This window comes from Natator depressus, chromosome 10 (genome assembly GCF_965152275.1).
Source record: "Natator depressus isolate rNatDep1 chromosome 10, rNatDep2.hap1, whole genome shotgun sequence".
Taxonomy (NCBI): domain Eukaryota; kingdom Metazoa; phylum Chordata; order Testudines; family Cheloniidae; genus Natator; species Natator depressus.
Window position 1 is genome coordinate 49,456,600 of NC_134243.1, and position 144,179 is coordinate 49,600,778.

The window sequence follows — 144,179 nt, forward strand, 5'->3', positions numbered from 1 at the left end:
GATCCAGCTTGCCCTGTTGCATAGAGGGCACACCTCTGAGCAGCCAGTTGGGGAGTATATTTCCAAACTGGACAGCCAGAAGTGAGGGCTGTTCAAAGCTGATCTGATGTGTACCTAAACAGCATCATTTATCAAATGCAGACTAGGTCTGACAGTTGTGCTCAGGGGACAGTAACATACCACATGACCTAGGTCCAAACAAAACAGCTCAAATTTCATAGCTCCAGTGTGTGCAATTGCTACTTGTATTTGTGAGCCACCCACTGGCTGAACCACATTCTTGTAACACATTCAGTGAATAATTTCAAACAAAGAATAGATTCATGGAAATCACGATCTAGGGTTTACCTGGTCCTGCTAACACTTGCAAAAAGTACACCTGCCTTGTCCACACTAGGAACATTAAGAAAGCAAAATCTGCCACCTTTTTTCCGAGTATAGATGCACTGTCAATGTGCCAGCCAAAGTTTTCTTCCCTAGAAACACTCATGAAAAAAATATCAGCTGACCGGGACATTGATTACATTTATTTAGCTTGTAAAGCACTTGGAGACTCTCTGATAGATGGTGCTACTGCAGCAAAGAAGTTTTACATAAAGCATGTACCTACACACATTCACTACCTTGCGGCTATTCAGATTGGGCCAGGTGCTGGGCAAACTTCTGCACATGTGTAAACGTACTCATCTGAGTAGTCCTATTGACTTAAATGGGATGACAAATATTTTATTTTGGAAACAAATTTTTTTTTCAAAGCTCTCTGACTTGGCCATTAATGCTTCATATTTGGAGGAGTTTGGAGATGTGTCAGAAATAGCCCTTCTTAGGCTTAAATGAAGACTAAAAAAATCAATTTATTGACTTATGGTAGAAATAGAAAACTTCTGTCTCTTCCAAAAGTGGAGGTAAAATATGATGAAAAAATGAAACAGTACACGAACAGAGTATTACCCTTTTTTTCTTGGCAGGACGTCAGTGAATTCCAAGATCCCATTTGATATACAGCAGAGCTTCATTTTTACCTGAAAAGTAAATGAGAAAATGAACGTTTTTAATCACCTGATTTTCCAAAATTCGTAGTTGAGGTTCAGTCTCACCAGGCACCTTTGCTGTACCTGAAAGTCAGACTGTGGTTTAATCATTTACAGGATCCTAGTATATTGCTCTCCGCTCCCCAAAGAGGGCATGACTCACCAGACCCAGAGTCTTCATCTGTTAAAATAAAGCTTATTTCAATATTAACCTGGAGCAAAAGGAATCTGCCGGCACAGAAAATGACAAAAAAGCAGATTTACTGTTCCTACAGGTTTTAATTGAAATGCCTTTTAGATGATGCAATTGTGAAGATTTAGTATCATATGATTTGTGGTCTCTTTATCTTCATCAGGTTATTCTTGCTTTCTTCCAAAGGTCCACTATAAGAAGACACAAGGGATAATGAGAGGATTCCTTATTCCCCAATTAAGCCTTATGCCAGCTGGGCTTTTTGAGGGAAAACTAACATAACATGAATACTCCATGCACTATACCTACATATAACACCCAACACTATTTAAAAAAAATGTTTCAAATATATTGTAAAAACAAGCAAGAGTTGCCATTGCACTTGGAAGGGCAGGAATATGCATCTTAATATTTGAGTCCCTGATTCTGGAAAACATTCCTATTCAGGACAACACTTAAGCAAGTGCTGAAGACCAACTAAAATCAATAGAATTTAAGCCAGGCTTAAGAACTGTCCTGAACAGGCATGGACTTTCCTTAAGTACTTTCTTTGAATGGGGGGTTGAATGCCCAAGGGAAAACTTCAAAGTATTTTTTGTAACAAATAATAGAATGCATTTTGCAATAACTTTAAAAGTTTCGTACTTTTCCCATGCATCTTAAATTCTGGAGCCACATTTCCTCTGCTGAAGTGCATTATGTCAAACTAGAAAGTGTCAAATGGAAGCTTCACAGAGGGAACACCAGAGCCAATCAGTTATGAAAGTATGAAAATATGGGCCATTAGCTCTAAAAACAGGATAACTGTCATTTCAATGCTTTTTCCTGTGTGATTTTATATATATAACATTTATTTGGCTATGCATCATAATCACTTCATTTTTCCATTACCTTTTACGGTTTTATGCAATCCAATGGTATTCTCATCTGGAAGACGTAGGCTATTCATTTTACAGTAGTGTAAAACAAACATTTAAGAACGTTCTGATCATATTCAACGTGTGTAGAAGCAGGATCATATTTGCTTCCTATAAACCAGAAGTCATAAACACCACTTTTGGCCTGCAGGCCTTGTGCCTTTGAAGTGTTCACTTCTTTCCTTTTTTCACCAAACTGATCTCCATTCTGCTGTGTGTCAAGGACGAGATGACGTCTGCAAGAGATGCATTGCAGTCAGCCCTGAACTCAGCAATTCTGAGTATAAATGTTTCTCAGGGAAGTCTCTGAAAAGCCTGAAGGTTGCCAAGGAAGCCTTTTAAGTTCTTGCTCATTTCACTCTTTAAAATGATTATTGTCCAACCTTAAACCTTCTGGTTTATTTTGTTTAGTGGCACATGTACAATTAATTAATTTACACAAAATTCCAAATTAATAACTGGGGAAGAGCACAGTAACGCCTTTTGGTACATTCCATACTAAGTTTACACAAAACTCAAACACTGACATTTATTATGTTTTGAACAGATTTTTTTTTTGCTTCACTCAGAGAGTCCTGGCTGTTTTGGGAAAACTGCATTATAAAATGAATGAAACATTTTCCTTATCTAAATTTTCACGAAGTTAAATCATGGCACCAAGTAGCCAGAAATGACTGAATGTAACAAAAAGAGGAAGGCACCCAACTCCCCCTGAAAGGCCTCTTAACATCACATCCTAAAAGGGAAGAACAAACTGAATACCACAATTAACAGCTTTAACATCCAATAGGATAATTAAAGAGACCCATACTTGCTAATCTCCTGCTTTAAAAAGCCAACAGTGCAGAGTACAACTTGGTATGTGTGACATTATTGACATGAACTGTGACCGTATAGATCATTGTTGCAACCAAGGTCCTATAGTTGCACCAAATCTTGCACAAAGGAGGTCAAGAAAGGTGTCTATAGAAACGTTGTAATTTGCTGGGTATGATTATGCAGTCTCTGTGTATTTATCATTTTTGTATTTGAAGTTATGAATATTGGTTAGGTACTTGTTATCTCAATGTGTTTGATTCTAAGTAGCCTCAGTGAAGCATTTGGTCAGCTCTTGAGAAAGGACCCAACTAAAACCTCTCCAGCACATCATTAGGGATCTACAACCTATCCTGAAGGACAATCTCTCACTCTCACAAACCTTGGGAGACAGGCCAGTCCTCGCTTACAGACAGCCCCCCAACCTGAAGCAAATACTCACCAGCAACCACACACCAGAAACACTAACCCAGGAGCCTATCCCTGCAACAAACCCCGTTGCCAACTATGTCCGCATATCTATTCAAGGGATACCATCATAGGATCTAACCACATCAGCCACGCCATCGGGCTCATTCACCTGTACATCTACCAATGTGATATATGCCATCATGTGCCAGCAATGACCCTCTGCCATGTACATCAGCCGAACTGGACAGTCTCTATGCACAAGAATAAATGGACACAAATCAGACATCAAGAAGTGTAACATTCAAAAACCAGCAGGAGAGCACTTCAATCTCCCTGGACACTCAATAACAGACTTAAAAGTGGCAATTCTTCAACAAAAAACCTTCAAAAACAGACTTCAACTGTAAATTGCGGAATTGGAATTAATTTGCAAATTGGACACCATCAAATTAGGCCTGAATAAAGACTGGGAGTGGATGGGTCACTACAAAAAGTAATTTTCCCTCTCTTGATATTCACCCCTTCTGGTCAACGGTTGAGAATAGGCCACTTCCACCTTAATTGAATTGGCCTCGTTAGTACTAACCCCCTCACTTCGTAAGGCAACTCCCACCTTTTCATGTGCTGCAATATATATACTGCTTACTGTATTTTTCACCCCATGCATCTGCTGAAGTGGGTTTTAGCCCACGAAAGCTTATGCCCAAATAAATTTATTGGTCTCTAAGGTGCCACAAGGATTCCTTGTTTTTATTCTCACTAAGTGCCCAATCAAGAAACACTTAACTGACAATGGATTTTGGGAGATGCTAGACCACACCTGAGCTTTCCTGGGAACATTCAAACTAACATATAAACAATGGCGTTGGCCTGCAAAAAGCTGAATCATTCATGGACATGTGACTTGCCCAGGTGGCTACAAAATCCATCTTCTTGCTGTGATTTTGTACAGAAGAACAAAGGGGTTTCCGCCCACAAGAGAGAATATAAAAGGCCCTGGAAGCCCCTCCATTTTGTCTTCAGCTCTCTTAAGAGATGGCCTCTCCACCCCAAAGAGATACCTGAAAGAAACTGGAACAAAGGACAGTAACTACAGGGGTGTGAGTGATTGCTGGACCCAGACTAGGAAGGAGTCCAGTCTGTGAAAGCAGCTTATTGGAACATCTCTGGAGGTGAGATTTAATCTATATCAGTTTCTTAATGTATTCGGCTTAGACTTGCGTGTTTTGTTTTATTTTGCTTGGTAACTTACTTTGTTCTGTTCTCCAGCCACCACACTCAAAACTCACTTAAAATCACTACCAGTGTCTCAGAGCAATCAGCTGTGCACAGATCCTGTTCAACTATGCCACTGTGATGGGTTCGATCATAGAAACACCCTTGGGACTGATGTACTGAGACTACCTCTGAGCCTGTTTTCTCTGGCGGTTTGGGCCTTCAGAACCCTGCCTTGTTGAGCCAGATACACTAATCTGCTGCAACAGAGACCCAGGGTCTGAACCACGCTCCCCAAAGCTTCAGACTTAACTGAAAACGGCTTAGCAAGTGCTCCTGTCTCTAGCACCCAGACACCTAGTGGGATCCAAACCCCAAATGAATCTGTTTTACTATGTATAAAGCTTATACAGGGTAAACTCATAAATAGAGGGCAGACAATAACATGGATAGAGAGGTATGCACAGCTGTTTGCTCCCCCAGGTATTAATTACTTACTCTGGGTTAATTAATAAGCAAGTTATTTTATTAAATATAAAAAGCAGGATTTAAGTAGTTCCAAGTAATAACAGACAGAACAAAGTTACCAACCAAGCAAAATAAAACAAAAAACGCAAGTCTAAGCCTAATACATTAAGAAACGGATATAGATTAAATCTCACCCCCAGAGATGTTCCAATAAGCTGCTTTCACAGACTGGACTCCTTCCTAGTCTGGGTCCAGCAATCACTCACACCCCCGTAGTTACTGTCCTTTGTTCCAGTTTCTTTCAGGCATCTCTTTGGGGTGGAGAGGCTCTCTTAAGAGAGCTGAAGACAAAAATGGAGGAGGGCTTCCAGGGCCATTTATATTCTCTCTCTTGTGGGCGGAAACCCCTTTGTTCTTCTGTGCAAAATCACAGCAAGAAGATGGATTTTGTAGCCACCTGGGCAAGTCACATGTCCATGAATGATTCAGCTTTTTGCAGGCCAACGCCATCATTTATATGTTAGTTTGAATGTTCCCAGGAATGCTCAGATGTGGATTGGCGTCTCCCAAAGTCTATTGTCAGTTAAGTGTTTCTTGACAGGACTATTCTCAGTAAGTGCCCATTCTCAAGAAGCTGACCAAATGCTTCACTGAGGCTACTTAGAATCAAACACATTGAGATACAAGTACATACCCAATATTCATAACTTCAAATACAAGATCACACATACAGAGAGCAAAATCATAACCAGCAAATTACAACCTTTCTATAGACACCTTTCTTGACCTCTTTTGTACAAGATTTGATGCAATTATAGGACGGTGGTTGTAACAATGATCTATATGGTCACAGTTCATGTCAATAATGTCACAGTATGAATTCTTCTAGTTTTAAAAAACCCAAAGAAACAGCCAATACAAGAGTTCTGCCTAAAGCCCACTGATGTCAACGGAAAAACTCCCATTGAATCTACTGAATTTGAATCATGGCCACACACTATAAACTCCTCTATAATAATTTCAATCATAGAGCAAATGATTACCAAATGTCTGCACTGAAACTCCAGATATTCTCTTCAGGAAAAAAAAATCCAATCTGCTGCATTAAGTGTCTGATTAATGAAGAGAACAAAAGCTGCAAGGGCTCAGCAGCTCTTGTGATGAGGCTACATATCTGAAATATGTGCCCTTTAAAAAGTTCTTATATAAGCTTTCCTTCAGCTGCTGCTGAATTATACTGCTGCTGATTCAGCAAGAATTTCAGCATCATTGACTAGGGAGAGGTATATAATTTTATACCGTAAAGTTTTTGAAGAAACCTGTGACAAATGTCTGTGGGAGCACAAAGGAGAAAAAAAAAAGGTATAAATAACTGAGGATGAAGAAATACAATATATACATCCAAAGTTAAGTGTGGTCACATCAAAGCAGTACAGTGTTGAGGCTTTACCAAACACAGGATGGAAGAAATGCAGAAAGCTGATGTTTTCTAAATGCCAAAGTAACATGGTAGAGAATTAAATGACCCACTGACTTCTCCCTCAGGAAGAAACAAGCTAGTCCCGATATAACTATGAGCATAAAATTCCCTTGACATGTGATATTGCCAAAAATTTTCAAGGTGTGTACTATTGATAGTTACTTTCAACCATTTCCAGAAACGTAAGCAGTATGTCCTAGAACAAAAAAAAGAATCCCTTTCCTACGGAAGATCAAATAAATATAATGGATCAGAATTTTCCTCCCATTTTAGAGCTTTCTCTGAGAATTCCCAATCTGCCCTGATGCCAACATACAACATAAAGGATAGGATAAGTTGCCTGATTTGGTATTAGAGACAGCATGAAATATCTGAGTTATAATAAAGCTACACTGTGTTTTGTATAAAATTCTGAATTTACTCATTCTGACTTTATAAATTCAGTATCTAGTAAAGTTAATATTTTATCAGTCCAGCTGTATTGCTCCGAGTGAGTAATAAGAGAAAAACTGCATTAAAAAACTTAAGCCCAAAGCAGCCTGGGAAAAATTCTCTGTTCATTATAGTAAAAGTGAGAAATATACAACAAGCAACAACAAAGACCTTTTTGCAAAAACTAATTTATAAGAAACATGGCTTGGTCTAGGCTTGGCCCACATTTTAGGGTCAGTAAAAATGTCCAAAACTTTTAAGGAACTTGAGGCCAATGGAAACGTTTCCATTTTTATTTTTAAGCTTCTACAGGACATTTTAAAACTCTTTGCAGCATCTGCAACCTCCACAATGCATCACTGTGCTTGTACCGGAGAATCCCAAGAGAAAGTGATGGTCCATTTTCATTGTCGAAGCTGAGAAATGCAAAATTAAACAGCAGACACAGTAAAGAGTATGTCAGATACTTAAAATTGTTTTAATCCAAGGTGTTCTTGAAGTGAGTCAGTTTGTAACCTGAGTGTCCCTTTAAATTGTCTTTTTTCCTCTAAATACAGAAGACACTGTATCTTTTACATATATTTTGTATATTATTTAATGAACACTTCATGATTATTGCCCAGATATTCTCACTCATTCGATCTAATAAAGAGGTATTATTGCTTGTAGGTAGGGCTCAGTTCTGAATCTGGATGGAATGTACGTATCTCTGTTGAGAGAAGACTCAGGTAAAGGTGGAACCAGACACATACACATCAGTAGCTTTTTAAGACTTCTTTATGTATAAGAGATCACATCAAAATACGGATGGTTCATTTCTCTATACAGTTGAGTGTTGATGCTGGACTACACTGCCATTTGTGCACTCTCTTCTAGCCTTAGGAGAAAGAAGCTTCCTTCTATTGTAAAATCTGAACACATGTACATTTACCTGCAATTCTGACTTTTGCACAGTATTACACAAAATGCAAAGCTTCCCCATACCTGCTACTGCATTAAATGCTATCCTGACTACATGATTTATAACATTACAAAAATGATTACTTTAGATTTTGGAAGGTGCTTTTATAGTATTTTTCAGTTTTCTGCTCTGGAACCAAACAAGTAGCTTAGCTGGTGTATTTAAAAAACATGTTTAAACTTGGTTTGCTTTAGTTGAACCAAGATGAATAAGAGTCATAACTGTAGTATAACCGTGGAGCAGATCATCCTTTATGTCATTGCATTCTCTCAGTATGAAATTCCCAGTGACTATTCGATCACATCCTATTTCTCCATGTCCAAAAAAGCCAAATAGGGGAACATTAGGGAAAAACTTCCTAAATGCATCTGCTTCAAGATTCCTTTTGGTTTTATAATACTGGTATCCCCTGCCAACACATGCAAACATGAACCCAATGGTATTGTGCTCAGGAATGTTTGCTGCTTTGAGACGCTGCATTGCTGCTTCTACAGTCCGTTCATCAATTACATCCTGGTCTAACAAAACTGTAGCACTCTGTAGCTGGGGTCCACTGAAAGCCAATCCAACCACACCACAGGAATCGCCAGCCTCAGTGTTACTGAAAGACAACATACACCAAATTAGAAAAGATGCCAAAGAAACTGCTCTAGATTTAAATACAGAGGCTGCACGAGAAAATTATACAAACTGAACACCCAATATAGACAACAATATTCTAAAGAGACAGTCACCCACAAAAGCAACAAAGATGCTCCAATAAGTCAAGTCAAAGGCAGACACCCCCTATTCACAAGCCAATGGCAAACCTTTCCTATGCCTCAGCAATGGAAAGATGTCCTTCTTGGACATTTGGCACAAACCCACCTTTGAGCGCCGATAGTGATTTGATCTGTGGGATCACCTAACTAGGTGCCAGGTTCAGTACTTTGCAGGGATTGTGTATCTATTTAGTCCTTGAAATTATATAGGTCTAATACGCTCTGGACTAATTATTACGCCTCTACCCTGATATAACACGGTCCTCAGGAGACACAAAATCTCACCGCGTTATAGGTGGACCACGTTATATTGAACTTGCTTTGACCCTCCCTGTTCCTTGTTCCCTGACCGCCCCCTCCAGAGACCCCCGTCCCTAATCACCCCCAGGACCCCACCCAACCCCCCTGCTCCCTGTCCCCTGACTGCTCTGACCCCAATCCACACCCCCTGACAGGCACTCACTGACAGTTGCGGGAAGCAGAGCAACGCGGCACCAGCCCATTCCACTTCGCCACCTCCCAGCCGCGGCGCTCTGCTTCCCGCCGCTGGTGAGTGCGGGGAGGTTGGTGGGAAGCGGAGTGATGCGGCCACAGTCCGCTCCACTTTCCTTGCCCCGGCCCCAGCCATGTGGCTGAAGGGGGGGTTGGGAAAGGTCCCGCGTTCACCTGCGGCAGGAAGTGGAGCGCTGCGGCTGGGAGCTGGCAGAATGGAGCGGACTAGGGCTGGGCTGCTCCGCTTCTGTTGGTGAGTGCGGGGGGGGGGGGGGTGTGTGTCTCTCTTCCCCCAAGCCCCCTCCCCCGAGCGACACGGCTGGGGCCAGGGCTAGTGAAGCGGAGCGGGCGGCTCCAGGCCCCCCGCTAATCCCCCCGGGCCACTCTGGGACTGCGAGGCCCCCCAAAGTGCCCCCCAACAGCTCCTGCCTCCCAGACCCGGGGCGGGGCGGGGAGGGGAAGGAGAGCCCCTGACCACCCCCGAGACCCTCTGCCCCTTATCCAACCCCTCAGCCCCGGCCCAGCACCCTTAACATGCTGCTCAGAGCGGCGTGTCGGAGCTTTACCGCATTGTATGCGAACCTGTGTTACATCAGGTCGCATTATCTCAGGGTAGTGGTGTACTCAGAATTCAAGTAACAAAACTGGGCAGCAGGAGGAAGGAGATAGACAGTAAAAGCTTGTGATTGCTGTTGCTTCTCCCCTTTTCTTAGTTACCAGGAAATGCTGGCTTTAGGAGTTATCTTAAGTTGTTATCTCTTAGGCATAATGGACATATACTGAGGTCTTCCCTCGTTGGACCCTTCCCTTGGCAAACATACTGTATCACAGCATTCTCCAACTTGCAATACCTGCGCACAATGGGGTTTAAAGAGTAATTCAATCATAACATTGTCTGAGCATCCATTACTATAGCTGCTAGGGCTGTCAATCACAGTTAATGCCTGCGATTAATTGAAAGTAAAATTAACATATTAATCACATACCTGTGGGTGGGGCGGGAGGCATCAGTGGCAGGGGGGCTGGAGCAGCCCTAGCCCACAGCTCCCTGGACAGCGGGGATGGGGCTGGAGCCCAGCACCCCAAACCTAGAGAGCGACTGAAGCCCCATACCCTCAGCTCTGACCCTATATTTGAAAATACAGAAAACCCTCAAAATATTTAAATGGTATTCTAATAATGTTTAACAGTGCGATTAAAATTGTGATTAATTATGATTAATTTTTTTAATCGCTTGACAGCCCTAGTAGCTACATATTGAAGCATCTTATTGCTAGCCTCAGTCTCTACAATTTTTCAAAAGTTAGGAATCTCAGGCCACAGAATTTTCAGAAACCCAGGGGATTATCACTGACATCTCAATGCCTAACAAGAAGAGATTAAGTAGTTGTTTCACATTACAATGGACAAAAATGGAAGTACTACACTTAAGGAATAATTTAACACACAAATTGGAAGACATGATAGTAGCCAGCTACACACACATCAATGATGAAATCGGAAATGTAAAGCTTTTATAAACTGGTTGGCAAGACTGGCCACCCTAAAAATGAGCAAGCAATTACAGCGTTACTATCTAATGCATAATGAGAAAGAAAAGAGCACAAATGCGGAAGAGTAAAGCATTCAAAAGGCAGAATCGATTTCAAGCAAAGAACTGCCAAACTGGAATAAACTCACACCATTAGAGAATCTTCAAAGTAGGAAATGTCCTCTATAATTCACCTGAAAGTTGCTCTCTAGAATCCAAGATTTAAAACTACTTTTTGTAACAGGCCACAAAGTAAAGCCATATGACAAAGTCTGCAGCTTTTCCTACTGGAGTACAGCAGCAGCAGCCCTGTATCATCTTTCCCATTACATATTTCACTGTGATTTCAAGACTTTCCTTAATACTTCATTACTACTATGAAAAATAACACTGGCTAGAAAAAGGAAGTCCTTGGATATTTCCTCTCCTCCATAAAAATGACATCACTGTGCTTGGATGGTGCCTTTCACAGATGTCTGACTCGGCCCTATTCACAGAGGTTTCATGTCCAGTGCTGTACCCTTCTACAATTCCACAGTGTTTCATCACAAATTAACTCGAAAGAGATACCTACTTCTCAGAGCTCAGTGATGTCAAGCTCTCCACATGCCCCCCAGCCAAGATGATACTTTTTTCATTTAAAGGATTGATTATCTGATGAAGAAACCGATTAGCTCCTGGCTTCCAGGAATTGTAGACAAATAGAAGAACCACACGAAGCTCTGGATTATTTTTAAGACCTGGGAATATAAAAAAAATAAAATAAACATTTTTATCTTTAAGGCAGGGTCTCAGTCTCCATTTGAATTATTCTCATTATATTTATTTTACACCTACCCACAAACACGTTCAGTAATCCTGCCTAGCTCACTGCTGTTGCAGCAATGGGGAGAAGCAAGTCATCCTGTGCCCTCAAGTGGTGGGCTACATGATTTGCATTTTCGAAGATATATATTTATTGATATATACATACACACACACACACACACACACGCGCGCGCGCGCGCGCCCACCCATTAATGAATGCTGAGATTCTCCTCTATAGTGCTCAAAGGCTAGCTCTGTTAGCAGGACTGTACAGAACCCCTCTGGTTCTCATTGACTCCCTCAATATTTAGTGTTTTGGGTTTTTCCAGTCACAGATGAGGTACCTGTCAATTTGCAGAAGTGAGCAAGCTCATAAACACAAACTGGCCAATTTACTCTTCACAAGCAAGACATTTTGCTGAGTACATAGTGTGTTGACTGTATATTACTTTATATTTACCAGGGGATTCTTGCTCTCTTCCCCACACCGCTGCTCCTCACCATGTCATACAATTTGGGGACTACGGATGTTGAAGTATGAAACAAAAAATACCCCCAAGCCCCAGTTTAAAAAAAACCCAAACAATCTGAAACATTTCCAGTTGCACAGCCCTGATTAGCGTGCGATGACTTTTAAATAATGCAGGAAGCTACCAAAAGAGACTGACTGTACCGAGGATTGCAACATCCCCACTCATGTACTGAGCTGGAACAGGAGGATTGCTCAAATTTAACTGAAGAGATCCAAGATCACCTCTCAAGATTACACTTTGTACTTTAGTACCCTGCTGTGGGGGACAAAGTTATCAATCACTGGCAGCCTTGCATTTTTGCATTTATATGGTGGTCCATGCTTCCAGGGAACCTGTGGCCACCCACCCGCCAGGAGGCAACTTGAGTTTTGCAGTCACAAATACAACAACTCACTTCACACAGAGCCCCTACAAAACTGAGGCTACAGCACAAAAAGTATTTGATATAAAATTAAATGACTTGCCTGCTTCAGTGAATTTGCTTTCATCAAAAACTCTATTCTTCAAGTCTTTAAAAAAGTGGAAGGTATGGATTTTCACACCATCAATTTTAGGGAACAATAAAACAAAGCCAGCTTCACCATCTTCGATTTCTTGAGGTCGATTGCTGCTTGAGCCCATTGGAGTAACTGATAAAGAATATTTTATTTTGATTAAAATACTTTTGCCTACGTAATGACATACAAAGGGAAACTGGGTAAAAAAAAAAAATAAGGGATGCAAGTGCTTTTGAAAATATTACCTACGATCCAGATGAAAGCGAGTCAATTTAAAAACAAAGTCTCATTTGATACAGCTGACCCCTCCCAATTTCTGTGGGTTTACAACCATGTGTTCATACTCTTAAAATGTGATGACTCACTCAAACTGGGGAAAGTATATACAAAGAGTCAAATGCACAAGTAAACTGAAAATAAAGGAAAATTCCCTCTAAATTCTTTCAGCGATAGCCGTTGCATGTTCCTTGTAACACAGAAGGGGTGTGTGTGTGTGTGTGTGTTATTTTAAAATTCAAATGTGTTTCTTTAAATTTTGAACAAACAGATCCAGGGAAGTTTGGCCAAGTAATCTGGATCGATGAGTTTAGCGATATCTCCCATATTTGAGGAGTCTTTTCTTAACATATAACTAGGGGACTGGTCAGAAATATGACCCCAACCAAAAAATGTAACGTGTGCTTCATGCTATCCTCTGCCTAGGAGATACAGATAGTTCAGCCTATGATCTCTCTACATAGTTACCTCTTATTTTATAGCTGCACTCATAGCAAAGATTAAGAAATGTGAATACTGTATAACTCGCTTCGACACAAAGGGTCTTAAAATAATAAAAACACCATAATAATTGGGTGTGAAGTGAATATGATCACAACTGGGATAGAGATTACAGTGCTTTCCGAAGTTTGTGTCTGAAAACCTAGAAATCATGTCTGAGTTGGTCAAGTCTGCTAGACCACTGACCTTTATATTTGACTACTGAGTAGGTTTCTCGAGAAGAAATTCCATACCAGCCATCAGCTGATACTGAGGCCTTTGATCCTAGTTCAAATATCTAGAACATCCAATTTTTTACAAAGTCAATCTTTTCTATGCAGATTGAAAAATGTGAGTTAAGAATTTTCAAGTCATACCATGTAACTTAGCAGCAGTATCATGAATTCTTTAAACTGTGGTAGACATTGAGCAATTTGGAATTAGTAGACAGTGAGATACTAGTATGTTCTACATACAAATCTGTAGGACTGTGCCTCAACTTGAAAGCACTTGGGAGTCTAATAAATAGCAGTCTGAAAAAGTTAGCCATCTAGTATGTATCTTGAAATCAGGCTGTTATATTGCTTCCTCTTACCTACAATTCCAGGAGTGACCAGTCCCAGAACTTGGCACCGTTTTGGCAACAGCTTTTCTAGTGCAATTGCTGTTTCTTTACTATTTCTTTTCCTTGCTGTAACAGAAGAGGGGAAAAACTAAGACACAGAAAGGTTAAAGTGATTGGCCACAGGTTACACAGAGCCTCTGTCTGTACTCAAAGACCTCTACCCTACGCAGCAATAGAATTGACTTTGCATATGGATTAAAACACTGCCTTACCATCAAACCCATGTTATCAAACAATGCAGCTCATTGGCCACCTCATTCAGCCCATGACAAATCCTATACAGCTAATGTACATTACAGAACTATAGTACACAGAATAGGAAGAACTAAATATCCTGATTAGGATGAGGTAAAAATGAGTTCTAGTACACCATGAGGTACAGGTTTAGAGTAGCAGCCGTGTTAGTCAGTATTCGCAAAAAGAAAAGGAGTACTTGTGGCACCTTAGAGACTAACAAATTTATTAGAGCATAAGCTTTCGTGAGCTACAGCTCACTTCATCGGATGCATTCAGTGGAAAATTTGGTATAATGAGGTATAATGGTATGAGGTATAATTATTGTTAGGGCTGTCAAGCGATTAATCACGCTGTTAAACTATAACAGAATACCATTTATTTAAATATTTTTGGGTGTTTTCTACATTTTCAAATACAGTAACTCCTCACTTAACATGGTCCCAGTTAACGTTGTTACGTTGCTGATCAATTAGAGAACATGCTTGTTTAAAGTTGTGCAATGCTCCCTTATAATGTTGTTTGGCAGCCGCCTGCTTTGTCCACTGCTTGCAGGAAGAGCAGCCCGTTGGAGCTAGCTGGTGGGGGCTCAGAACCAGGGTGGACTGGCAGCCCCCATCAGTTCCCCTAAGTTCCCTGTGCAGCAGCCACCCAGCAGGTTATCAGTTGCTGGGCAGTTCAGCTGTCCCTCCCACCACCGCCCTGTGCTGCTCCTGCCCTCTGCCTTGGAGCTGCTCCCGGGAGCCTCCTGCTTGCTGTGTGGGGGGAGAGAGAAAAAGGGGTGCTAATGTCAGGATGACCCCTCCCGCTTTACCCCATCTCCACAGAGCAGTGGGAGGGACACAACAGGGTTCAGGATGGAGGGAGCTTGCTGGCAGCAGCTGCTGTCTCAACTTGCTGATCAACTTAAAAAGGCAGTGTACTTAGAGTGGTGTCAGTGTACTTAAGGGGCAATGCGCGTCTCTCTCTCTCACACACTCTTGGTGTATGTTTCTGTCTCTCTCTGCCATGCTGTCTCCCCTCCCTCCATTTGTGCTGCCTTGTAGAGTGCGAGGCTACATTAACAACATGTAAACCCTTGAGTGCTCGGCCGAGTGCTAGTTCATCAGTTAGCAGTAAGGCATTCCCTGGGAAATATCCCACCCTCTGACTCCACCACCTCAACCAAGCTTCACAATCATCATTGCTGTGAACAGTATTAACTTGTTTGTTTAAAACTTACACACACACACACACATAGTATTGACTGGCAAAAAAAATTTCCCTAGAACCTAACCCCACCCCCCCCAATTTACATTAATTCTTATGGGGAAATTGGATTCGCTTAACATCGTTTCGCTTAAAGTAGCATTTTTCAGGAACATAACTACAATGTTAAGCAAGGAATTACTTTACATTGATTTCAATTACAACAGAATACAAAGTATACAGTGCTCACTTTATATTTTTTTTTATTACAAATATTTGCACTGTAAAAAAACAAAAGAAATAGTTTTTTTCAATTCACCTAATACAAGTACGGTAGTGGAATCTCTTTATCATGAAAGTTGAACTTACAAATGTAGAATTATGTGCAAAAAACCCTCTACATTCAAAAACAAAACAATGTAAAACTTCAGAGCCTACAAGTCCACTCAGTCCTACTTCTTGTTCAGCCAATCACTCAGACAAATAAGTTTGTTTACTTTTGCGGAAGATAATGCTGCCTTCTTCTTGTTTACAATGTCACCTGAAAGTGAGAACAGGCACTGGCACTGTTGTAGCTAGCATCGCAAGATATTTACATGCCAGATGCGCTAAAGATTCATATGTCCCTTGATGCTTCAACCACCATTCCAGAGGACATGCATCCATGCTGATGACGAGTTCTGCTCTATAACTATCCAAAGCAGTGCGGACCAACGCCTGTTCATTTTTATCATCTGAGTCAGATGCCACTACCAGAAGGTTGATTTTCTTTTTTGGTGGTTTGGGTTCTGTAGTTTCCACATCAGAGTGTTGCTCTGTTGAGACTTCTGAAAGCATGCCTCACACCTCATCCCTCTCAGATTTTGGAAGCCACTTCAGATTCTTAAATCTTGGGTCGAGTACTGTAGCTACCTTTAGAAATTTCACATTGGTATCTTTGCATTTTGCCAAAATTTACAGTGAAAGTGTTCTTAAAACGAACAACATGTGCTGGGTCACCATCAGAGACTGCTATAACATGAAATATATGGCAGAATGTGGGTAAAACAGAGCAGGAGACAAACAATTCTCCCCCAAGTAGTTCAGTCACAAATTTAATTAACGTATTATTTTTTTAAATGAGTGTCATCAGCATGAAAGCATGTCCTCTGGAACAATGGCCAAAGCATGAAGAGGCATATGAATCTTTAGCACATCTGGCATGTAAATATCTTGCGATGCCAGCTACAACAGTGCCATGTGAACACCTGTTCTCACTTTCAGGTGACATTGTAATTAAGAAGTGGGCAGCATTATACAAACTTGTTTCTCTTCGCAATTGGCTGAACAAGAAGTAAGACTGAGTGGATTTGTAGACTCTAAAGTTTTACATTGTTTTGTTTTTGAGTGCAGTTATGTAACAAACAAAAAATTCTACAGTTGTAAGTTGCACTTTCATGACAAAGAGATTGTACTACAGTACTTGTATGAGGTGAATTGAAAAATACTATTTCTTTCATCATTTTACAGTGCAAATATTTGTAATCAAAAATAATACACAGTGAGCACTGTATACTTCGTATTCTGTGTTATAATTGAAATCAATATATTTGAAAATGTAGAAAAGCATCCAAAAATATTTAATAAATTTAGGTATTCTACTGTTTAACAGTGCGATTAATCGCGATTAGCTTTTTTGAATTAATCGCGTGAGTTAACTGCGATTAATCAACAGCCCTAATTATCATATGAACCGATATAGATAGGGCCCTACCGAATTTAAGGTCCATTTTGGTAAATGTCATGATCATAGGATTTAAAAAATCTGAAATTTCACCATTTCAGATATTTAAATCTGAAATTTCATGGTGTTATAGCCATGGTGGTCCCAACCCAAAAGGGGATTGAGGGGGGAAGTTGCAAGACTACTGCAGTAGGGATGTAATATTGACACCCTTGCTTCTGCACTGCTTCTGGCGGCGGGTCTGCCTTTAGAACTGGGCTCCCAGTCAGCAGCCTCAGAGCTTCCTGCAGCCTTGGGAGGTTCCCAGAAGTGGCTCTGACCCAGCTCTGGGAGCAGCCTGACCCCCTGCAAAAAGTGACAAACCCCCACTATACCATGCTGTCCTCACTTCTGTGCTGCTGATGCTGGTGGCACTGCCTTCAGAGCTGGGCACCGGGCCAACAGCTGTTGTTCTCCACTCTCCAGCCGCCCAGCTCTGAAGGCAGCACAGAAGTAAGGGTGGTAATCCTGCAACCCTCCTAGAATACCATATTTCACGATCCATGACATGTTTTTTCATGGCTGTGAATCTGATAGGGCCCTATATATAGACTATCCTATGTTTACATGGATCACATCTCTTGATGAAAACCCAAGGTGACAATGCCCTCTTGACAATATCACATTACCTGATTGTTTTCCTTTAAGCATCCTACTCCATTATAATTGTACATGACAAGGTTCTCTTAAAGAAGTACAGATAGGATTTATACATACCTCTCTTTTGTCCGTGACACTCTTCATATCCACTGAAAGTCTCTGCATCTGCTATGTAGAGCACTGTTTGTGGCAGCACATGCACATTCTGTAAAGTACAAAAAGATAAATGAAAACACAGTATAAGAAAAGCAGACCCGGCTACCTAACTGCTGGCTGCCACACCTTTGTCCCACAAAGAAAACCAGAATGAACTAGAGGCAAGAAAGGGATATTCCTGAAAGTCAGTGATAGGAAAGATCTGGCTATGACAACCATGAGTACATCTCTAGTGCCTTTTATCAAAGGACCTCAGTGCACTTTACTGACATTAATTCTCATAACTGGCCAAACAGCTGTCAGATGGTAACTGCTTTGTCACTACTGATATAGCCCACATTTGTGGCCCTAAAGGCAGAGCACTCCACATCCAGTTGTAAATCTCTAGAGCCACCCAGTTACCACTTCAAGAGCTGATTTTTATATTTATATATATATAAACAATAAATCTGTCCCAACTGTAGTGATTTGTACACCTGTGTTTCCAGAGAAATATTCTATTTAAATATTCATTGTTGTTTGGAACTAGAAATACTTTCCTCTTTTGATATTCGGAGGTCCAAGTTCTCTAAAGTTTGTATCAGTAGCAGTGAACATCACCTGCTTCAGCTTCGCTCATTTTAAAGTGCTGTAAACCATGCATTGATCATTCTCCAGTGTATATTTAAGTAAGGGGCTAGAACTTTTAAAAATTTTAGATGAAAAATGAGGGCTTATATTCTTCAGAATGCTGAAAAAATGGGACCCCAGATTTGTCACAGATAACTTACTACCTGCCACTGCCAAGTATGTTTCCAAGTCTGTACTGCTGTCTGCCTGATTAGACATAGTTGCTTAAAATTCTCTCAAATTAAGGATCAGTGTCAACATAAAAATATATTTTAAAATAAACTTTTCTTACCATGTTATCACCATTACCTTAAATTACTAAAAGGTCAAATGAAAATTTACAATCCAGTTTAAAAACAGAAATCCTGCCTATTACAGCCTGGCCCAGTCCCACTCTCTGAACAGACACCAGTCTGGAGTGAGTGGACCTAACCCACTGGATCCAATGTGCTTCTAACCCCCTTGGGTCTCAGCAGTGACCCGTCAGTGTTCAAAGCTGTGCGTCTCTCAGGCACACTCCCAAGAACAGACCCCATGTCTGACACTCTTCTTGGGTAGTGGGGCCCTGCATTCCAGCTGCCTGGACTTGTGAATCAGTGCCACAGCCTTCCTGAACTCCCAGTTGCTTAGACATGTTACCCCCTGAGCCCACCTGGCTTGGGAACTCTGGCTGCTAGTTAAACTTTTCTGGGACAATGTGGCAGAGAAGCAAAGAACACAGGCTTAGCAAAAGAACTTCTTAACTGTAGAATTTTCTCTTAAAAAGCATTAGCGAGTTAAAGAGAACACAAAAACGAACAAAATCCCGACCACAGCCCCTCCTGCTCCAAGTCTGATCTCTCCCCTTCTGAGTGTCTTGGCTTTGGACAGTATCCTTAGGCTTGGCAGCCCTTCCTGCCTTCTTTAGCTTGGTCTTTTTACCTGTGCCAGTGGACTGGCCCCCTTGCTTAGAGAAGCACCCCTCTTTTAAAACAGTCTCTGCCTCCTTTGGTCCACGTGCTTTAGCTGGTGCAGTCCTTCCTTCCCCCAAATTCAAAGTCAATGATCCTACCAATTGAACCCTGCCATTGTTCCAGTAGGGAAGAGTAATTCAATGTCGATGGCCCTTGATTGCTCTGTCACAGCTTCCCCCACCTGCCCGCCAATGGATGCTCTAATCCACACAAGAACTTGCAAGAGGACATTAAGGTCACACTTCAAAACGAAGGTTACAGTACAAAGCAGAGCTCCTAAAACACAATGGTGATCACAAAACAAAATGGGGTTCTCTGACTTCAATGGGTAAAGGGGTCAAGAACAGAAAAAATAAACTGAAATATGCCTGACTTGTATGACCAACCCAAGCTTTACAATGTCTTTTTAGTGAAAGAATCAGACAAATCATGAAACTCCATAATGTAATGCTTAAGGCCAAATGGCCGAACATTCCCTAACCATAAAACAGCTGTATAAGGACATAAGAACATGAGAGCGGTCATACTGGGTCAAACCAAAGGTCCATCTAGCCCAGTATCCTGTCTTCCGATAGCGGCCAATGCCAAGTGCCCCAAAGGGAATTAACAGAATAGGTAATCAAGTGAGTGACAGGGGATGGATCACTTGATGATTACCTGTTCTGTTCATTCCCTCTGGGGCACTTGGCATTGGCAACTGTTGGAAGACAGGATACTGGGCTAGATGGACCTTTGGTCTGACGCAGTGTGCCCACTCATGTCCTTCTACAGCTGTGTATAAATATGAATCGAAACTTAAAAGGTGCACAACAACAACAGTATGGAAGAACTGATTTTAGAAAAATGTATCACCACAGACTCACAAGTGTGCATGTGGATTATATCACAGTAGTTAGAAATTCACATTGGCCATTCCAATGTACGCAGTTAACAGTGGTATTTTACCTACCTCAAGTTCTTCAGCTAATGCATGGACCAGTGAATGACTATCAGATGGACCAGGCTCAAGTGCAGAGACCCATGCTATGCTCTGTTGTGTTCTCAGTAATCTACGGGCACATTCTCTCCATAACCGGCAAACGCTAAAATACAAAAATTTACTACAATATACAAAAAGGAATCTTAGCAGCTGTCACACAACCATTTTTTTTTTTAATTTTTGACTTGGAAGTATCTATCCCACATTGTTATGAGAAACTCTTGCACTTAAAAAAAAATAAAGATCAAGTTTAAATCACAAAGTGTAAATTGTTGATTGGTTTTCTACTAACATCTATTAAAGAACAAACTGAATGCCTTATTTGTACGGGTATTGTTTTAAGATTGGTTTCTGAATTTCAAAAAATGCCAGCAATTTTGACAATTGCCTCGCTTAGTACCAGTCACAATAAATTAAGCAAACAACATGTCAGGGGTAGTTGGTCAAGAGAGCATATTGAACAATTCATTCCCAGCTCCTCTCTGCAGCACAAATATGTAAACCAGCAAAACAAAATTCTGTTAAAAGTACAGAGAAGGTAACCTTGTTTTATGCTGAAAGTGTCTAGGGACAACATACTCCTTGTACACATGAAAAAAAGTATTTTTTTTCTTGTGTTATCGGGTTTGGTCACTAAGTCTATTCACTGAACTCTATGTATGTAAAGAACACAGTGATGTGCCATTTTACGTTTCCCTCCAAAAATAAAAAATGTTAATTTGAAACATTCAAAACAAAACGAGGCCTCACAATTCACTTAACATAAACAGTTGGTTTTAAAAACAAACTTGTCAACCAATCACAAAACTCCTCCTTTCAGAGTGTGTGTGTGTGAGACAGTTACAGCTCTGCTAACCATAACACAGCGCTGCTAGGGCTCCTTTGATCTGAGGAGCTCAAAATACTTGGTCAATATTTACAAACGTGACAGACACTATCACGAGCTTCTCCCAAAGCTGGGCGGCCGCGTGGGACAGCAACAGAGAGCTAAATAAGCAACAACCCTAGTGTTGCACCCCGCGGACTCCTTCGCAACTTGGCTGAAGTAAAGAACGTGGGTTTGAGGGCTGGGCTGACTTCAGAGAGGCTTGGAAGCGCGGGCTGTTCCCTCAACGTATCCCCTGCCCACCTCCCTGCAGCAGCAGCGAGGCCTGGTCAGCGGAGCAGGGCCGAGTCCAGCCCTTGCTTCCTCTTACACATTGTTCATGGGTCTTGGAGCCTGGGCGCTGGCTTGACGTCACCCAGGCCACGGGCCCAGCCATTCCCCCGCCGGCACGGGGAGTGACTCGGTCGCGTCACAGGCCCGGGCACGCGCTCCTCGGAGCGGAGCATGCTCTCGGATCCCAAACTGTCCCTGGGCTCCGCCCCGCGCACGAGGCGGGGAACAAGCGGGGACCGGTTCCGGGGGAGAGCGACGGCCCAAGCAGAAGAACGGGGCCCTGCCAGCTCCAAGGGCGACACCGGGGCTGTCTGAGGGAAGGAGCTGGGCCGCGAGGGTTCAGCCCCCGGAGGCAGACCCCCACCCCTCGACCCGACCCCGAGGGAAGCCCCAGGCCGGTCCTCACCAGGCTGCTCGCAGTAATGCCTTGGTGGGCAAGAAGCTAAGGATCCGCTCCACCACCTCAGCCAGGTTACTCAGCACGTACGCCCCTTTGCCGTCCGACTCCATGGCAACCGCCACCCACGCATCTGCCTCCCGCACTAAGCAGCAGGCGGGGAGCCGAAAGCCCCTAGCCGCGACGCACTCCGAGTACGTCATCCGCACGGCGCCCACTTCCGGTCTCCGCCTCTAGAGCACATGACCAACCACACAGCCCTTCCCTGTCGTGGGGATGGTGCACGTGACGACCGGGCGACTAGCGTCAGCGAACTGAGCACGTGACATTACGACAGACGCTGGAGCCGTGATTTCCGGTTCTTGGCGATGGGGGCTGGGGCGTGTGTGAGTGGTCCGGGCCGTGGAGCCAGGGTTTGGTTCCCCGCTCAGCTTTGGCCTTCATGTCTGACCTTGGGCAAGTCTCTTAGCCTGCCCCTGATCTTGCCCAGTTGTACTCTAGGGACAGCAGCGAGGCCCAACCCCACAGGGGGTGAGGACAAATAACAATAAAGCACATCACACCATTTAAGGTAACAGAAAAGGAGTACTAGTGGCACCTTAGAAACTCACAAATTTATTTGAGCAAAAGCTTTCGTGAGCTACAGCTCACTTCATCGGATGCATTCAGCCACTGTAGCTCGCGAAAGCTCATGCTCAAATAAATGTGAGTCTCTTAAGGTGGCACCAGTACTCCTTTTCTTTTTGCGAATACAGACTAACACGGCTACTACTCTGAAACCTGTTTATTGTTAACATTGCCGGGGGTGGGGTAGGGAGAGACAGCTATGCCTCTGCCTGGGGAGTGGGTATGCGGCAGCAGCCTAATCTCCAGCCCACAAGAGGCAAACAGGCTCAGGAGCCTGCAGCAGTCATGCCTGGATGCCCCCCTTTACATCCTGCCCAAGCACTATATTGCTGGTGAAGAACACACTGCACTAGGACAGGGGATCAGCTATGGGTCCGACCACTGGCATAACAAGAGTCCAGGCTAAAAGCTGTGTTAACTGGGCCTGGAACAAGTGGATTGATGTGAGAAAGTAAAGCTACACATTCTCCTCTGCTCCTAAAAAAAATCCCAACCCCTTCCTGCCTCAACTTGTTTGGTCCAGGCTCAGTTACATATAAAGTGAGGGATTTTAAAGGCACAGGCTGTAGGTGGATTAGAGTTGATCAACAGCCCTTCTCAACCTAAGTGAGTAAGAAAAAAAGAGACAAACCTCCAGCAGCACATCTTAAGGTAAAATTCTCCCCACCCCTCACAACAATATTTTACTTTATAGAGGAGTAACGATTAAGCCAACTGCACAGTTCCCTGGTAGGATGGGGGGTGGGTGGAGGGGGGCCTAAATTTTAAAACCACATACAAAAAAAAAAAAGCAGGTAAGGGAGATTTGGGCAGCTGTAGTACCAAAGGCTGCTTTTTAAATGTCCTTTTAGAAACCTGAAGAAGCTCTGTTTAGCTCAAAAGCTTGTCTGTCTCTTCTACCAACAAAAGATGTTCCAAGATCTTACCCATCTTTTCTCTCTCTCATATCCTGGGACTCACAACTACAACACTGCACACAACTTTCAGAAATGGTCAGCAGTTTCTATGTTAATGTCCCTTTAATGGAGATTTCTATGTGGAGTTACTTTAGTGTCACCTTCAATATAGGTGACATTTCCTCTACCCACTGCCCATGCAGCTCAAACTGCTGAAGATAGAACCATTTTTGTCCTAGACTCCCATACAACATTAACTTACAGTGGCAGAGTTGAGGCGCACTCTAATGCATTTTAAATTCTTTAGGTTTAGGAAGATTTTCCATTTTTGCAAGGTAAATGTGGGATCAAACTCTCATATGCTCTTACTGCAAAAGAATTATTTTGTTTCCGATTTAGATTGTGAACTCAAGGCAGGGATTGTGTTAGTTGTTTGACAAAGGGCAACTGTGAGATAGCCCAGCATTCAGTGCTGTCTGCTTCCATTTACCAAATGAGGCAGGTTTGGCTACATGGCTAATGATTTTCAACTCCGATTGTGTAGTCTTTTGGCTTTCCTAGAATCCACTCAAGATTAGAGGAGGGCTGCTATGGGAGGCTTGATTCCAAGAAAGTTAAGGTGTTTGGATGAGGAGGAAGATATTCAGAGAAGTGGAAGATTGAGTGATTGCTTTCCTCCCATTTTCTCACGTGTTGGTTAACAAGACATGCAGTTTGAAGGTCCCATTGACCTTAGAGGATAAAGTAGCAGCAATGAACGAGTACTTCTCATCTGTGGCTGTGCAAGTCTATTTCCACACCCCCCCCCCCCACCCATGGGCCTTACTACCAGTGATCCATGTGATTTTTATACCTTAGATTACAGTGCACTTTATGGGGCCATACCTGAAGACAACTTAGGAACTTCCATCAAGTGCAGAATGCATTGGTCTACATACTTAGTGGTACTTTTCACAGGAGCATTTTACACCTGTACTCATGAGCCTGAAATTCAAAGAAGTTATGACGTGTTGACCAGTTTTTCCTTTTGTACGTAGCATTGGTTGGGACCCCACACACACACACGCACACAAACGAACAGAAAGCTCTCTTATATTCAAAGACTAACCACAAACAGAATAATTCTTAAAATGGTTCTTTATTCATAAACTTGATGCAAGTTTATAAATTACTGTACATTGCCAAATAATTCTGCAATGAAAAATGAAATCCAAAACAAAGCATGCCAAATGTGCATCTGTCAACCTGCTAGCCCATTAGAATATTAAAGAATTCAATAATGTATTCAAAGATTTTAGCCTCAGGTTTTAAGGAACTTTAATGCTTAAAGAGTTCTGCCTTTCACTTAAGGTTGCTATCTGAGTAATTGGATACCAGGATTGTATACGAATATATGTACAACCAAGTAAGCAGAAAGGCTGGCAAGTCATCCATTATACTCCCTAGAAGACTATTTGAAACAAAACAGTACGTTATCAGGAGTAGTGCCAAATTCCTTCAATCTGTTCTTTCAAGCTAAAAACTGGATCTAGAAGCAAATGCACAAGGGCCAATGGGTGCCTGATAGAGAAAAGAAGAGCACAAAGTTGATAGCTGTAACTAAAAAAAACCACATGCTTCTGGGCTAAAAAAGTGCTTAATCCATGGTACACACCCTTATATCAATCCCTGGCAGTACAAAGGTCTAATCACTAATACTACAACCAAAATAGAATTGATTTAGGTAAGGCAATGAAATATAGTAATTACACAGACCCAGATTCATTTCCTAATAATGAAAGAATAGTTCCTGTTAGTCTTTCAATAACAAAAAGCACTGTCATGACTATGGCAACATTATTTTTACAACTCTGAATCAGGTGATGTCTTTTTTGTATTTTATTGTAGCTTTTATATAAAAATTTTTGTTCAAGGATTTTCATTTTGATTTGTGCCAATCACTTTATAAGTTCATTAGTTTACAAATGATTGCAACAACCCGTTAATAAAATGGAACACCTAAAAAGATTTTTAGTATCTTAAATAACTTCAAGCTTCATACTGTGGCTCCTTTTGTTAAGTAGCTTGAGCCAACAAGTAGCAGGAACAGCCCAGCAAGATTCTGATGCCCCAGTGGAAGTGACTAGTTACAAGGTTTTATTGGCACAGCCTTGCTCTGCTTAAAAATACAACAATCTAATAAAGAGTATCTCTTCCAAGAAACAGTTCATATCCTCACACAGCCATGAAAAAGTTTAATGACTTAACATACATGTTGTTTTCCTATATCTTTAATTTGGCAATACTACAAATGTTTTCATTTTAGACCAGAAAAACTACTGTGATTTACAAGACCTGAAATTTCCTAAAACAGTATTAAACAATGTATTAAACTTTGTTGGCTTTAAATGAAACATTACAATGCAAGTCTCTGCAGTCCACATTCTGCAAAAGGTAAGAAGTAGTGAGTGACTCCTATTGAATAATCTTCTAGTAACTCAATAGCCAGCTTTAAAAAGTTTGCACTTTTAAATAAAAATTAAGATAGGGAGTGGCCCAAATATGCTTAATCCATAGGGACAAATACAGTAAAGGCCAAAACTGCTCAGTCCAAGATACCTAATAAGAGCAAAATGGTAAGGCTGTAAATTATACTGGATGTGTCAGTTGACAGATTATCCACTAACTTATCTAATAGCTAAAGTCTTCAGTACGGCTGTTATAGGGGCATTCGTAGCTTGAGTCTGTGTGTGTGTTGGAAAGAAATAAAAAAGAGCTGTTTGACATTGGTCCAGGTGTACAACAGTCCACAATATTAACCATCTTCTTTTGGAGGAGTGTACCAGCCTATAGAAGAACAAACAAACGTATTAGGCACTCTTAACTTTAGTGCAAGACAGCTTTAGGGTCTATTTTGATGTGTAATTGAAATTGTGTTTGAAAACTAGAACAATCCACCACAGGCCCTAAACTCCTATTGATTTCAATAGGAGTTAAAGCACTCATCACCTTGCAAGATCAGACCCAGTATTTACATTTGAAAATAAAGCATTAACATTGAGCTCCTGTTGGCAGCAGCCATCCTGCTAAATTAGACAAATCTTAAGATACCAATATAGAAAGCAAAGAGTAATGTGATCTATTTTGCATCTGCTTTAGTTAAGAAAAAGGTCCAGATTCTGGGATGTATTAGCAGGAATGTTATAAGCAAGACACAAAAAGTAATTCTTCCACTCTACTCAGCACTTACAAGGCCTCAAAACTGGAGTATTGTGACCAGTTCTGGGCATCACACTTCAGGAAAGATGGACAAATTAGAGAAAGTCCAAAGAAGAGCAACAAAAATGATTAAAGGACTATCAGGAAAGATTGAAAAACTGGGTTTTGGTCTCAAAAAGAGAACATGGTAACAGTCTGCAAATATGTAAAAGGTTGTTTTAAAGAGGAGGGTAATAAATAGTTCTCTTTAACCACTGGAGACAGGACAAGAAGTAATGGGCTTAAAATTGCAGCAAGGGAAATTTAGGTTAGACATTAGGAAAAAAACTTCCAATTGTAAGGGTAGTTAAACACAGGAATAAGTTACCTAGGGAAGTTGTGGAATCTCTGTCATTGGAGGTTTTTAAGAGCAGATTTAGAAAAAACAGCTGTCAGGGATGGTCTAGATAATACTTAGTCCTGCCTCAGTGCAGGGGACTGGACTAGATGACCTATCGAGGTCCCTTCCTGTCTTACATTTCTATGATTTTCAATCCTGCAAGCTTTGCAGTCATTTGTTTGATTATATTGGTATATGCATATGAATATCCCATTTTGCATGTGCATGCTCAACTTTTGCACAAGTGTTTGAAAATATAGACCAAGATGTTCCTGGTGTTACAAGTCTGTTTCATCCCACTGAGGACGGAATGGGAATGATGAACTATAACGGCAAGTTCAGAAATGCCAATTAAGCAATTTACCTTTCAATATATATTTCAGTTGCTACATACCCAGAATAACTTCTGAGCCTGTAAAGGTTCAGTCTGTGAAACCAAAGTGTGCACAGGTTTTTTTTGTTTTTTGTTTTAAATGGACACTGCCAAAAATCAAAATATCTATTTAATTCTACCCACCACACTAGCAAAAGTCTTAAGAGATCTGCCTCAAATTTTGTACGATTAGTATAGTGCCTACTTGAGCTGTTCCTGAGGATCTATAGTAGCCATAAGTTAACAAAAAAGCCTTTAAACATCTTTAATACTGTGGATGCTTTGTGTATTGGTAATCAGTGTAGTGTATAGGTAGAACTAAAACAGAGAGCCATATTGACTTTTTTAGAATCGTAACTCCTCACTTAACATTGTAGTTATGTTCCTGACAAATGCAACTTTAAGTGAAACGATGTTAAATGAATCCAATTTTCCCATAAGATTTAAGGGGAATGCGGGGGGGTTAGGTTCCAAGGAAATGGGGGGGGGGGCAGACAAAAGGCATTATATACTGTACAGCACTGTACTGTGGTTGGGAAGTGCCCCTGGCTTACCCCACACAGGCACAGCCCACTGCAGGCAAGGATGCTAGAAAGCACCTTCGCAGCAGCAGTGGCAGTTTACCCGGAGAAGAACAGGCACCGACTTTGCCGGGGGATGCTCCAGGCCCTCCTCTTCCCATCCCTGCTCCACTCCAGGCCCACCTTTTCCCACCCCCACTCCATCTCCTCTCCGGAGCACGCTGCATCCCCGCTCCTTCCCCACCCCCAGAAAGTCCTAAGCGCCGCCAAACAGCTGTTTGGCGGCACTTAGGACTTTCTGGGAGGGAGGGGAAGAGTTTCTGGAGACGTGGTGCTTCCCTGCTCCTCCCCCTCTCTCCCAGCGCTTCGTGCTTAGGACTTTCTGGGAGGGAGGGGGAGGAGTGGAGACGCAGTGCTTCCCCACTCCTTCCCCTCCCTCCCGGAAAGTCTTAAGTGCTGCCAAACAGCTGTTTGGCAGTGGGGAAGCGCTTGGAGGGAGGGGAAGGGGTCGGAGAAGAGGAACTTGTGCAATGCTCCTTTCTAAAGTTGCTGCTCTTCCACAAAATCTTACATGCAGTGGACAGAGCAGGCAGCCAAATGACGTTATAAGGGAGCACTGCACAACTTTAAACAAGCATGTTTCCTAATTGAGTAGTGACGTAACTTTGAAACAACGTTAAGCGGGAGGATGTTAAGTGAGGAGTTACTGTAATAAAAACCAAAAAGTTCAAGTAATAGCAGCTAATCATAACATTTCAAAGTTCTTTAGAATCAACTATTTCCAATACACTCCTTTTCCACTGGTATAGAAGACATGCTCATTGTACAGATGTGTGCCTTGCTTTCCCTGAAAAACATATCCAAGGTCCAACCGAGACAGAGCTCTCCTGGCTCCCAGTACCAGGTTTTAACCAGTGGATCACACCCTGTCCCTAGATGAAGATTCTCTGATAAGTAAGTCAGCAAGGCAAGAAAGTATAAAGTGTACTTCTTTTTGTAAGTATCTAGTAAACAGTGAAGAATTGCTCTAAAAGTAGTTGACAAGGCTAGGTGAATTGTCTAGTTGCAAAACAATGCCAAATCATGATGTGGGACGTTAGATCAGTTATCTGCTCCCAGGTAGCTCGCTCAAGCTGGAAAGTAGGCATACTAATTTCTAGAGGGAGCTATGTCCACCTTACCACACAACAGGTGAACAGCAGCACAAGCTGGTGGCTACTGGCTTTGTATGGGGGAAAGTATCCCTCCCCGCCTCCAGAGCTAGACTGAACCGTTTTCAGGCTACACGTTTTAATTTGTACTTTCCATGTATTTTCAATCTTTGATCCTCCCTTCTACTTCATTCTCTCATTGATTATTGCTTTCACTTGTCTTGCGCTATATTTAGATAAGCTCTTTGGAGAAGGGAAGAGATGTCTTATTTGCTAGAGAAGCATCTAAATCAGGGGTGGGCAAACTTTTTGGCCTGAGGGCCGCATCGGGTTTCTGAAATTGTACGGAGGGCTGGTTAGGGGAGGCTGTGCCTCCCCAAACACCACCCCCTATCCGACCCCCCCTGCTTCTCACCCTCTGACACCCCCCCCCCAGGACTCCTGCCCCATGCAACCCCACTGTTGCCTGATGGCCCCTCGGGGGCCCCTGCCCCATCCACCCCGACTCTCTGTCCCCTGACCGCCCCTGGACCCCCCGCCCCTAAGTGTCCCCTGCTGTCCTGTCCAACCCCCTCTCTCCTTCCTGACTACCCCCCCCCCCGGGACCCCTGCTCCATCCAACCACCTCTTCTAATGGACCACCCTCGGACCCCCCCCTGCCCCTAACTGTCCCCCACCCCAACTGCCTCCCCCTCCTTCTTGACTGCCCCCCCAGGACCCCTGCCCCCATTCAATCCCCCTGTTCCCCACCCTCTGACCGCTCCAATCCCTATCCACACCCCCGGCCCCTGACCACCCACCCTAAACTCCCCTGCATTCGATCCAAACCTCCCCCCCCTCCCCCAGCTCCCTTACCACGCTGCCTGGAGCACCGGTGGCTGGGGGTGCGGCTGCACCAGGACAGACAGCCATGCTGCGCAGCACAGAGCACCGGGTCAGGCCAGGCTCTGCAGCCACGCTGCCCAGAGCGTTGTGCCGGCAGCACAGTGAGGTAAGGCTCCGGGGGAGAGGGAACAGCAGGGGAGGGGCCGGGGGCATAACAAAAAATTCTGGATAATGAGGGTGGAAACAAAATGCAAAATAGACCCTTCAATGCATGGGAAGGGACATAGGCCGTTCTTGCTTTATCCCAAATAAACAAGGTAAAAGTTTGTATTGTATGGCAATTATATTAGTTTCAAGCATTACTATCTTTCCCATGCCACTGTACAATCTGTGCAGACAAGAACATATAAAATTGCAAAATGTAAATATTTACATACCATTTTTCTCATGTATTTGTACTAGTGACTTATAGGACTGCTGTGCTCTTGCTAGATTATATTGGTTCTGAAAAAAAAAAAAAAGTCATTTAATACTACATCAGGTAGTGACATCATGTCATGCAGGACCAAAAAAATATGGACAGATACTTAAGCAAAATACCATAAAGTAACTGTTTGAAAAGTTAGACAGTACTGTAAGTAGAACAAAAAATGTCTATTAAGAGATGCCATGCAAGAAAACCAACTGCAGTTTTAACCTGCAAAATCCATGGCCTCGGGGACTGAAGAGTTGGCTCTCGTCATACTAAAAAGCCATGTACAGTGGCTGTGTGATGGGGCTTGCTAACTGATAAAATACAGGGCTTCAGGTTTCAAAGAGCATGGTATTAAAGTGCTGTTCTTGCACCTAGTATATTTCACATCCCACTTAAAAAAAAAGGTTGTCTTAAGACATTGTATTCTGAATCATGTACAAGTTAAAAAATATTTTTCCATAGTGCTAATACAGGCAAATATTAGGACAGTAATGGTATGGCTACACTACAATAAAAACACCTCCAGCTGGCCTGTGTCAGCTGACTTGCACTTGAGGGGCTAAGGCTGCAGGGCTATAAAACTGCAGTGTAGACCTTTGGGCTCAGGCTGGAGCCTGGACTCTGGGACCCTGAAAGAAGGAAGGACCCCAGAGCCTGGGTTCCAGCCTGAGCCTAGACATCTACTCTGCAATTTTAAAGTCCCACAGCTGGAGTCCCAAACAGCTGACAAAGGCCAGCCACAGGTGTTTTATTGCAGCGTAGACATAATGTTTCATAGATGAATGACTTTTAGGGTAAGGGACATTCCAGGTGGATAGACTTCAAAAGTCAACCTACCTAACATGTTTTAAAAGATTCTTACTGTCAAACTAATTAGCCATCTTCCACACAAGGCTTGTAATATTAAATACCTGCTCTCAGGGTGAGAAATTCTTTTTAAAAAAGTGAAGCAGACAGAAGTGGAAATGGCACAGTTTGCATGCACTCAATATCAAAAATGCCTCTAACATCAGCAGGCTCAAAATTTGAGATGGTTCACAAATTTGTGCTACAGTTTGTAGCTGTGAGGCCTAAGTAGCCTGCAGACCCTAGAACTCCATTTGACCATAGGAATGCACATCTGATCAGTGTTAAATTAAAACACAATTAAGACATGATGGAAATTAAATTTAGGTTGATAAGAATAGCAAAACTGCTTAACTTTTAACAGTCAATGTACTGGATCAACAGGGCAATGGTCTCCTGCCACAGGGTAAGTACAAGCAATGGGTAAAATGCATTTTAAGGGTGCTTAAGTGATCTAATCTCCTAATTCACTCATAACTTAAGCCCTTACGAAAGGTCCATGGGACTCAGAATTAAGTGCCTAAGCCACTTAGAAAGTGGGACCTGGGTAAACATTTTTAAGAGTACCTAACAAGATGTCTGTTTTGTTTTATGGTGAATTACTAGTCTGTTTTTATGCAAACATTATTAAAGCACAGAACAGGTGTCCCCTTAATAGTGGTAAGATCAGACAACTTTTAGAGTCACACACAAAGATCTATTATCGTTATTTCATTAATTTTTCATACTTTATTAAAATACTATTTTGTGTTTACCAAAAAGCTTTCTTCAGATACTTTTTCTCAACTACCAAGAGGAGGCAAAAAGTTGTTTAAAGTTAGTTTGGATACAACAACCTCCCTGTACCAGAGTGACATGCTCCAGAATCCTGCATAGGGATGCAGGGCTCCTCACTCATTCTGGCATGAAAATACAGCATGTATTCAGTTAGCACCAATCAGAATTTAAGAAGGGGAGGAGCCTGTCCTCAGGGGCGCAGAGAACTAGGGATAGAGAGACAGAATACTGGCAGGGAAAGCCTTAAGAAGAGTCAATCTTGGGAGAAAGTTCAGGCTGAAGTTTATGTTGCATTAAGTTACCAACAGAAGCCAGAAGCAGGACAGTAGGAGCTTCACCTGCTTATGGCCCCTTCCATGTCAAAAAATATTTGTCCTCCGGCCCCCACACACATTGTTTCCTAACAAACCCATATTGTTCATTTCCAGCAAACTAGCCACAAATACACCAATATGTTTCAGCACACAAAAGAGAATCAAAAGTTTATATGGACATTAATTTAATCTTTAAACCAACAGTTGTTTTATATTTGAGCTTTCTATAAAGAGTCAACATAAAATGGAAAATAAAACCAGTATCTACCCACAACACAAAAGTCATTTCAATAATTATACATAATATATTTACCTTATTGGCTCCAAACTGTACTCTGGCTTTTCCTTTGACTAAAGTGGCATTGATCTGCATGATGACCGATTCTATTGAATAGGCACTACTCCAGCCCTAAAGGAAGAAGGAAATACTTCTACAGAATATGTGCTTGTATTCTTACGCTCACCTTGCAAATCCACTCTGGAAAGTATGTTTCTTTTTACTAAACTCTAGCAAACCATGGTATTTTTGGTTAATAGCTTTTAAAACTATAAATCAATTAGTTATTCCCAAGAGAAACACAAGAAACTAAAGTAAACTATGTTAGCATAAAGAGCTTGTAGAAAAAAGGAAAAAGCCAAGTTGCACACATTTCCAGAATCTGGTAAGACAAAAAACAAAGAAAAATACAACTACATTATAGAATTCTACTCATTTTCAGCTAGCTTTACAATAGCAATTACAGCTTTAAGAGACTGCTTTTAATGACTCAATTAAGCAATTAAGTGAGCAAAAAGATCCTGTTTCCACAAAGCTGGGCAGCCGCTCTGGCACGGTTTTACCTTTCCAGGGTTCACACAAAAGTCTCTATTAGACTTTTACAGGAGCTATTTTTGTAGGGGAGATGCTGTCCACTGCAATCTTCTTTCCATAGGCAGTAGATATCTACTCCTAGATTAAAGCGGCTTCAAGCAGCATTCACCAAAGCTCAGCACCTGCACTCCCATATCAGATTTTGTGGGACAGCTGCTAGGGTAGGAGGTGGGCGAAAGGTTCAAAGGAGCAGGACAAAGTGATCTCCCCTTTTATTGGACCTGGGGTTCCCCCTCTCACAGACTCTAGGAATCCACCAAGTTTGGGGTTGGGAGAAAGAACAGCACTTCCTGTTTCCTCTCCCTCCCCAGTCCCTCCAGGGTGAAGAGGAAGATCTGATGCAAGTTCAGTAAGGTGACCGTTACAGAGCTCAAGCTTCCTGGACCTTGTTCCCCGACAGCAGGCATTTCCACAGGGGTGTATGATTTAGCTCTTTGTTCCTAATAGGCGGTGGTGCTTAAGCTCACATACAAAAAACACCCGCTTATTACTATTCTTAAAAAGTATGCTTTGTTTTAGTCAGGATGCTAACTGCTATTACAATCACTTTTTTTTTTTTTAAACACTAAGCATTGCATCCCTTCCACCAAAACTCTTGACAATTAAAAACAAAACAAAACAAAAAACACACACACAAAAAATACAAGAGATTTTGATTTTATATTCACCTGTTTAGTAAGAAGTTCCATGCATAGTGCACCCCCACCCAGGACATACCTAAAAATAAATGTTAGATTAGAACTTTTGAATTCAACATGTCTTTTATTTGGCATCTTTCAAGACCAATTAGTAAAGAGATTACTATGCAGTCATACCCTCAGGCTGTTATGGGTTAGTCTGTCACACAGTTTGCTCAGCTATAAATAAAAATTAGAGAGCACTTTCAAGGGCAATATATTGCTATTTGTTAGCCATATACATTTATTTATATAGAGCAGAATGATGTCTAGAGACAAGAGAAACTAATTTGCTTTGTCTAACCACAAGGGAAGTCTTAGTGAGAATCAGCGACTCAGCTAGTCTGCACAGTTTACACAGTCAGAACTGAAAAATGTGGCGGAGGGATGCTATTTTTGATGGCTCTACTGTGGACATAGTACAAATGGATAGTTTATAAAGTTACTTCCAAAAAGGAATTTAACACTATTCCAGCAACTTTACAGTATGTGCAATGGCCTCCTCTTCACAGAAGAAACAGACTAGAGGGACATTCATTACTTAATATCTTAAAACTCACCTTCTCAAGCATTTTGCCACTTCTAAACCAAGTAACGTCCCAGCATGCACTATACATACTGGGAAGTCACTCTGAATGAACATCAGCAATTCACAACATGCCAAGGCAACAAAGGGAATGGGATGGAGTTGTAAACCCACAAAGTGCAGAATGTCCTCCTTCATCTGGACTATCAGGGGCATGCTGGACACATTTCTGAAGCTGGAATTGTGTTACATTCCTCTGCAGAGAATCATTAAAAATCTAGACTTTCAGAGGTATTAACCTTTTCTTTTCCAGCAGTTTTGCATCAGGAAGAAGCAGTTTAAGGACGAGTGCACTTCCAAATGGGTAATGAATGTGCACCGTTTTCATACTACTTTTCATATATTTGTGACAGCAGTAGCCACGTCTACCATTCAAAATTACTATTTTTTGAATTAAGCTCGACAAGAGCTTACAGCAGAGTCAGAATCAGTACCAGCTTCCACTAAATTCATGAAAAAAAAAAATTAATAAGAACTTACTGTCACTTACCTTCCTTCAACACTGATGCTGTATTCCATCCCCTCCCAATAAATATCTATATGCTTCCCCAACACAGCCCAGCCAATGTATTTCGGTAATACTCTAAAGGAATCATCCTTAGGAGTAAGAAGGTCATCATGTTTGCACTAACCTTTCCCCTAAAACTCCTCACTGTTACTGGAGATGCAGCTCCACCAGTGTGAAAGCCAGTATAGACTGGCCAGCAGCATTAAAACCACCACATCATCTGCTCTGAGCAGAGCAGGATTAAATCACATGGAGGTAACACTGGCAGTTATCCTTACTGTTACACCTATCATTGCTACTGCCAACGTCAATAGCAGGAAGTTCTAGGGACAACAATTAGTGTACACACACTTTGCAAGGTCACAATGGACTAAAACAACACATTTCATATAGGCAGCCGGGGAAGCTACTTTAGCTCACTGGTTTGAATTAGCAGTGATTGAGAAGCAAGTGTATGTGTATGTGTCATTTCCTGAGCACTGTCAGTCTCCTGTCCTACATCAGTTCACCAATATACATGATGGGGTCTTGCCTTAAAATCCAGCTGTAGTTCCCAGAAATCAAGGGTATCTTCAGCATAGTTTCTACTACAAAACCTTTTCATACAAGTCAGAGTTAAAAAACTTACCCTCCAGTGAGCACAGGAGATACCACTCGCACAAAGGGTGGATCAAAAGGAAAATTATCCTGAAAAGCACAACAAAGTATAGAGTTAAAAGCTATGCTGCAACATTGATTTCTAGTAAGAAAAGGATACTTCAATTTATTCTTTGGGAAATGCACAGTATATAGAGATTGAAAAGTTAAATCTTCATCTTGTATTCATGAAGAAGTTTACATTACTTCTAGCAGATCAGCAGCCTTGGAATGTGATAGTAATATACTAAAAATCATATCTGTTTTTGAAAGCTATACCATCATCCTTCAAACAGAGCAGCGGTTCTCAAACTGTGTGTCACGACCCCCTTTGAATAGGGTCACCAGAGCTGGCTTAGACTTGCTGGGGCCCGGGGCTGAAGCCTGAGCCCAAGGGCTTCAGTCCTGGGTGGCAGGGCTCAGGCCGCAGGCCCCCGGCCTAGGGCTGAAGCCCTTGAGCTTCAGCTTTGGCCCCCCTGCCCAGAGCAGCGGGCTCAGGCTATGGCCCCCCCACCCGGGGCAGTGGGGCTTGGGTGGGCTCAGACTTCAGTCCCCACTCCTGAGGTCGTGAAGTAATTTTTGTTGTCAGGAGGGGGTCGCGGTGCAATGAAGTTTGAGAACCCCTGAAACAGAGCACATGGCTTACTACCATTTTAAATGGTTTCTACATCCAGACAGTAAAAATTTCCTCTCAGTACTCGGATACCCATTTACCTTAAATGAGAAGTTGAGCAAAATGTATTCTACACCTTCTTTTTCTTTTAAGACCTGAAGATCACTATGTAATGGGCTGTCGGGATCAACTCTAGGAATTAAACAGGTGGGAAAAGCATACAGAATGAAATGAATCATTTGGCTTTCTACAGAAAAGAAATTACCCTTTAAAAGGTCCTTTATCTCATTTAATGTTCTTGCAGTTTCAATTAACTTTTACAATTCTTAATCAAAGCACAAATGCCAGGTAAACACACTGCAGTTGAAAGTAGCAGCAAGAAGATTCACTGCAATGTATCATATTCTTACCATACTTATGCTCCAATATGTCTGTTAGTCTATAAGGTGCCACAGGACTCTTTGCCGCTTTTACAGATCCAGACTAACACCGCTACCCCTCTGATACTTGTTACCATACTGAAGTTATTCAAGGAATTTAAATGCAGACATTCAAAATAAAAAAACCCTTTTGTTTGAAAATAGTAATTCAATTTCTCTTCACTGAAATTTGGTATCCTTCTGAAAGGTAAATGCTTTTAAATGAAGAGATTTTTACACTCATACTCTAACCTTCAATGTTTACTAACTGAACTAGTTACATTTGATGTATAGTGCAGAGTTCTAGATTACCACAGAATCAGAAATTCTGCATCTGTGGCATTAGTAAAGCCAACAGTTTTTGATATCAGCGCAATTTCAACAACCCTGTTTGTAGGCAGATACTGATGGCAGGATTACAAATAGCTAGCAGCCTGGTTATCAATTCTTGCAGTGTTAGGTTAATCCTACCTCAAGAACTGGTACCCCAATAAACTTTTTAGTAAGAACACAGACATAGTCCCTTGTAAGTTTGGTTACATATGTGCTGGATGCATCATGAGCCTGCTGAAGACTGTAGATATTCCACTGGAAGCCAGCAGTATGCTTCTCTGAATGCCTACAACCACACTAAGGGTATGTCTACACTGGTAACTGAACAACACAACTTTTGTCTTTCAGAGGTGTTAAATCCCACCCTGAAAGACAAAAATTTTGCTGCGACAAGTGCCAGTGTGAACAGTGCCTTGTCGGCAGGAGCACTCTCCTGCGGACAAGGCAAACACCGCTCGTTGGGGGTTGAAGTTTGACGGCAGGAGAGCCAACAAACAGCAGCTATACTGCCCGACTTTTAATGGCATGGCTATAGCGACACAGCTGTGCCACTAAAAGCCGTGTATGTAGACAAGCCCTTAGAGAGGGAAACAAGGCTTGTGCTCATGACAGCTGGGGGTGGGTCAGTGATCCATCCAGAGAGGGTGTTCCCTCACAGCAGTAGTCCTGTGTGTCCATGAAGTTCTGGGAGACCCTCATAGCAGTCGGATGGGATCCACTCCACCACTTCTAAGGGACAGATGTAACTAGCTTGGTTTGGGGTATGTTCTTCCTTCTTAGAGGTTAACCTGTAGGTTAGCATGTTACCCTATCACCAGGGATGATTTCGAGGGAACTGCTCTGGGAATATTTTTTAAGGTAAAAGATGTATACACATTAAAAATATAGATGCTGGCCAGTACTACTGACACATGTGTAGTAAAAAGCCTAAGATTTTAAATCTTGTTAACATTTCATACTTCACACACAGTGATTAAGACTATATCCTGGAATTGTATTTTTTTCATTTCAGGTATATGTCATTGTTGAGCCATAAAAATAAAAGCTGCTAAAGCCAGTAAAACTGTTCTGTTCTTTTGTATAACTCGAAAAGGATCAAAATCTATTTATTCTTCAAGTTAAAAAATTATTCAGCACGACAGGTTCACCATTTTGTAAGGGTTTGGGGAGAGAATTTTGGTGGTCAAAAATTATGCTAAAAGCACTGGTTTGACAGTGTAAATTCAGGTATATTCTGTGCCAGCTCTACCAATTCAGTTCCAGTCTGCACTGAATTCAAAAGACCGCTATCCATGAAGCCTTCATAGTACATTCTAGCTAGACAGTATAAATTCCATATTGTAATCTGTGCGGCAAAATTAACATGGGTTCTTTAGGAGAGAGTTTTTAAAAAAATGTAAACTTACTTTAGAAGTTTAACGTGCCACTCATACAGGCTGTCATTTACAAGTTCCACTGAATAAATCCCTGTGAAAGTATTAGACAAGTTATTTAGGAATCAGAATGTACTGTTCTGAATTAACCGTGTAACAACATCCCAAACAGATTATGTTTTACCATTTTTAATAAGCAAAAGCATATAAAATCTGTTATATCCTTTTAAGTGCCTGACCAGGCCAGTCTGTGCCTATAAGCAAAGATTAATCTATCAGATACATCAAGGAATAAGAGCCTCAATTCAAGATGTGCTTTCCCTTAGATAACCATAAGTATTTTCAGAATAAGTTTACAAAAACATCAATGTGTGTGTCTCCTAATAGCTTCAAATGCTATAGCACACAAATCATGGGTGTCCTATAGACCTTGGCCATTCTAGAATTTCTCCACTTCTGTTCTCTTCATATTTCCTAACATCTATAGCCACACCTCATTCAATGCAGAACAGGCTTCATCTCCTGTATGTATGCACATAGATTAGTATTTTGCACGTTAATTCAAACAAACAACTTCCTAATTTGCAGGTGAAGGCTGATTCAATCAATGCTGCCAGAAAAGTAACAACTGAACAGAAAATAAAAAAAGGGGGTTGCTATCACAGTGGGTAGTGACAGACACTCCAACAGCAGACCAAAAGGATATCAGTCTCTGGCAGCCTGTAAACAGCATGATTTGGGACTCTGAATTGTGTATGTTTAAATTGCTTATTCTACAAGTTAGAGAGTTACAGATTATACTGAAAATGTGCCTGTTGCCTTACATAACTAAACTTCACCATAGCATTTAAAGGAGTTAGTATATTAAGTACAGGGAATACATAAACAGTCAAGTAAACCTTTCACCGTATAAGGCAAGACTGGTATGTTTTTAAAGATGTAATTTTTACATGGGTAAAAAAAATCACATCATCACACAGGCAGGAATATTCTGAAGGTTATAATTCCCACAGGAGAGCCTGGTAACTATGCAATCTGTAGAAATCTCATTCCTTTCTGAAGAAATATACAACTCCAGTAATCACTTCCACCAGCTGAATCTTTGATACCCAAGGTTGTGATTTTATCACTGGTAATCAGTTAGGAGTTGTTATTCTAGGATCTTTGCATTTGGAATGGTTCGTGGTGGTGCAAATCTGTGAGCTATGGATGACCAAGCCACTCAGAAATCAAGAGAGTGTTTTTTGACAGGATTTCTTATAAAACTGTGTTCAAACCAGATATGTGGCATCACAGCAAAGACACAGACAAGTGCATAGAGAACTTTCAAAGACCACAATTGTACATTCTCAGCCCTCTAACACCAAGACAATCAGCAGGGAGAAAAAAGTTAATCTATAGGGCTCTCAGGCTACAGCATTCAACAGTCACATAGTTTCAATACTTTCACTCCACACAGCAGCCTAATCTTAGCAAATTGGCCCATTATGGCAGTCTACAGGTGGACAATCTGTTAAGCACTTCACAGAGGCATTGAAATAAGGCACCTGGGGTCAGTAGTCACATCTAAAATGACTCAATACCATTAAATCCACCTGAGACAGTGCACATGCATATTTAATGAAGACTTTAGCAATCAGGCTTACTGCCTTTCAAAAGGATACTGCTCTTGATGGAAGTGGTTTTCCTAAAATGAACCTAAAATCCCCACACAGACAGGAAAGCACACTCCATGACTTAATGCAGATAAGAGCAAATGGCCTAACTGTAGATTCTTCTCAGCCCCACTGACTAGTCTCTACTGGCCTGAGGGGATAATCTGAACAAAAAGACATAGTGGTGGATAGTGTCACAAAATGAACACTCAACAGCGACAGGCAGCATTAGATTAGCACTATTCTGTATGATCAGATCTGGAAATATAGGAAATCCACAATAATGTTTAAGTAAATATTCTGAAATGGAACTGAGACAGTCTCAGACTGGTGGTCTTACTTCTTCAGTTTTGTCCTTTCTTAAATTAAAATACCAAAGCCACTGAATGAAGGTCAGGCACATTAGAATGAGAAAATTGGCACAGTAACTCAAAATAGGACAGGTAAAATGCAGAGAAGGCCTTTAGACAAATCAGAGCAGCAATCATTCTTTTTAATTTACTTGAGAACAAGGCCTCCTATCCTGACAGCTAGGATAGGCATTTTCCTGTCAGACAAACAAATCTGAAGACTTTTGATCAGGAATTCCCCCTATTCCCACCCTGATCTGTACCTGTATTCTTGTCCCTTGTGTGAACAAGGGATAAGACATTAGGCTGAGCCAGTACGGCTATGTTCTGCTCACGAAGTTGCAGCAGATGAATCTACTATAACAACTATATTACAAAACTTCTACTCACTACAGAAAGCGACCGAACAACACAATCCACTCACCCCACTGCTCTGCTATTTCAGGCAATTTCTATATACGGCGCAAAGAGGATAGTCAGCCTTTATCTGACTAAGCTAATCTATTAGGGAAAACGAACACTTGTTTACAAAATAAACATACAACCATGGTTTTTCAATAGTTTCGGTAGTTGAAAGGGCAGGGCATTTATGTGCAACACTGTATGCATACAGAGTCTGAGTATCGGTGTGTGTTAAAGGAGAACGGATAGATAAAAATATGGCTTAGACTAAATCTCACTTATTGCATTCAATAGCAAAGGGCTGTTGAATCAAGTGCAATCCCTTGTGGCAGGAATACTTAAATTGCTTCAAATGTAACATGCAATACCACATGACCAGGACAGGACTGCAAGATTTTTGCCCTATGTACCTGGCATGGGAGGACTAGATCCCAAGAAATGCTGAAAAACACCCCACAATTCCCACTAAAGTCAATGTGATCTGTGGTGTTCAGCATCACCTCTAGACAGCACTCACACAGTTATATTAATTCTACTACTGTTAACGTGACATTTTATGTAGTAAAGAAGCCAGGTCAGAAAAATATGAAAGCCAGAAAAAAGAAATTTTACAGGTGGAATGCTTAAAGAAAATTCAAGCAATTCAACTTCAAAATCTGAAGCTAAGATTTTTTTTAAAAAAAGGCACATAATGAAATAAAGTACAAAACAAACAGCTATTAGCAGAAGATATTTACCAAGAAATAAAAAGCTTCTGCATTGTATTTCTAAAGAGAGAAATGTAGAGCACCTTACCTGTTTTATAACTCTGTGATCTGTATATATCCCTGAGCTCTTTCATAAGTCGATCTGAAGCCTGGACTGACCCAGACACTGCACCCTAAAATTAAAAAAAACAGGCAACAGTTAACAGCTTCATTTGTATTATTGATGCTTAAAAAAAAAAAAGTCTGTGTACTCGTAAAGTCTATGCAACTCTATTAAGGTACCACAAAATGGTAGAGTATATTAATTTCACAGACCTAGCATTCAAGCAAGTTGAGAAGACAAGTACCTATGTAGTCAGAATCCCCAAGTCAGTCCCACAATCCCAGTTTAGCAACATTTCACATACTGAATAGTATGATACATTGTATTTACATTTAACAAAGAAAACAGCAATTCAAAGAATATATACACGTGACAATGCTTTAGGTAAGTGCAAAAGATTGCTACAATAAATTTAAGGAAAAAGCCCAAGTTCCTTTAATGTAATGCAGGTAGAGTGGCTGCAATCCAGTGGTGCTTAGGAACTGCGCAGCCACAGCATCTTCAAAATGCGTACTAGCTTTAAAGGGCAAACAAAAATACTAATGCTTCTACACAAAGTTGCTGGCTTTAAACGTCTCTCTTTTTGTACACGTAGCTTGTTTTCAAATCTTATAGAAAAACTAGCCACATGTCTAAATACCCCTGGACCTCTGAGAGTACGAGTTCTGATCATGACGTGCAGGAAATTATCTTTCCCCTTTTTCCCACTGACAAGTTCTTATAACTCAAGTGAACTGATTTTGCTCAGAGTTCTAAAAGGAATTAATCTTTGATTCAAGATCAAGCACTGAAAATTTCTGCACAAAAGGAATTCTGACGTTTATGAACAACTAAGAGAAGAGGCCACCCCACCAAAAGTTGTCTGTTATAGTGAGGCAATGTAGTAGAAGCTGTATACGCACACACATGTGCACGCTGTGCTGAAGTGCAGTTCATAAAATAAAGTAAAAGCAGTTTTCTGTGGTTTAAGTACTCTTCCTTTTCTCAATTAGTTGTTTTTCTGTCCTCCTTCCGCCAATGTTTACCCAGAAAACTGTGAAGTTGGTTTTTTGCACCCAATTTTCACCCATTTTTAAAAAATTTGTAACAAACACCAATCAATTCCAAGGAAATCATAAAGACCAAAAACGAAGGGCTTTGGCCTATACATAGGCTTGGCAGAATACAATTTTTATTTTATAATTTCAGTGGATATCAATATTTATTTTTAAGCACTTTTTTCTATTTTTATCTATTTAAAATGTTCACAGTTGTGGGAAATTATGGGGGGGGAGGGAATAACTGTCAGCCCCCATTGTTTTGTGATAGTAGATGTTGAAATTAAAAAAGTTAAAGCTTTATCATTGTTAAAAACACACAATCTGTCAACATCACATGCCAATATATACAAACTATATTATATCCTTAAATCAATCAATAAGTTCTTAAGCAATTTTTTTTAAACACTCTGCCTATCTGTAAATTTCTTTTATTAATGGGAATATATTTTGTGGGGTTGTGTGTACAGTGAAATATACTGATAATCTAATCCTTCTAAGCCTACCTATACAGTATATCAGTAAAGCACTCCTAGTGTAGACAGGGCTCTTGTCTTTCAACCCAATCTATATTATTGTACCAGTGAACACATCAGATGAAGAAAATGCAGGGGCTCTGTAAAATTTTCCATAAAATTTAACTGTTATTAATTCCTCTTTTCTGAAGTAATCAGCTCCACAGAAAAGGGCTGCTAAAATTATGCAAAAAGTGTATCATATTATTGCTCACTTCAGACACACAGGAATGACATTTCAGATTCTTGCCTATATTTATGAACCTGATACCTCATTCAAACTCCTCAAACTTAAAAACATTCAATTCTTGTTTCCCACTGAATCCACATTATCATTTGTCCTGTACAGAAAGCGCTTATTTTTTGGATGTTTACAGGGAACCAGGGCCGGATTAGCTTTTTGTGGGCCCCGTGCCAACCATATTTGTGGGCCCCCTTGGGGAAGGAATGGGCCAGGGGCAAGAGCACAACGGGCACGGTGGATTTGATTTAAATCAATTTAAATCACTATTCAGGAAGACTATATAATCATGGTTTTCTACATAAAAATGCATTCTTATTGGTTGTTATAACCTTAATACATATTCTTCACAACTCTCAGATAGATGTAGGTTTCATTTTTAGAAGGTACACACTATATATTTTTAAACAGTGATTTATTTTGAAAAAACTTTTCAGATGAGTTTTATAGCTATATCAGAAAATGAATGATTGTTTGGTTATTTCATTTACCAAAGATAATTGAAACAGATATTTATGAAGTCATTGGGAGGTGAACTATCTCCAATTCAACAGGTTAATCATTAATATTTGGAGGATTTACTTGCCAGGCTGTATTAGGAGGAGAACATCATCAAACAGACATTTAAATTGTTTTATTTAACTAAAACAACAACGTTAAGTATTCTGGATTTTTTTTTCTTCAACAGCAAACATAATATTTTAACAAAAAAGCATATGTTCCTCCCTTCTCACATTTATCTCCAGACTTCTTCTCCTTGTCCAGATCTATTTCGTCCCCAACAATCTTCTATTCATTGAACTTTTTGAAACTTTTCACTTTTAAAGAGAGAGGTAACGGATTGACCGTGTACACAAATTTGCAGAGGGACAATAGAGTTGAGGTCTGTTGTTTCTTACCTCTATATTAATTAAATTAATTTATTTTAAAACATTTTCCTGTTAACAAGCATGTTACCTCTGGAGACAAATTGACAGTTTGAGAACTGCAAAACTAAGCATCTCTGATGGTATCTTCTAGACTGAGCACTGAGTCCCACTGGGTAGATAGAAAGATTAACCTAAATAATCTATGCAGAAGCCTGTGGAACCCCATAAGATTGGGTCCCTAATCCATGAACTATAAGAACTCATTTACAAAACTTTTCTTAAACATTACATAAATATATTGTTTCATACAATAGAATTAGAATTTATAATCCCTATTCCATGATGAGATATAATGCATCTTAATTAAAACTATCTTCAGATAGGTTTTTGAGGGAAAAACCGATTTAAATAAAAAAAAATAGATTAAAAAAATTTTTTTTTAAAGAAGTCATTGATTTTTATCTACCCTGACAGCAGGGCATGGTGTGGGGGAAGGATTGGTCCCCAGCTGGAGCGAGGCAGGGACTAGGGGCAAGATGAGCCCAGTGGGGCATGGGGGGCGGGGAGGATTAGTCCCTGCTGACTCGAGCAAGGCAGGGGCCGGGGGCAAAAAGCACAGCGGGGCAGGACCTAGGGTTGGTCCCTGGAGCAAGGGAGGGGCAAGCACAGCAGGACTGGGGAGGAGGTAAACAGGATCCCCCCTGTCCCTGCCCACATAGAGTAGGTATTGACCTTCTCCCTGGTTCTAGCCCATTCTCTTTGTCTCTCTCTGCACTAAACTTAGGGTGGGGGGTGCACTGAGCACAGGGCTGGGGTGTAGAGTCTGGAAGGGAGTTAGGGTGCAGAAGCAGTCTGGGGGTTGGGGTGCAGGGTCTGGCCAGGAGCTAGGGTGAGGGAGGGGGCTCAGGGTTGAGGCAGGAGTTGGGGTGTGGAGTGCTTACCTGAGGCAGCTCCCATTTGGTGCGAGGGGTGAAGGTTGGAATGTGGGGTGGGGGGGTGCAGGAGCTCCTGTTTGGTGCGCAGGGTAGGGATGCAGGAGTCAGGATAGGGGGGGCTGGAGGGCACGGGCAGTGTGAGGGGGTGCAGGAGTCAGGGCTGGGAGGTGTCGGGAGGTGCTCCCAGCCCCCTGCCTTGAGCGGCTCACAGCAGGGGGCTGGAGGGGGTATGCCCTGATTCCACCCCCTTCCAAGGCCCCAGTCCCCGCTTCTTTTCCGCCTCCTTCCCCAAGCAGCGAGCACGCAGCCGCTCAGCTCCACTCCTCCCCCTCCCTCGCAAGAGTGATTAGCTGTTCAGCAGCAGGGAGAGGGAGGGAGGCAGGCAGGAACACAGCATGCTGGGGAAAGAGGCAGGGAAGGGGGAGCTTGGCTGCCGGCGGAGCCTACCCTGCAGCAGGTGCCGGCAAGACCAAGCTTCTGCCCCCTGCCCGCGTAGGAGAGAGCAGGGGGCGGAGAAGAGCAGGCCGGGCCGGGCCCCCTTGCACCTTGGGCCCAGTGCCATGGTAAATCTGGTACTGCAGGGAACCCAGGAAATTGGAGAGAACCCCTTACATTAAATGTTAGATGAGTCTGGATATATAAATCTCTAATGATGAGAAAAGTATGTACCTCTTTATGCAGCTAAGATAAACTCAACTGTGTACTTCAGAGGGATTTTTCACCACTATTTAGTGAATTAAAAAAAAAGATTGGGACTTATTTAGATGCCTCTTCCTGAAACTGAACATAAAAGTGGGGGGGACAGGAAATAAAATGTTGTTTCAGTCAATTTATATTTCCATTAATGAGAGCCAAGCATACAGGCACACCTTTCAGTTTATCAGCAGCTGAACTCAGACCAGCAGAAGTCTGAAGGAGTCTGATGGGATATATTTCCTCTAGGAAACTGGCTGCTACCTAAAACTGAGAGAAATTAACGATGTCTGAAGATCCAGAGGATGTGGGGGAAAGGAATAATGGTTGTGATGTTTCACTCCATATTCTTTATGAAAATATTATGATATGAATATGACATAACATATACTTTATGCAATAGGGGTCTTGTAAGGTATCACTGGAAAGGTTATGATTTACTGAATGCGATTATCCAATTTGTATGCATGTATCATTTCTGTATCTAAAATTAGAAATATGGACTATTTCAACTGGGTGTGTATTGGGAAGACACCCACCAGATGACAGGCCATCAAATTTGATGAGCCATCAGGCAGGAACAACAAAACCATGAAGATACTAATCTCTCCCCATCCTGGGAGGCATCAGAGGACAACTGTGACACTACAAGGCCAGGTGGTCTTGTCACCTGATATTAAAACATTAGCTGGGACTTTTTGTAACTTTCCACTGGAAGGGAAGGGTGGAGGGAGAGGGTCAAGTTTGGGAAACAAAGGATTCCCACCTTACGTAAATCCTATTTAAGGGTGGGGAGAAAGGCAAACGGGACTTCTCCTCTCCATGGCCTGTCTGCCCAAGAAGAGAGACTGCTAAAACTACCTGCAGGGAAGGCAGGGGGGAGGCCAGACTGAGACAGGACCAGTCTGAAAAGAAATATAACTGGAACTCTGAACCACAGAAACTTTGCAAGCTGCCTAAAATAATATTTAGGGTAAGAAATTACATTTTGTAACCTGTTTCTTAAGTATATTGAGCTTATCTTGCGTACTTTGTTTTATTTGTTCAGTAATCTGCTTTGTTCTGTCTATTCTCTTATATTCATTGTTTGTAATTAATAAATGTGTTTTGTTTATTATTTAACCCAGTTTCTGTAATTTCTAACTGGGGAGCAAGAAGTCGTGCACATCTCTCTTCACACTGGGGAAGAGGGCAAATTTTATGAGCTTGCGCTGTACAAATATTTCTATACGGTGCAAGACAGTAGTATTTTGGGTTTGTCTCCCAAAAGGGGTGGACACATGCATGCAGGGGGAAACATTTCACACAGAGCTGACTTCAGTCTGTGTCTGCAGCGGGGTGTGGCCCTACCAGATCTGCCCTGCAGGCTGTAGTTTGCCCTCCCCTGGTGTCGAGGCTAGAATTCATGCAAACGTAGTCAGGATAAATATGTAAAAATCAAACTTTAATGTCTTTAAACTTTTAAAGATAACCTAGAAAAGGAGGAACTTCATGTTTACCTAGCACTCCACTTAAGACTAATTTATTATCAGCATAAAACACATCCACGTACTGGAAAGTTATGGATTTTAACATATTCAGTATTTTCCTGTATTTGAGTGGTCCAAAATGCTGGTGAAAAATCAGGATAAACCAAACAGCTTTGTAAAATCCAGTTTTTCCAGTAATAAGAAAGGTAAAAATCAAACCCAAAGGGCTTATGGATGGCAAAGCATTCCTACCATAAATGCAGAGAGCTAGTAACCCTCCTGTGCGTGGAACAAGCTACACTACCAAAAGTACTGGGAGCTCTTGCTGGCACTGCTATGTCAGTCAGGGATCACAGCTCTTCCCAGCCCTGAAAGACACAGCTATGCCAACAGAAGTCCAAAGTGTAGACCTGCCAAAAGGATATTACTCTTGGACCATCCATCTTAGTATTCCATTGGATCTGAATACACAAATTGAAATTCCACTTGTTTTTCTTAATACATAGGACTTGTGAAATATGGTCTGCAATCAGGCATGTAGACAGATGCTCCTTTGAAGCTCTGTCTCCTTTCATTTGGTATGCAAAGGTACACAAATAAGGAGGCAATACTACAAAGGAACCATGGTTCACTGTCCAGTTAAAAAGGGTCTTTTCCAACTCCTCCTTCCCCCTTACAAATACCCTCCTCTTCTGGTCACCCACAGGGGAAGGGCGCAAATCCCTCTGCTGACCTGGTCAGACCCTCCCTGTTTCCTAGGTGGACCAGGTAAACCTTGTGTGTGCGTGGTGGAGGGGGGAGAGGGAAGGGAAGCCTTTACCCTAGCAACTGACTACTTGTTTCCATTAAGCCAGACAAAGAGCCCACCTCTTAATATGCAATGGGGGCATTCTGCAGTAGCCTTTGCCTCACTAGTTGACGTAACTGGGCAGAGAAGAGTTTTATTGCTGTCTAGCAGTTGCACATGGATGGAATTTTAAAGATACTCACTAGAGATTCCATATAAAAGCTGTATTAGATGAAAGTTCAGACTGCAAAATGAAGCACTGAAGTCTGTAAATGCAAAGTTAAGGTAGTCCGTGCAACCTGAACTTACAAGGGGACAGAGTTATGATACAGGATTGTGTGGTTTAACAGGTGTGGATTCAGAGGAGCACAACCTCACGTGCTGCAGAATAGGAATAATATATAGTGAATGAGAGGGATCATCAGGATCCTTGCCTCATGAAGTGCAGCATCCATATAGGCCACACACTGAATGAGACAGCTTTTTCACATTTATCCTTTATCTTCCAGGAGTACAATCTAACTATAATCTTTAAGGTGATTTTTCTTTAGAGCATCTCAGTTCTGTAATGTTCCTTTTTAAGATGTGTGCAGGGACATGAACAGGAAGAGGAGGAACAAAAAACACCCAGCCATTTAATATTTAAGTGACAGTTGTTGAAGTTTGGGTGTCTTGAAGTTTACACAGGCAAGGTAAGCTAAGCCCTGGTCTACACTAGGACTTTAGGTTGAATTTAGCAGTGTTAAATCGATGTAAACCTGCACCTGTCCACACGATGAAGCCCTTTATTTTGACTTAAAGGGCTCTTAAAATTGATTTCCTTACTCCACCCCTGACAAGTGGATTAGCGCTTAAATCCGCCTTGCCGGGTCGAATTTGGGGTAGTGTGGACACAATTCGACGGTATTGGCCTCTGGGAGCTATCCCAGAGTGCTCCATTGTGACCGCTCTGGACAGCGCTCTCAACTCAGATGCACTGGCCAGGTAGACAGGAAAAGAACTGCAAACTTTTGAATCTCATTTCCTGTTTGGCCAGCGTGGCAAGCTGCAGGTGACCATGCAGAGCTCATCAGCAGAGGTGACCATGATGGAGTCCCAGAATCGCAAAAGAGCTCCAGCATGGACCGAACAGGAGGTACAGGATCTGATCACTGTATGGGGAGAGGAATCCGTGCTATCAGAACTCCATTCCAGTTTTCGAAATGCCAAAACCTTTGTCAAAATCTCCCAGGGCATGAAGGACAGAGGCCATAACAGGGACCCGAAGCAGTGCCGCGTGAAACTTAAGGAGCTGAGGCAAGCCTACCAGAAAACCAGAGAGGCGAACGGCCGCTCCGGGCCAGAGCCCCAAACATGTCGCTTCTATGATGAGCTGCATGCCATTTTAGGGGGTTCAGCCACCACTACTCCAGCCGTGTTGTTTGACTCCTTCAATGGAGATGGAGGCAACACGGAAGCAGGTTTTGGGGACGAAGAAGAAGAAGAAGAAGATGATGAGGTTGTAGATAGCTCACAGCAAGCAAGCGGAGAAACCACTTTTCCCGACAGCCAGGAACTGTTTCTCACCCTGGACCTAGAGCCAGTACCCCCGAACCCACCCAAGGCTGCCTCCTGGACCCGGCAGGCAGAGAAGGGACCTCCGGTGAGTGTACCATTTAAAACACTATACACGGTTTAAAAGCAAGCATGTGAAAGGATTACTTTACCCTGGCATTCGTGGCTGTCCTGGATGTACTCCCAAAGCCTTTGCAAAAGGTTTCTGGGGAGGGCAGCCTTATTGCATCCTCCATGGTAGGACACTTTACCACTCCAGGCCAGTAACACGTACTCGGGAATCACTGTACAACAAAGCATTGCAGTGTATGTTTGCTGACGTTCAAACAACATCATCTGTTCTTTCTCTCTCTGTGTTATCCTCAGGAGAGTGAGATATCATTCATGGTCAACTGGTTGAAATAGGGTGCTTTTCTTCAGGGGGCACTCAGAGGAGCCCGTTCCTGCTGGGCTGTTTGCCTGTGGCTGAACAGAAATGTTCCCCGCTGTTAGCCACGGGGAGGGGGGAGGATTGAGGGGGTAGCCACGCGGTGGGGGGAGGCAAAATGCGACCTTGTAACAAAAGCACATGTGTTATGTATGTAATGTTAACAGCAAGGTTTACCCTGAAAAAGAGTGTAGCCACTGTTTTATAAAATGTGTCTTTTTAAATACCGCTGTCCCTTTTTTTCCTCCACCAGCTGCATGTGTTTCAATGATCACAGGATCTTCTCCTTCCCAGAGGCTAGTGAAGATTAGAAAGAAAAAAAACGCACTCGTGATGAAATGTTCTCTGAGCTCATGCTGTCCTCCCACACTGACAGAGCACAGATGAATACGTGGAGGCAAATAATGTCAGAGTGCAGGAAAGCACAAAATGACCGGGAGGAGAGGTGCCGGGCTGAAGAGAGTAAGTGGCGGGCTGAAGAGAGGGCTGAAGCTCAAATGTGGCGGCAGCGTGATGAGAGGAGGCAGGATTCAATGCTGAGGCTGCTGGAGGATCAAACCAGTATGCTCCAGTGTATGGTTGAGCCGCAGCACAGGCAGCTGGAGCACAGACTGCCACTACAGCCCCTGTGTAACCAACCGCCCTCCTCCCCAAGTTCCATAGCCTCCACACCCAGACGCCCAAGAACGCGGTGGAAGGGCCACCGGCAAACCAGCCACTCTGCCACAGAGGATTGCCAAAAAAAAGAAGGCTGGCATTCAATAAATTTTAAAGTTGTAAACTTTTAAAGTGCTGTGTGGCATTTTCCTTCCCTCCTCCACCACCCCTCCTGGGCTACCTTGGTAGTCATCCCCCTATTTGTGTGATGAATGAATAAAGAATGCATGAATGTGAAGCAACAATGACTTTATTGCCTCTGCAAGCAATGATCGAAGGGAGGAGGGGAGGGTGGTTAGCTTACAGGGAAGTAGAGTGAACCAAGGGGTGGGGGGTTTCATCAAGGAGGAACGAACAGAACTTTCACACCGTAGCCTGGCCAGTCATGAAACTGGTTTTCAAAGCTTCTCTGATGCGTACCGCGCCCTCCTGTGCTCTTCTAACCGCCCTGGTGTCTGGCTGCGCGTAACCAGCAGCCAGGCGATTTGCCTCAACCTCCCACCCCACCATAAACGTCTCCCCCTTACTCTCACAGATATCGTGGAGCACACAGCAAGCAGTAATAACAGTGGGAATATTGGTTTCGCTGAGGTCTAAGCGAGTCAGTAAACTGCGCCAGCGCGCCTTTAAACGTCCAAATGCACATTCTACCACCATTCTGCACTTGCTCAGCCTGTAGTTGAACAGCTCCTGACTACTGTCCAGGCTGCCTGTGTACGGCTTCATGAGCCATGGCATTAAGGGGTAGGCTGGGTCCCCAAAGGATACATATAGGCATTTCAACATCACCAACAGTTATTTTCTGGTCTGAGAATAAAGTCCCTTCCTGCAGCTTTTGAAACAGACCAGAGTTCCTGACGATGCGAGCGTCATGTACCTTTCCCGGCCATCCCACGTTGATGTTGGTGAAACGTCCCTTGTGATCCACCAGAGCTTGCAGCACTATTGAAAAGTACCCCTTGCGGTTTATGTACTCGCCGGCTTGGTGCTCCGGTGCCAAGATAGGGATATGGGTTCCGTCTATGGCCCCACCACAGTTAGGGAATCCCATTGCAGCAAAGCCATCCACTATGACCTGCACATTTCCCAGGGTCACTACCCTTGATATCAGCAGATCTTTGATTGCGTGGGCTACTTGCATCACAGCAGCCCTAACAGTAGATTTGCCCACTCCAAATTGATTCCCAACTGACCGGTAGCTGTCTGGCATTGCAAGCTTCCACAGGGCTATTGCCACTCGCTTCTCAACTGTGAGGGCTGCTCTCATCTTGGTATTCTTGTGCTTCAGGGCAGGGGAAAGCAAGTCACAAAGTTCCATGAAAGTGCCCTTACGCATGCGAAAGTTTCGCAGCCACTGGGAATCGTCCCAGACCTGCAACACTATGCGGTCCCACCAGTCTGTGCTTGTTTCCCGAGCCCAGAATCGGCGTTCCACAGCATGAACCTGCCCCATATTACCACCATGATGCATGCATTGGCAGGGCCCATGCTTTCAGAGAAATCTGTGTCCATGTCCTGATCACTCATGTGACCGCGCTGACGTTGCCTCCTCGCCTGGCATCGCTCTGCCAGGTTCTGGTGTTGCATATACTGCTGGATAATGCGTGTGGTGTTTAATGTGCTCCTAATTGCCAAAGTGAGCTGAGCGGCCTCCATGCTTGCTTTGGTATGGCGTCCGCACAGAAAAAAGGCGCGATTGTCTGCCATTGCTCTGACGGAGGGAGGGGCGACTGACGACACGTCTTACATGATTGGCTTCAGGGAGCTAAAATCAACAAAGGGGTGGCTTTACATCAAGGAGTATTTCAGGCAGAACTTCATGGAAGGTTCCAACAAGAAATGGTGCACCTAAGTTATTGTTCTTATTAGAACAAGGAGGTTAGTCTGGCCTCTGATTGATACATGGCTAGATTTACCTTGCTGCACCTTCTCTGTGAGTGACTGCAGTGTGACCTAGAGGAATGAATCCCCTAGATGGGGGGGATGGGGGGAAGCAAATGAGTACAAAACAAATCTGGTCTATTTCTTGTTTTGATCCACTCCATCTATCTTTTACATCTTTGGCTGGCAGCAGACGGTGCAGAAGGACTGCATGCCATCCACATCTCATGGCTGCTCGGCAGAAGATGCAATAGGACTGCTAGCAATCCGTATCGCCTGCCTGCTCACCGTAAGACGGTTCAATAGGACTGACTGCAGGACTAAAGAGAATGACCTGGTCAAGTCACTCCAAATTTAGTCCCTGCGCCCATGTCTGCCCAGGCGCTCCTGGCCGATGTGGCCAGGAGCACCTCGGACATGACGATGACGGCTACCAGTCGTACTGTACTGTCTGCTGCCACAAGGCAAGGGGTTGATGCTGCTGTGTAGCAATGCAGTACCACGTCTGCCAGCACCCAAGAGACATAGGGTGACTGTTACCTGAGCGGGCTCCATGCTTGCCGTATGGCGTCTGCACAGGTAACTCAGGAAAAAAGGCGCGAAACGATTGTCTGCCCTTGCTTTCACGGAGGGAAGGAGGGAACGGGGGCCTGATGACATGTACCCAGAACCACCTGCGACAATGTTTCAGCCCCGTCAGGTGTTGGGATCTCAACCCAGAATTCCAATGGGCAGCGGAGACTGCGGGAACTGTGGGATAGCCACCCACAGTGCAACGCTCCGGAAGTCGACTCTAGCCTCAGTACTGTGGAAGCACTTCGCCAAGTTAATGCCCTTAATGCACTTAGAGCATTTTCTGTGGGGACACACACACTCGAATATATAAAACCGATTTCTAAAAAACAGACTTCTATAAATTCGACCTATTCCGTAGTGTAGACATACCCCAAGAGCATGATCTTTTAAAGAGTTGCTTAATTACACTTTGCTTGTTCAGAAATCAGAAGACGTTAGGTCAGGTGGACATGGTACAAAGCAAGAGTGTTGTAGCATGTGGCACTGCCGTTGCTCTTTGCAAATGAGATACTGTTGCAACAAGAGGAACTGGAATTGGTCACTTATGAGCACATTTGATATAGTTGGTATAACGGAAACCGGGGGGGGGGGGGGGATGATTCCCATGATTGAAATGTTAATAATCAATGGTTATAACCTATTTAGGAAGGATCGAGTGGGCAAAAGAGGAAGGGAGTGGCCTTCTATGTCAAAAATGGCAATACCTGTTTCCAAGTGAGTCACTGATCACTTGGAATAAAGTGATCTTGAACGCTTATATATCAATGTCCTAACAGATAAAATACAAGATGGGGTATTAGCTGGTGTCTGCCTCAGACCTCAAATCACACCAGAGAACAGGAATACCAACACTAGTGTATCTAGAATATCTGGGAAAGAAAGATGCATGATCATGGGGGACCTCAATTTGAGTTACACATGCTGGAAGTCTCATGTTGGCAGTACTCAAACATCCTTGGAATTTCTAAATACTATATGACAATTTCCTAACTCAAGAAGTGTTGCATCCAGCACAATGGAATTCTATATTAGATCTCATCTAGACAGATAAAAAGGAACTGATCACAGAACTAAAAATTAATGGTAGCTTAGGTACAAGTGATCATTACTTGATTACATTTATCATGTGCAAAGATGATAAAGTCCAGAACAGTGATATATAGATAGTTGGTATTCTAAAAGGGCCAATTTCACAAAGCTGAAAACAAAGGGACGGAGAATGTAATCAGAAAAATGTGAACGATCATTGGAAATTGTTTAAGAGTACTTCACTAGATGCCAAAAAAGCCACAATCCCAAAATCAAGAAAGGAGGTCATACTGGTTTAAAACCAATCTGGTTGGGGGGGAAGCGAAGGTAGCTATATAAAATAATATATCAAAACAAGAAGAAGAAAATGGAAGTTGATAGTAATAAATATAAATCGGAAGCTAGGAATTGTAGAACAATTGATAAGGGCAGCAAAGGGACAAGGAGAAATCTATGGTCAGAAGAGTTAAGGACAATAAAGATTTTTTTTTTTAAGTATACACAGGAACAAAAAAAAATAAAAATCATAAGAATGATATTCGTCCACTACTAGTGGATTAGGGTACAATTACAAATAAGTGCAGAAAAGGGAGACGTTCAATAAATATGTCCACTATATGTAAATGATGGTTTCTCTGTAACTTGAGGTCTTTAAATCATGATTTGAGGACTTCAGTAACTCAGAGGTTAGGGATCTATTACAGGAGTGGGTCGGTGAGGAGGTCAGACTAGATGATCTGATCTTAAAGTTATGAGTCTGTGTAGTGATATAAAGTGATGACACTTTCCATTCCACTAGTATCTCAGGAAGTTGTTAAACAGTAGCTACTAAAGTTAGACAGTTTAAAAATCAGCAGATCCAGATCGCCAGCTTTTTCAATACTCTTGCATGCAAGTTGAGGAGCTTGCTTGGACCATTAATGCCGATTTTCAATAAGTTCCAGAAGACTTGAAGAAATCTAATGTTGGGGAAACCGGATGACCCAAGTAATTATAGGCATGTCAACCTGACATCAATGCTGGGCAAGATAAAGGAGTGGCTGATACAGGACTTTATTAATACAGAATTAAAGGAAGGTGATATAATTAATGCCCATCAACGTGGGTTTATGGAAACTAGATCTGGTCAAACTCGCTTGTTATCTTTTTTAGAATATTACACATTTGGGTGATAAAAGCAATAGTATTAATGGAACCTACTTAGATTTGTGTAAGGCATTGACTTGGTACCACGACATTTGATTAAAAGACTATAACTATATAAAATTAACATGGCACATATTAACTGGATTAAAAACTGGCAGCTGGTAGATTTCAAACTGTAACTGTAAACAGGGAATCATCGAACAGGTGTGTTTCTAGTGGGGTCCCACAAGGATTGGTTTTTGGACCCATAATATTTAACATTTTTATCCATTACAAAACAAAGTCACTAATAAAGTTTGCAGATTACACAAAAATTGGGGAGTAGTAAATAATTAAGAGGATAGGGCACTGATACAGAGCAATCTAGATCACTTGGTATGCTGGGCACAAAACCAATATGCATCTTAATATGGCTAAATATAAATGCATACATCTAGGAACAAAGAATGTAGGACATATTTACACAATGGGGGACTATCCTGGAAAGCAGCGACTCTGAAAAAGATTGAGGTCATGGTGAACAAACAACTGAACACAAGCTCCCAGCAGGACACTGACCAAAAAGAACTAATGCAATCCTTGAATGCATGAACAGGGGAAACTCTAGCAGGAGTAGAGAGGTTATTTAACCTCTATATTATATTCTGTGTCCAGTTCTGGTATCCACAATTCAAGTAGTATGTTAAACAATTGGAGTGGTTTCAGAGAACAGCCATGAGAAAGATGAAAGTATTAGAAAACATGCCTTACAGCGAAAGACTCAAGGAGCTCAAACTATTTTGCTTACAGAGATGGTGAACTGCTAATAGTCTATAAGTACCTCCACAAGGAACAGATATTAAATATGCTCTCCAATCTAACAGAGAAAGGTACAACATGATCCAATGGCTGGAAGTTGAAGCAAGACAAATTCTGATGGGAAATAAGATGCATTTATATTTTTAAACAGTGAAGGTAATTAACCACTGGAACAACTTACCAAGGGTTGTTGTGGACTCTCCATCACTGACAATTTTTAAATCAAGATTGAATGTTTCTCTAAAAGATCTGCTCAGGGAATTATTTTGGGGAAGTTCTATGAACTATGTTATAGAGGAGATCAGACTAGATCATGATGGTGATCCCTTCTGGCCTTGGAATCTATTAATCTATGAAAAAGAGCACAAAGCAACCAGTGAAACTCTGGATTCCAATACCCACTAGGTGCTGGTGCTGACTGTCAGAAAGACTAAATTAAACTGCATAGAATCTTGAAGCATAACAAATATGGGTAGACGGTACATAGTTTTATTTGGGATCCCAAATAAAACTAGTTGTAGTTATCGTCCGCCTCCTCCTTGTAACATTAAATTATTTCTAATTTGAAGGTTTGATGAGTATTAAAATTTGATTCCTTTTCTAATTCTGTATGTACTTGTTTGTTCTGCAATCCTCTGAAGATAAAGTGAACAGTAATTGTGTAAAACAAGGTAGGAATTTGGGATTTGCCTTTGTGCCTCAATGCACTGGGAGAATTCTCCATCATACTGTACTTTAAGAAAAGAAAGCCTAAATGCCAAGGAGTTTAGAGTCAAAGTTCATTTTTTTCTTAGTATGTAGGGCACATTGCACACCATTTTAGAATCAACATTCTGCTATGGTTCCACCTTCTGTTGTCGAGTAGTGTGGCAGTGGACATTAATGCAAGTATGAGATAAATTAATGCAAGTTCTCTTTTGGCTCAGTGGTGGATCTGTAGCTTTCAGATCTCAACTTCGAAGGAACAAAATCCTTTAAGGCATTTAACCAGAACAGGAGCTAGTATTTCTGGTGACCCACAAAAATACTGTGGCTCCTTACAGGAGCTGAATACACCATTCTCTGGGCTCAGATGACCATGTTGATGCTTGTGCATAAACAAGAGTGTGTTGGCATAAGAAAGCTATTATGTAAGTTGAAGCTGCTGTTGTGGAAAAAAAACCCAGCAATGTTCATTTCAACTCCACAAGAGAGAAAGAGAGAAGAGGAAAGCTAACATTTGCAAAACGGAAGCACAAAATCTGTAAGGAAAGAAAATTCACAGCTTAACCATAAAGAATAAAATTAACACTACGGGGCCTATTTTCAACTCCATTTAATTTCCACAGAAAGTCAGAGTGACTGGATTGTGTCACCTCACACTGTTGTGCAAGTTTTTGTTTTTTTTAATTATGATTACTGTACCATCATCATGAGATCATGAATTTTACATATACATATTCCTTTAAGTGATGTCTATCCTGAAGCTCTAAGTGGTTGTACACATTTTTAAAAAGTTATAAAAAAAAATAATCAAGCTTTAATGGTCAAGTCCTTGGATGGCAAAAGCTGAATCCAGTTTGACTTTGCTTAATACTGCTTTTTTGCTCCTAGATACGTTTTGCTATTTTTTGCAGTGAGATAGCTGACCTATATATATTTTATAGACAGAAAGTTAGGGATAACATTCTGAACTGCATAACTTTCCTGACCCAAGAACCTGAACTCAGGGTATGGGAATATAGAAGAATCACTCAACAAAAAGCACAGTCCCCTCCATTCAGCCACCCTATTTCCTTCAATCCACCACCTCAAGAAAAGCACAACTCTCAGAATGCTCCACCAGGCTTAACAAATTCAACCAGTGTCAGACTGATGAGGGGACAGGAGCAGTTCTAGTTGAGGAACCTTCATGGTGGATACCTTGCAACTGAATCACTCCATTTTGAAAAGCAGGGTGCAGTGTCTCCACTTATTTTGAAGTGTGATGGTACTGAACAGGAAGCAGCGGTCTCAAGTAGCCAGATCCTAAACTATCTAGGGCTTTACAGGTGTCACAGCTTAACAATCGCAAGAAAAGCTTAAAATAGATCTGGATATGTCCCAGGCCCAGCTACTGTGATTGTATTATTGGCTCCAGTCATAAGCAGCACCACTTTTAGTCCAATATTTTCATTCTAGACAGATGACAGTCTCCAAATACCAATATCTACTGAAATACCAACAGCAAATCAAAGATTGCTTATGAGTGGGACTGTCATGATAAAGATTTAGGGACAACACAGCTGGAGTATGTAGAAGGTCCTCAAAAATCCCACTCAGAAAAGCGTTGAAGAAGATACTATACTGAACCAACTATATTTTGTTTTATAGTAAGCAGGTCATGGTCTCTAATTTAATTTCCATTTCTTTGGCAGGAGTCTTGGTTCCAGGAATAGAAGGTTTCAAAAGCTGTTTTATTTGAATCACCTCAGCTTAAAAATCAAGAAAAAAAATCTTGACTTAAGAGATGTTATGCTAATTTTTAGTAAGAAAAGAAACTCCCCCATAAAAAGAACTGTCTATTTCATTAACAGGTCATATAATTCCCTCCCACAACGAACCTGTGGGAGATGGAAGATCATGTAGCAAATCACACTGTCTGCCAAATTAAGTTCCCAAACCTCTGAGGAGAGGACAGATGCTACAAGGCTAAGCAGTGCTTTCACTGCTATATTTTCTGGGGTTATTTCTGCTGGCTTTCCAAAGGATGACACTGTAGATCACAACTGCTCCCAGTTCTGCCTCCTGAAAGTGATACCTACAACACTAACACCTCAACTGCAGTGAGATTTCCACCATCAGAAAGAAGGAAGGTGTTTTGCAGCCTACAGCTTGCCTTCTGTGCTTATCAAATAGATTTTGCTAGTAGTCAAGCTTCTTTGATATACTCTGTGCCAAAGTGAAGAGGGTGCTAGGACTCAACCTTTTCTTTAATTTTTAAATAAAGTACACAAATGTGTAAAAAATACTTTAGAAAGTGTAAAACTACAGTAATCTCTAATGCAATCAGTACTTGCACTTTGCCTTTTGTATCTTTAATTGTTCTTAAGAGGTATGAACAACAGCTCTCACCTCACAAGCTAGCTGCTTCCTGTTGATTCTGAAGAGAAAAACAGTCCTCTTCTCAGAGGAGGCAAGTAGGAGACAGACTAGGGAGAAGGAAAACCAGCTAGCTAGATACCTCTGGCAAGAGACCTAAGAAACGTTACAAAGTGTGAAAAATGGATTTGGTGTAAAAGTTTTCATTCTTACCAGTGTGAAAGTCGTTTTTCAGATGAAATGCCAGAAATTCTTTAATATCCCTTACAAAACAAAATGAAATTTAAATTGGCATTTTCCAGCTCAGATGAAACAGGCACGCCATGGAGCACTTTGAAGTTGTCACAGTGCCTCTTTGGGATCCAGGCTTCTAGCAAAACCCCCTCAGAGCGAAGGAATTTGAGAAGACATTAGGGTAGTGATCAGTTCACTTTGGAGTTTTAGAAGTCTTTACCAAACCAGTTTAACAGAGTTTAGCTTCTCCTCTTAAGTTTCATGGCTTGAGGCTTCTTTTCCCAACACATGGTAAAAGTCAGCTACACAGTAGCAAATTTTGCATACACAGTAGCAAATTTTATTTGCTAGATACATTGCAGCAGAACCCAGTGCTACATATAAGTGTATTAAGTCCAATACCTAAGTACACTTACATTTAGGTGGTCTTGTCTTTGATTCTTTCTGATTTTTTCTAAAATTGCAAGGTTCTCTTTTTCAATGCCTTCATCCTCAGATTTCTTTCCATCAACAGGCTCTTCCTCCTTCATGTCATAGTGATCTAGATCTTCAATGTCCTACAAAATTGAGGAAAATTCACTGAAACATATGAACTGTAAATTCCAGTTAGCACAAAAGATTGCTCTCCATGCTGGGGCTTGGGGGCATAGATGGTGTACTCTGATGAATACCAAATTAGTCATCTTTTGATGCTACTTTTATTTTGCCTAGATTTTGCTATCACCATTAACAGGACATTCTCTTGTAATTTAGGGATGCTGTGTGATTGTACACAAGGCCCAGCCTCATCTACCCTTCTGCTGGCAGAGACTCTGGTGGCAAAAAGGCAACTTTGTGGGAAGAGGAGGTTGCAGTTTACCAGTCCATTGAAATAGGTAGAAAAACAGAGGTCTAGACCACCTCTGAAGGGAGCAGAGGGAACGTGACCAGAGAAGTTGGAAATGAACCTGTCCAGAGCATCCTCGACAGAATCTTAAATGCAACTTTCCACTTCCACAGTAGAAACTCAGAAGTTGTAAAACTTTTACTAATCCACATCTGGTGTTTGCCAAACATGGAAGACAGAAAAACAAAATACATTTAGTTCACTATGTGAAGCTTTCATCTGAAAGAGGCCAGAGGGAGCATCTGCATTACATGGACATTAAAAAGGACAGAGGAGATATATGTCACGGTTGAAGACATTACACTACAACTCAGATCTGGGTTCAAATCTCAGTTCTACAGTCATTCTGACCTTGGACAAGTCATTTAACCTCTGTGCCTTTAAAAATAGTGGGGATAATACTTCCCTACCTCACAGGGTATTGTGAGGCTAATATAATTATTTGTAAGTTGTTCAAGTACTATGATTATGAGGATCATGCAAATACCTAGATAGGTAAGTTCGTAAGTTACTAAAAAGCAGGATTTGCTCTAGGGTTCTTGTCCAAGTTTTTCCCTCCTGCCACTGTTGTGCTTCATTTGTCCCCCAGATGACATCCTCCTTGCTAAAAGGAGGCTGAATTTCAGTAACACTGCAAATATACAGGATGTAACATACTTTGGAATCCTTCAACACAAAATGAAGTGTTATTTACTCAAGAGTCCAGACTGGGAGTACACACCATATGCTCGGAAATCTTGAGGTAGTAAGAGATGACCTGAAAACTAGGAAAGATTTTAGAAGTGTCTTCACTTACTTGGTGCATTTGACAGCATTTTGTATGCATTTCCCATCTGTGAGGTTCTTTCAGATGAGAGAAACATTTTTAAAAAGGACAATCATAAGCAGTGCTACTGGTATAATACCTCAAATTATATGGTTTTAAAAATTGGACTAGATTTCAAATGGATTATGTCTGACACTCATCTGTCTTCAGGGAAGCACTGCATTGCTTTTATATAGTGAAGACAACCCTTTTGCCCAATGTCAATTGTACAGGAAATAGGGGTTTGGTTGAAAGCAAGCAAGTTCTAAGACACTTCTAGAAATGCTCCAACACTAGTCAGTCTGCTTTACCTAGTAGCTGGCCACAGCAGACTCCTTTAGAGTTATTCCATTCCATGAGGTACATGTATTTAGGTTCTTTTTCAAAAAGTTGTATTAATTCTCTATTACAAAAACAGTTCCCTTGTTGTATTTAATATCCTTTTTATTTAAAATATAAATTTTAAGCCTGAGTAGTTCTTGTCTAATAAAACCTTTATATTGTTTAAACACAGACATTTGCTTCTCTTTGAGCCATTCTAGCATATTATGGAAGTAATTTGAGGTGGGAGTTGCATATATGAAGGAGCTTATTAAAATTAGCATCATGTTGCTATACAATCATATTACCCACTTAAAGTTTGGTCTCTGCTGTTTCACACTTTGCTCTACCTCTTCAATACATCTGAAGTTAAGGGTTTTGGGGTTGTTTTTTTTTTAAATTGTTCAGCTGATTTATGAGAGTTAGTGAACAAATTTGCTCCCAACATGAAGCCTCAGTTTCAACTTGGGAAACCTTTTAAAACATAAACAAAGCCAGTTCATAGACTATTTGAAATAAGGGTTTACAATGCAAACTTGCTGATATGGCACAAGCTTTTTATATACTGTTGGAACAAACAATGAACAGATGTCCATGTTTCAACATTCAAATACCTCATCCTCAGCAGAATACTTTGAGAAACTACATTTTCATGGATGAAGGGTTATCTGAGAATGTCAGGTAAAACTTCAAAGTTTTTGGTCAACGTTCATACTGCAGCACTTTTCAGAAGGCCATTTTTTGCTAGGAATATGTGCATTTTGTTTACGTTAGCAATCAAGGCGAGGAACGTGCAGCCTCTTGAACACAGACATCAGATTTACAATATAACAAATTCTCAGAAACACATACTTCACCCATATCTTCTTCCTCCTCCTCCTCTGATGTTACTTCTTCCGTTGTTCCATTCTGGAATATAAAATTAGGTTTCATAAATTGTATGGATTTTTTTTATTTATTTTTTTGCTTAGCATCACAGTAGCAGCTCTGGTATGGCAGGAAAGAAATGCAATACATATGAAAATTTACATTTACCAAGATTCACACAGGACTGCAGCTTAATCTAAAAGGATCAAACAGAAAGGTGAGGTACGCCCAGTTTTATTTACTCCCTTACCAGGAAAAGTGGTAGAGATAGATTTATGTGCAAAGTTCAAGTTAACATGCTGCCATGCCATTATTAGCATAGCTATTGTAACATTAAATCTAACAAAGTGGGAGCTTAAAAAGGATATCTATTTAAAGACAGTGGTTAACTGTGGTAAACTACTAAAATGAGATAGATAGCTTTCTGAGGTCATGACAGTCATCTCTGTTTTCAGAACATTCCAAGTCCACATGGATCCTATGATGGCCTCAATTAAGTCATGAGCTAACTAAAATCTGTTTACTTCTATAGTAAATATGAATTGTGCAACAATTATTATAAAATACTGACTATGCGGTTTAGTTCAAATTTTTAATGAATTGTCACATATTATATGGAACAGCAAGTTGAATCAATTCTTCAGTAATTTGCTGCAGATTATCTCAGGTTTGCCTCCAGTTTGCTGGTGTAACCAGAACTGTTCAGTGAAACTACTTCCTTTTATGATGATCTAGTGACTTACAAGTCCATCCCAGAGTGGAGTTTCCTTTTCCTTGTGTGTAACTGGGGAAAGACAGATATACTATACAACTATAATCTTGCTCATCTTTAGTCATATTCCAGTTTAGTCATTACTATAAGTTATGTTACCACATGACAACCATCTGCTGTTCTAGAGGAGTTTAGAAGCCATGTTGTTATCTTAATACATACAAATAAAAGGAATATTCTCAGAGCCTATTACATATACTTAGGGCTCTAACAAAATTTACAGCCATGAAAAATGCATCATGGACCATGAAATCTGGTCTTGTGTGCTTTTACCCTACACCAGTGGTTCTCCAACTTTTGTACTGGTGACCCCTTTCACATAGGAAGCCTCTGATTGCGACCCCCCCTTCTAAATTAAAAAAAACAAAACATTTTTATATATTTAACACCATTATAAATTCTGGAGGAAATGCGGGATTTGGGTTGGAGGCTGACAGCTCACGACCCCCCATGGAATAACCTAGAGACCCCCTGAGGGGTCCTGACCCCCAGTTTGAGAACCCCTGCCCTACACTATACAGATTTCACAGGGGGGAGACCAGGGTTTCTCAAATTGGGGGCCTTGACACAAAAAGGAGTTACAGGGGTGGGGTCCCAAGGTTATTTTAGAGGGGGTCGCAGTATTGCCACCCTTATTTCTGCACTGCCTTCAGAGCTGGGCAGCCAGAGAGCAGCGGCTGTTGGCTGGGTGCCCAGCTCTGAGGACAGTATCCTGCCAGCAGCAGCACAGAAGTAAGGGTGGCAATACCATACCATGCCATCCTTAATTCTACACTGCTGCTGGCAGTGGCTCTGCCTTCAGAGCTGGGCTCCTGGCCAGCAGCCACCGCTCTCCAGCTGCCCAGCTCTGAAGGCAGCGCCTCCACCAGCAGTGGTGCAGAAGTAAGGGTAGCTGTACCGCAACCCCTCCTCCCCCTCAAACTCGCAAGCCACCCCCCCAAATCCTTTTTGGGTCAGGACCCCTACAATTACAACACCATGAAATTTCATATTTAAATAGCTGAAAACACAAAAGAAGAAAGCCATGTCAGATTTAGGCAAAGGCTCTGTGAGATAGGACCAAGATGTTATCTGCAATACATGGGGAAGTGGAAAAGTGACTCAAGTTGTGGTGGGTAAATTATTTAACAAAAGATTATAATAGCTAAAGCAGGAGCGAGTTAGGCTGTCTAAGCAATTTGGCTATGGGGACCAGAAAGTGGAGTGGGTGAATTTTTGAAGCATCAGAGGAAAGAGCAACAGGATGGCACAGCATGGATGTTTATGTATTTGGGTGGAGAAGGGAGGAGTTGAAAATTCCAGGTAACAGCCGCCCATGCTGACAGGGAGAATGGTGGGGTTAATTGTAACACAGCATCTGGGAGAAAAGATACACTCAGTTGTGGCCCTGGGGAGCCTGAGATAACAAAACCATCCAGACAGACATGTCTAAGATATCTAGCTATGACATCCAAAGTGGAGAAGTACACTTGAGAGTAGACAGGCCCATGTGAGTGGAGTTTCTCAGGGTTCTATTCTTGGACCCCTCTTCCAGAGAAGGAGATGCCGCCAAAGAAACCACTGAAAAAGTGGCTGGAGAGGTAAGAGGAGAACCAGGAAAGAACAGTAATGAAAGCCAAGAAAATGCAGGTTAAGAATCAACAGTATCAGAGGCACATGAGAGATCAAAGAGGACTGAATATAGGCCCCCTATGACAGCCAGAAAGAAAATGAGAAGTGACATCAATTTCCATGAAATGGAGATAGTGAAAGGTAGATTACAGTAGATCCAGTGGTTTGAGGTGAGCAAGTTGATGCAGTGGTTGTAGGCAGACTGTTTAAGTTGAAAGATGAAGTAGAAGGGGGAGGCAATATATTAGTCAGAGTCAAAGCTTTTGTTTTTAAGATGATGTGGCTTACCAAAGCTTATTCGACCCCTTCCATTCTGTGTACAGAGGAGACTTTTATGGTTTAAGATGAAAGGCTGGCTGTCAGAGGAGTATGAGTTGGAAGAGAATAGGTGAGAGATAAAGATCAGTGACTACCACCAACAGCAGGAGAGTAGGACTAAATGAAGATAACAAAATACAACTCTCTCCTTGAAGATGAAGCAGCATGTCAGAAGAGAAGAGGGGACTGAGAAAGCAGTTGAAGATGGCAGACAGACAATGGATTCAAGGAGGAAGTAGTAGAGTCATTTAGGGGGCTAGACAGTAATGCAAAAGATAAAGGGAAAGTTTGCATGGGCAGAAGTTCTCTAGATTTTTCTCCAGAGATTTCAATGCCATGGGAGCCAATACGGGACATGGCTGGAGCTAAGTACGTTTGTGGAGAGGGGTAGCGGTGGCAGCAGTGCAGTGGGTGAAAGTCAGATTGGGAGGACAGACTAGGGATATGAAGGACAACAAGAACAGTGGAGAATTCAGAGATGTTGATAGTCTGAAAGTCACAAAAGAGAGTTGTGGGATGCTGATATATTGGCCTGAGATCAGGAATTCAGCAAGAGAGGTAATAAAGAGACCCGTGCTTAGTGAAGACTAGGTCCAAGGAATGGCTGTCTTATGTGACAGAGCTGAGTCAGGGACCGGGTTGAAGACTGAATGAGGTGGCGAGAGAGAAGGTAGAAGGCCAATAGGTCAGACGAGATAGTCAATGTAATAAAGTCACCATGGATAAGAGTAGATGACAGAAGACGACAGGGGAGCCAGGAGTTCTGAGGCAGTAGATGACAGCTGAGTGGAAGGGGAATGGTGGAGTTAATTTTGACAGAGGAGCCCAAAGGATCGCAAATAGGTAGGAGGAAGAGAAGAAAGAAAATAATAATAGAAAAGGCAATCACTGTCAACATGCCTCTTGCTAGCTGCTTCAAGCATGGGGAGATGGAGAAGGAATGCCCTTTGGTCACTAAGGATCTACTGATATATGCAGTAAAAGAATGAGTATGAAAATAGTTACTCAAAGTTGTTCCAGAAGCATGGGGGGAAAAGTCAAACAACGGATGGAAAATATTCTTTTTGGAATCCCCAAACTAAAATCTTGGGCCAAGTTCACAACTGACAGTCCAGATGTTGTACACATGAACACTTCCCCACAACCTCTCCCTCACTGGGAATTGGGATGGGGGAAAGGGGAGCTGTACATTATTCTGTCAAAGTAAATCCTACAACAAAATTAAAAAGGAAGGACAGGTGCCCTAAGTTTTGGTATAAAGCAATAGTGCTGTGTGTCCAAACACTGGCTCCTTTAAGATCATTCTTTTCCTTCTTGCTGTATACAATCTTGTTAGAATTAAAGAACAGGCTTTTAATTTCCAGTAGATGTCTAGATCTTTTGGATTTACCTGTCCTGTTGGTAATGGCTGATCTAACATCTCAACATCTGGATGTTGAGGAAGGTTGTATAATCTGCAGAGGTCACATATCAATCGCTTCAGTTGTTGAAGAAGCTATAAAAATTAAAAAGACAAGTTTTATTTTAAACACATTTCCAAGTTTCTACAGCAGAAGATACTGAACATTCAGCCTATCACTTTAACATGTACGTACAGAAATAAGTCCGCACAGTATTAAGTCCAAAGAATGGTAACATAAGTAATTAAGTTCCAGGCACTCATTTTTCTATAATGATCACACTCCTATAAATTCCTAAATCAGGAAACCACCAGCATGGCAAGTCAACAATGGAAACGGTAAAAGTTTTCTGGGTTTCACAGCTCAAGGATCAAGTTTGTGCCAGCAATGTCCATGAAGCTGCTTTACCCTAAGAGCAGTGAAATGGATTACATCTCAAGAGGCACAATCTATCTCCCAGCTTCCTGTCTTGGAGAAGTGTGTTTTTTAAATATGAACACAGCCTGGAGCCATGTGGCTGTGGCCTTACCCTTTTCCAACCCACTTTGGGCTAACACACCCCTAGAGCAGTGGGAGCTAGCAGTCCCAGTATAAGCAATGAGGCTGGCCCTTGTGCAGGGATAAGAGGAAGAGTAATCTCCTCTCCTCACACCTGTCCTCCTGTAATAGGCTCAGGCATAATTTCAGCCCAAATTACTAAAACTATTGGATTCCAGTAGTTCTTAATGTGCTATTGATTACTGTATCTTGCAATAAAGTTATAATATGTAAATGAAGTGACTTCTCATGGTCATGGTATCCACAACATAGGCTGCAGAACTGGGGAGTGGGTGGGACCACCATGATCATGGTCCAACCACCTTTTGGCTGGGCCAAACCTTAATGACAATGAGACTGGGTGGTGTGTTGCAACCAGGCACATAGATTGCCGCACCACTCAGATTTGCACTACGTCCCAACACTCATTCAAAATCACAGAGGGCAGATGTAGGTATTCATGGTTCATGTCAGGCTGCTGATGGTGGAGGAAAGGGAAGAGGAGGGTCAGGTGGGGGAGGGGGGAAAAGAGGGAGGAGACCTATGCCTTTTCCCACTTCCCTGCATAGAATAAATTTATTTCTGCAGATGAGGAATAGTGGCATTAATTTTGCCTCTTACCACTACACTTGAACTGTTTGCATGAATTCACTTCCATGATTACTAACATTCCAAACCTCTGAGCAACTCACAAACACCCACTTTAAAAAAAAAACAACAAAAAACATCTCTATCACAAAATGTTTCCTTCCTTCCTCCTTTCCAAGCCCTCAAACATGAATTAGGCAAAGAAGCAGTGATTGCAGATTATATATTTCCTCTTATGTTCCACAAGGACTATGCACTTGTCATAATAATAAAGGGAAGGGTAACCACCTTTCTGTATACAGGGCTATAAAATCCCTCCTGACCAGAGGCAAAACCCTTTCTCCTGTAAAGGGTTAAGAAGCCAAGATAACCTTGCTGGCACCTGACCAAAATGACCAATGAGGAGACAAGATACTTTCAAATCTGGAGGTGGGGGGGGGGGGGGGGAACGAAGGGTCTGTCTGTCTGTGTGATGCTTTTGCCGGGAACAGATCAGGAATGCAGTCTCAGAACTTCTGTTAGTTAGTAAGTAATCTAGCTAGAAATGCGTTAGATTTCCTTTTGTTTAATGGCTGGTAAAATAAGCTGTGCTGAATGAAATATAGATTCCTGTTTTTGTGTCTTTTTGTAACTTAAGGTTTTGCCTAGAGGGATGCTCTATGTTTTGAATCTGATTACCCTGTAAGGTATTTACCATTCTGATTTTACAGAGGTGATTCTTTTACCTTTTCTTTAATTAAAAGTCTTCTTTTAAGAACCTGATTGATTTTTCATTGTTCTTAAGACCCAAGGGTTTGGGTCTGTGTTCACCTGTACAAATTGGTGAGAATTCTTATCAAGCCTTCCCCAGGAAAGGGGATGTAGGGCTTGGGGGAAGATGTCTCCAAGTGGGCTCTTTCCCTGTTCTTTGTTTAACACGCTTGGTGGTGACAGCATATAGTTCAAGGACAAGGCAAAGTTTGTACCTTGGGGAAGTTTTTAACCTAAGCTGGTAAGAATAATCTTAGGGGGTCTTTCATGCAGGTCCCCACATCTGTACCCTAGAGTTCAGAGTGGGGAAGGAACCTTGACAGCACTATAATACAGAAGATGAAGCCTGCAGATAGAGTTCCCAACCCTCCAGGATTGTCCTGCGGCCTCCAGGAATTAAAGATTAATTTTTAATTAAAGATTATGTCATGTGACAAAACCTCCAAGTTGGCAACCCTACCTGCAGGAGCTGGACATAAGGTACTAAATTGCTGCCAGGCGTAGATCTCCCTTCTACAAGATATTAGGGAGAGAGAGTTTTCCTGCCACTTTCAGAGTGCAAAACAAGATATCTGTTTACACAGATCTTCCTGCATTAGAAGCAGCTAGTTTTAGGCTAGAAAGCCCCAATTCCCTTTAAGTATTTCCCTGTAAGGAGAATCCCTAAGGAGGCAATCTAGCTCATCAAGGCTGCAGAAGAGATCATCAGTCAGGACAATGCAGATACTTCAATTAGTTTATTTTGGTGTTTAGATGCCATGGGGATTAGTAATTATATTTCTTTACATCACTAGTCCTGGAATTGGCAACCATTTTAAAGATACAAGGCCTTGTGATTAGCTGAGCTAGATATACTTACCTTATCCCACTGGAGCTGAAAATCCAGGTTTTCCAACAGCATGAAGCACTTGTTTCTACCTCAGACTAGTAGCAAGACTGTGATTTTTAGGGACTCTTAGATGACAGAAAAGCTGCTTTCAAAAAGTTTATAAAAAATGGAAATGAGTAAGTGTTTTCCCCCTTTGTAGCCTGATTTCCCTTAAAAAGGAAGTTACTTGCAGGCACAAGGCTATGAATTACAGTACCAGTACATTAACAAAAAGCCTAAAGTAGCTCTTTTGTATCTTACTTATGCCACACTTTCTATGTCTCTGAGACATGCAGGTCATCCTGACAACTCCTCATGAATAACATGGGTTATGCCCATAAAGCCTGTGTACTACCACTATACACCTAGAGGAAAACAGTATGTGGTGGAAAGATTTTAGCAACACAGCTGGGAAGACCACACTCCTCATGAGTTGTGCTATTTTTCTGTAGCTTTCTATTTATTCTCTAAAAGCAGCTGACACTTCTATGTATTCTGAATGCTAAGAGTCCTAAGGAGATTGATTAGTGGGTGGAGTGCAGATAAGGCAGCCAAAGGCGGATGATAAATGTCACATGGATATCTCTACCACATGCGTATACAGGGCCTATCGGGGGGTGGGAGGTGTGTGTGTGTGTATGTACACCTGGGAATAGAATAATAGCACTAAAACTCAGGGATAACTGAGTCAACATTATTTAAAATTTTATTGTAAAAAGTGAATTTTATTGTAAGAGAGCACTCCCCAGTAGGAACATTTCTAAAGGCCCAGTAGCTGTAGTTAAACTTCTAAAGAATCTGGTCATTTTTCACATGACTATCTATAGCTTCTGAGCACATGGACTTTTTAAGGCAATGTCTACACTACCAAATCACATAGACTTAACTTACATCAGCATACAGCCACCGTAGTTTTAAATATCACTTGTGTATGCGCGCGTGCACTTCGCTTTGTGTTAGCGGTGCGCGTCCTCACCAGGAACGTTTGTATCGACTGTATTATCAGTGTTGGGCATTGTGGGATGAATCCTGAAAGCCAGCAACAATTGATGTAAGCAATAGTGTGTAAACTGAACAGTGTGTTGACCTAATTACATTGACTCTACGTGCTCCTCGGGGGGAAGTGGTGTTACTAAATCAGCACAGAAAAGCACTTATGTCAGCGGGAGCCAAATTTAAGTAAAGACACTCCAACAGCAAGATTGATGCAAGCCAGTTTACATTGACCTAACCCAGTAGTGTAGACTATGGACTAAGATTTGGCTCTGCTATTACTAGTGGGGGCAGAGAACAAGCCTATGAGCAGTAGCATAGGGTGGGGTGTGATTGCAGAAAGGAGGAACAAAAGTCTCATTACTTCTGTCCTTGCTTCCCCCTTTTAAAAGAGAAATAAAGGGGATTACGAGAGAATAAAAAGCCACTTTCTGCCTCTCACCCTCCCAATGAGATTCAAGGATGAGAGAAGCTCCCACAGTCAGGGGTTGGAAGGGAAAAGGTTTCCACTCTCCTGCATCCAAGAGGATGGAGAGGAGCTCCTCCTTGCTTCCAGCAATGGAAGTCGGGTGGCTTAGACCAACTTCCAAATTATTTAATCCCTACTAGATAGGTGTGATGTTGCACTCCATATGTTTATGGAAATATGCTTTGACTGTGAATATAATGTAACTGGAATATGCTTTAGGCAAAAGGTCTCTTGTAAGATATCATTACAAGACTTGTAATCTATTAAGTGCGTTCATACTATTTGTATGAATGTATCATTCTTGTATCTGAAGTGAGAAATAAGAAGTATTTCTCTGAAGTCTTATTGCAATTATACAGAGTGTGGGCCATTAATGGTGGTTTAGAATCTTGATGGCTCCCATTAACCAGGACAATTAGTTGTAAGTGGCTCTGTTTACTTGCAAGCCTTCCTGTGTTCCTGAGAGTCAGGCTGGGAAGAATGGAGGCTTGGGGTCTCACAAGACATGTGACCATGTCACCTGGTACTGGAATCCATCTTAAATCTGGTGCTTTTCCATTTAGGAGGAGGGGTGGGAACCCAGAGAGACAAAAGATTCCCGCCTTGTGCCAAAGATATAAAAGGGGGTGGAACAGAACAAAGGGGGCTGCCAGTCATAAGAAATCTCCTAGTTACCACCTGAGCTGGAACTAACAAGAACTGTACCAGGGGAAAGGATTGGGCCCAGACTAGGAAGGAGTCTAGTCTGTGAAAGAAGCTTATTGGAACACCTCTGAGGGTGAGATTTACCTGTATTCAGTTTCTTAATGTATTAGACTTAGACTTGCGTGTTTTGTTTTATTTTGCTTGGTAACTTACTTTGTTCTGTCTGTTATTATTTAAAACCACTTAAATCCTACTTCTTATACTTAATAAAATCACTCTTGTTTATTAGTAATCTCAGAGTAAGTGATTAATACCTGGGGGAGCAAACAGCTGTGCATCTCTATCAGTGTTATAGAGGGCGGACAATCGCAGCTTTTACCCTGTATAAGCTTTATATAGAGTAAAACTAACTTATTTAGGGTTTGAATCCCAGTGGGAGCTGGGTGTCTGGGTGCTGGAGATCAGTGACTTGCTGAGGAGTTTTTGGTTAAAGCCTGCAGCTTTGGCGGTGTGGATCAGACCTGGGTCTGTGTTGCAAGAGGCTAGCGTGTCTGACTCAAGGCAGAGTTCTGGAGTCCCAAGCTGACAAAGAAAACAGGCTTAGAGGTAGTTTCAGCACATCAGGTGACCGTCCCAAGGGGGTCTCTGTGACCAAATCCATCACAACAGGTATGGAAATAGTGTACAATAGGCATCTCATCACGTGCTACCCATAGACCCAGTTATCTCCTACCTTACCCCCTTCTTTCTGGATAGTACAAAATACTTAGCAATTCAAGAACACATTCCCTCTGGAGCAGCTCAAATTCTGTCTCAACTGCCCTGTGAGGTATGCAAGTAACCTCATTTACGGAAAAAGAAACAGACATCAAGTAAAACTACTTGCTTTAGGTCACGCAGAAAGGCTGCGGCAAAGCTGGGAACTGAACCCCAGTTGACGTCAACCACAAGGCCATTCTTTCCCATCCAGTCTAGCTATTTCCAGGGTTTCCCTGCACCAATCTGTCTCGGACACTAGCTCTCCATGATAAGGATCACCACCACCTTCCTTAAAAATCAGCAAGGTTAGCAAGCCACAAATTTCCCAGCAGTCAGAACAACGTATAAAGATGTGGTGATGAGTTGTGTGACTCAATTTCTCTGGCCAATTTTGTACTATGACCTGCCTGAATGCACAGTGCCAAATCAGAGGAAGCTACAGAACTCAGCAAGTGAGATAAAGCCATGGCAGAAATAAGTCAGCCTTACATACACAGCTTTAAAGGAGTTAAGGTAACGATGGTTGGGCCATCAAGTAGCAGGAGAATTTACCTTGCTGGCTCCATCCATGCTATGATGTTTTACTCTTCCCAAGGCGAAACCTGGGATCAAAGAAGATTTACAAAACCACACAGACCCTAGAAAAGGGAGGCATTATTTTTGGGTGAGCGGAAAGAGACTGGCTAGGATGTATCAGTGAAAAGACCGACAGAGACAGGGAGAAGGCTGCAAGCGTGTAGGCTGTTTCTCCCAACTCAGAGATGTAGAATAAAGACAAACCTGCCTGAGATGGGCATAGAGGTTAAGTTTAGGTAAGGTAATATACTTGTAGGTCTGTTATTTTAAAATCCACCTCTAAGTGCTGTGTACATTTTGTTGTTTGTTTTTTTAAATGCTCCCAAATTCTCAGAAAATCTGTGCTAGATCTTATAGATCCAGGCTACCCAAGAAATATTCAATCTCTAAGCCAGAACACCAGTGACTCTTGTGTATTAGATTCCTCTTCCCTGTAAGGTATCTGAGTACAGTCTAGATTTGACAAGCCAGAGAATCTTCAGGAGAGAGGTGCCATAACATGATGATTTAGAAGTTCTTGGAGGGCTATGACTGTGGCTGATGAGAGGCCTACCCACCCCAACTTCTGCACCATTTTAATGGCAAGTTTCATTGTAGGCTGACTGGGTGAGACATCTCATATCTCAATACCTGCCTGTTTAGATTTTTTTGGTAAGTTTAATATCAGGATACTTGTTCTTTTAGCAGAATCTTACATCAAAAAAGATTCTGCAGGAGGGCAGAAGGACATTTTCCTAAAAACACAAACACCACAGGAGAACTGTGAAATAGTCTTGCACACACCTGAGTTATACTGTGGTAACTGAGTGACTCCAAATAGAGCTATGAAATTATTTATACCCCTCAAGGGTTCTGAGAACTTGTTCTTGCAGTTGCTGTGATGGTGTTATAGTTCCAAGAGGTGTTTAGACATTCATTTCAATTTCCTGTATTCACGTATGATGAATATGACGAGTTTTATTTAACTCCGGCCCACACAAGAGGCCCTTTTATATGTTCTTTAGAGATTTTCCATTACAGCACAAAGGCACAAGGAATTTTAGAGATCCTTAATTGTAAAATTAATGTATTCCCTCGGTCCACTGTGAAGCATAGTACCTTTGACCACCTAGGAAAAACACACTGGATAAGAGAATATATAGCAATACAGCAATAAGTGCTAGCCTTCCACTCTAGGAAATAGCTAGAGAATATGACAGGGAGGGACAGCATGAAGGGGAAGGGGGGGAAAATAGAAAATATCTTGCTTCATATATGTCACACAATTTAGAGAAACATCAGCTATTGCTATGACTGAAATATTGTGTCCAAGCATGTTCTGTAGATGTTTGAAGTTTCAGCAGAACAAAAATGAAGCTTCCATCCTACATGATCCCTTAGCGTACATCTACATTGCAGTTAAAAACCTGCAACTAGCCCATGCCAGATGACTTGGGTTCGGGCTAAGGGGCTGTTTCACTGCAGTGTGGACATTCATGCTCTGGCTGGACTCTGGGCTCGAGAACCCTGTGAGATTGGAGGTTCCCAGAGCTCGGGCTGCATCCTGGCCCCAAAGGACTACACTGCAATGAAATAGCCCCTTAGCCTGAGCCCCCTAGTTCAAGTCAGCCGGTACAGGCCAGCTGTGTCTAATTGTAGTGTAGACATACCCTTAGTGATCCCAGCAGAAATACAGCTGCTACTGTTCGAATAATTTGCATGAGGGAGATTAATGAAATTTTCTTATTTCAGTGAAGAACATGTAAAGTATTTTAATTCATAAATCGGGAAGTTTTAATATGCTCATAGTTACATTAACTTATCCACATTACAGACATCTATAGTGTCAAAAAAATATTAAAAACACATTATCAAGGTTGCAAAGTCAAGCACTCAAAATTTCAGAAATGCCAGAAATAAAGTTGTCCATGCAACCCTAAGTCGGCTCCCTTGTGCATATGCATTATGATGGTCTTTAAATCACATAATTTTTTAAAGAAGTATAGTTGGATAAATAGTAGCTTCCCACTTTTTAAAGAAACAAATGGAAAAAAACCCAAGTGCTATCATGTGGAACCATACTGATGCCTAAATTTGGTTCATCAGCAGGGTCCAGGTCCTCAGATGCACAGCACAGATCTCTACCACTCAATTCAATGATGTAACTAGTAGCTCTAGTAGGCGGTTTTCCTCTATGTGGACAAGCCACTAGAAAGGGATGATATACTGTCAGTGGGTTTTACAGCTACGTACTGACAGAGGAAAGAAGAGACTAAGAACCTCGAACTGGACCCAGGAGCCACAGAGGAGAGTGTGTTCAGACATCCTTCTGCCCCCTGCCATATACCTCAGCTAACCCACTCACCTCACCTTCCCCTCCTCTGAATGCCTCCGCCGCCACACTCCCTGCATTTGAGACATGCGGTTTCTTCCTCCTCTCTGACTGGGCACCAGTAGCAGGTGCACTGAGAACACAGGAGCAATAGTCTCCCTGCTCTCAGTGCCTATCCCCAGATAAGTACTCTCTGGCTGCCAGGAAGAGTCCTGCTCACCCCAGGTTGGAGCATGCCTGGTGCTGAGTGAATATTTAGGGATCTAACTCTAACAAGCCTCTCCCGTGCACCTACAAACTGCAATTTTTCAGAGGCATACAACTTGACCAGATTTGGGGGAAATTTACACAGGGATAGCAGCAAAAGGCACACCTGACACTAGCGCTGCCTCCCTACTAAGTCTAGGGTCCCTGCAGATTTCCCTCAGCAAGGCTACTTTACTCTTAAGCCACTCCCAGCCTCTGGCAGCTAGCTCCTCTCTTTTGTGTGGTCCAGGCTGGTTTCCACAGAGGTTAACAGGCCCCAGTTATTTCTGGGCCTTGCTTGGAATCCATGGCTGTCTGACTAAGCCACTCACCTGCCCCTCTGAGGCCCTGGACAGGCAGTATATCCTATAAAACAATACAATGGTGAGATGAACAGGTCACTGCCAGGTGTGACTGTAACAAAATAACTAACTCTTTCCCTATGAAGGTAGCATTCCTGATGAAGTACATAACCAAAAACCTGTGTTTATTCCTCCAGCCATGACCTTTCCTTGGGCACCAACTAGTATTTGCACACACAAACAGACACTGCATATATACAATGAAATTCAGCATGACAAACCATGGACAAGTTTACTGCCTTGTCACAAGTTCTCATGTAGTTATCTAAACTAGGGCTGTCAATTAAATGCAGTCAACTTTCATGCGATTAACTCAAATTAATAGCAATTAAAAAGTTAATCGCGATTAATTGCAGTTTTAATCACATTGTTAGACAATACCAATTGAAGTTTATTAAATATTTTGGATGTTTTTCTACATTTTCAAATATATTAATTTCAATCACAACACAGAATACAAAAAAGTGTACAGTACTCACTTTATATTGTTTTTATTACAAATATATGCACTGTATTTCAATTACCTCATACAAGTACTGAAGTGCAATCTCTATCGTGAAAGCACAACTTACAAATGTAGATTTTTTTTTTGTTACATAAGTGCACTCAAAAAACAAAACAATGTAAAACTTCAGAGCCTACAAGTCCACTCAGTCCTACTTCTTGTTCAGGCAATCGCTCAAACAGGTTTGTATACATTTATGGGAGATAATGCTGCCCGCTTCTTATTTACAATGTCAACTGAAAGTGAGAACAGACATTCGCATGACACTTTTGTAGCCAGCAGTGTAAGGTATTTACATGCCAGATATGCTAAACATTCATATACCCCTTCATGCTTCGGCCACCATATCAGAAGACATGCTTCCATGCTGATGACACTCATTAAACAAATAATACATTAATTAAATTTGTGACTGAGCTTCTCGGGGGAGAACTGTAAGTCTCCTGCTCTGTGTTTTACCCGCATTCTGCCATATATTTCATGTTATAGCAGTCTTGGATGATGACCCAGCATGTTGTTCATTTTAAGAACACTTCCACTGCAGATTTGACAAAATGCAAAGAAGGTACCAATGTGAGATTTCTAAAGACAGCTACAGCACTCAACCCAAAACTTAAGAATCTGAAGTGCCTTCCAAAATCTGAGAGGGATGAGGTGTGGACCATGCTTTAAAAACTCTTAAGAGTAACACTCTGATGCAGAAACTACAGAACCCAAAACACCAAAAAAGAAAATCAACCTTCTGCTGGTGGCATCTGACTCAGATGCCGAAAATGAACATGCGCTGGTCTGCACGGCTTTGGATCATTATTGAGCAGAACCCACCATCAGCATGGACGCATGTCCTCTGGAATGGTGGTTGGAGCATGAAGGGACGTATGAATCTTTAGCACATCTGGCACATAAATATCTTGCAACACCAACTACAATAATGCCATGCATTATCTCGCGTAAATGTATACAAACTTGTTTGTCTGAGCGATTGTCTGAACAAGAAGTAGGACTGAGTGGATTTGTAGGCTCTAAATTTTTAGATAGTTTTGTTTTTGAGTGCACTTATGTAACAAAAAATAAATCTACATTTGTAAATTCAACTTCCATGATAAAGATTTTGCACTACAGTACTTGTATTACGTGAATCAAAAAATACTATTTTTTATTTTTATACAGTGCAAAAATTTATAATGAAAAATAAATATAAAGTGAGCACTGTACACTTTGTATTCTGTGCTGTAATTCAAATCAATATATTTGAAAATGTGGAAAACATCCAGACATTTATATAAATAGTATTCTATTGTTGCTTAACAGTGCGATTAATCATAATTAATTTTTTTTAATCGCTTGACAGCCCGAAGCCAAACAAAAGCAAAAGTATTCCATGCTTATTGAATAATTTGTTACCATTGAACAACGATGAATTCACAAAGAGACTAAACAACAAGCCAAGCAAGTTTTGGAAAGTTCTTCAATTGTAGCAGGTATCCCAGGACACCATTTGTTTGGCCATATGGTTTACTGATGATCACTGCCAGAACATGAACACATAACCATCATTATAACCCCTTCTGCTAAAGGTTGTATTAAAAAGCTAAATTATTAAAAACTACACCAAGAACTACAGTTAGTAGAATGTTCCACTTATACCAAAAGCAGCAAGGAAATCCACAGCTGAAGGTTGTTTACCATATTTCCTCCCATAGGAAGGTCCAACAGGGTGCATTACATCTTTAACGGGGTGCCCCTTCAGGTATGTCCACACAGCATTTTGGAGCCTGCAGGAGTGAACCTTGCAGCCTGCATCGACAGATTCTGGTTAGCGGGACTCATGCTAGCACTCTAAATACAGCCATGTAGACAGCACTTTGGGCTGGACCTTAGCCTCTGAAGCCCATCCCCCTCCTTGGGCTATTTTTAGTACTTTGGCGCAGGCTTCACTAACACAAGTCTGTCGACCTGAGCTGGAAGGCTTGTTCCTGCAGGCTCCAAAATGCCTGTGCTGACGTACCCTTTGTGTCTAATTATTGGAAGACATATGGTAAATTTCACCTTCAGTTGTTAATTTCCTTGCTATTTCTGCATGGTCTTCTAAATGTAATTTATACTGTGGATTTTTACATCCAGATAATTAAAATCCACACGTCAAGAACCAAGTCTACATGCTGAATACTTCAGGCAAATTACATGAATACTTCCCTATTTACCACCTCCCTCCCCCCAAACAAATGAACGTATAATGAATCAATATTAATCCATACGGCAACTAATATCCTGCAAAAAAAGTCGGATCAGCAGATCGAGGGACGTGATCGTTCCCCTCTATTCGACATTGGTGAGGCCTCATCTGTAGTACTGTGTCCAGTTTTGGGCCCCACACTACAAGAAGGATGTGGAAAAATTGGAAAGAGTCCAGCGGAGGACAACAAAAATGATTAGGGGACTGGAACACATGACTTCTGAGGAGAGGCTGAGGGAACTGGGATTGTTTAGTCTGCGGAAGAGAAGAAGATGGGGGGATTTGATAGCTGCTTTCAACTACCTGAAGGGGGTTCCAAAGAGGATGGAACTAGACTGTTCTCTGTGGTACCAGATGACAGAACAAGGAGTAATGGTCTCAAGTTGCAGTGGGGGAGGTTTCGGTTGGATGTTAGGAAAAACTTTTTCACTAGGAGGGTGGTGAAGCACTGGAATGGGTTACCTAGGGAAGTGGTGGAATCTCCTTCCTTAGAGGTTTTCAAGGTCAGGCTTGACAAAGCCCTGGCTGGGATGAGTTAGTTGGGGATTGGTCCTGCTTTGAGCAGGGGGTTGGACTAGATGACCTCCTCAGGTCCCTTCCAACCCTGATATTCTATGATTCCTGCTGCCCCCCCCCCTTTAAAAACAAAAAAAAACAAAAAACACTGTAGCAATCAAAAGCCACCTTGGAGATAGTCTCAGTCACCTTCCTTAAAATACAAGAAAATTTCAGTTTGTTAGGCAGTTATATTTTAGCCTGCAGGAAACTTACTAAATTCCTTGAAAAATAATGTTTTCTGATTTTTACAAGTATACTTTGATTGCATATCATCAGGTTTTTCTTCACTGTATTGTAGAGAGAGTTCACAGCATTACAAAAAACACTAAGCATGTATGTATCAAAAAATTAATAATTCTTCCAAATTATATTAAAATAAGCTATTCCTTCCTTGCACAGTATAAGAAATGTTTTGATTTGATACAATTCTAATAATTGCACCAAAGGTTCTCAAGCCAGAAATAATGCCACTAAACAGCCTTTACTGGTACAGAACTTGTACTCCAGCAGTTTTCAATTTAAACAATCTGTACATTACAGTCCTCCAAGTCCGTCATGTCAGTGCCCAGTTTCATTACCACCTCCACTGCAAAACTGTCTAGGATAAATTAGTTATCTGTTAAAATCTTTCCTACTAAAATCAAAGACTCTGAAAAATGTTCAGGTTTAAGTTTGAGAAATTTTACAGCTGCGGAAACTACAGTTCCAGCTGAATTCTGGAGCACGTTTACTCTAAAACCACACATTAAACTACCCCCAAAAGTAATGAACTAATTATAATTTCTGCATAATGGCAATACCAATGACTAATATTCAAATGCTTCCCATTAGAGATTTTAATAGGTTTTAAGTTCTTATGTACAAATCTATTTATCATTTAAATATTTTCAGAATGTATAAGTTACACCATTGACAATTTAACAAATGTTCTCTCAGACAGTTTCAAGTCATCCAAAAAACTCAAACCTTTTGGAATTACTATTCAAGTACTTTAAAAAGAGCTGCCTGCATTCTGATGTGAAAGTATATGCAAACATCCAAAAGTATTGGGGTGGGAGTGGAGCCTTGCGATGTGAAACCACTTTTTATTCAATCTGACCTGCAGTTAATGAAAAAGTAAAAAAACACTAGTTCCTCACCAGAGTATTGCTCTTCTTAATATCTTCTAATCGCTCCAACACTGAAGTCAGGTTTGGGTCATCTGATTCCACAAACCATATTGGTGATGAAGAAGGATAAGACTCCTGTAATAGAAATGACAGTTAAACATCCATACCAATAGTTAAGTAATACAATATTAGTGTCAGACTAACTTAAATTGTTAGATTATGTAGTAGCATTGATTCTTTTACCTCAGATTTACTTTAAGAAAAAATTAAGTTTTCCCCAGCCTCTCTACCTCAACTTGTTATTCAAGCTTTTTCCTGCCACTTTAAATTTTCAGCCTATTTTCCTCTCAGTCCAACAATGGACCTACATAAGATTGAGGTTTAAAAGTAATTTTCCTTCACTTCTGAAGTTTAAGTCTGAAGGGCAGTGGACACCACAGAAAGTCAATGAACCTAGTACAGTCAAAGTCCTCACATATTACAAGCTAGAGCTATATTTTGAAGGACAAGAGTCAGACATATCTACATCCCAACTTCCTGTTTGTCAACAAAGTTTTAGACTCACTCAAGTATGTGAAACAAAAACATGAAAGCATTTGGTACCTATTCACAATCCTGACAGCACCACAGAAGAGGCACCAACATTTAACCCCAGAACAAGTTTCTCCTAACTGCTTTGGCAGCGTGCTCTAGGAGTACATGAGTAAGTAATTCACGTAACATGTCCCCATTACGTCCTCCAAGACCAGGATTTTAAGAGGCACCAATTTTATCTATGCTTCTGCTACTGTGGGCTTGTGAAAGGCCCTCCAGAGTTTAAAGACTGCCTCCTGGAGAGCAGGGTCTCAAAAACTTCCTACTTCAAGGCTGCTTTCAAGGTACCACTATGACCCAAAAAGGGTTTTAAATTTGTTTTGTTTGATAGCAAAATGCCAAATATTTATAAGCTAGTTAGAATAAAAAGAATTTTGTACAATCATAAAGCAAGTCTTTTATGCTATTTAGAAGCTGCCAAAGCTAACTCAAGTAGTGTAGCAGTTTTATAAGACAAGTCTACCGCTCCATCCTCCACTTACTTAACATTCAATATTCCTACAAATTGTTTTTGCAGCTTTTTAGGTAATTCTCAGAATCTTCAGAAGAAGCCTGCTGTGAGTTGCTGAATAATCCTGGTAGTTAGGATCAAAAGGCCATCCGTCCTAGCATAGATGGGTTAGTAAGAGGACCCTCTTCAGCTTTGTGCACTCCACACAAAACAGGCACAATTAAGGTTATGTCTATTCTACACACCTTTTAGTGACACAGCTGTGCTGCTACAGCCGTGCTGCTAAAAAGCGTGCAGTGTAACTGCTGTTTGTCAGCGGGAGAGAGCTCTCCCCCCGACAAAAAACTTCCACCCCCAACGAGCGGTGGTAGCTTTGTAGACAGGAGAGCTGTCCTGCCAACAAAGTGCTGTTCACATGGGTGCTTTTTGTCAGTAAAACTTTTGTCGTCCAGGGTGGGGGGTGGGGTGTTTTTTTCCACACCCCTGAATGACAAAAGTTTTACTGACGCAAGTGCAGTGTAGACAAAGCCATAGACTGGTATTGCCAGGGTCTGCCAAGCCCAAAGCAAGACAGCATCTTACAGCAGATGTAGTGTTGGAATGAGGAGAGAAGGCAGGTGCAAGAAACTCCAAGAGGTGTATAAATGCTATACACTATACAGCACATATCACGGCATTCTACCTGCCTCTAACCCTGTGGACATATACTATGCTTAGGCAAATGCACCTTCAGTACACTTCCGTTATCTCCCACGTATTCCAGAAAAAAAAACAAGGCCACAGCTAAACCTCATAGTAAACAAATAAATCAAAGAACAAAGTATGTTTTGAGATGCTATCTTCACTTACACAACTGTAGTTTAATTTTAAATTTAGAATATTTTTGAAGTGTATTTGCATTTGTAAGAGTAATGAAATATTAAGGCCTCACTTCAATCCTCTGCCATCCTTCAGAAGTCTTTGAGATATGGGGAAATTAGTGGCTTCCCCCAGAAAGTGAGACAAATTATGCAAGTCAGTAGTAAACTTTTGCCCACCCATCCCCGTTTACTTGATCATGACCACATGGCTATGCACATCTAAAAACTAAATTGTGCCCAAGAAAATCTCCAGCCCAAGATCTCTGTTGATGGCCAAGTTCCATGTTCCACCTCCTCAGTCAGTCACTGAGCTTCACTAGTTTAGACATCCAGACATTGTCATCTGCAACCTCTCTCTGGAATAACATTTGCCATCAACACCACACTCATCTCCTCCTCTCCTCTCCCCCCCCCCCTTGCCCCGGTTTTGTACAACAAAAAATGAAGGTTTTTTTATTCACTGAAGAGCCATTGGAAACACCACAAAAATCTCTTTTCCAGGCTGTGAGTGCATTGTATCCGCACTATCACTATGCTTAAGTGAAAGTTTATTTCACAGCTTACTAACTGCAGTTAACTCCCATTGCTACTGCAAGATTACTGGCCGTTTTAGTGACTAATGAAATTAAGAGTAGTGTTCAAGTGTGCGCTATGACTATGTCCTTACACAGTTTCCTTCTTGTGATATTTATTCTTTGCTTTACAGTACCCTGTAAAAATTCCCAGCATCCTCTAAAAGACATGATTCCTGCCCCTAAAGCTTATGATCTAACGTTATCATTCAGTCATTAAAACCCCAAACAAGGTTTTGAACAAGCTTTGGAAGTGAATATAATGGATAAAAATACTTTGCTAGGTCTTCCTACTTAGGGTTAGGCATTTTGATCATTTGCAAAATCACTATGTATTTAAAACAGAAGTGCAGAGTATGTACCGCCAGACTTTGAAATGGAGAAATACAAGCATAGAAGAATTGGCTCTTAGCACTAGACTCGCTTCACAGATAACCCTTCTAATTGAAGAAAAGCTGATTTTTGCAAGAGGTCATATGGCTAGGCAAGGTGCAGCAGGTTTTGGCAATAAAGATAGTGGAGTGCAGAATGCATCCCCAACAACACACAGCAAAAAAAATTCCGACTTTAGTGTTTATAAAGGTCAGTAGATAAGACAAATTAGCAGTAACAAAATTCTACTAGAAACTGACAGGTTTTATAAAACTGAGTTTTACAAGACCCCAGAGAAGCTACTTTTCCCTAAATGTTTGAATTGCTTAAGGATATCATACAGAAAGACTGTGTGTTACATAGTGAGGAGCAGTGTTAAAAAAATCAGTCATTTTTCACTTTGTTTTCAAGCATGTTGTAAATAAAGCAGAACCCTTGAGATGTCTATCAAGTTTTAGCTCCCAGAAATAGTCAAAAGTGTTTTCCAAGATACAGAAATAATTCTCTGTCCATGGCACCCAGAGCTTGGGGTTTTTTGGGGGGAATGAGCTAAGGCGAAATCAGGCCAACAAGTCTCCAGAAGTAGACTTGTGTTTATTAAATAAGTTGTCCAAAACAGCCAGGTTTGGTTATTCACTTTCTTCCTTTTCTCAAGAGATTTATATTTAGTGATCATCTTAATTGAAGTAAACTCCATCAAGAATTTGTGGACTTACTGAACCTTCCTAGTTGTATTCTTGCCTTGGTAAAGAGAAGGAAAGATTTTAGAAACACTAAATGCTATTTGAGAGACCGGGATGATATACATGTGATTCCAGCCAGGCAAATGATCTCATGAAAAAGAGACACTGTCAACTTCCACTGAAGCTGGGCATTTGATTAAGTAATTCAATCCAAATCTTAAGTATGAATCTCCCTATTTAATTCTCTTCCATAAATAAGAGTGATTAGTTAATTGCCCAGAGTTGTGTCAACCTGCCTTTGGATGCAAAGGGGGATGGGAGGAGACAACATCTTACTCACAGACCATTCTTCCAAATTATGCATTTAGAATCCGTTGAGACAGTAGTTTTCTATTTATATCCTTTCCCTATCATTCTAAAGGCTCTTCTCTCACATCACCATGTGCCCCCAGCAGTACTAAAATATCCAGAACAGAGTTCTTCAGCTTTGTGAGCAAAATTCAGCCCAGTCTGGAGGGCCCATGTAATACTTTCTACACCATTTACAATAACCACTGTGTTGGGGAGGAGAAATGACAGCAGGGCAGCCTCCAAGGAGAACACTAGATTTGTAGATCTGGTGGTCCTAATATGTAAGTTGGGTTGAGTGGCTGATAAGATATGCAGTATCCTGCATTGGATGATTTTTTCACCTTCTCATCCTCCCTTCCCACTCCAACACTTAACTAACTGGATTTTCTGCAAGTAAAGTAAATCTCACCCTATGTTGGGAAGCATGTTAAGACACAGGCAATATCCAGACCTGTTTCTGTATGGCACGTGTCATTAGGCACTTTTATTTTCTCTTCTATATTCTCAAGCTGTATGTTACATTTTAACACAAAATGAGTAAATGTGGAAAAAGCAGATTACAGCGACCATATACTAAGCATAGTATTAATGGGAGTTGAACATGCAAAAGGAAAAGGATCTTCAAGTTCAATACCATTCCTATGCAGCCAGTGCATGAGAAAAAACTTAGTGAGTTAATGTTTCAGTTTTTAAACTAATTGTGCGTGCACACACTTACTGTATATTCCAGTTTGGCACATAATCAAGGTATTTAAAGTTGACTCTTGATGGATATATTCACAATTTTAAGTGAGTAACAGCTTTGATAAATAGCATCAAAAGATTCTATAGATGAGCAGATAACTATTCTGACACATCATTTGTGTTATACTAGAGATGAGTCACCACCCATTTTGGAATATGGAATATAAACAAGCATTTCAAACATTCAAATCTGTAAAAATAAAGAAGCTCACTTGAGATCTGTAATGAAACAAACAGCCATGGTACTTGGGATATGGCAAAAAATTCTATTGTACTTATGGCTTGGGAGGTCATCTGAACTACTCTGCAGAACCAGGGCTTGTAAAATTTACTAGATGACTAAACCTACCTACAAGCAGCTGATCTGAGAGGGTTGGTGGGGTTTTTTTTGTAAGGGGATGAGGAGTGGGGTTGGGGGTGCGAAGAGGAAGATAAGAAAGAATATCAATGCGGTATAGGGACAACAGCTTCACTTCCTGAGAGCAGGAATTTGTTACAAGTAAAGCCTGCAGGCTTAAATTTGTGTAGCCTTTTTATAAGCTAATCTGTGTACTGTAAAAATTGCTCAGTAACAAGAACACTTGACATACTGAGCAATTACATCACACCAAAAAAGTGTACTGAGGCCGGAAGACAAAGGCTCAATGTTTACAGCCAACCTAGATACAGTTACCACTCATAGTACCCTTACATTCCAGAGAGCGTTTGTACTAACAAGAGGCCAGATTGTGTTGTCAAAGACCACAAACCTTTGTCTAGCTCCCATGCTATATAAAGCATCCAATAGCTAAACAATATCAAGGTAACGGTTAAATCTGGCCCATTAATAAATACCCAGGACACGAGAGGGAAGAGTCCCTAGGAGCTTGCCACTGCAACACAATTTTGGAACTGCATGCCTGTTAGTTGGCATAATGCTTCTTCATAAAGCCACCGCACAAGGAAGGATGAGAGGTTACAATGAGATACCACAATTCAGACACTAAGCTTCACATCCTGACATGTGCTTTCCTTACCTTTTGTCAGGGCTCTGACTTCTTAAAGGTAATAGAATATTTTGTAATTTTATAGTTGTTTTTGCAGACTAGCTTGTTCATAGGGTAGACAGATTTGTCATTTGTGTCTAAGCACATACTATTGAAGACAATTTACCCTTAACAAGGATGTTTTTGAACTTGTATTTAGTATATAATTGTTACCTGTTTGACACCACGAGTTACCACTATACATTTTCTCTTTTTTTACGAAGTATGCTGTAGCAGTTATGCACAGCCCAAACTAGATTACTTCCAAAGTACACAGAATTAAGGTATGTGAAGTCACAGTAAAATGCTGTCTTAGTTATGTGTTACCATGGAAGTTTTGATTTAATCACAAACTTCATTATCCCACCCCCTGCAAGCTGTATAGCACAGGGGTGGCCAACCTGAGCCTGAGAAGGAGCCAGAATTTACCAATGTACATTGCCACAGAAATAAATCACCAGCCCAGCCCCCTGCCCCCAAAATCAGCTCCCACCTTCCACAGCCTCCTGCCCTCTAGCAGCCTGACCAGTCAGCACGCTCTGTGGGGGAGGGGAAGGAGCGAGGGCATGGCAGGCTTGGGGGAAGGGCAAGGGCCTTGGGCGAAGGGGTGGAGTGTGGGCAGAGCCTGGAGCAGACCAGGGGGTTGAGCAGTGAGCACCCCCAGGCACACTGGAAAGTTAGCGTCTGTAGCTCCAGCCGCAGAGTCAGCGCCTATGCAAGGAGCTGCATATTAACCTCTGAAGAGCCACAGGTTGGCCATCCCAGTATAGCAAGTGAACCTCTCCTTTATACAGTGGATCTATCAGACGCCACTCTGCCATGGTAGAGTGTGGCTATAATTAATGTTTTTGTGTGTATATACTTACATGTTGCTAGTTCTTTCCTTCTTCCCATTTTAGTCAGACTGGATGTTTTATATTTCATTAGTTTATTAATTGTTAGTAGAAAAACTAAAATCTGGAGTTAACTACTTTGAAAACGTGAGCTATTGCAACTCTTATATGTTTATTTTAAATCAAGTAGTTTAAATAGCTCAATCTTGCCATGGTAGTGGATCAAAAAATATCAAAACAGTAAGCTTGTTTTTAATTAAGCATGCTCTTATAATTAATAGAAATTAGATCTAACTTCCCCCCACACCATATAAACCATAGTCAGTTTGGATCAGAATTAACAGTCAGTGTTGAACATCATAATGTTCCTTATGCCAACATTTCTGCCCATCATTTTTTGTCACTACACTACAACACTGAAAAATGTTCAGGTTTGTTAATTGCTTCTGAAAAGCTAGCAGAGGACACTGAAGCCACTGTTTGGGACGGCACACAAAGGAGTCTTGGTCTCAGGAATGAAGTGGTAACTTTTATTATAGGAAGAGAGTTAAAAGTCTTTCCCCAGATGTGCATGCATGCACATCCTATTTACTTCAGTGGGAGTTAGTACATGCCTTTCACATGAGGACTTGCACTACAACAGTTCTTCTACACAAAGCAAGGTGGGAGGCATAATTCCCACCTTAGGTAGTCAGGCTCAAAGTAGTGGGATAAAATTCACACAGTGAAGCCATGGCTACATAGGCAGCAGGCTGGCCTAGCCACTGCCCTGTAGCTATAGTTACATTGCTAATTTTAGTGCACTGGCTTCAGCGGAGTAGGTGTACATACATCCACCTGAGCAAGAATTACACCTCCCGGTTTTGTGCGGATGTACCCTTAAAATGCACAGGGTTTATCTCTCACTAGCCAACTATTGTACTATTACCAAGGCCATGGTGGATAAATTTAGAAATCACCAGTTTTAATCAAGTCAGCAAGCAAAAAACCTTAAATTAAGTCAAGTTGGATCTTGTTTTGCATTTGTACTTTTTAGTTACTTTCCTAAAGAAAGGTTCATTCTTTGTGGTTGGTTTAACCACTAAAATGGTTTATTTGGAACCAAATATACTCTTAAACTAGATTTTGTACTAACCAGGAGGATGCAATATAAGCACATTATAATATATATCTTAACGTAACTTAAAATATGAATTTCTTGTTTGAAAATTGGCAGTGACATTTCTTACTTCTGAGTTTAAAAAAAAATCTAGTTTGTGGTAAGTTACATTTAGATGGAAATTGGAATTCAATTAAGGATTCACAAAAACAACATTTAAAAATTATTTTTTATTAGTTAAAGCTACTTTAAATGTGCTGATACATTAGGAAAAATCAAAAATCATCAAGACTTGGTTTTGTATTTAAAACTGACAAACAATTAACTGTAGAATCAGTGAGCTGACAGATGAAAAAAATCCAGCCCATTGTGACCAGAAGCAAAGGTATTTAGTTGCCTAAAGATGCAGACAGACACCTCTGACAATGCCATTTGGTTCACATATGCATCTTCAGGCACCTAAAAACCCTTTGAAAACCTGCGCCCCCCGCGTCATCCTCTAACCTGGTTTTATTCCTAGATTGGGGTGAGGGGGGGTGGAAATGCAGCTTTCCAGCTTTTTGAAATCCCAATTGGTTTCTCAACTTTGAATGAACCAGTCCGTGGTGGGCAAGGTTTTGTGGCCTACAACATGCAGGAGGTCAGACTAGATGATCATGGTGGTCCTTTTGACGTTAAAGTCTAAGAGTCCTAATTAAAAAAGTATGGTTTCTGCACCTACCATCTACACTGAAACCAAAAGTAATTAAGGCTAAAGCTTTTCTGCACAACAAAAACTGAAAATAAACTTACATTTTTCCAAGTGTAAATACCAGCATTCACTCCACTGTAAAGACTGAAAAAAAAAAATCACATAGATACTAATAGGTATCAGAGCAGCAGCCGTGTTAGTCTGTATTCGCAAAAAGAAAAGGAGGACTTGTGGCACCTTAGAGACTAACCAATTTATTTGAGCATAAGCCTTCGTGAGCTACAGCATCCGATGAAGTGAGCTGTAGCTCACGAAAGCTTATGCTCAAATAAATTGGTTAGTCTCTAAGGTGCCACAAGTCCTCCTCTTCTTTTTGCGAATACAGACTAATACGGCTGCTACTCTGAAACCTGTCATTACATAATGACACTTATAAACCTTGAGTTGACCTCAAAAGTTGGACATTTTCCACCTTGATTCTGTATTAAAAAAGCAGCATCTTAACTCATTACAATATGAGGGGGGACTCCATGTAGTGTATTATGTTTCATTAAACTGTTTTTAATAGATTACAATAGCTTTAGGCCTTAATATAGGTTTTCATTTCAAATTTTAAAAACAGGTTTATTTTTAGAACTAAAGTATGTGTAAAAAAACCACTTAAAAATAGACTTGTATCCACCCTGAAAAAGGCAGACATTTTTATCTGCTCTTCTGTCAGGGTTCCTTTACACAAGCCATGTAAATATCATACCATCTACTTCTTTGTTTATGTACAATAAACAAATCCAACCGCATTCATACAGTTTTAGTTAAGCAGGTATAATTTTTTTTTTTTAAAGTATCTACATAGTATAGGCAGAATACTTATGACAACAAAAATGTCATTTTCTTTCACCCTCTCTACAGTCAAAAGCCCATGTACTCTAGGGCAAGCAACTCACCTTTTGTGGGAGATTCCCTAGATTGTGTGGCCCAAGTACAGCAGACTAGAAGTTCTGTTAAAGCTTCATTTAATATTTAAAAAAAAAAAAAAAAAAAAAAGCTTAAAAGAGGCTATTCAAGTAATTGTTCTGTATGTTCATTTTCAGTTAATACATTTTTTTTTTTTAAATTCAGTTTGATGCTGTCCCTATACAGATTTTGTATTGACAAGCTGTAACTATACTGGAAGAGAGTAATGAAGGTAACTGGAGGTTTTCATGGTTACGCAGGTGAGAGTCATCTGGGGAGGTGTAGGAGGCATGTTAGAAAAGAATCCCGTAATCCTGTTCTATATAGGTTCTAATACTGTGCTCATCATGATAGTATCCGAGCACCTTTCAGTAGTGCATTAAGCAACGGGACTAACATCTGTCACTTATTTGTTCTCTTATCCTCTCCCTAGGGGGAGAAGTGTGTGCAGTGGAGTGTTTTGTTTGTATTGTTTAAAAAAAAAATCCACTCACAACTATATGTTTGAGAAGTCAAGGGTCAAAGAAATGTACCTTGCACTAAAAGTGGGATGTGGTGAGGTGTGTGATGGTACTTAGGGTCCTGTGGGAGTTTATTCCAGTCTTGGGCCAGCCCACGTGAGACAGATCCGACTCCCACACAGATAAGCTTTACTCTTGTTGTAGAAAGTTTCAGTGTGTTAACATTACTTAGATGTTTCTGCTTGAAATCAGCAGAATAGCCAATATTTAACCAATCATTTCTAGGTTTCACAATTAAAACCCCGTTGAGACGGCCGGAGCAGTTCACACCTCTGAGCTACCATTTCAGCCTTTTATAGATTCAGGCAGACCATTATCTCACTGTACACATTTCAGTATTTTCTTTGCAAGCATATGGACTAGAGATATTTTTGTAAGTAAAATGAAAGCTTAGATTCTGGATTACAGTTCTGCAGCAGGTGGTGGACTCAGCAGCACATGCCAGTGGAGTATTCACAGGACAGTGACTACAGAGTAACTTTATATACACATTAAGTGGGCTAATATTTGGGTGAGAAGAGTTCTCATGTTTGCTGGAAGTTATTCCAAAACCAAGCAGCTTATAGCAAATACAAGCAAGCTCTACAGAATTTTCTTGGATTTGTTACAAAATCTATAAGTGTAGCTGAATTTAAAAAAGTTAAGGCAGTAAGTAAAACATTTTAGAGATCAAGAATACTACTTTGGCATAAGGAAAAGGAAAAAGCTTTTCAAAAGTCTTGTTTTCAATTTAAGATGCTCTAAAGTGTAATAATTCTGAAATTTGTAAAATAAAATGGATAGGTAACGCTGATTGCAATTCTGAGTCTCTCTACCCTCTGCAGACACACACGTAACCTCCCACCCCAGCCCATAAACTTTTTTTTTTTTAAAAGGAAAAAAAAAAAAACCACCCCAGTTCTCTAGTATCAATACATCTTACAATAAGGCAGGGTGTGCGCAATGGACGGCAATAGTCAGCAAAGAACAGATTTCAGTTAAATTGTCAAGGTCATGAATGTAGACATATGTCATAGGATACAGTTATTAAGCTTCTTGTAGGCAGAGTTCTATAGCCTCTTAAGTTGCGTTTATTAGTCAAGCTATCACCCACGCTATAACTCAATACCTACTGTTTTACTGAATGCAATGTGTGAACCACCACATCAACCTTGGGGAGATTATGGGTTGGGTAAACCAATCTCGGAAGGGAGTCTGCCAGACTGCATAAATTTCAGCTGGCACAACCCCTTGCTAAATGATTATAAACAACAAACAAAAGAAAAAGTATCTTGCTTATGGGTTTGCAGTAGTGCTACAGAAAATTTGATACTGAGTGGTATAATTAAAGCAAGCCAGTTGAGGGGGCTGGGGGAGAAGAACACCTGAAAGAAGAGCATATTCTTATTCATTTGAACAATGAAAGGTCACTATGTTTTTAGAAGAAACTAGTAACTGGTATTTTTAAAAAGCTACACTTTGAGGAGGTAAAGCAATACATTTATTCTCGAACATCTAGGTCACCAAAATGTACACTTTAATATTAGGCTTTTGATACTGTCCACACAAAGAAATTCACGTTCAGGTGGATACTACTAAACTTTTGTGAAAGAACAAAACCCACCTCTACACACACACCCGCTTCTCCCCCATCATGGCAGGAAATAAGTAGTTAACCTGTGGCTGCTAATACATCTACAAGAGATGCAGCTTAATGCTAAACTTTGTTTACCATCAAGTATAGCCAAAGACGAACAGTGTTATGCAGTTTCAGAAGTCAAGGTCAAATGCTGCTCTTAAACAACTGCCTCTGAAACTGGGGTTAGTCCTCAACTACACTGTAATTAAATCAGGTTCAAAGGCACCCTTTAGCTAACACTTTTGTCAGCAACAGATGATTGTCAGTGTAGACAAGACTAGAGAGGTTAAGTGACTTCCCAAGATCATATAGACTGCTAGGAAGTCTGTAGCAGAGCTAAGAGCCCAGATCTTCAACTCTCAGGTCTTTTCCATTAACCACAATACCATCCTACCAAATACAGAGACTTCACAAATGCACAGGATCTTGGCTTTAGTCTATATGCCAACAGAGTATTACAAAATAGTCAGCCAGATCAAATTATAATACAAGAAAGCTCATTACCCTGTAGGAATTTTGAGCCCTGAATTTTCTTACTTGTCATGTTTGTGCAACAATCTTGATGCCGCAATTTTGTCAGGGAATTTTTGTTTCAGGAGCCTCAACAACAAGTATTCCTCTTGCTTAATGTCTGTTATCCAGATGCATGTGTGTTGTCACTAGGTTGTCTAATGAACATTTTGATTCACTTTTAATGTCAATTCTTAAGGCATGGATTTTTGTATCAGATTCTAAAGGAGTTAGTATGATTCAGCTTGTGACATGGTGAATACCACACAACTTAATTTTTGGATGTCTGGAAGAAAACAAAAAACAAACATGCATTACCTGAAATGAAGAGTCAACTCTTTGTATATTTAAGAGTTAGTCACACTTTATTTCTATGACCACGTGAACAGATATGATCAGCTTCACTAAAGTAGTATTAGCCATATCAGTAGCGAAGTAGCTAAGACTGGCTTTTACTTGGTCACCATTAGGTTTAGAAGTCAAAATACCATTTAAGTGGTGAAAGCTGAACCATCATACCTGGTATCTAGTTCCTCTTCACTTCCCTATATCTTACTGATTTCAAGAATACTGTAAATTATCTGGGCAGAGTTCTCATCTTCCCCACACCCTCTAAGCCAATTCCTTCACCCGTCATTCAGTCAGATGTCTCTCTTCTGCTCTTATTCTAACATTCATGCCTTCTTCTCAGTTTTATTCTCTCTTCAAGGATTTCTGATTTTTCCATGGGTGGACCATATCCTACTAGTCTGTGGGGGTGATCCATGAGACACTATCTCCTCTTGCACTGGTGAGCAATTCTCACTAGTTTCTCTACATCCTCTTGCCAAGTATCCGTGTTCCACCCAACCCTCCTAGTTTGATTTACCTTTCGCCTATTGCTAACCCTGATCCTTCTTCTTTATCCCTCCTATGCTTGAAGAGCATCCCAATCAATATTTGCCAAGTTCCTTAGCTCTCCTTCAAAAACACAAAAATTCACACCTAGTCTACAGAGCTGATATGCACCAACATCCACACAAAATTCCAATTACCAACACTTGCATTGTTACTGTATCTTTACAGCAAAGCTGTTTAATGCAGGACTTTGTCTTCCATTTATAGATTATCAATACTGTTAAGCTCCATATAGACCGTTTAAAAGTCAAATACAATGCCTCTGCAACAATCTGTTCAGATTTGGGATAGGTTTCAGAGTAACAGCCGTGTTAGTCTGTATTCGCAAAAAGAAAAGGAGTACTTGTGGCACCTTAGAGACAAATAAATAACAAATAAATTTGTTAGTCTTTAAGGTGCCACAAGTACTCCTTTTCAGATTTGGGATAGAACACTTTTACCAAAATCAGAAGGTTTACTTACTTCTGACTGAATAAAATACCTTGGAATCCAAGTTCCTTCAGCTACTAAACTGCAAAAATTCTGTATTAAACCAGCAGTTCAGCAGATGAGAAGATCCCTGCAAACAGGCATGCTTCCTTAGAATACTTGTGGGAAGAGTTACCCTATTGAACCAGTATTTTTCCTCTTCCTCCCAGCTACTGGTGTTCCTTAAAAAGATGTTGGATAAAATATTCTATTTCATAGTAATCTACTTTAATAATCCCAATTTTCCGACAGGAATGGGAGGTTCCATGTCTATAAAGACCAAGTATAGAGGGGTTAATTCTATGTAAAAACATTTGCCAATAGTTATCACACAGTGGTGTCCAAGATATCACAGGTTTCCTTGAAACAAAGTAGGAAATAACTGGTTTTTTAGATTCATTAATTTGGAAGTCAAGTAGAATGATTTGTGGCAAGTAAAATAAAACCACTAGTTCTCGGACTAGTTATTATCAGTTCTAATATCACATCAAACAGAAGCAGCAATAGTAGGCATCTTTGCCATGTACAGTGTCAAATTAAATGGAGAAATAGTAATGCTATTTACAAAGAGTGTCACAATAGTAATGCTATTTACAAAGAGGGCCACATAGAGCACATAAAGCTATTGCTCAAATTCTGGCTCAAATCCAATGTTTTTGATAACATGAAACAAACGGTCACTCTAGGACACTAAATGTCTTCTAATTATCCAATGAAGTAATCCTAAACTATGTTTTAGTTTCTGTAGAATAAGTGAATAATGTTAAGAAACCTGCAAAGATTACTTGTGACTCTTCTAAGTTTTACAGAGAACACTTTGACCGTGTTAACACTGGGAAGCATTAATTCTAATCTGATTGAGCAAGTATGTAAGCTAGGAGGAAGAATGATCCAAAGGTTAGGGCACTAGCCTAAGGTGTGGAGACCAGGGTTCAACTCTCTCCAGGACAGACTTCCTGTGTGACCTTGGGCAAATCACTGTGCTTCAGTTCACCGGCTATCTGTAAAATGGGGATAATAGTATTTCCTTACCTCACACGGGTGCTTTGAAAATAACTATATTAAAGATTGTGAGGCACTCATAGAGCCCCCATCACTGTAGTATCTAAGTACCTAAGCCAGATCAAACTTTTACATTGTCACCGGATTTAATTAATTTCAATGAGCATTTTTAAAAAAACGCCTGTTTTGGGGGTCATGTGGCCCCAATCCTGAAAATATTTACATGCTTATAGTTCACGCATGCATGAGTAGTCCCCTAGACTTGAACAGGACTACAGAGATGCTTACAGTTCGACACGCGGAATAAACATCTGCAGCACTGGGGCCTATGATTGTGGCTTCATGTGATATGTTAGGGGCAATTTATCATGATTAGAGGTACATTTTATAAAGGGGAATGAGAGCAATTTATCTTCAAAGCTCTTAATATAATCTTTAGGCCATGGATTCTTGCTATAGAGCAGCTGTAAACAACAAAACAGAAATGACAGAAACCACAGACGTTTATAAGCCTTCGTTCAATTCTAGTGCACTTGGAATTTTTTCCAGAAAATATTGTTCTAGCAAAGTTTAGTTTTTCAGTTTGAGCTTTGCAGTGTAGAAGTATATCATGCAGCTAGAAAACTCAGCATTCTTTGAATTTTAGCATTTGTATTCTTGAATTTAATTTTTTTTTTTTGGCAGAAGTGCATTCCTTAAAGAAGGAACCCATTCCTAATTTATTATTCTCATAATTTGTTGCATAAATAAGATTATTCCACCTCCATACAGCATGTCTAGCTCCTTGGAGTTTTATATATTTTAGAATTTGGGTATTACAATATTCCTTTTCTTCAAAAATGAAGTGTCCAGTAACTTTTTCTGGTTGTTTCTTGTATTTATAAACTGCATAGAAAATAACCTGGACTCTAACCATCACTGTAAGGATTTACCATCGTATGAGAAGTTTGGTAGTTTCTTTTGAGTTGGCAACTCATTCATTATGGAATTAGTTTTGTGTATAAACTGAGCATCCTTAAAAGAAAATAGCTTCAAAATCATCCCACTTCTAGGTATTGCCTTTAATATTAATACCCAGAAAAAAGGGGTGCATGATGTGAAATGCCTATATATATATTTTTTTGTCTGTACTAAATTGTAAAAAGGATTGTGGAGTTAACAGAAAAGTATTTATCCTTTTATCTGTTTGGGTTCAGAATGCAGAGTTAGACCGAAAAGTAAAGTCCTCTCTCATTGGTTGCAATTATCTCCAGACACCACACCCTTTTACGTCTTTCATAGTAGCTTGAACTCTGATTCAGTAGAAGGCTACCTTTTCAGGAAAGGCAGAGAATCTGTCTTTCCATATGAAAAATAACCAAGTCCCAGAATAAGTCACATTACATGATTTGTGAACAGTTGAATGTGGTACTCATTTGGGACAAAATTCACCCCGTGTGCAGATGGCTGATACAAGGACAATGTTCAGCATAGGCACCATGTAAGCACTAAGTAAAACTTGAGTGATGCACAAGATTTTTGCTGTCTGTCTAGGCATAGGTGCCGACTCCATGGGTGCTCTGGGAATGGAGCACCCACGGGGAAAAATTAGTGAGTGCTATGCACCCACTGGCAGCCAAGCTCCCCTCACGCCCCCACCCCACCTCCTCCTCCGCTGAGCGTGCCGCGTCCCCACTCCTCCGCCTACCTCCCAGCGCTTCCCACCCGGCCGCCACCAAACAGCTATTTGGCAGCGTTCGCACCCTCCAGGCTGGGGGGGGGGGGGGGAGAGCAGGAAAGTGGCGCACTCAGGGGAGAAGGCGGGGAAGAGGCAGGGCCAGGTTGGGGATTTGGAGAAGGTGTTGGAATATTGGCAGGGAGGGGACAGAGACTTTGGAGAAAAGGGGTTGGAATGGGGGCAGGGAAGTGATGGGAAAATGTGGGGCCTCATGGAAGGGGTGGAGTGGGAGCGGGGCCGGGGGCAGAGGCAGGGTCGAGCACCCACAGGAAAGAGGGGAAGTCGGCGCTTGTGTGTCCAGGGATTAAATTTCATTCTTGGATAGATACTAGCTGAGATTAGAGTCCAATTTGTCCTTCCACTGCCACCACTCTAAAGGAGGTCTCATATAATACAGTCATTTTATATATACAGTTTAAAGATCTGTGTAGTAACAGGTATATTTTTGTAAGTTAATTGTAAGAATAGGTGCAAAGTGTTCTGATGGAAATGTGGTTTTTCAAGTTTGTGTCCATTTAAACACAGAAGTGAGCCAATAATTAAAAAACACATGCAGAAAAGAAAATAAGAGTTCTCCCTAAAATTCAGTCTCTGCATTTCAGATACCAGTTCATATGGGTAGTTCCTTCTCTTTCTGTGAAAAGAAAAGAGAACATCCAGTCACCACACTTAACTTTTGGTACCTTACCAGACTTGGGCTGTGACATCTCCAGTTGCAACGCTACAGCTCTCAAATAAAGACATGTCTAAGTTAGAAGCATTGTTATAGAAAAGCAATAAACTACTGATTTTTAAGTCCACTGATTTGCTTTTTATTCAAAACACCCCAAGGGGAGAAAAGTAAATCCACATGGAGCTTGTAACAGGCAAATTTTATTCAGACTGACTTTAACTGAGGTGCTGTTGCTAACCAGAAAGGGAGCACAAAAAAGGTAGATGACAACTCTGGAGCAGAGATATTGCTCTTGGCACAACAAGTGGGAATGTAAAGGTACATGGCCTGAACAAGTTCAATAATTAGACAGTTTTCAGGCCTAAGAATCAGTATTTCTGACAAGGATGACTCCACCCTAAAATGCCTCTTTGAAACTAATAGGATTAACTATTTAAGGTCCAATATAGATCACACTCCTGGCAAGGGTAAAGCAAACCGTTTCCTCGAAATCTGACTGGATGCCTACTTGACCACTCCTATCCTATATTCAAAAGGAGATTAACTAAATTAATAGCTTGATATGGATTGTATTTCAGGGGTCTTTAAGAATTAGATGAACAACATTCCTGGGAAGTTGTAGAAAACATTGAGCTTTGATTTTCCAACAAACTGATTTTCCAATGAGATATTATTCCAGGCCTTCAAAGTGAAAATGTCACCTCGGTGGGAAATTCCAGAAGACACACACTGCTAGTCAAAGTATGTCAACTCAGGTTCTCACAAGGAATTCAGTGTGCTATGTTTCTTAATCAGAGGTAATTTTTTTTTAGCTGTATTCCCTCTGCTGTCTCTCTTTAGATTGGAGAGTGGAAAGAAATTCTCTAAGATTAATTAGAAAGAAATATAAGTCATCAGATCTCCTTTAGGTCTTAGTCCAGAAGTTCTTGAAAGAACTTTGTTCCTTTGTAAGAGAGCAATCATTCTAAAAACTAATAGTTTTCATGTCCATACACAATGCACGAGTATTTATATAGCCACCACACTGTACATGTGGTACGATGGTCCCACAAGATAGAATTCAGAGTAGCAGCCGTGTTAGTCTGTATTCGCAAAAAGAAAAAGGAGTATTTGCGGCACCTTAGAGACTAACAAATTTATCTGAGCATAAGCTTTCGTGAGCTACAGCAAAGGATCACATGGTTAGTTGCTATTTATTTTCCCTTATAAATAGGAGTCTTGGCATTCAGAAACCTACTATTGTTAATTAGTAAGCATATATTCCAAACCGATTAACTGGGAAAGTTTTAAAAAGTAATCAGGTAATGTTAATCTCTGTGACATCACAAAGGAGGAAGGAAATAAACATTTAACGGCCTATGGAACTACAGCAGCACTTGCCAGGAGTCTTTTTCCAAGTGGAAGAAAATATCCTTGAGGATTTTCAGTATTGTGAGGGTTAAGTTGTCTAGGAAAGGCAAACCGACTAAAAGTTACATATTTGCACTGTAATTCCAGAGCCTGGAGATAACTCCTCCATTAGCAATGGCTGAGTTTCTCCAGAGAACCACACGTTTACTACCAGCTTTTTATAACACTACAAGTTTGAGTGTGCTAACACTGTCATCAGAAAATATATTCTAGATCCTAGAATGCCTTGACCCAGCTCTCTAGAAAAGCACTTTAGATTCCATGCAGGATGAGGGGTAAGAATTATAATTTTCTAAGATACAGTATCTAGAGACAAAGCTGGCAGCACTTCGGAATTAAAACCACAAGACTTGAGTATGAGTCTGCTACAGGGAATTCCCTTTACCACTTCAAGCCTTAATAGGAAGGCAAGTGTACATACACTTGCCGCAAAGCACCAGGCCTGGGAATCAGGAGACCAGGATTCTATTCTTGGCTGTCCCAGTGACTTCCCACATGATTTTGTGAAAGTCAGCTTCTGTACCTCAGTTTCCATCCCTGATCTGTAAAATTGGTTGAATAAGTCACTCTATTCATACTGTGAGTATTTAACTAGTTTTGTACAGCACCAACTCCTTCGGCAGAAGTGCAAAATATAATTTCCAAGAAGCTTCAATTCTTACCACTTTGCAAAGCAGAAGCCTTGGCTTTTCTGTCTGAAACAGCCATTTTCAGTTCCTTTGTCGCAAGGTCACATGCCACTTAAACCAGCATAACTGAGGCTTCAGCCCTTTGGCGCAAGTGACCATAACAGCACAACATAGTAAACAGACACTACTATAAGCTGGGGAAAGCCTAGGTCACACTTTACATTATTGGTTTTATGCTCTGACATAGATAATTAAGATACTACCAAAAAGTACTAACCAAATTTCAACCTGGAATAAAAAGACGTATGAGCTGCTGCTGAAAGTGACCTTAGAGGTAGAAAAAGGCTAGAAACACCACAGCACAAACCCAGAATCCATTGCTACCGGCTGTTTTACTACTTATTATTTGACAGAAAAAACAACCCGTCATCCTGAACTGATGTTTCATGGTGCAAAAACTATCTTTTATATTCTTTCCAGAAATTTATGAAAGAGGTCATGCTCTGTGGAAAGTGGCAATCAACCTCCTCAGCCAAAGAGCAGTACAGTTTTCTATTGAAATAAAGTTATTTATAGGAAGTCATGCAACTCATTATCTGATTTTTCTAGACATAGGGCTCCAAAACATGTTGCCTATTACATTATAAAAAGTTACTGGTGTTTTTAAAAAAGTAAGTACACTTGGATTAAGTGCCCTTATATTCAACTACTTATAAGTACAAAACAAATTCCATGACATTTAACGGTCAAACCTGCAAATCCTTCTTTTAAAATATGTAGCTAAATTAGTTTAGAATAGAAAAAAATTAAGTAACTGATGATACAGGTAAAATGTGGTTGATTCTATTACATTAAAGAATAACTAATGTTAATATTGCAAGGCTGAGGACTTTTAATTTAATTAAATTTTCAACTTTCAGTACTTGGGCATTTGCAGAGTCAGACCCTTTGATGTCTGTCTGAAGACGCTTTCATCCTTTTCCAAAAGGCAATGAATTATGTTGTCATCTTTGTTGTCATGACCCCCAACATACCAAACCCCAATTTCACACAGTCAAGCCTTAAAAACAGTCTACCTTTAAGAGCAGTCTTGCCAAATAGACAGGTAAGTTTACTTATACATGGCCCCAGTGCTGCAAAGTGAACCTACAATGGCATTCCACATGAAGTAAAGGTCCTATAAGTTCAAATCCTTTTGCATGCTCAGGGTCTATAGTATTTCTAAAGCTGGTAAGGGGTATTTTATCAGTTTAGACAAAAGTTTACTTATCTATCTTTACCATGATGAGCTTGCTCCTCAGCTCCCCCCAATACTGTTTTACTCACTCATGTAACAAAAAAACAAAACACCCACAAATTAGTTCTTCAAAACACATCCCCCTCCATAAATTCATTATTCAAGAAAAGTATTTTATTCAGCAAGCACTCAGTTTTACCCCTTTAAATGGGCAATAATTAAGTTTCCTCAGCCTCCTTGCTAACTCAGTCACTTTCAGAAGTGAAATCTCCTATTCACCATTACACACATTTTAAAATTGTATTTTAGAAATGCGATAAAGTAAATACCAGGCTGTAGAAGAAAACCAAAAGATCTGGTATGCCTTCTGCCCTCCCAGCCCCAAAACAAGAGTTAGCTTTTCTGTGGCGTTCACTTGGCTGGGTCACACAGAAAAGCAAGTTGCTCAGCTCAGGCCTTGGTTTTGTATTGCGTATTCAGTAATGTGCACACACTCCACCTTCTTCCTGGGCTTCCACCTTTTGGGGAAGGGAGCAAAATACTTACCACATCCCACTAAAATCCTTTAGAGAGAGATACTTTTCCCCCCTGCAACCTCCTTTTTCCTTCTCCTCACCCCATGGGTTTTAGGGCACAAAACTAACAGCAGGAACGGTGGGGATACACAAGGGGGGGGGGGGGTGGCTCTTGCTCTCTCCAGGGCCTACACTCCCTTTGTTTAGGGCTCACAGCTTCTCCAACTTCTAAGAAACAGACACGCAGCATAACTAATGAAGTGGTGGGCAAAGCCCCTTTCTCCCCCCATCCCGCAGAATGCCCCCAGGCTAAGAGAGTCGACATTTTCAGCTGAGAAACAGAAAGCAGGGGCGCTGATTCAACACTTTATGAAGGAAAATGAAAGGGGCAGCCCGAAGCAGCCGGGGGGGGGGGGGCAGAAAGAGGGGTTTCTCCCCATCTGTAGGCGGAACGAAGGCAAGGATAGACGAGGCTCTGAAGAAATCAAGCTCCACGCGTAGTGTCTCGCCAGCGGCAGCCCCACTGTGTCTCAGGACCGAGCTCGGAGGACGCTACACAAGACGCCGCTGGCACACAGCTGGCATGCCCCCCGTGTACTGGTTGCTAGGTGCTGTGCCCCCCTAGGCACTGGGTAAACTCGCCCCCGCAGGCGATGGATTCACCTGGGTGCCATATGCTGCTGCCCAATGGGGACGACAGACCCCGGGGTGCTGAGTCACCCCATGCCAGGGGGCCGTGCTCATACCGTAGGGGCAACGGGTACCTCTACCCCCTTCCCGTGGGTGCCAGGCGCCCTGGGCGAGCGCTGCGTGCCCCCGCTCGCTGCTCCCGGCTGAGCGGCTGCCAAGTGCCCCCCTCAGCAGGGCGGGCGCCGCGCCGCGCCCCCTCCCCCAGCGGCCCGGCCCGCACCGTGATGTTGCAGTGGATGGTGAGCGGCGGCGGCGGCGGCGGGCTGCTCCCCGGCGGCGGCGGCAGCAGCACGAACTGGCAGTGCAGCTCGTCCAGCTTCCAGGAGACGATGCGGAAGCGCTCGTGGTCCTTGTCGAAGATGGACTCGAGGAGCTTCAGCTCGGCCTTGAGCCCTGACACCGACATCCTGGCCTCATCTCCGGGCCCGGGCCTGCGCCACCTCGCCTCACGCGCCCCGCGCAGCTCGGCTCCGGCCCGGCCTGACCCGGCCGCGCCTGCTGGGCGGAAGATGGCGGGGAACAGCCTGAGCCGGTGGAGGAAGCAGAAGCGGCGGCGGAGGCAGCTCCCTTTGTACCAGCCTCCAGCACCCTCTCGCACATTTAAAAGGGCAACAGCGGAGCCAGCCACCCCCTCCCCAGCCGTGCTGGGCCGGGCCCACCAGCCACCCCGCCCCACGCAACAGTGCAAGGGCGGCCCCTCCTCGTTCCGCTGCCCTCAGGCAGGGCTCCCTCCACGCGCGGCCTGGCCAGCCCCCTACCCGCCCCCACACACATACAGCCAGACAGGGTCTGTAACCCTCCCTCTCCCCCCACCCCAACTGGAGGGCAGCGTTGGGCCAGCCCCCGACTCACTCCCCTAGGACAGGGTTCACCACACCCACACACACGGGCAGTGCCAACCCATACTCATCCTCCTCCCTCCACACAGAAGGGCAGGGTTCAACCCTCCCCCCCAGAGGGCTGGGTCAGCCTTGCCATCAGATGTCCTCATTCCTCAAGCTGGGGCAGGGTTGGCCCCTTACCCCAGACACCGATTGGGGCAGGACACTTACTCACCCCTATCATGCACAAGACACACACCTCCCACACCAGGGCAGGGCCCACCCAGCCTCCTTGCTCACTTTCCCACCCATAGACCCAGCGGGCAGGCTTGGCCTCCTTCCTCCTATCCCAGATACACAACAAGGCAGGGCCCTTACTCACTCCTAGCCCTGCCCCATGCACACCTCACACCAGGGCAGGGCTCATCCTCCTTGCTCACCTCCCCCCTGCCACTCCCACACCGGTGTAGCTCCAACTCTCTAGTCACTCTCACATGTGCCAAGTCTGTGCCACCCCCTAATCTCCCCCACACACACACACATTCACCAGGGCTGGCCTGCCTCCCTACTTCTCCACACATACACACCAGGGTAAGACTAGCCCTGTACTTACAACCCCTCACGCAGCAGCCACAGGGCAGAATGGGGTCCCTACTTCCCTTCCCGCTCCAAAGACATATATACTAGGTCTGGTCCAACCTGGTCCACTAGATCTGCTACACACATTAGGACTGACCTGACTCCCTACTCCATCCCCATCCACTAGCCCTGACAGCTTCCCACGAATTCCTTGATGCTAACAGCAAAGGGTTGACTGTACTTTTAACAGCAACTCCTATCAGGCCTGACAGACTCACTAGCCTTACCAGCCTCCCAGTCTCTCCCCCAGCTAGGGTGACCAGATTTTCCTATACCGAATACAGGACACCTAGGAAATTACTCATATTCAGGCAAGTTCAACGACAATCAGAACTATGCAATACAGACATTCAAATTAACATCAAGTTGACTGAACCCCCATTAAAAAAATACTGTGTAGGTGGACTCTTTTTATTTACCTTCTTATCTTTAAGGCTTTAGGGTTCACACAAGGAGAGGTGACACACCCCTACCCCCCACACACACACACTCCTGTACATCTCTCACATGGGGGGGTGACTGACAGAGCCGAACCTACTCTCCGCCCTCTGTGTCTGGCTGGGCCCCCAAGATGGACCCACCTCTCCAGGTACCTGGCACCGTGTCTTGTTGATGCAATCCGTGGGGGGCACACAGGGTTGCATGTCCCCCCCGCCCCCGATTTCTACCAGGGTTCACACCAGAATGTGGCCAGCAGCAGCCTTTCAGCACTGTGCAGGAGGGAAGGGACGGGAGCTACTTCCAGTCATGGGGGGGTGGGGGGAAGGGATGACCTGGCCCCTGTCTTTGCAGAGCTCATCTCTTCCTCCTCCCCCTTCCCCCTGTGGCTGGAAGCAGCTTGTCCCTTCCTGCCTGCATAGTGCTGAAAGGCACCTAACACCTCCAGGCTGCTGCTAGCCACCGAAATAACCCAGTCGCCTCCTGTCCCTTGGCTACAGCACGGGCACGAAGGAGTTAAGCCCTAAGGATGCATTGTGCACCAGGGCCCAGGAAACCTGACTGCAGGGACTTCAGCAAACCAGGCCAGAGAGAGGCTCAGCAGGGGAGGGTGCCGAAGGGATGGAGCAGACCCATGCTCCCTGGGGGAAAGACCCAGGGCAGGGGGTTGGTGGGAAGAGAGTGCTAAGCCCCTGCCCCGGGGGGCTGCAGTGGAGACTGCAGGTTTAGGGCTTGAACAGGCTAGAAATTGCTCCCCCACTCCCCTGGCACCCCAGAGCTTAGCTGAGGGGCAGAGAGGCTTCCCCGTGCCAGCACTGTGTGGGGCTTTGGCACATGCAGGGCTTGGCTCCTTCTGGCCAGCGCCCCAGGCTGGAGGGTCTTGGGCTTTCCTGGGTCACCAGCCCAGGCAGAGGCAGTGGGGAAGGAAGGAGCCTGCCGGCCAGGCTGTTAGTGAGCTGAGCACTCTGACCCAGGGCTGGTTCTCCACACAGCTCTGGGAATGGGACGCACCCCACTGGGGAGAGGGGTGGGGAATGGAGGAGCAGCAGGGCTGGGAGTGGCGAAGGGGCAAAAGCAGGGAGAGGACAGTGAGAGGGAGAGCACATAAAGGGCTGATGGATGGGCAGCAGAGGCGACACATAACTAGCTGCTGCCTGGCGCCTGCCTGCACTCACCAGCCCCTGCAGTGCACAGCCAGTTCTGGCCAGAAATGGGACGGGGGGGCAGGGCCCTGCTGGCCGAGAGCTGGCATGCAGCGGGGGCCATAGGCGCCAACTTCTCCTGGCACTGGTGAGTGCTCAACCCCCCCACCCCTGCCCTATTCCAACCCCTTCCCCAAAGTCCCCGCCCCAACTCCGCCCCTCCCTGCCCCATTGGACTCCTTCCCCAAATTCCCGCCCTGGTCCCGCCTTTTCCCCGCCTCCTCCCCTAAGCATGCTGCATTCCCGCTCCTCCCTTCTCCCTCCCACAGCTGGTTACACCGCAAAACAGCTGTTTCACAGCGGCAAGCACTGGGGGGAGAAACGGGACATGGCGCACTCAGGGGAGGAGGCAGAGGTAAACTGGGGAGGGGAGGTTGGTTGCTGGTGGGTGCAGAGCACCCACCAATTTTTCCCTGTGGGTGCTCTAGCCCCGGAGTACCCACACAGTCAGCACCTATGGCAGGGGCTACACTGACAGACCAGCTGGGGGAGTGCCGAGCCCCGCTACCAACCTTGCACAGCCACCCTCATCATCGGCCACTGGAACCCCCACTCACTGCTGGTGGGAAGACGGCTGGCAAGCAGGGATCTGGCCAGCAGCAGGATCCGCCAGTACTGATAGGGGGAGACAGAAAATACAGAACAATTTGCCTGCTTTTAAGAAAAAGTCAGGACATGTGTAGGAGGTCTTAAATATGGGACTGTCCCTTTAAAAAAGAGACGTCTGATAACCCTACCCCCAGCCATCCCTGCTCTGCTAATCCCACCAGGTTGCCAATTTTCCTTTAACTGCTCCCCCACTCACACACACACACTCTGCTGGGCTGATTCTGCAAGCTTCTCAGTTACCCACCCTCCACCCCATCCTGTTCTACTCATTAGCAGGTTTTCAGTTATCCTTTAGTAAACAGAGTTATTGTTGTCTAACATAACATGTTTGTTTCTCCCATTGCTTTCCCCATCCCCTCAAAAAGCCCAAAATCTTCCTTTCTCAATGGACTTTAATTTTGCTGGGAAAGCTGCAGTTCTTATTTTATGTTGATTTCACTATCCCATTCATTCTCTAGTCTTCCAAAAGGTTCTCCAGCATAAGCAGGGAAGTAAAGGTCTGAAATTTTGAATGAAAAAGGGTCTGACACCAAACTACAAACTATGAGCTCAATTTTGTAAGGCGATGAGCACTCCAGCTGTTATCAAGCAAAACAGCTGTGCACCTGGCTATCTTTAATCATATAAGTAGTCCCATTGAACTCCAATCAGATTAGGACCAGAGTGCTCAACACCTTTATATCCCTCCGCCACAGATATGTCTTCAGCATATAGAGCAGCATTGAACTAGTACCCTGCACGCTTCTCTACATTAACAAGACAGGGCAATGTTGGCCAAAAGCAAACCCATACTTCTAAAAAGGTGGCATGGGCTCTTTTAGCATCCAAAGTGTGGACAGGACCTATATTTTTAGGTTCATTTGTATTTCTAACACTGTATGAAGTGGTGGCAATATGAATACATTAGATTATTATGTTTCACAATCTATATAAATTCCTTAGATTGTGACCCAGTCAGATCAAAAACTTCCTGACTGTTTTGAAAGCACCTAGTACATGGCTGACAATGCTCCATATAAATAATACACAAGAGGGTTTATTTTACATTGAGATTTCTAAATGTCCCATTTTGAAATAAAGTCCCAAACCAAATTCCATTTCTAAACACTCCCAAACTTTGAGGAAAGTTGGATCTAGATACAAACGATGTGGATAGTCCCACTCTCTCTAGCGGTCCAAACCAAAATACTGGATCAGAAAGAAACCCTGTCCCTTGGGCCAGACATATGACAATAGAAAAGAATCACAGAGTTGAATTCTTCTAAGACTGAACATGGAACTTTATTAGAATAAGGAAAACCGTATTATCTCTAAAGTTGATCTATTTAGCTTTGTTATAGAGTTTTTGCCTAGATCCTTCCCTGCCCCCCTCTGCCTGCCTTCATGCTACAGATTTAAAGAAACAATACACGTATACACATACTCCACTCTTCTATAAATCTCCCGTCACAGTTCTCTATATTTAGTTCTACATTGTTCAAGCTGCAATGTAATAGGACTCCTGTGAATTCATTTCTGTGATAAACACCTTCAGAACACATCAGGGATACTTTGCTCTCTGGAATAAAGTATACTGCTTTAGAGGTGTGAGAAGTTCTTCATCATGTCTGACTCGTCCCTATTGGGCTGGGATTGTGTGCCGAGAGCCACATCTAGGTAACACAGGAGCCCTGAATTATTTGGCATCTAAAGTTAGCAGGGCATGGGGAGATAGACTTTGAGATAGACAGTGAATGGGGGAGGCTTATCCATGAAGAGATCCTCAGGAATGTTGTGTGAGATTCTAGCAATCACTCCTGGCCTTCCACTGCTGATCATGTTTGTGATGGCTGCAGGACCTGTTCTTTACGGAACAGATGGTCTCCTGCTGCCTACTCAACCAGATTGCCATAGCTATGCAGGTATAGGAATGCTGTACAAGTAGAACATTTCTTGGCCATCCCCCAGTGGCTCCTCTCTGTTGGCCATCTTCCAGCAGTTTTGGAGAAGGAAAAGAAGGGTGGGGCAGAGTATTTCCTTAAGACCAAAAACTTCCTTTCTAAAACCCAAAGAGAAAATTTCTGCAATGTTAAATTGCAGAGAACAAGCTAGGCTCAGAATTCAGTTTTCAGAGAAAAATACAAACGTTTTTGGAAATATTTTTAAAAGAAAAGATGGCCCAGCTGTAAATGAGGAATGACTCGTGCCATCTGCTCTACTTGGAGGCAGAAAATTCTGGGTAGGGTTTCTAAGAGAGGACCTAAGTCCATCCCAGGTTCAAAGGTCTGACGTGTCTCCAAGCTCCTAAGAGAGAAGAGAAAAACCCATACTTGCAAGAGTCGAGAGAAATTATATCACTGGCTGCCTAGAGATAGACAATAGCCCTGTTAGCCAAATGCTTGCACTCACCTATGAATTTACAAATACATGCGTGTAGTATTAAAAAAGTGGTTGAGATTTTCCAAGCTTTTGTGGGGATTTAGTAGATATATATTCCATTAGTTTTAAGGGAAGATATAAATATAGATAAATCCCCTAGACCAAAGGTTCTCAAACTGGAGGGGGAGGGACACAGAATGTATTTTGGGGAGGGGGCACGAGAAGTTTAGGAAAAAATAAAAAACTTACTGCGCACATTTTACCCACAGCAATGAATAACGCTGATTCCTCCAGACATATCAGGTCCTCAGATGGTGCTGTGCATTTGACTCTAGATGGTGCCGTGCATTTTGGTGGATTTCTGTTAAGCTTGCATAGCATTATATAAAGTCGTTGCCATCTGTTCGTTAATCCATTTGCTACAACGCGGTGTGCACATTTAATTGTAAGAACGGACCACAATCGCAGTTTTGCTTTTGCTCTTATTACAATGGATCATTGGCTCATTAGTGCAACAGGAAAAAAACAACTCAGATGAAAAACAAAGAAGCCAAAATTGATTCAAGTGAAGCATCACCGCCGCATATATCGGGATACATATACGTGTATGTTGGGGGAGGGGGCGTAAACTACTACAAATTCAAAGAAGGGGGGACACCATCCAATAAGTTTGAGAACCACTGCCCTAGACTGTTTTGAAAATCTCAACCTACATTAAGAGAGTACTAAGGTTGCATGGTTAAGCACTGAAAAGTCAGCAATTTACAAGGGTAAGGTGCATATTCAAGTGTAGCTCTGGCCCCTTGTGATTATGCATTATGATGCAGTTATTAATTATCTGCATAAAATAAAATAGAATAGAATACAATTCTTTTCTACAAACTTAAATGCATAAATGCAGCATTTTGTAGTTCTGTGTGCTACTCTAGACTTGCCAGACAAACAGGATCCTTGAAAGTCATTATGGAGGCATCTGTACTGACTCCATAGTCAAGGCTGCATTGACATTATTTTAAGCAAGACTAAAATTCCTTTTTGCACACTTCAATGATTTAATTTAGTCTCAAAATTTAGCACAGTGGACAGTTTTGACTTCAGAGAACAATTAAATAATTATAGAAGTTATAAAGTAAATATTTACTAATTTTTGTAGAAGTTAAATTTAGAAATTCTCCCTTTGAGAAATTTTGTCATGTTTTCATCACGTTTCTTTGGGTTCATCCAGCTAAATAGCTACAGACGCCACAACCTGTGCCCCCACCCAAAATTAAACATGAAAAAGGTAATTCTCCTTATTTAGGGCAATTTATCTAATTTCACTAAGAGTAGCCAAAGAAACTTCTCAGCTCCATCAGCTACTTTTTCCTGCCGCTGCTTTCTTGGCTAGAGCTGACCAGAAAACAGGAAAAAAATCATCAGAAATTTTGGTTTCTTTTTTCTTTTTTTGTTTAAATTTTCTTTCCATCAACATTTTACAACCAGCTCTGTCCCTGACTCATCAGTGGCACATATGCCTAGTGAGCAAATGAGGCTGGCTAGGCAGCAAAGAGGTATGTGGAGGGGAATCTCTGGGAAAGAGATGGGAATCTGGGGTGCCATTGTGGAGGAGGTGAGTGAGGATGTAGACAGGAGAGGCAGAGTAGCAAGCTTTGTGGGATCATCAGGGGACTTTGGGAAGGGAATTATCAGTGAAGGGATGAATGTCATGGTTAGTTAGACAGTCTTTTTTTCCTGTGAGTTCTACCAGCTCTGTTGCATTTCCACTTTTACCCTCAACTTCCTACACATTTTATGCAGAGCGGCTGCTCTTTTTGCTGAGACTCTGCAACCTGGCACAGAATCTATTTCTTTCTCTGGGAGTATTTTACAGATTGCTGCTGTTTGTCCAATTCACTCCCCAACCTTCAGAAAAGTTCTCACAGTCTGGGCCCAAATGCAGCTCCATGAGAGGGTTAAATTGGTTGGTAAGTTTCAACAACAGAAGTTGCTGAGGAAAGAACTGCCATTTTAGAAACAAGTCCCCCTCCCTTAGTCCCTTTGAGTCATGGAGGAGGGGGAAAGAGGAGGAAGGGAGAGGCTTATGGGATCTGAGGATGAGTAAACTGGTTTTAATGAAGGAGGAGGTTATTTATCAGACCACTTGCTAATAGCTGGATCCCAGAACATGAACACACACTGTTATGGTTTTATGTAGGCAACAGCAGAACCCTGAGAACAGAAAAAAATAATTGCTATGGCCCAGGTAGAAACAGACGAAGCCAAGAACCTGGCAGCTTGGGCACAGGAAGGTCCCATCATGGACAGAAAAGCAGTGGATCAAGCACAACTTAGAGCCAAGAGGGCTAGTGCCAAGATCCTCCTGGCTCAGGATATGATGATTCAAGCTGTCCAAGTCACTCAGGCACCCAAGTTTTAGCCAGGCCACTGACACCTCTGAAGCATTGCCCGGAACTCAGAGAATCAAAATCTCTGCCAGGATACTGAAGCCACTTTCAGATAATCTGAGGACACCAGTGCAACTGATCAAGACATAAAAGGCACTGAAACTACTGCACAGGGCATCAATGTAATTCCAAAAAACACTGGGTGACTCCATGCATATGGTGGACATGCAATAGCTTAGCCCCTCAAATAACTGGATCACAGGATATAGTTCTCATGAAATGACATTTCAAAACCTATTTACATCTTCACCCACCTATGGCAGCTGGTTTTGCTGTTGCCCAGGGTTTCATGTAGAGGTGTTGGGGAGATGTCAGTAAGCACTTGGATACCATGGTGATGAGCTCAGTATAAAAACGCAGAGAGACAGATAGGCAGAATGGTCAAAGAACTGCAGAAGGTAATTTTAGTTACGCTTCCTCTTAGCCCTTTCTAGCTCCTTCTGTGGCTAACAGTAATAGGGTCAAGTATCTCCTTAGCTAGGAAGTGTCTGCTCAGAATATGGAAGAATTTTGTAAGCTCCATAACCCTAAGCAGGAAACATCAAACACTTGAAAAAGATTTTATTAATACCCCTAGATTTGTAGCTCTGACTATTTTTTGTAAAGTGCTGAAATAGTAAGTCTCTGAAAACTGAGGCTAATGATACTTCTCTGCCCCATAGGAAAGTTGTGGAGTTTAATTCATTAGCAGAAAGGTGCTACAGAAACACAAAACAATGTTACTCACACTGTCAAGATGCTTTAGATGTAGATTAGACCCCTCTATGCAAATGCATCATATACCTAACTGTGCATGTGCCGGCTTAAAAATGCAGGTTTGCCATCAAATATGCCCAGTATTCCCTCAGTATTTAAAAATCTGATGCAATATCTCAACAATGGATAAAAAATGCTCTCTAACAACAAAGACTATGCAGTCGTATTCTAAGTGTGCGGACTAATAATAATAATGTAATCAGAAGGCAGATTGGAAAAAAGAAAAATCTACCCCCAAAATAACCACCTGGGATGCTGCTCACAAGAGATTATAAAGATGTTCAAAATATGATCACACATGCCCTCTGGGTTCCTCAGGTATGGCTGCTCTTCTCTGGTTTCCAAATTACACACATGGGCTGTACTAGACTCCTCATGCTTGTCTTCCCCTTGGTGAGGCTCATACGCCCAATGGGGCTTATTGAGTTTAGAAAGAGGGGGAAGGAGGAGCTCAGATGCCATGCTGGGTTCTGTTAGATTCCTTGGGCTTGACTGGTGGGGAAAGGAGAGGTGTCAAAATAAGGGACCACTGGCATAGGGGGTGTATTGGAGTGGGGGTATGATTTGCCAGAGACAGCTGGTGTAGTAGACCACTATCTGATTTTCCCCATCCAAGAATGGGATAGTAATACATGCTGTGACTGCTTCACGGGGTACTGGTGCCACTAGTACTCCTTTTCTTTTTGCGAATACAGACTAACACGGCTGCTACTCTGAAACAGTAGATTATGCAGACCTTCACACTATGATCCTCCCTCTCCTTTCTTATACGCTCTGATGAGCACTGAAATAGTTAACCATATATCATATTCGGACATCTGAGCTGGTGCCCACTGAGATGAATGGGGCAGATCACAGAGAGATTGTTTCAGGTTCTGCAAATGCCGCCAGACATCTCTGCATCAGTTAGCCATGAAAACATGAACTGAATGTAGCTCAGCAACCAAAACAGCTAGGATCTCTCATTAAAAAAAAAAAAAGAAAAGAAAAAAAAAGAGTAAGCTTCCATTTCGGAGCATAAGAAGGCGGCACGAATGTGGTGCCAATCACCATATTGGCTTAATCCAAGCCCTGAATGTACATGTACAAAGTGCCGTACAAACACTAATCATTCCAGTACCCCTGTGAAGCAGTCACAGCATATATTACCATCCCATTCTTGGATGGAGAAAATCAGATCCAAAGAGCCTAACTGTGATCTCACTAACAATGGTGTAACTCAGCTGATTCCATTTGAGTGATTCCTGAGTCACACTAGAGTGAGATCAGAATCTGACTCAGTGAGCAAACCTGGGATTCATGCTAAAAGAAACTTAGTTCCAATTTCTCAGTTGCACCCAGCTTCTGTTTGAGGGGAGGGTGCAATGTAGTTGGTAGAGGATCCCTAATTCCGTGGCCAGGGTTCCACAACTCTGTTTCCAGCCCTGGCCTCATCATAGATTAGAGCAGTAGCTGGTCTACTACACCAGCTGTCTCTGGCAAATCATACCCCCACTCCAACACACCCCCTATGCCAGTGGTCCCCAAACTTTTCCTCGTGTCCCCCCCTTACCAGTAATAGAATGTGTCTGTGCCCCCCTCGGGCTGAGAGTGAAGTCGCAGCCGGGCCACGAGCCACAGCCAGGAGCCAAGAGTGGGGGCCAGGGCTGGAAACAGAGCTGGGACTGCAGCTGGGGCTGAGGCTGGAGGTGGGGCTGGAGTGGAGCTGGGGGCAGAGTGGGGCTGGGTGGCACTCTCTCCCCACCCCTTCGTGGGGGCTGGCTTGGGCCCTGTTGCACCCCCCCAGATGTTCCTCTGCACCCCCTAGGGGGCATGCCCCACAGTTTGGGGACCACTTCCCTAGGCCAAAGGCTGCCAGGAAGATACCACAGAAGCTGGCTATGCATGCTTTATGGTTATTAGTAGATCCCTCATTCTGGGAACCCCCAGAAAAGGAGATTTGATCACAAGGGAGTTGAACAGGCATCAAGACTGGGCCATATAGGATTAATGTAGAAAGTCTCACTCCAGTTAGAAATAGTGCTGGTTCTTCTGTATAACTCTGGGTTACCATTAGTACAGCAGTTATCCTCTGCTGTAACCACATGTGCTTCTCTGTGCTCCTTGCTCTCACCAGCACTACAACAGAAGAGAAGGTTACTCACCTCGTGCAGTAACTGAGGTTCTTTGAGATGTGTCCCCCTGTGGGTGCTCCACTTCAGGTGTTGGTGTGTTCTGGCACCGCTGATCGGAGATTTTCGGTAGCAGTGCCTGGTCAGAACGCGCGTGCACAGTAGCTGTCTTGCGCTACTGTTGGCACTTCATCTAGCACTCGCGTGTCCTGACCCCCTCAGTTCCTTCTCTACCATAGAGTCCTTTCTGTGAACTCTGAAGTAGAGTGGAGGGTAGTGGAGCACCCACAGGGGGACACATCTCGAAGAAAAAACGGTTACTCACCTTTGTAACTGTTGTTCTTCGAGATGTGTTGCTCATATCCATTCCAATTTAGGTGTGCACGCACTGCATGCACAGTCGTCAGAGAATTTTTACCCTAGCAACACCCGGTAGGTCAGCTGTGGAGCCCCCTGGTGTGGCGCCTTCATGGCGCACAATATATACCCCAGCCGACCCAGCACCCCCTCAGTTCCTTCTTGGAGGCTACTTCAACAGAGGGGAAGGGGGGCAGGTTTGGAATGGATATGAGCAACACCTATCAAAGAACAACAGTTACAAAGGTGAGTAACCGTTTTTTATTCTTCGAGTGCTTGCTCATATCAATTCCAATTTAGGTGACTCCCAAGCCTTACCTAGGCAGTGGGGTTGGAGTGAATCAACGTGGATTGTAGGACCACTGTACCGAACACCGCGTTGTCTCTGGCGTGCCGGATGATGGCATAGTGTGAAGCGAAAGTGTGTACCAAGGACCAAGTTGCGGCTCTGCACATCTCCTGGATCGGCACCTGGGCCAGAAAAGCCACCAATGAGACCTGGGCCCTTGTGGAGTGAGCAGTGAGGGGTGGGGTCAATACACTGGCCAGATCATAGCAAGCATGGATACAGGAGGTGATCCAAGAGGAGATCCACTGAGATGAAACCGGGAGGCCTTTTCATCCGGTCTGCCACCATGATGAAGAGCTGGGTCGTCTTCCTGAATGGTTTCGTACGCTCAGTGTAGAAGGCGAGGGCCCTATGGACATCGAGCGAGTGCAGCCACTGTTTCTGGCGACTGGTGTGTGGTTTTGGATTAAAAACCAAAAGAAATATGTCCTGGCTGATATGGAAGTCCAAAACAACCTTTGGAAGAAAGGCCGGATGAGGCCAAAGCTGCACTTTATCTTTATGAAAGATACTGTAGGGTGGTTTGGAGGTAAGGGCTCTGAGCTCGGAGACCCGCCGCACTGACGTGATAGCGACAAGGAAAGCTGTTTTTCCAGGAGAGATAGAGGAGGGAGCAGGTGGCCAGCGGCTCGAATGGGGGCCCCATGAGTCTGAAGAGGACCAGGTTAAGGTCCCATGTGGGGACTGGCTGTCGATCTTGTGGGTAGAGACGGTTCAGGCCCTTAAGGAACCTGCCAACCATAGAATTGGCGAAGACAGAGCGGCCATTCGCACCCGGGTGAAAAGCTGAGACGGCCTCAAGGTAAATCTGATGGAGGATGCTGCCAGGCCCTGCTGTTTTAGGTCCAGGAGATACTCCAAAATGAGAGGCACAGACGCCTGGAAAGGGGGCGTGTTGCACTGAGTGCACCAGCATGAAAATCGCTTCCGCTTAGCCGTATACGTGGCCCCAGTGGAGGGCTTCCTGCTGCCCATCAGTACTTGTTGCACAGATTCTAAACAGCAAAGTTGTGCAGGGTTCAGCCACGCAGCATCCATGCCATGAGGTGGAGAGATCGTAGGTTGGGATGGCAGAGGCGACCGTGATCCTGATTGATCAGGTCTGGAAGAAGAGGCAATGGGATTGGAGCACCCATAGAGAGTTCCAGGAGCGTGGTGTACCAGTGCTGCCTGGGCCACACCGGAGCTACCACAATCACTCTTGCCCTGTCCCTGCGCACTTTGAGCAAAACCCTGTGCACCAGGGGGAACGGTGGAAAGACGTAAAATAGTTGACTCATCCAGGGGAGCAGGAAGGCGTCTGTGAGAGAGCCTGGGGAGCGGCCCTGGCAGGAGCAGAAAACTAGACATTTCCAATTGCTGCGGGAGGCGAACAGGTCGACCTGGGGAAACCCCCACTTTTGGAAGATGGGGTGGATGACATCTGGTTGAAGGGACGACTCGTGTGCGCGGAAGGACCTGCTCAGGTGGTCCGCTAGCATGTTCTGGACCCCAGGTAGAAAGGAAGCCACCAGGTGAATGGAGTGGCTATGAAGAATTCCCACAGTCGAATGGCCTTCTGACAGAGGGGGGAGGAGAGGGCCCCTCCTTGTTTGCTGATGTAGAACATGGCCATGGTGTTGTCTGTGAGGACCGCCACAGAACGACCCTGCAGCCGCTCCCAGAAGGGTTGACAGGCAAGCCGCACAGCCATCAGCTCCCAAACGTTGATATGAAAGGACAGCATGGACGGGGGTCATAGGCCCTGCATCCGTGACGAGGGACAAGGAAGGTTGCGGGCTGTGAAAGGGGACTCCTTCACAAACCACCCAGGGATTTAGCCGCAAGTGGAGGGAGGCCACGACCCACTCCGAAACAGTGACCACCAAGTTCAGGCTGTCTCGACCTGGGCGATAGACTGATGCCAGCCAGGCTTGTAAGGGGTGAAGTCGAAGTCTGGCATGCCTCCTCACGTATGTCCAGGAAGCTGTGTGGCCGAGAAGACTCAAGCAACTTCTTGCCAACGAGATTGGGAAGCTCTGAAAGCTCCAGACGAGGGCCACTAAAGCCTGGAAACAAGCATCCGGCAGAAGGGCTCATGCCTGCACAGAGTCCAGAACTGCCCCAATGAATTCTATTCTCTGGGTTGGTTCTAGTGTTGACTTTGCCACATTGAGAAGGAGGCCTAACTGAAGAAATGTGTCCCTGACCAAGCAGAGGTGGGACTGCACCTGTTCTTTGGTGCATCCCTGGATAAGTCAGTCGTCGAGGTAAGGGTATACCTGCACCTGCCGCCGCCGAAGGAAGACCGCCGTGACCTCCATACATTTAGTAAACACTTGGGGGGCCATGGAGAGACCGAAGGGAAGGGCCGTGAACGGATAATGTTCGCAGTTGACCACAAAGCGGAGGAAGCGTCTGTGCGCCAGATGAATCGCAATGTGGAAATATGCGTCCTTCATGTCGAAGGCGGCATACCAGTCTCCAGGATCCAGGGAAGGTATGATGGTGCCCAAGGAGACCATGTGGAATTTCAACTTTACCATGAAAGTTGTTGAGACTGCGCAGGTCCAGAATGGGCCAAAGCCCTCCCTTCGCCTTGGGGATTAGGAAATATCGGGAATAAAACCCCCTGCCCCTTAGCTCCCTTGGAACCTCCTCGATCGCCCCCATGACGAGGAGCGTCTGAACCTCCTGAATAAGGAGTTGCTCGTGAGAAGGGTCCCTGAGGAGGGATGGGGAAGGAGGATAGGGAAAAAGAAAATTGAAGAGAGTATCCCACTTCCACCGTGCGGAGGACCCAGCTGTCCATAGTTATGTGGAACCAGGCACGGTGGAAGCAGGATAAATGATTCAAGAAGAGTGGGGTAGGCTCCTGAATGAGGTCCGGTACATTGTCCTCGAGTGTCCCTTCAAAAGGCCTGTTTTGAGCCTGACGAAGGCTTGGAGGGGCCCTGGCCTTGCCCAGACTGGGGATTGGAGGGCTTCGTCCTGCCATTATGCCCCCATCTCCTATAAAAATCCTGCCTTGGTCGAGAGGGAGGACAGGAGCGTTGTTGTGGCTGCTGGGGTTTGAAGGGTTTCCACTGGGTAGCCGGGGTGTGCATGCCCAGGGACTTCATTATCACCCTTGAGTCTTTAAGGTTTGGAGCATGGAATTGGTCTTGTCCGAGAACAGGCCCTCTCCATCAAAGGGGAGGTCCTGCAGTGTTTGCTGAAGCTCCGGTGGAAGGCCGGAGGCTTGTAGCCAGGAGATACGCCTCATCGCTATCCCCAAGGAGAAAGTACGTGTGGCAGAATCCGCAGCGTCCAGCGAGGCCTGCAACAAGGTCCATGCCACTGTTTTGCCCTCATCAACCAAGGCCCCAAACTCTTCTCTGGACTCAGGAGGTACTAACTCCTTAAATTTCAGCATGGAGTTCCAGGAATTAAAACTGTAGCAGCTCAGAAGCACCTGCTGATTTGCGATCCTGAGCTCAAGTCCCCCCGAGGAATAAATTTTGCGCCCAAACAGATCAAGGCACTTGGCATCCTTTGATTTGGGAGCTGCAGCCTGCTGGCACCCTTTTTTTCTCGTTCACCGATGCTACCACTCGAGAACAAGGCTATGGGGGGTGAACAAATAATTGTACCCCTTTGAGAGGACAAAGTATTTGTGTTCTGCTCCCTTAGCAGTCGGTGGGATGGATGCAGGTGTTTGCCAGATTGTTCTGATGGTGGATTGGATAGTCTGAATGAAAGGAAGGGCTACCCTTGATGGAGCTTCCGCTGACAGAATATCAGCCAGTGACCTCAGGGCCCAGAGCAGAAACCGGTGTTGGAGGAGGTCCTGTAGCAGGAAGAGGAGCCACCACGGTCTCCATGCCTCCAGGGATGGGCCGAGTGGCGGCAGCCTCTGGCACTTGTGGCTCAGACAGGGCTGAGCGAGAAGCCCCAGACAGAGCACCCTGGGCCTGGTGGTGTGCCCAGGGTGTCCAGAACAGCCATTGGGTGGGCCTGCCAATGCCCAGCCCCCAACTCCAAGTGGCTGTGGTCCATGTGGTGGCGGTCCGAGAAGCACAACTCTTCCTCCGATCCCAAAGAATGGGAAACGGAATGTGAGGGCCACAGTGGTGCCGAGTGGATCTGCACTGGTTCATGCCAACGGGACGATGGTGAATGGTGCTGTGATGATGGGGAGCGGTGCCAGGACCTAGAACGGTACCAGGACCTGGAATGATGCCTGAATCTGGACCTGGGTCTAGATGATGAGTGGCGTCGGGTCCAGGATCTTCTCCTCGACAGTGACCGGTGTGGGCAGAGCGGCGCTGTGACCGGGACCGGTGCCGGGAGTTGGAGCAGTGCCGCGAGTACGACCAGCATCGCAAGTATGACCGGCGCCGCAAAGGAGAGCAGTGCCGGGACTGCGAGCAATGCTGGGACTGCGAATGGCGTTGGGAGTGCAAGCAGCATCGGGAGCAGGAATGGTGCCAAGAATGAGACCAGTGCCATGGCTCAACCGACGGGTAGATCAGGGCCGGCCTGCCTTGGGACGGTGCTGCACGTGCAGTTACCAGTGCCTTGGCATGAGGCTGAGGGGATGCCGATGCTGTCATGGCAATAAGGTCCCTCGCAGCCGGAAAGGTATCCAGGGTGGACAGCAACTGGACCTCGACCATGGTGCGTACCAGGGAGTCCAGGGGCACCGGACTCAATGGCTCTCCTCCCGGGGCCGGAGTCAATGGTGCCAAGGCCGTAGACTGTGCCCCTAGGTGCTCCCCTGCAGGACACGCCTCCAGAGGCGGTTCCGAGGGGGCTGGCCTCTGTGGAGGCAGGCCAGCCTTTTCTGGCTTCCGGTGCCGCTTCTGGGCAGGAGAGGGGGAGCGGTGCTGGGCCGATGCCAGGCCCGGGCTGATGATGTCGGCTGTGGTGCTGGGGAGCATCAGTGCCATGGGTCTCGAACCTAGTCCAACCACGGTGCTGCTCCTACCGCTGCCGCTGGGACGCTGCACACCAAGGCGCTCAGTGCCGGATCTTGGCGTGCCGCAGGATGTTAAGGGCTAAGAGCCACCTCCATAAGGAGCTGTTTGAGCTGAAAATCCCGCTCCTTAGTCCGGGGACGAAAACACTTGCAGATCCTGCACTTGTCTGCTTGATGAGACTCCCCCAGACACTTTAGGCAAAAGTCGTGGGGGTTGCCCGTTGGCATGGGCTTAGAGCAGGAACTGCAGAGCTTGAATCCCAGAGCTTTGGGCATGAGCCCAATAGAAAATCGGGAAGGAGGGGAAACCCCCCAACCCACTAATACGAACTAACTAACTATTAACTACTATAAACTATCGACTATGAACTATTATAAACTAGAAACTGCAAGTGCTAGGGAGAGTGGAGACCAGCGAAGCCGAACTCCACAGTTCCAACGACTGTCACGGGCAGTGAGAAGGAACTGAGGGGATGCTGGGTCAGCTGGGGTATATATCGTGCGCCATGAAGGCACCACTCCAGGGGACTCCACAGCCGACCCACCGGATGTTGCTAGAGTAAAAATTCTCCGATGGCCGTGCACGCAGCGCGTGCACACCTAAATTGGAATCAACATGAGCAAGCACTCAAAGAAGAACCTCAGTTACTGCACAAGAAGAGTAACCTCTTCTTTTTCGAGTGCTGTCCCTGTGCGTGCTCCACTTCAGGAGACTGTAGAGAAGTACCCCATTATGGAAGGATGGGTTTTGGAGTTGGCTGTACCGCTGAGGCTAGTACCGTAAGGCCAAGTATCTCATCAGCCTCTGAACACAGAGTTATTGTGTAGTGGTTTGTGAACATGCGTACAGAAGCCCAAGTGGCAGCTTGTCATATTTCTCTGATTGGAACATTATGTAAGAATGTGGTCGAGGTAGAAATTGATCTCATTGAATGGGCTCTGATCCTTGTCAGGGGTTCTATATTTTGTTGTTGGTAACATAAATGGATGCAATTCAAAATCCATTTCGATAGTCTTTGTTTCAAAAAGGCTGCACCTTTTGATCATTCAGTTGTAGAAATGAAGAGTCTCGGTGACTTATGGAAAAGTTTCATTCTATCTAGGTAGAATGCTAGTGCCCTTCAGTGTGGAGAATAGATTCCTGTGTAGACTCAGGTGGCGTAGGCTAAAACGTAGGTATATGAATAGGTTGATTGAGATGGAATGATTAAGGTACTTTCGATATGAATTTAGGTTGTGGTCACATAGTCACTTTGGGTATGTCTACACTACGGAATAAGGTCGAATTTATAGAAGTCGTTTTTTTAGAAATCGGTTTTATATATTCGAGTGTGTGTGTCCCCACAGAAGTGCATTAAGTGCATTAACTCGGCGGAGTGCTTCCACAGTACCGAGGCTAGAGTCGACTTCCGGAGCGTTGCACTGTGGGTAGCTATCCCACAGTTCCCGCAGTCTCCGCTGCCCATTGGAATTCTGGGTTGAGATCCCAATGCCTGATGGGGCTGAAACATTGTCGCGGGTGGTTCTGGGTACATATCGTCAGTCCCCCCTTCCCTCCCTCCCTCCCTCCGTGAAAGCAAGGGCAGACAATCGTTTCGCGCCTTTTTTCCTGAGTTACCTGTGCGGACGCCATACCACCGCAAGCATGGAGCCCGCTCAGGTAACCGTCACCGTATGTCTCCTGGGTGCTGGCAGACGCGGTACGGCATTGCTACACAGTAGCAGCAACCCATTGCCTTCTGGCAGCAGATGGTACAATACGACTGGTAGCCGTCATCGTCATGTCCGAGGTGCTCCTGGTCGCCTGTGTGAGGTCGATCAGGAGCGCCTGGGCAGACATGGGCGCAGGGACTAAATTTTTAGTGACCTGACCAGGTCATTCTCTTAAGTCCGGCAGTCAGTCCTATTGAACCGTCTTATGGTGAGCAGGCAGGCAATATGGATTGCTAGCAGTCCTATTGTACCGTCTTCTGCCGAGCAGCCATGAGATGTGGATGGCATGCAGTCCTTCTGCACCGTCTGCTGCTAGCCAAAGATGTAAAAGATAGATGGAGTGGATCAAAACAAGAAATAGACCAGATTTGTTTTGTACTCATTTGCCTCCTCCCCTGTCTAGGGGACTCATTCCTCTAGGTCACACTGCAATCACTCACAGAGAAGGTGCAGCAAGGTAAATCTAGCCATGTATCAATCAGAGGCCAGGCTAACCTCCTTGTTCCAATAAGAACAATAACTTAGGTGCACCATTTCTTATTGGAACCCTCCGTGAAGTCCTGCGTGAAATACTCCTTGATGTAAAGCCACCCCCTTTGTTGATTTTAGCTCCCTGAAGCCAACCCTGTAAGCCGTGTCGTCAGTCGCCCCTCCCTCCGTCAGAGCAACGGCAGACAATCGTTCCGCGCCTTTTTTCTGTGCGGACGCCATACCAAGGCAAGCATGGAGGCCGCTCAGCTCGCTTTGGCAATTAGGAGCACATTAAACACCACACGCATTATCCAGCAGTATATGCAGCACCAGAACCTGGCAAAGCGCTACCGGGCGAGGAGGCGACGTCAGCGCGGTCACGTGAGTGATCAGGACATGGACACAGATTTCTCTGAAAGCATGGGCCCTGCCAATGCATGCATCATGGTGCTAATGGGGCAGGTTCATGCTGTGGAACGCCGATTCTGGGCTCGGGAAACAAGCACAGACTGGTGGGACCGCATAGTGTTGCAGGTCTGGGACGATTCCCAGTGGCTGCGAAACTTTCGCATGCGTAAGGGCACTTTCATGGAACTTTGTGACTTGCTTTCCCCTGCCCTGAAGCGCATGAATACCAAGATGAGAGCAGCCCTCACAGTTGAGAAGCGAGTGGCAATAGCCCTGTGGAAGCTTGCAATGCCAGACAGCTACCGGTCAGTTGGGAATCAATTTGGAGTGGGCAAATCTACTGTTAGGGCTGCTGTGATGCAAGTAGCCCACGCAATCAAAGATCTGCTGATATCAAGGGTAGTGACCCTGGGAAATGTGCAGGTCATAGTGGATGGCTTTGCTGCAATGGGATTCCCTAACTGTGGTGGGGCCATAGACGGAACCCATATCCCTATCTTGGCACCGGAGCACCAAGCCGGCGAGTACATAAACCGCAAGGGGTACTTTTCAATAGTGCTGCAAGCTCTGGTGGATCACAAGGGACATTTCACCAACATCAACGTGGGATGGCCGGGAAAGGTACATGACGCTCGCATCGTCAGGAACTCTGGTCTGTTTCAAAAGCTGCAAGAAGGGACTTTATTCCCAGACCAGAAAATAACTGTTGATGATGTTGAAATGCCTATATGTATCCTTGGGGACCCAGCCTACCCCTTAATGCCATGGCTCATGAAGCCGTACACAGGCAGCCTGGACAGTAGTCAGGAGCTGTTCAACTACAGGCTGAGCAAGTGCAGAATGGTGGTAGAATGTGCATTTGGATGTTTAAAGGCGCGCTGGCGCAGTTTACTGACTCGCTTAGACCTCAGCGAAACCAATATTCCCACTGTTATTACTGCTTGCTGTGTGCTCCACAATATCTGTGAGAGTAAGGGGGAGACGTTTATGGCGGGGTGGGAGGTTGAGGCAAATCGCCTGGCTGCTGGTTACGCGCAGCCAGACACCAGGGCGGTTAGAAGAGCACAGGAGGGTGCGGTACGCATCAGAGAGGCTTTGAAAACCAGTTTCATGACTGGCCAGGCTACGGTGTGAAAGTTCTGTTTGTTTCTCCTTGATGAAACCCCCCGCCCCTTGGTTCACTCTACTTCCCTGTAAGCTAACCACCCTCTCCTCCTCCCTTCGATCACCGCTTGCAGAGGCAATAAAGTCATGGTTGCTTCACATTCATGCATTCTTTATTCATTCATCACACAAATAGGGGGATGACTACCAAGGTAGCCCAGGAGGGGTGGTGGAGGAGGGAAGGAAAATGCCACACAGCACTTTAAAAGTTTACAACTTTAAAATTTATTGAATGACAGCCTTCTTTTTTTTGGGCAATCCTCTGTGGCGGAGTGGCTGGTTGGCCGGTGGCCCCCCCACCGCGTTCTTGGGCGTCTGGGTGTGGAGGCTATGGAACTTGGGGAGGAGGGCGGTTGGTTACACAGGGGCTGTAGTGGCAGTCTGTGCTCCAGCTGCCTTTGCTGCAGCTCAACCATACACTGGAGCATACTGGTTTGGTCCTCCAGCAGCCTCAGCATTGAATCCTGCCTCCTCTCATCACGCTGCCGCCACCTTTCAGCTTCAGCCCTCTCTTCAGCCCGCCACTTACTCTCTTCAGCTCGCCACTTACTCTCTTCAGCCCGCCACCTCTCCTCCCGGTCATTTTGTGCTTTCCTGCACTCTGACATTATTTGCCTCCACGCATTCATCTGTGCTCTGTCAGTGTGGGAGGACAGCATGAGCTCGGAGAACATTTCATCTCGAGTGTGTTTTTTTTTCTTTCTAATCTTCACTAGCCTCTGGGAAGGAGAAGATCCTGTGATCATTGAAACACATGCAGCTGGTGGAGAAAAAAAAAGGGACAGCGGTATTTAAAAAGACACATTTTATAAAACACTGGCTACACTCTTTCAGGGTAAACCTTGCTGTTAACATTACATACATAGCACATGTGCTTTTGTTACAAGGTCGCATTTTGCCTCCCCCCACCGCGTGGCTACCCCCTCAACCCTTCCCCCTCCCTGTGGCTAACAGCGGGGAACATTTCTGTTCAGCTGCAGGCAAACAGCCCAGCAGGAATGGGCTCCTCTGAGTGTCCCCTGAAGAAAAGCACCCTATTTCAACCAGGTGACCATGGATTATATCTCACTCTCCTGAGGATAACACAGAGAGATAAAGAACGGATGTTGTTTGAACGCCAGCAAACATACACTGCAATGCTTTGTTGTACAATGATTCCCGAGTACGTGTTACTGGCCTGGAGTGGTAAAGTGTCCTACCATGGAGGACGCAATAAGTCTGCCCTCCCCAGAAACCTTTTGCAAAGGCTTTGGGAGTATATCCAGGAGAGCTGCGAATGCCAGGGCAAATTAATCCTTTCACATGCTTGCTTTTAAACCGTGTATAGTATTTTAAAAGGTACACTCACCGGAGGTCCCTTCTCCGCCTGCTGGGTCCAGGAGGCAGCCTTGGGTGGGTTCGGGGGGTACTGGCTCCAGGTCCAGGGTGAGAAACAGTTCCTGGCTGTCGGGAAAACCGGTTTCTCCGCTTGCTTGTTGTGAGCTATCTACAACCTCATCATCATCATCACCTTCTTCGTCCCCAAAACCTGCTTCCGTATTGCCTCCATCTCCATTGAAGGAGTCAAACAACACGGCTGGGGTAGTGGTGGCTGAACCCCCTAAAATGGCATGCAGCTCATCATAGAAGCGGCATGTTTGGGGCTCTGACCCGGAGCGGCCGTTCACCTCTCTGGTTTTCTGGTAGGCTTGCCTCAGCTCCTTCAGTTTCACGCGGCACTGCTTCGGGTCCCTGTTATGGCCTCTGTCCTTCATGCCCTGGGAGATTTTGACAAAGGTTTTGGCATTTCGAAAACTGGAACGGAGTTCTGATAGCACGGATTCCTCTCCCCATACAGCGATCAGATCCCGTACCTCCCGTTCGGTCCATGCTGGAGCTCTTTTGCGATTCTGGGACTCCATCATGGTCACCTCTGCTGATGAGCTCTGCATGGTCACCTGCAGCTTGCCACGCTGGCCAAACAGGAAATGAGATTCAAAAGTTCGCGGTTCTTTTCCTGTCTACCTGGCCAGTGCATCTGAGTTGAGAGTGCTGTCCAGAGCGGTCAAAATGGAGCACTCTGGGATAGCTCCCGGAGGCCAATACCGTCGAATTGTGTCCACAGTACCCCAAATTCGACCTGGCAAGGCCGATTTAAGCGCTAATCCACTTGTCAGGGGTGGAGTAAGGAAATCGATTTTAAGAGCCCTTTAAGTCGAAATAAAGGGCTTCATCGTGTGGTTGGGTGCAGGTTTACATCGATTTAATGCTGCTAAATTCGACCTAAAGTCCTAGTGTAGACCAGGGCTTTGTCTTTAAAGAATATGGTGTAAGGAGGACGGGCCATGAGGGCCCCAATTGCACCCACTCTACGTGCTGAGGTTATCGTGACCAGGAACGCTACCTTCATTGATAAATGTAGTAGAGAACAGGTAGCAAATGGTTTGAAAGGGGTGCTGGTAAGGCCTCTGAGGCCTAGATTTAGGTCCTATGCTGGTGTAGGGTTGCAGACTTGAGGGTACATTTTGTAATTGCATGTACAAAGGCTGAAAAACCATCTATCTTGTGGCAAAAAGCAGCTATGGCTGTGAGGCATATCCTAAGTGAACTAATAGATAACCCCAAGGGTTTCAAATGCAACAGGCACTCCAAAATCTAATGTATTGGCCCTGTTAGTGCCGATATGTGTCTGTCATGACACCACACGGAGAACGTTTTCCATTTATGGAGGTAAGTGATATGCATGGTAAGTTTCCTGCTGTTTAGCAACACCTCTTTAACCTCTTTCAAACAAGTTAGTTTATTGTGATGGAGCCATGGAGGTGCCATGTGTTCAGGTGAAGTTTTCTCAGATTTGGGTGAAGAACATGACCCTCGTCCTAAGAGAGAAGATCCCACTGGAGAGGAAGGCGCCATGCAGTTCAGGTATGGAAATGACATCTGTCTGGGCCATGTCGGAGCTATCCGTGTGATCCTGGCTCTGACGGTGCATATCTTGTGTATCACTCTGAATAATAATGGTATTGGTGGGAACACACAGAGGAGGGGCATGTTCCATCAGATGACAAAGGTATCTCCTAGGGATTGCAGTCCTAGTCCTGCTCGTGAGCAAAACCTTGGACATTTTCGGTTTCATGAAGTTGCGAACAGATCAATGTGCGGTGACCCCCACATGCTGAATATGGGTTGTGTAATGTCATTCAGTTCCCATTCATGTTCTTGGGAAAACTGTCTGCGCAATGTGTCTGCCATTGTGTTCTGTTGGCCCGGGAGGTAAGACGCTGTAATGGTAATATTGTGGGTAATGCACCAGTTCCATAATTTTATGGCTTCTGTGCATAGGGAATGAGATCGAGCTCCTCCTTCTCCGTTTATGTAGAACATACAGGCTATGTTATCTGTCATTATTTGTACCAATTTGCTTCTTATCATCGATAGGAAATGTTGGCATGAGTTTCGAGCTGCTTGTAGTTTGAGTAGATTGATGTGTAATAACTCCGCAGGAGACCATTTCCCTTGGATTGTGTGTTGGTTCAAGTGTGCACCCCATCCGATCAGTGATGCATCTGTAGTGACCAGGATGGATGCTGGGCCTTGGTGAAACGGGACCCCTGTGCACACACTAGGTTGGTTTATCCACAATTGTAGTGATTGTATGACTTTTGGTGGTGGTGACACGAGTCTGTTCAGACTGTGTTCGCATGGTATGTAGACTGTGTTCCGCCATCCCTGGAGACCATAAATGTGTAGTCATGCATGTTTGACCACAAAGCTAGAGGCCGCCATGTGCCCTAATAGTTGTAGACAGGTGCATGCAGAGACCCTTGTACTGTTTGTGACTACCGATATGAGAATGGTCATTGTGGAGAATCTGGTCATTGGTAAAGAAGCTTTGACTTCTATCGAGTCTAGGTAAGCTCCAATGAATTCTAGTTGTTGAACCGGATCTAGGGTAGATTTCTTCTCGTTTACTTGTAACCCTAGGGTGTGGAAAAGTGTCATAGTCATTTGTGTGACATGTATTGCTTCTGTTTGAGTGTGACCCTTCAACAGACAATCATCCAAGTATGGGAATATCATAATTCCCTGTCTGTGTACGTGTGCTGCTACTATGGCCAGGGTTTGGTAAAGACTATCTGAGCCGTTGAGAGTCCTAATGGTAATACTCTGTATTGGAAGTGGTCTCTCCCTACTGTGAACCACAGGAATCCTCTGTGTGCAGGGTGTATCGTGATATGGAAATATGCATCTTGTGGGTCATGGGCTGAAAACCAGTCCCCTTTTTCCAGCACTGGAATTACTGACACAAGCATCACCATTCTGAATTTGTGGGAACATACAAATTTGTGAGTTTTCTGAGATCTAAAATGGGGTCTCCATCCTCCATTTTTCTTCTGAGTCAAGAAGTAGTGGAAGTAGAATCCCTTCTCCCTGTGTTGTACTGGAACATGTTCCACGAAACCTAGGTGTATATGATGGTTTACTTCTTGTTGTAGAAGATGCTCCTGAGATGGGTCCCTGAAGAGGGACAGGGAAGGGGGATGGGTAGGCGGGATGGAGATGAAGGGGATAGTAAACCAGATCATACTATCTCCAGTACCCAGGGATCTGTGGTGATGGATGCCCATGCTTGGTAAAGTGGCTGTAGTTGGTGGCCAAACGTCTGGGCAGAGGAGGCGCCGCACCAGTGAGTCGCTTGCTACAGGCTCGATGTCTAGGTATCAAGCGGAGTGCCCCAGGGGTCGGTCCCGGGGCCAGTTTTGGTCAGCATCTTTATTAATGATCTGGATGACGGGATTAATTGCACCCTAAGCAAGTTCGCAGATGACACTAAGCTGGGGGGAGAGGTAGATACGATGGAGGGTAGGGATAGGGTCCACAGTGACCTAGACAAATTGGAGGATTGGGTCAAAAGAAATCTGATGAGGTTCAACAAAGGCAAGTGCAGAGTTCTGCACTTAGGAAGGAAGAATCCCATGTACTGCTAAAGGCTGGGGACTGACTGGCTAAGCAGCAGTTCTGCAGAAAAGGACCTGGGGATTACAGTGGACGAGAAACTGGACATGAGTCAGCGGTATGCCCTTGTTGCCAAGAAGGCCAACAACATATTGGGCTGTATTAGTAGGAGCATTGTCAGCAGATCGAAGGAAGTGATTATTCCCCTCTATTCGGCACTGGTGAGGCCACACCTGGAGTACTGCTTCCAGTTCTGGTCCCCCCACTACAGAAGGGATGTGGACAAATTGGAGAGAGTCTAGTGGAGGGCAACAAAAACGATTAGGGGGCTGAGGCACATGACTTATGAGGAGAGGCTGAAGGAACTGGGGTTATTTAGTCTGCAGAAGAGAAGAGTGAGGGGGGATTTGATAGCAGCCTTCAATTACCTGAAGGGGTGTTCCAAAGAGGATGGAGCTAGGCTTTTCTCAGTGGTGGCAGATGACAGAACAAGAAGCAATGGTCTCAAGTTGCAGTGGGGGAGGTCTAGGTTGGATATTAGAAAACACTATTTCACTAAGAGGGTGGTGAAGCACTGGAATGCGTTACCTAGGGAGGTGGTGGAATCTCCATCCTCAGAGGTTTATAAGGCCCTGGCTTGACAATGCCTTGGCTGGGATGATTTAGTTGGTGTTGGTCCTGCTTTGAGCAGGGGATTGGACTAGATGACAGCCTGAGGTCTCTTCCAACCCTAATATTCTATGATTCTAAACATCTGCAGGATCTTGGGGGTGAGGGATAGCTCAGTGGTTTGAGCATTGGCCTGCTAAACCCAGGGTTGTGAGTTCAATCCTTGAGGGGGCCATTTGGGATCTGGGGCAAAAATTAGAGATTGGCACTGCTTTGAGCAGGGGGTTGGACTAGATGACCTCCTGATGTCCCTTCCAACCCTGGTATTCTATGATAATGAAACTACAAGCAATTATATTGGCACTAGAAGTTGATAAATAACAGATCTTGCCAGACAAATTTTAATGTTTGTTTTGATAGATTTACAAGACCAGTGGATGAAAGGAAAGCAGCAGAAGTAAGATATTTGGATTTAATAAAGCATTTGAGACTGACTCACAGAAATCTAACTAAATTTAATTCAGATCAGTTTGGACATAACTGAGCACTTACATGGCTTGAAAGCTGGTTTAAGAACAGTGAACAAGGGACGATAAGTAGCAAATTATTGAGCTGGGAGAGGTCTTTAGTCTAATACTGAAGGGATGTGTGTTAGGTCTGATCTGATGTCTTCATTAATGATCTGGAGAGGGAGTGAATACTACATTGATAAAATTAGCAGAGGATACTAAAGTGAGTAGAAGCATGAATACTAGTGAGGACAGAGAAATAACACAAAGGGATCTAGAGAGATCAGAAACAGGAGAAGAAAATAAATTAATCCAAAGGGAGGTAGAAACCTGGGAAAAAATGATGCCTGATGAGACCAAAGGCTCGTCTACTAGTCTGCACTAGTATGTCATGCACTAACTGGCTCTTGTGGACTCTGCTGGCACATACTTAATGTTCCCTAGTGCGTGTGAATGTACTATTGCTTGAAATGGGACTACATTAACATGCACTAGGGAATGTTTAGTACATGACACCAGAGTCCACATGGGCCAGTTAATGCATGACATGCTAGCATAGAGTAAAATTTACACCTTTCTGGTGTGGACTAAACTATCATGTAGACAAGCCCTTATGTGCTAGAAATTAGACATGAATTTGCAATTTGACATGGCAGTAAAAAAATGGTCAGTGCAATGTTAGGCTGCATATGCTGGGTCATTCCATCATGGGACAGGGAGTGGATGGTCCCTCTCTACACCACTGTGCTGCAGCTGCACCTGGAATACTGCACTTGGTTCTGGACAGAAACTTATTGACAAATTGCAGAGAGATCAGAGAACAGCAACAAAAATTATCATGGGGCTTGGATGGGCAAATTTACAAAGAGATTAAAAGAGGTAAATACCATGTGCTTGACCCTCAGGCCTAGTCAAGCTCCACTCAGTGGAAGACCTTCCTTTATGTTCCTCCTGGAGCTGTCTGGAGGTCATTTTAGTCCCTGGCACAACATACATCAGCCTCAGCGTATAAGGCTGAAATTTAAGTGTGGCTAGCACAGGATCACCAGAGTTTGGCAATGCTCCAGTCATACACCCTATCTGCTAGCCAAGACTGTCACCTGTCTCTCTGCAGGAGGTTGCCAGAGTGGTGATGTAGGGCTGGTTAAGGTGGCTGTGCATCATTGGAAGATGTCCTTTGCTCATCTAGCTTAAGCAGATTTAGCAGGGTTGAGGAACTGGCTTCATGTGAATAAATTGGCTCAATGATAACTCAGGATGACATAACAGTCTACAGGTATTTGCAGGTTGTCAACACCAAGCAAGGGGAAGATTTTTTTAGCATGGCACAGGGGAAGGGAAGGGAAGCCGCCCTAAGTAGGAGGAAGGAAATAAAATTAAGAAAGGACAAATGTAGCCTGAAGGTCAAAAGAAAAAGCTTCCTGACAAAGGAATCCTTGGTGCTGAAGGGAATGGTGCTGGAGGGAATGATCCTGTATGAGCAGAGATGTGGGCTCGGTGGGACCTACCACTCCTTTTCCATTCACAGAGTCTGTGATTTTTTTGGGGACAGGATAATCAGTAAAGGGCTACAACTGTAGCAAAGAAAAATTATGGTTAGTATTATGAAAAACTTTAAGGCAAGTTGAGCACAGGACAAGCTGCCTGGAGGAGGTTTGAAATCAGTGGTTTTCAATCTTTTTTCATTGCAGACCTCTACAAAATTTCACATGAATGTACAGATCCCTTTGGAAATTTTAGACGTCATCTGTGGACCCCCAGGTGTCCACAGACCACAGGTTGAAAACCACTGCTCTATCTTGAGCTATTTAAGGCTGAAGTTAGGCCACCACCTAGTGGGGATGGTTACAGGAGAATGAGCCACTTAGGTCTGATGCAGGAGACTGGATTAGAGAGCCCGTCGGAGAGCTCTCCCTCCCAACCTCAACAAAGTCCAAACTCCTAAATACACTTGGGTACACACTTTTAATCTTTGATTTACTCCTGACAGTGTTAACAGCCCTGTAAAGAGCAGACAGCAGAGAAAAGAATCCCACTCAGATGCTGTATTAACCAGATCCTCTCAGCAAGCATGAAACTGGAGTTATTGAGTGAGCTCACACTGCCACTTCGTGGCTAAAAAGTTTGCTGCAGGAAGAGGATTAAAAACTAGTAGTTTTTCCAGTGGTCAGCTCTGGCATGGAAAAGTGCAGTCCAGGTCCACAGCTCTGGCCAAATGCGTGACTCTTCTATTTAATATGTTGTATGTTTCTGCAGCTGTTTGCAATCTGCGTGACTTCATTTATATGTGGTTAGTACATAGTCACTTGGGAGGTGAAGCAGACACAGACAAGTTTTAATGATGCTGTCACCTCTGACCATGCTGAATACTGCAAAGGGATTCAGGAATATGAAAATGGTTGTCTACCCTCCTTCTTTTGACAGCTGTTCATCCCAATTAGCATTGTGTTTCCCCTCCCCTGGCACAAGGAATGTACATGTCTCTAGGACAATCACATTTACCCATCACCTGAGAAAGGTGGCAAGGCTTGAAGGAAATGCACTGAAATGGTGTGAGTCCTTAGACTGCATTGATTTGTGCCAGTGGCTGAATTGGCCCTTGGCCAGCCTCATAATTAAGAAGCAGAAAAGTGGCTTAAGAGTATAAAATGGGCACAACTGAGGATTGAGCCCAAGGTTTATATAGTACAATTAAACCTAATCTGCCTCATGTGTAGTTTGCAGTACTGAGGCAGATCTCCCTTTGTGACATAGTTCTGGAACTTGGAGTGCTGGGGGTGCTCCCGCACACCCTAGCTTGAAGTGGTTTCCAGCATATACAGGGTTTACAGTTTGGTTCAATTGCTCTCAGAACACCCATTATACAAATTGTTCCAGCCCCCCTGCTTTGTGATGACCTCAGGGTGGAGTTAACAGGGCCTTTCTGTTCTCCTTTTGGCCTTGTCCATGAAACTGGATAACGCTGACTACAAGGTCTCATTCATTCCTTAGACCAGTATGACTCGTTAATAAGATGTGACTGTGGATTGGTTTGTTTCTGTCTTATTGTCTTGATATTTGAGAATCAGCAAACCCACCTGAATGATCATTGATTTGTATGTAATTTGTTAAGACTCACAGCCCTTCCAGGAAGGAGATTGCCTGTAATATTTTCAGATCCTTTTCATTCATAAAAATCTTAGCTGTTTGCAAGCAAAGCTCTTGGAAAAGTACAATGTTATATTGGGTGACACAGCAGAGCAAATAATGGAAAGAATTCTCCACAAATATTTCTTTGATTTTGAAAGCAAATTGTGACTCAAATTTATGACCTTTCACATTCATTTCTTATGAACATTTGAACTCTCAGGGGCAGATCCTCAGCTGGTGTAAACTGTCATAGCCATATTGAACTCACTGGAGCTATGACAATTTACATCAGCTGAGGATCTGCCCCTTGAGCTTTAGTAGCACAAATATCCACAAAACATGAATTTTTATCTTGAATAGTGGTGTATTCATTTTAGGTCCAATCCTTCACCCAATGAAATCAACAAAAAGGCTCGTCTTGACTTTAATGGACTTTGGATCTGGCACTGACAGTGAATTTCAAATTGTATTTCAAGCTACTTGCTGTACAGTTACATAAATCAGTCAACCAAGTCAATAAACAACTCACATAAATAACCAACACAATCCAAGTTCTGAATACATGCAATAAACTGCTTGCTTCCTTCTTTTGTCTTCAGCGGGCTTTGGATCACGCTGTGCAGTAAAACCTCAGAGTTATGAGCACCAGAGTTATGAACTGACCAGTCAACCACAAAGTGCATTTGGAACTGGAAGGACACAATCAGGCAGCAGCAGAGACACCCCTCTTCCCCCTCGCACCAAAAACAAACCACCAAATATAGTACAATACTGTGTTAAACGTAAACTACTAAAAGTATAAAGGGAAAGCAGCATTTTTCTTCTCCTTGGTTAAGTTTCAAAGATGTATTAAGTCAATGCTCAGGTGTAAACTTTTCAAACAACAACCATAACATTTTGTTCAGTTACAAATAACCTCTGTTCCCAAGGTGTTCATAACTCTGAGGTTCTACTGTATCTACAGAGCAAAATGTATTTCCTGAAGAAATATACAAATAATTTCAAATAGCAAATAAATCTGATAATTTCAGAATCAGATAAAAAGCAATATGTGTTGAATAAGTAAGTAATTGTGGATTGTTCACTTGGCTTTCCTAGCTAATATAAGTAATCCTTTTGTGCTCAGTTAGCTGTGCTGTCTCATAGATTTTAAGGCCAAAAGGGACCATCATGATCATCTAGTCTGACCTCCTGCACATCACAGGCCACAGACCCTCACCCACCCACTCCTGTAATAGACCCCTAACCTCTGGCTGAGTTACTGAAGTCTTAAAATCATGATTTAAAGACTTCAAGTTACAGAGAATCCACTATTTACACTAGTTTAAACCTGCAAGTGACCTGTGCCCATGTTGCAGAGGAAGGTAGCCTACTGAAGCTATTTCATTTGTAGTAAGATTCAGGTAACTAAATATAGTGGCTGTGTTGTGTGAACCTTGCTGATGTAAATCTGTAAAATTTCACAATTTATATTTCAAATGATATTTAAAATATGAATGGAATACTCAGGCCCCAAAAGCACACGAGATTAGCTGAAAAATCATGAGGTTTTTTTAAAACAATACATTTTAAGTTCTTTTTATTTAACTTCTGGGGGGGGTTTATTGTTGAGATTTTAAAATACCACATTTCCAAGCTTTTCTCTCAAACCAGGAGGGTTAAAACCTATTTTTTTTTTTAATGAAAAAAGAGATTCTGATGCAACTGCATAACTCCAGGAATGGAGGCTTTAAAGAAAACTACTAAAGGTCAGAAGAGTTGGCAACACTGAAATATTCCTTAGATTACAAACATATTAAAGTGTGGCTGCTCATCACTATCAAACTTCTCCATACCCAGTATTTAATGGCAGATTCTTTTAATGTGGCAAACTGAATTAAAAGATGCCCTGATCTCCCCATGTCCAATTACCAAGATATTCATGAAAACTGCTCTTATTACACTAACTCTTTTCCTGGTCTTAGAAGAAGGTGAGATGATGTGATATAATTGAGCAACCGACTTCTGAACACAGCATCATCAGGCCAATGCAGGTGGTTTAAACAAGCCACATCACAGAGGCCCACATCCAACAAATACTTGAGTACACACTTAACTTTAAATGTGTGCTGAAATCCCATTGATTTCAATGGCGTGCTCACAGGCTTAAAGTTAAACGTCAATGCTTAACTACTTTGCTGAAGCAGGGCCTTAAACCTTTGGAATATCATCATTTTCACAGCAACCAGCTGTGACATTACAAAGAGAGGATTATGGCCTCTCTGATTGACATGGACCCAGCAGATCATCCACCTTGGCCCCTGTGGATGTGAATCTCCCTTCCATGTGGACGGGGACTCTGCCATTTCCAGGCACGATCCCACTCTGTCCATCGGATCCAGGGTCTGTGTGAGGGCAGGAGGTGGAGACTGGGAGGAGGAGTGGGTTGATGTACATTTTCCCCTCTCTGGCCCTGCAGATTATAGGGAAAAATGTAAATTCAGCTTCAGGCTGTAATCTCTTTTCAGTGAACCTCCCCCAGGACTCCCATGGGGAACTGTAGCCTGGGGAAGTCCTGGTATCACAGAATATCAGGGTTGGAAGGGACCTCAGGAGGTCATCTAGTCCAACCCCCTGCTCAAAGCAGAACCAATCCCCAATTTTTGCCCCAGATCCCAAATGGCCCCCTCAAGGATTGAACTCACAACCCTAGGTTTAGCAGGCCAATGCTCAAACCACTGAGCTATCCCTCCCCCTGTGATTATAATGGAGCTGCACTGCCATCACTAACTGATCATGGTTAGTAGCATGATTTCAGCCTTCTAGACACTTCTTCTTCAACACTTAGCCAAACGTTTGGTCATAGCGATGGTTCGCCATTTGGTCCGTTTTTGTGCAGCCTCAAGGGCTTGACAGGCTGAAAGTCCAACGTCGGAACAGACCTGATGCACCCAGGTAATAGGGGTTCGGGGATGCCTGCACCCCTCGGTGGGTGGAATTTTATCCCAGATGTAACAAGCCACTCGGAGAATGGCATTTGCTGGAACATATTGTGGCATTCTGGCAACATGTCCGAAAAGCATAAGACACCAGCTGTGGGCAAGGCCCCAGGAGTCTGTCGACTGGAGCGCCCGCAAACATCTACGTGATGAATGAAGTCATTCCACTTTGTTCCCAAAATACAAGGTTGGCATTTTGGGTGGAAAGCCTCCAACTTTGCCCAGTCTGAGAAGCATAGTATCCATGTTTCACAACCACACAACAGTCGGAGAAGATACAGCTCTAATAAATCCTGAACTTGGTTGTCGTGTTGAGATGATGTTGATTCCATATTCGTCATAAACGACGTGTGGCAGATGCTGTGATGCCAATCCAGAGAAGAACCTCTGTATGAGAACTGGAGGAACTGGTTCGTATAGAACCCAAATAGCAAAAGCTGGAGACTGCTTTGACAGTTTCATTATTCAAAGAGATTGGAGTTGTGAGTGGATCTGTTCCTAGGTTTTACAGCTTTGTCTGACCATGAAACATGAAAGCTGACCTTAGCAGACTCCTCCTCCATTTGCTGGAGTGCCTTTTGTTCTCTCTGTACTAGGAGAACAACGTCATCCTTATAGTCAAGATCGTAGAGTGAGAGATCACCGACCTAAATGCCTATGGACCTGACGGAATGCTGCATTATGAAATCCATTGCCCGACAAAAGGGTGCAGGGGCCAAGACACAGCCCTGCCTGACACCAGATACTGATTTAAAAGGTGCTGACATCCAATTCTGCAGACGTACATGGGCAGTGGTTTCATTATGCAGCTCACTAATCAAGTCCAGAAGAGTGGTTGGGACACGTACACCCTTTAAGGCCTTCCATAGCACAACTCAGTCAAATGAATCAAAAACAGCCTTAAGATTGACATACGCCACATGCAGGGGCTTCTTGAGCTTGTGGTGTACAGTATGTCTGACAACAAGCAGAGGGCCAAAATGGCAACTAATGTGGACCTGTTCTTCATAAAGCCTGACTGTTGGGGGCGATGCTTTTGATGAGCAGGGGCTCCAAACAGGCCAGCAGAACATGCACAAACACCTTCCCTGACATGGACAACAAGGTGATAGGCCTGTAGCTCTTACACTCGCGGCGTGGTGCCTTGTGCTTATAAAGTGAGATCACAATACTGTCCTTCCAGGCAGTTGGGAAGGTTCCATTTCTCCAAACCAGGTGAAAGATGGCCAGAAGTGATTCCACTAAAGGGTCAAAAGCACATTTTAGCACCTCTGGGGGGGATACCATCAGCGCTGGCTGCGCATCCATTTTAGAGTTTGCAAATGGCGTGCGCTTCACTTCATCCAAGGTTGGTGCGTCACTACAAGTGTTGTGGGTATGAAACCACAGTTGCTGCCAAATTGTCCAGCTCTGGGCAAGCAGCAGCTGGAGCGTGGTTCAGTGCACTGTGATAATGTTCCACCCAGCGTGAGAGGATGAAATTGAACTTCTAGACACTGGAGGTTCCGTTTCATCACTGCCTCGTGCTTAACTTGTTATGTTTGGTCCAGGAACTCGGCAATTCTCATAATCAGTTCTCAGAAGAAACTATCTATGTTCACAAATATAACTTGAGAAGGGTTTTCAAAGCATCCATACAGATGGCTTTTGTAACAGGAGCCAAAAACAAGTTGGAAAACTTAGCTTGCTACCCCCAGCATGGCTTGGCTGAGTGAGAAAGGAAATGCATGTCAGGAAGTGAGATCTCACACTCCACCCCTTTAGGAACACTAGCCTACATTTTAACAGAAAATTGTTTCCCAGAACAACTCTGACAAGTATGGGGTTGCAGTACTTTGCCAGCCTCCTCAAATACCATACATATTCATAACAGCCCAAGCAAGTCCTCAAACTGCTCTGCCCAGCAATTGGGCCATAGAGATCAGGCCCTCAGAATTGCAAAGGAGCTCAACAGTTGCTTTTAAGCAAGGAACCTCCTTTCTAGCAAGTACTTCTCTTTAGAGTCAGAGGCATGCTTTACCAGAGAGGTTAATGCCACTGTGCTTTGAAATAGATCGTATGGTTAAGTCATCTTGTTCTTTACAAACACAGTCACAGACTATAAATAACCACTGTATCGTCCACCAGATGCTGTTTCTATGCAAGCCTCCTCCTTGGCAAACAGATGAGCTCACTGTAAGATAATTTCATGATAACTGGATAGTCTCAATGTAAGGTTGAGCCCATCATTATTAGCCCAATTAAGGTTCCTTTTTGTATCAGGAAATAACTGATACTCACATAAATCTACGTCTTTGTTCATTGTTTGTTCATCATCCACAGCTGGTATGTGCACTGCCCTGTAGTCAATAAGGCTCACTAAAAGGTTTATAAATGAGTTAACTCTTCCAGAAGATGGCTGGATTTCTGGGATATAAAGCCTCATCATTTTTATCTAGTGTTTCTTTTCTTCACTTAGGCATTCGCCACAGCTGAGAGCAGATAGTGCACACTTCTACCAAGACCTGTGTCGGTGTAATATACTATTATTATTGCAGTACAGACTTAGATAGGGGATGTGGTGTTGAGGTTAAGGCACTGTCCTAGAGCTCAAGGACCCCGGGCTCAATTCCATGCTCAGTTACCAATTTCCTGTGAGACCTTGGAAGTGTCACTTAATGTCTCAGGTCTCATTCTGGGAAATGGGGATAATACTCCTTTTGTCTATCTTGTTTATTTAGATTGTGAGCTCTTTGAGGCAGAGACTCTCTTCCTCTGTGTTTGTGCAGGTCCTAACACAATGGGGTCTTGATCTTGATTAGGGTTTCTAGGCACTACTACAATACTACTAAACTTTCCCTTTTCCTTCTGACTCTGTCCATACCCCTTTCCTTGTACTCCAGTGCACACCTGCAGTACCACTCCACTTCCAGAGAAAGGTCTCTGTGAGCAGAAACTGCCAACTTTATCAAGCAGCCATACTGTGCAGTGGTGTAATGATATAAACTAATATCTGTAGGGCTTGAATTAGGTGACCCAACTTATTTTAGTTTAGATGCAAAGAGCTTAAGGATATAAATAGGGCTGTCAAGTGCTTAAAAACATTAATTGCAATTAATCACGCAATTAAAAAAATTAATTGCGATTAATCGCACTGTTAAACAATAAGAGAAATCCAAAAAATTTAAATAAATTGTAGTTTTCTACATTTTCAAATATATTAATTTCAATTACAATACAGAATACAAAGTGTACAGTGCTCACTTTATATTTATTTTTCTTACAAGTGTTTGCACTGTAAAAAGACAAAAGAAATAGTATTTTTCAATGCACTACAGTACTTGTATTAGGTGAAATCTCTTTATCATGAAAGTTGAACTGACAAATGTAGAATTATGTACAAAAATACTGCATTCAAAAATAAAACAATGTAAAATTTGAGCTTGCAAGTCCACTTAGTCCTACTTCTTGTTCAGCCAATCACTCAGACAAACAAGTTTGTTTACATTTACAGGAGATAATGCTGCCCGTTTTCTTGTCACCTGAAAGTGAGAACAGGCATTCTCATGGCAATGTGATAGCTGGCATCAAAAGATATTTACATGCCAGATGCGCATGCTTCAACCACCATTCCAGGGGACATGTGCTCATGTTGATGACTGGTTCTGCTCAAAAACCAGTGCGAACCGACGCATGTTCATTTTCATTATCCAAGTCAGATGCCAACAGCAGAAGGTTGATTTTCTTTTTTGGTGGTTCAGGTGCTGTAGTTTCCGCATCAGAGTGTTGCTCTTTTAAGACTTATGAAAGCATGCTCCACACCTCGACCCTATCAGATTTTTGAAGACACTTCAGATTCTTAAACCTTGGGTCAAGTGCTGTAGCTGTCTTTAGAAATCTCACATTGGTACCTTCTTTGCGTTTTGTGAAATCTGCAGTGAAAGCGTTCTTAAAACGAACAACATGTGCTGGGTCATCAGCCGAGACTGCTATAACATGAAATATATGGCAGAACGTAGGTAAAACAGAGCAGGGGACATTGAACTTCTTGAGGGAGAATTGTGTCACAAATTTAATTAACACATAATTTTTTTAATGGGCGTCATCAGCATGGAAACATGTCCTCTGGCATGGTGGCCGAAGCATGAAGGGGCATAGAAATGTTTAGCATATCTAACACATAAATACTTTGCAATGCTGGCTACAAAAGTGCCATGAAAATGCCTGTGCTCACTTTCTGGTGACATTGTAACAAAGAAGAGGGCTGCATGATCTCCTGTAAATGTAAACAAACTTGTTTGTCTTAGCGATTGACTGAACAAGAAGTAGGATTGAATGGACTTCTAACCTTTGAAGTTTTACATTGTTTTGTTTTTGAGTGCAGTTATGTAACAAAAAAAATCTACATTTGTAAATTGCACTTTCACAACAAAGAGATTGCACTATAGTACTTGTATGAGGTGAACTGAAAAATACTATTTCTTCTGTTTATCATTTTTACAGTGCAAATATTTGTAATCAAAATATATGCTGATTTCAATTACAACACAGAATACAAGATATATATGAAAATGCAGAAACACATCCAAAATATTTAATAAATTTCAATTGGTAGTCTCTTGTTTAATAGTGCAATTAAAGCTGTGATTAATCGCGATTAATTTTTTTTAACCGCGATTAATTTTTTTGAGTTAATTGTGTGAGTTAACTGCAATTAATTGACAACTCTAGATATAAATGATTCAGGACCTTACTTTTGTCATTCTGGCCCATGTAAGCCACAAAAGGCCAAAACTCCATCTTTCTAAGTGACCCATACATGTTATAACTGTCATGCCAAAAGCAAAATTCCAGGTAGCAAAAGACATGTAAATGAGCCTCCCTCGCTCCATCAGCAATTCATTGCCCTTTTTAAGGGAACAACTTCCCAGACTGGGAAAGACTGAACTTCAATAGTAGGTGAACTGCTGCAGAAGCCTCTCTCATTTAGCACAAAGAAAAGGAGTACTTGTGGCACCTTAGAGACTAACCAATTTATTTGAGCATAAGCTTTCGTGAGCTACAGCTCACTTCATCGGATGCATTCAGTGGAAAATACAGTGGGGAGATTTATATACACAGAGAACATGAAACAATGGGTGTTACCATGCACACTGTAACCAGAGTGATCACTTAAGGTGAGCTATTACCAGCAGGAGAGCGGCGGGGGTGGGGGGGGGACCTTTTGTAGTGATAATCAAGGTGGGCCATTTCCAGCAGTTGACAAGAACATCTCGGAGAACACTTCAATCTCTTTGGTCACTCGATTACAGACCTAAAAGTTGCAATTCTTCAACAAAAAAAGTTCAAAAACAGACTCCAACGAGAGACTGCTGAATTGGAATTAATTTGCAAACTGGATACAATTAACTTAGGCTTGAATAGAGACTGGGAGTGGATGGGTCATTACACAAAGTAAAACAATTTCCACTTGTTTATTCCCCCCACCCACCCCCCACTGTTCCTCAGACGTTCTTGTCAACTGCTGGAAATGGCCCACCTCGATTATCACTACAAAAGGTTCCCCCCCCGGCCCCGCCCCGCTCTCCTGCTGCTAATAGCTCACCTTAAGTGATCACTCTCATTACAGTGTGTATGGTAACGCCCATTGTTTCATGTTCACTATGTATATAACTCTCCCCACTGTATTTTCCACTGACTGCATCCGATGAAGTGAGCTGTAGCTCACAAAAGCTTATGCTCAAATAAATTTGTTAGTCTCTAAGGTGCCCCAAGTCCTCCTTTTCTTTTTGCGAATACAGACTAACACGGCTGCTACTCTGAAACCTCTCATTTAGTACTTAGCACCTATGTTATCTAATTGGCAGCATTCACTTTTTTTCTAAGCAGAGGGCCTGATTCGCCATTGCCCTGCACCACATACAGTTATTTAAGCCCAGATCTTCAAAGGTAATTAGATACCTCACTCCCTTTGAAATCAATAGGAGTGAGGTGCCTAACTACCTTTGTGGATCTGGGCATTAGTGCAAAGCAGGTGTTAAATTCTGCTTTGCTAGCCTTTCTCACCCACTTTGCAAAGGTGTAAATGCTGCACAATTTGCAGGCTAATGGAGAATCAGATCCTTGGTTTTCTTGTTTAGGATGGTGGATCTAGCTGCAATCTGTGTTAATCACATGCAGTTGATTAGAGAATACACAGAAAAGTGCAAATTTTCAGAACAAGACCAGAAGTTAGACAAAATCTCATCGGATGTCTTCTTTTGTCCCATACCCTAAAACTCATCCCAGATACATTGTGGTTCATGAACACCTCAGGTGAGCCCCACCCTACCCAGCTTTCTGGGAAGGATTTATAGTTTCAGTTAAACCCACACATACTTTCGTGAGCTTGGCTGAGTTTTACTTTGAGTGTTTGTTGTTTGCTCCAATACAAAAGCCAAAGCAAAATCCAGAGTACTCAAACCAAAACCATAAACATTTTTAGAAAGTTTGATGAATCATCTGTATGGCAAAATGGTTGAATTTCCACGCATCTCTGCACACAAGCCAAATTCCCTGTTCAACACCACCCGCTACATCTTGATTTTGTGTGTGTCTGTGACATTTTGGACATAGGAGTAGCCCCAGATACCTGTGTAAAGAGGTGCATTGCTCAAGTGATTGTTAAGGTCTCTCTCTACTTGAGATAATTTAAAAACGTCCATTGAGCCAGCTCTAGAAGTTAATTCTACACTGTCTGGTGGTAGTCAGCAGAATCTTTGAATGCTCTGATCTGTTCCTATAAGTCAATCTCATCCTAGTACTTCAAAGAACAAAGTTGAGTGTTGCACAAGTACATCAGCTATTATAGGAATAGGTTTTTGGGGTCTGAATGTTATAGGCTTATGATCTATCATTAAGGTCAAATGATGGGCCATACAGATGCTGGCAGAACGTCTTCACACTCTTCAAAGCAAGCAGAGGGCATCTCTGTTTGTGCATCACTCTCTCCAACTAGTGCTAATGGCAGATATGCAAAAGGGCAACATAGAGCCCTGACAGCCATCAACACAGAATCACAGAAATTTAGGGCTGCAAGGGAACTCAAGGTCACATGTGAACAGAGGAAAAGCCAACAGAGGGAGTTTGCTTGGGAACCGTCCGAGAAGAGCTACGGTGAGTGCTGCATTAGGGGGGCTGTGTTGTGAGCTGGTGGGGTGAATATCCAAGTGTCTGTCTGCTGTGACCATTTGTTTAACTGGTGCTAGTTGCAGGGACTGTTTGACCGTGTTTGTTTGTTTGTTTGTTTGAAAAGTGTGACTGTTTAACTGCATGGTTGTTTGTTTGAAAAGTGTGATTTGGGAGTGCTTGTTCCAGGTGGGTCTTGAATGGTTGATTGAAGGGAAGGCTTTGAGCCAGGGCAACTGCTTGGAGCCAGCAGCCTTATAAAAGAGCAGCCAGTTGCGAACCAAACCGACTGAGCTGCAAACAGAGGGAGAAGCCAAGAGAAGGAGTTTGCCTGGGGGGGAGTTCCCACAGAATTTTTGCCTTTCAGGCTTCTGTGAGCAGTAAATACAACATCTGAAGCGGCTCTTAGAAGGAAGACAATATGGATAGTGAGCAATCAGCTGTTGTGACCTGCACAGGATATGCCATGTTTGTTTTTCTCCCAGAGGATAGAAGCGACTTCGTCTGTAGGAAGTGCAAGCTGGTTTCCATATTGGAAGATAAGGTTAAAGGACTAGAGACCCAAGTATCAACCCTGTGCTTCATCAGAGAAAATGAAGATTTTCTGGATAGAAGTCAGCGTTTGGTACTGCAGGTACTGCATGCTGAAGAATCAGAGAGGGCAGTGCAGAACGGGGAAGAAAACTGGCAGCATGTGACCTCCAGAAGAAGAAAGAGGAGAACCCATGAAGCCCCAGTTCAGATAGAGATAAGAAACCGTTTTCAGGGTCTCTGCACAGATGGTGGATAATGGTTTGAAAGAGTCATCTGTGGGAAGGCATCAGAAGGAGACCCCATCAACCAGAAAGCATGGGATGCATTGTCCTAGGGATGCGGGTCCCATGACCACCACTCCCAAAAGGAGGAGATGGGTGGTGGTGGTCCAGGACTCCCTCCTGAAGGGGGACGGAGTCATCCATCTGCTATCCAGACTGGGAAACTCGAGAACTGTGCTGCTTGCCTGGAGCTAGAATTCAGGATGTGACGGACTGTCTGCCGAGACCGATCAAGCCCTCAGACCACTACCCCTTCCTACTTATCCACGTGGGCACCAATGATACTGCCAAGAATGACCTTGAGCAGGTCACTGCAGACTGTGTGGCTCTGGGAAGAAGGATAAAGGAGTTTGAGGCGCAAGTTGTGTTCTCGTCCATCCTCCCTGTTGAAGAAAAAGGCCCAGGTAGGGACCATCAAATTGTGGAAGTAAATGCATGATTACACAGGTGGTGTCAGAGAGAGGGCTTTGGATTCTTTGACCATGGGATGTTGTTCCAGGAAGAAGGATTGCTAGGAATAGATGGGATCCACCTAACAAAGAGAGGGAAGAGCATCTTTGCAAGCAGGCTTGCTAACCTAGTGAGGAGGGCTTTAAACTAGGTTCGTCGGGGGATGGAGACTTAAGCCCTGAGGTAAGTGGGGAAGTGGGATATCGGGAGGAAACACAAGGAGGAGGGTGCAACAGGGGAGGCCTCCTGATTCATACTGAGAAACCAGGGCAATCGACTAGTTATTTTAGGTGCCTGTGTGACTGGAGTCCCAGGGAGCCACACTGGAGTTACTCAGTTAGGGTGAACTGCAAAGAATGGGGCAGACAATCCCCAAAACTGGTGGATATTCCAATACTTAGATTTACCAAGCCAGCACAAAACAGCTTCTATAATTACTGGTTACCCAGAAGCCAACAACATAGTTCCCTTAAAGCAACCCAACCTTAGGTGTCCACCCAGACACCCAAGTCAAATATGATGAGGAGTACTGTGTCCAGTTTTGGGCCCCCCACTACAGAAGGGATGTGGACAAATTGGAGAGAGTCCAGTGGAGGGCAACAAAAATGATTAGGGGGCTGAGGCACATGACTTATGAGGAGAGGCTGAGGGAACTGGGATTGTTTAGTCTGCAGAAGAGAAGAGTGAGGAGGGATTTGATAGCAGCTTTCAACGACCTGAAGGTGGGTTCCAAAGAGGATGAGCTAGGCTGTTCTCAGTGTTGGCAAATGACAGAATTAGGAAAAATGGTCTCAAGTTGCAGTGGGGGAGGTCAAGGTTGGACATTAGGAAAAACTATTTCACTAGGAGGGTGGTGAAGCACTGGAATGTTTACCTAGGGAGATGGTGAAATCTCCTTTCTTTGAGGTTTTTAAGGGATAGCTTGACAAAGCCCTGGCTGGCATAGGCGCTGACTCTGTGGATGCTCTGCGGCTGGAGCACCCATGGGGAAAATTTAGTGGGTGCTCTGCACCCACCGGCAGCCAGACTCCCCTCCCCCCCACCTTCCCCCTCTGCCTCCTCCCCTGAGCGTGCTGCATCCCCACTCCTCCACCTACCTCTCAGAGCTTCCTGCCTGGCTGCCACCAATAACAGCTGTTTCGCTGCTCCGGGAGGGGCGGGGAGGAGCAGAAACATGGCGCGCTCAGGGGAGGAGGCGGGGCCGGGGTGGGGATTTGGGGAAGGAGTCGGAGTAGGGGCAGGGAGTGGGAGGAGTTGGGGTGGGGACTTTGGGGAAGGGGTTGGAATGGGGGCGTGGGAGGGGTGGAGTCAGGGCGGGGGAAGAGAGGGGTCGAGCACCCACTGGCAGGGGCAGAAGTCAGTGTCTATGCTGGCAGGGATGACTTAGTTGGGGTTGGTCCTGCTTTGAGCATGGGGTTGGACGAGATGACCTCCTGAGGTCTCTTCCAACTCTAATCTTCTATGATTCTATGATCTACTCCATCCCTCTGTGCTGAGGCAGGATTAAGTATACCTAGACACATGCAGTACCCACTGCTGACTTTTATTGCTTCTTATGCATCTAAGTCCAAAGGTAGACTGTTGTAGAATGCATCAAAATCCTTTTGGGAGAGCACCGATACTTTAGACCCTATGTCCAATTCCATTTTTAAGGGATTCCCATCTACCTGGAGTTCTAATTTGCTTTGGGTAGTTAAGAAGGGTCAGATGTCATTTGAAGATCATGATATTTGAA

General features: G+C 43.2%; 2 protein-coding genes across 2 annotated transcripts; both read right to left on the reverse strand.

Moving 5' to 3' along the window:
* Positions 1-7,154: 7,154 nt before the first annotated feature.
* FBXO22 (F-box protein 22) lies at positions 7,155-22,203 on the reverse strand. The gene is made up of 7 exons (XM_074964737.1): positions 21,973-22,203; positions 20,378-20,510; positions 17,828-17,915; positions 13,897-13,992; positions 12,513-12,677; positions 11,283-11,448; positions 7,155-8,525 (listed from the first exon to the last, which is right to left on the reverse strand). Exons 1-7 carry the CDS (start codon positions 22,164-22,166, stop codon positions 8,099-8,101), a joined length of 1,269 nt encoding a protein of 422 aa, XP_074820838.1. The 5' UTR covers positions 22,167-22,203; the 3' UTR covers positions 7,155-8,098.
* Positions 22,204-26,145: 3,942 nt separating this feature from the next.
* UBE2Q2 (ubiquitin conjugating enzyme E2 Q2) lies at positions 26,146-101,661 on the reverse strand. The gene is made up of 13 exons (XM_074966070.1): positions 101,315-101,661; positions 80,009-80,113; positions 66,457-66,561; positions 62,351-62,407; positions 59,903-60,043; positions 41,564-41,648; positions 38,395-38,455; positions 36,338-36,428; positions 35,616-35,674; positions 33,885-33,933; positions 32,659-32,754; positions 30,371-30,437; positions 26,146-26,312 (listed from the first exon to the last, which is right to left on the reverse strand). The coding sequence occupies exons 1-13, from the start codon at positions 101,498-101,500 to the stop codon at positions 26,281-26,283; spliced, it is 1,134 nt and encodes a 377-aa protein (XP_074822171.1). The 5' UTR covers positions 101,501-101,661; the 3' UTR covers positions 26,146-26,280.
* Between the last annotated feature and the right edge of the window lie 42,518 nt (positions 101,662-144,179).

Bases quoted from the DNA above. Each gene is read 5' to 3' on its own strand.
- FBXO22 (XM_074964737.1), bottom strand. From the start codon at position 22,166: ATGACGTACTCGGAGTGCGTCGCGGCTAGGGGCTTTCGGCTCCCCGCC. The intron at 12,678-13,896 runs GTAAGAGGAAGC...ATTCTTTATCAG, and splicing joins GGTCACTCCTGGAATTGTAG to TTACTCCAATGGGCTCAAGC. The intron at 11,449-12,512 runs GCAAGTCATTTA...TTATATTCCCAG, and splicing joins AAGCAAATTCACTGAAGCAG to GTCTTAAAAATAATCCAGAG.
- UBE2Q2 (XM_074966070.1), bottom strand. From the start codon at position 101,500: ATGTCGGTGTCAGGGCTCAAGGCCGAGCTGAAGCTCCTCGAGTCCATC. The intron at 41,649-59,902 runs GTAAGTGTACTT...TTTTAATTTTAG, and splicing joins AAAGACAAGACCACCTAAAT to GGTGCAGTGTCTGGGTCAGT. The intron at 26,313-30,370 runs GTATGTAAATAT...GTTCTTCTATAG, and splicing joins ACAAATACATGAGAAAAATG to GCTGGTACACTCCTCCAAAA.